Source organism: Mytilus californianus, unplaced genomic scaffold, assembly GCF_021869535.1.
Source record: "Mytilus californianus isolate M0D057914Y unplaced genomic scaffold, xbMytCali1.0.p SCAF_15, whole genome shotgun sequence".
NCBI lineage: Eukaryota > Metazoa > Mollusca > Bivalvia > Mytilida > Mytilidae > Mytilus > Mytilus californianus.
The window spans coordinates 16,204,387-16,332,812 of record NW_026262637.1 but is presented as its reverse complement, the minus strand read 5'-3'; the positions used below and the strand labels follow the sequence as shown (position 1 = coordinate 16,332,812).

The following is a 128,426-nucleotide window of genomic DNA, read 5'->3' as shown; positions in this document are numbered from 1 at the left end:
ATTTTAATTAATGATAGGTATTGATGTTGAAACCGTCAGGATTTGTCTAAATTTGTAAATAAAATTTATCCATCCAAATGAAACTCACTCTTTACTTACTAATATAAGTCAAACATTGATATACACGAAGCTGTCGTTATCCTGGATTTTCAAATTACTTACGGTATTTTCATCGCAAAATAAATTGTATAACGGGATGAAGTTACTTTACATTGTTACTTTTCCTTTCCACGATGAAGATGTTCCGTTGAATCATACTCGTAGAGTGTACATATTACTCTAAGGTATTACTCAGGTGGTTTGGTATGCTAAAACTGCCCAGATTTCAATGAGCGTAATTATTGTCCACACACTACAAAGATTCAGTATAGATATTATAAATTTGTCAAAACCATAACTATATATAAATCGTGTAAATAAATCAAAGTACTGAAGTACTGAACATCGGATGACCGCAGGTTCTTGTGGATGGTCAAAAGCACATGTCACAGAAACAGATCACATCTCTATACCTGAAACTGAGGTTAATTTACAGAGATTTTTTTTTTCTTATACAAGTTCGTGCTTGGATGATGAATAAATGACAGGAAATTCAACCTCACCGTAATAACTATTATAATGTAGTGATACAAATCAGTATACCTTAGACTATTATACTAATATAATAATAGTTCCAAAGAATACACTGGTTTGTTGTTATATATTATGTTAATATTACGGTTGCATGTATATATAATTTTCATCTATTTGTATATCATACTATTCTACTATTGTTATAGTGTAATGCAAGTGCATGGTGGACACTCTTCTGTAAAAAAAATCAAAGTCTTAAAGGCTGTAAAAGCAATTGCTGCCATGTTAATGTTTTGTGGACTTTTATTTTTCATCCATATATATAAGAATTAAACCTGACAGGACAGGAGTGTTGACTAGTGAGAAGCAAGACGGTTTTAACTTTATATCAATATAAGACTTTAGCAGGAAATCATTTTAAATATGTTTTATATTTCACAAGGAGACAACATGTTATGGATTATCCCCTGGTAGTGTTTGTAACTGGGCAATAATTTCCTTTATTGATTTAATTTTAACCATTTTCATAATTAATTTAAATTAACCATTCAGTTAAAACATTTCAACTTTCCAGACGCAAATGTTGAAAAACGGGACAGAAATAAAATATCTTACAAGACATAAACATGTAAAAAATAAATATATATTTCAGCTTTCTAAAAATATTTTCATAATGTTACTTTGACGTCATTTCTTAAAACTAAGTCCCAAACATAATTGCTCAGTTGACATGTGTCATCCTCAAGCGATACGAGATAACTATAATTCTGATGCAATCCCGAAAAGGGGGGTCATCACAAACAAACATGACATTAAATTGTCATTATACGAACTAGAACAAACAGCTCTATGTTGCTTTGATATTTATCAATTTTCAGGAAACATGTGAAATAAATTTCAGGTCCATTTCATTATAGTGCCTAACAAGATTGTGTGAGGTAGACGAAATTGACCTTAAAACGATCGTATTGTCTTTTGATGTCCAAAAATAGGCAGATCGGACATATAAGGACTTTATCTAATGACTACATAAATTTGGGATTTATTATTATTATAATATTCTAATGAAACTGAAAATTGTATTTTTTTTTTAGGATAAACAACAATTTTACCTGGCGTAGCCGTGCATAAATGTTATTCTGCATTTATCTTCGAAAAATGGCGTATTTAATGGAATAGAACGTTAATATAGTAAACTTTCTCTTTTTTCTCCGCAATAGGCTATCAAAAATAATTTATCTAATGTGTATGTGGAAAATTATGTGAAAAGATAAAAAGTGGCAATTGTTACCTTTCATACCTTAAGTTTCATTCATCTGATTCTGACCAATGCTTATATACTAAATATCTATTTGTATGCCGCTATTATTGTTGTTGTTACCAATAATGTAAATCAATTGTATCTGATTTTATGCCCTTTATGGGCCCTGTAATTTGGGAAATAAAAAAAAAATCTATTCATTGATAAAACATAATATGGACTGGTCCAGTGTCCAGTTTGCAGGTCATTTAATTTTCTGTACACATTCATGCACGCTCTGATTTAATCAATATACTCGTACGAAAAAGCATGAACAGTTTGAAGGTAATCTAATAATAACTTAATCCAATCAAATTGCATAAGATTCAATAACAATGTCAAGTCCACATCATAATGAGTAATAGAGGTAAACTGGGTAGGGAGAAAATGACAGATATTTCAAGTTAATATTTATGCAATTATAACGAATTAAAATTTGTCAACCAAAAGTTTTGCTACAATTTCAAAAATATGTCGTTCTGTATGGGTATAGTTTTCGGATCTTTCATTAGCGTATTTAAGGCTATAAAAAGTTTGGGCTTCAAAAGTTCACACAATTATTGACTTTATACAGAAAATTCGTCCTTGTAAAACATTTAATAGTTCACAAATGATACGCGATTTTAAAGTAAAATTATTTCTTAAAACACTGCAAAAAATTTCATTCATATTGATAAAGTGGTATCGTCATAAAGTGCGTTGAAATGAACAGTGGTATAGCAAACATCGAATTCCCTCACAAAATGTTATCACACACTACAGTAAGGGGAGTCAGTTAAGTTTGTCTATTTTTAGATACTATACAGGTAATCATTTGACTACGTATACAACCTGTGTGACCCTGTGTAGTGATTTTGATTTTACGATAAATTCATGAATGAACGATAATTTTATGAATGAACATGAGCACCTGACCTCTTTCTTAAACACCTATTAAACATATAAAACAGTATTTAATAAGGAGATAATTCAGTCAAATTTTCAGTACTAAATCAACAAATGAAATGATTCCATTTTTTGATGAAACATCGTACGAACGGAGAACGGAATCGCAGGTATAAAAATGCACTTTTTTCCCTTGTAATGACCGCGGATCTATAACTTTTATAGATCGGTTGAAATCCCAAAACTAATTTGCATAATGGAAATTTAGGCGATAGCAAAACATCGGAGTGACCTCAAGGTCATCCTCTGTAAAAATAAAGAGATTAGCCAATTTAGTTTGAAACAAGACTAAAATGCTTCTTTAAATCGTCTTCTCTATCAAAATTCGGCACAACATTTATTCTAATTGTCATATTTGTACGCGATCATGGTGTTTTTAATAGTTTCTGACGTTGCTGTAGCATGCGTAAGAAATCTCCTCCGAAGTCCATGCAGTCACCAATATATAATTGCTAGAAAACAAGATTTTAACATCGCGATGACCGTGAGGTCATATCGATGTATTGCTATCGCCTAAATATCCATTATGCAAATTAGTTTTGGGTTTTCAACCGATCTATAAAAATTATAGATCCGCGGTCACTTATCTAGTGCAAAATAACATTACTTATCGCTTGTTTCAAATTCATTTTTTCAATGTATACTCCTATAAATATTTTTATTAAAACACAAATTAATAATATGAAAATGTGTTGTCGTTAGTTATATATATATAAAAGTAAAAAATCATTGATGATATAAATGCACACGTACCGAAAAATTGTGTTAAAGCTTACGGAAGAATATCTCAAGAACGTTTTGCGACACTCCCGGCAAGGACCGATAACTCTGTTATTGTTTTGCGGGAAAATATGAATGGCTTCTCATATCCAATCTTTTAGAAAAATCGATTTTTTTACAGAAGAGTGTCCACCATGCACTTGCACTGCACTATAATTAGAATAGTAGAATAGAATGATATATAAATAGATGAAAATTATATATACATGCAACCGTAATATTAATATAATATATAACAACAAACCAGACGTGTATACTCTGACACTATTATCATATTAGTATAATAGTCCCAGGTATACTGATTTGTATCACTACAATATAATATTTATTACGGTGCGGTTGAATTTCCTGTCATTTATTCATCATCCATGCACGAACTTGTATCAGAAAAAAATATATCTTTGTAAATTAACCTCAGTTTCAGGTATAGAGATATGATCTATTTCTGTGACATGTGCTTTTGACCATCCACAAGAACCTGCGGTCATCCGATGTTCAGTACTTCAGTACTTTGATTAAAATTGTCTCGACTGCGACAGTATGCGAAACATAGGTATTACTATCCGGCGGTGGCGTAATTAAACTACTTGTATAAAGCTTTAAATTTCAGAAGGTAGAAGACCTGGATGCTTCATATCTTGTATGCATATACCCGTCTGTCATATTTCCGAAGCCCTTGATCTCATTTTCATGGTTCAGTGATTACTTGGAAAAATTTAAAGTTTTTTTTTGTAATGTGAATTTCTCACCTATTAATAGTAATAGGATAACTATATTTGGTATATGGATTCCTTGCAACGTCTACATGTCTGTCAGACAGGACTCACCTGATCTCATTTCATGGATCAGTGATCAAGGTTAAGTTACATTATTAGGACGTTTCTCAAATACTATAGGCAGTAGGATAACTATATGTGGTGTGTGGAATGACTATAATGGGTACATGTTAGTCTGGTAGGTATCATCTGGCATTGACCTCATTTTCATGGTTCATTGGTCAATGTTAAGTTTTTGTGTTTTGGTCTGTTTTTCAAGTATACTATAAGGATTCTATAAGCAATAGGTCAACTATATTCGGTGTATGGAATGATGTACTTAAGGTGTACCTAGGTATCGTCTGACCATGGCCTCATTATCATAGAACATTAATAAAGTAAAGTTTATGTGATACTTGTGGTAAAATCTGAATGTTACAGACTTTCAACATACATTCATTGATAAGTAAAACAGGCTAGACATTTCAGCGTGTGCACTCTTGCTATATCAACAGTACTTTGAAGTTGCTTTCAATATATACGCTAGTGTATCATTTTGACTGTAAAAGTATTTGTTAATTGGTTTTTTTTTAGTATTTTTCGGTCTAATAGCTTTGGAGTCAATGACACTTCCTGTAATGATTTTTACAGAAACCGTTTTGTCTTTTGTTATTCAGCCGATAGAGTTTTACCTGTCTGTAAGAAATCTCGTTATTATAGAGGTGTGTGTGCATGTGTGTGTGTGTGATATTTTGATATTGCTGCAGAGCTTTGACAGTCTCAGAACTACTGCGAATACGTTGCGGTAGTTCGTCGTGCTGACCACGCGAAGTGTGAGGGGTTCAAATGTGGACTCAACACTTGACCGGGTAACACCAAAGATTAATATGTGTTGCTTCTTTGCTAAGTACCACACGGCATTTAATAGTGAAAATACTAAGACAGAATAATATATCCGGGTAAGGTGATATGTCTAATTCCTATGGAACATTCTGAACAAGCACCATACATTTGTCTGGCTCAGCGTGTTTGTCTAGAACAATACAGGACTGAGGTTTCATCATCACAATCAGCATCACCAGAATCAGTATCACAATCATCATGCATTGATCACTCAAAATTTTAGACACATGTAGATGACATGGTCGTAAATTACATAGAGGCATGTAGGCAGTTGCCTCCTATTGCGGACTGACAAAAAAAAAAAGGAAAAATGAAGAAAAAAATACTGAAAAGAAAAAATTGTTAAAATCAAGCATTATTTTAATAGCACTGGTTGTTACTTTTACGTCTATTAGTGAGATTGGGTCAAAATGTACAACAGAGCAAGCAATCAAACACGCGCACTTCTACCAAAATATAAATCAAATACTATTGCTTCTGTTAGCCTTGCCAGTTGGGTCCTGCAGTTGTGAGAGATCGTTTTCTGCGCTACGGCGCCTTAAAACATGGAACAGGTTAACAATGACGGAAAGCAGATTACGTGGTCTGGCTATGCTACACATAGAAATGACAATGTTGGCAATATTGAATGCATAGAAGTGCTACAGAGATGGGATTCGTCCGGGCACAGAAAAATCTCCTTAGCAATTGACAAAGCCTAACCGAATAAAATTGTCAGTGTAAACAAAAAGTGTTACGTTATAATAATTTGAATTTGATAATTAAAAGTTATGAGTTATTAAGTATGCATTTTCATTTTAAGGTTTGAAAATTTTGTCTCTGAAACGAAGTCAAAATAGCTCGATTGGGACAGCCAAAAAAGCACGATAAACCACAAAAAAGGCTCAACTTTAGGGGACCTTTCATTTTAAGTTTGCAAATTGTTTCCCTAAACATAAGTAAAAATAGCTTGTGAAGAGTCATAAAGCAGGATGAAGCGTTAAAAATCTTACTTTACCGACACACGTAATCTAACTCTGGTTTATAACTATTTTCAATATATTCCAGGAGCTTATTTATTGAAATATAACAAAAATTTAACAAGTGGTGAATTCTGAGGAGGTACATTGCATACAGGGAAAAGGCCCGAACAAATATCATTTTCTGCTTAAAATGGGTCAAAAAAAATGTTTCGCCTCCCTCAGCTCGGCGAAACTCAGCTGCCTCCCCTTACAAGACAGGCAATTTACGGCCCTGGATGAAGAGCTTGGTAACTCACTTGTGACGGTCTGTTGCAGACCGCATTTGACCTCTGTACGTATTATGGATATTGTGTAGTTGCCTCGTTGGGTTGATTCTAGTTGATGCTCCACATTTGCATTTATTCATAACGAGAGATATGTAATAAATAAAAATTAAAAGAAGAGATATAAGTTGTTTTAATCAAGGATTTGTATAGTCACTGTGGTACTATACAAACCCTTGTTTTAATTCATGACACACAAGAAACTGGGCTTTATATGTGTTCTTCATCTCAAGTCAAGCAAACTGAGCTTCCCAAAATGTATCAAATTTCAGTTATTGTAAGTTCATGACGGTATAGGACCAGTTTGAGCGGAAATTTTTTACGTGGTTTATATGATTTAGACCTGCATGTTAAAGTTATTATATATGTAATATTCTTTAATAGCATTTATTACTTTTAGGCTTTATCATAGTTGTCTTGTTTAAAAAAAAAGATATGTTAGAAAAGTTAACATAGATAGCTGGAACAGTGTTCTGTGTTGACACCTTCTGATCTAACATATTTCCCTATACATTTTTTAATAAAACATATTCAAATAAACCAGCGTTGTTCATATCCAAGAGACCAATCAAAAACTGCAAATTGATTAAGATATGATCATAATTTTTATGAAGTAGTCTTGTTTACACTTATCATTTCCATTAGTCTTGGGTTGAAATTGGTTAATAGAATGATAAAGGCGATACTTAGCTAAAGGTCCCATTGACATTAATTCCTCACACCTGATGAATGATAATATTATCCAGTTGGTCCATGGATGCCTTTTTTGCTATAAAGAATGGAAGCAATACTTTAAAAATGCATTCGTTCATAGCGCTTTTCTGGATTTACCTTCACCAGAAAAGCCCAAAGCCGAATAGTTGAAGCCAAGGATGTTTGAAAAAAGAGACAATTGAAGAGCTAGATGACTAAAAAGGACATAATGATAATAGCCCAATCCATATAAGGCCAACTTTGCCTGAGGGTGTTGAAACTTTAATTTCTTGATAATTCATAAATTTACGGACGATTTAAGGAAGGTTTGTTGTATACCATGTGAGTACCGAAGGTTTTACTACAGAGCTAATGATACCCTCGCGATCGGGGACTGAGAGTCCACCAACATAAGTATGTAAAAGTTGTGAATAAAGAAGTAAATGGTCAACCTATTTGTCCGTGATCTATAATAAACAATTGTACTGTTTCTGAAAGTGGAGATGTAATATGATTGCCAATATGACAACTATATATCCACCAAAGTTCAAATGAAGTGGATGTAGGCAATAAAAGGCAAAGTGGACCCACTGATTCTCAGCAAATCGGGACCATTTGCCAAAATTATACTTGGAAAATAAATTTCTGTAAACCAACGTTTAATAATGCTCAAATGATTCGTATATATATGATTTGAAAGTTTCCAAAGTGGTTGATCTTAGCTCTTACTGTGAAAATAATATCGTGGTCAGGACTATGGGTCACTGTTTTCCACATAACAGATACGTTTCCGTCATGTTTTATTTCCTTAGCAAACAAATTTTCATACAAAGTGTCATTGCTTAGATTTTTTCCTCCAAAACTATTCTAGAGGTACCTGAGATGCTATTAATAGTCATAAATCTTAAGTAATAGACTCTGAAAAGTTAATGAATTGTTCTTGAATCCATATCTTGATAAAATATAACTTTGAAGACAAAACACATAACAATTAGTTGTTTTTGATAAATATGTATCAAGATATTACTCAAAATATGTTTAAATATCATTTATCAACAACTGCTCATAATAATTTCATATATTTTTTCAAATGTTTATATATATTATCTTTTTTTCAAGTTGGAAATGAACATATCACGTATCTGTTGAGAAGACAATTTTTATATTAAAATCTCTATTATATCGGTTCTGGAACTATTAATTATAAATTAACTTTAAATATATAATATTTGAAATCAAAGAAGTGAGCGTAACGCTTCTAACTCGAATGAAACAATAGGATATACGATCTAACGTATCTGTTCAAGGCATGCAACAAATACGTTACTATAGGAAACAAATATGTTACTTAATGTTTGCACCCTGAATTACAATACTTTAAATCTATTGTTATCCTGTAGGTACAAAATTAAGATGTCTAATTCGTATCTATGTGATAAAATATCTAAATTAATATATTAGCGAAAAATATATCAAAATTTCAAGTTAAAATCAGTACAATTGCTAAAATTGACGTTGTTCTTTCATTTGTCTTCGCAAGTTGCAGCTGATAACTTGTTGTACTGATGATATTATTGATTGATCATTAAACAAAACAAAAATGTATTAAGGCAGATATCTCATATGTCTGAATTCCGAAATAATATCGATATTTCATCGTTAACCGAAACATAGTAACGTATCTGTTGGTACCGTATCTGTTTAACAAATTGTTCGTGGTCCATTATTTCAAATATGTTTCTGATTCAAGGACATTTTTCACTGTTGAAAAGTAAGATCAAATATGTAAAAACATATTTATTCAGTTAAATAGATCCCATGCAAGTGGTTAATGTGTATTCAAATGATTCCATAGTAACGTATCTGTTAAAAATTAACGTACAAACGCCATTTCCTAGTTTTGGAGCTTATCAATTTTCTAAACCATTATAGATACACATCAAATAATTTTGTTTTGGTTACAACTATGGACTAACACTTCAAAAGCAACATAATCATGCTTTCAATATAATTGACCTTTAGATAAATATAGAGTCTAATTAAAATTTAGTAACGTATCTGGTCAAAGAAATAGTGACATATATTCTCAAAACTGTGTTGGTTTTATTTTATGACAAACTACTTAAAATGACATAAATTTGTATTGGCTAAATGGTAATAGATCTGAAAAGGCAACACAGGTACATGTTTTACAAGCTTCTTAAGTTAGATACTCAACAGAAAAAATATCTATACCATCAGGGACATTCGTTTTACTCAAAATAATACGTTTTAGTGTAAGGCTGGAGTAATTTTAATATTCTTCTACGTAGCAATTGTGTTAGTTTTAGCTAGATATCTTCCTTGACTTTCAAAAACATATTTGTTTAGACATTTTAAAGCAGATGAGGCTTCAAATATCTACAGGGACAACAAATCACGTATTGGACCTGATTTCCTGAGAATGAGTGAATTCCGTACGGCCTTCAACATTGAGAAAAAAACCATAAATATACTAGTAGTCGGTTAAAAAGGCTCCTACATGAAAAATTTTGAAACATTTCACTGGAGAAAACTAACGACCCAATTTACAACAAAACAAATAACGAAAAACATATATGACAGACATGAACTACTGTACAGGCTTTTGCCTTGGGACAGGTACATAATTATATAGAATGTGAAGGGATTAGCTCATCAAATCGAAACAAAGCAGAAACGCAACTAACAAAAACGTATTTTTTTATGGCAAGCCGTTTTACTAATTATCCTAACAATACAATATATAAGATATCTCATCATGAAAATAGATATGATAACTTATATAATAGAAAAACAAAGGCTATGGGATATCCATTCATGGCACAAAATTAATTAATACATGCACAGTTAAAAAAAACCACATAAAAATCAAAGGAACAGCGCTTTTATTGCTGTTCTTCATCTCAAAGTCATAGTTGGGCCTTCAACACGGAGCAAAAATACTCTCATCTCACTGCAAGTTAAAGATTCAAAATCATCAATTAACATAAAGACTCAGCACCCAAATCTTTTAACATGTAATTTCATTCCCTTACTTCATATTTCATGCATAAAATATAAAGAAATACATTGGGAAAGTATGAACAAAATTTACAAATTATACACTGTCCACACTAGGAACTATATTTGTAGAAATGGAAAATCAAAGGACGATAACTGTGTTCTCGGATCATATACTTTATAAGATACCTTCTAAAGTTTAGCTTTTTTTATATTCTGTAAATTCAGAAATTATTGCGATGTTTTTATTAATGCGAATAATGCGACTGGGTGACTATCGCAAAAATAAGAACTCGCATTCTGATGTCTGCAACATATATCTGTATGCAGATTTTTATGATATCGCAATAATTAATCTCGCATTTTTGTCCATTCTTGAAAAATCGCAATAATAAATGCACGCAATAATATCTGAATTTACAATAAACAAGTCCTTCATGAACATCCATCCTCCACAAACACATCTCATAAACATGCCATACTACATGGATGGATCAGAAGTCCTGAAAAAGACATGATTTTTTTTTTCATATTTTCAGTATATACACCCATTAAAACTTTTACAAAGCGTGGTAAAATCATTCGGTACCTAGCATTGGTAACAATCGCTGTATGCACAAATTGATATAGGCTAAGTGCCCCTCTGTTTGAAATAAGAACATACCACCACCTCATCATAGTAAACATGGTAAACTGGTGAACAAACATTCAAAACTATAAAATGTTATTAGACGTATCAGTGTCTATTTACCATCACAGCTGAATCAATAATATATGTATACATATCTTCTTATATCTATATAAGACTCAGATTGACGTCCGGTCTCTAATCGACCTCCATTCCTCAAGTCGATGTCCAAATCTGACTTCATAATAAAATAAGATTCCAAATCTAGACTACGACCAATTAAACACCCCTCTAATGCGGCGTTCCGACACATTGCCGATTATGGCTCCCGTTTGAGACCAGACAGCGATAAGACACAAAAAGTGAAAAAGTCGGATAACTATCCTCAATTATCTGTAATGTCCTATCATTGTCTGAACGCAGTCGTATAAGTTCGTAAAAGATTTCTACGGATCGGGAATGGTCCGGAGAGGTCGGCCAAGCACCCCCGACAGTTAGGTGCGTCCCGTAACATTCGGGGAAACTCAGCCGATTTTGTCTAGTCGGATTACAATCGTGACTATGTCGTGACAGATTCTGCTGTATCGGATAAAAATCCTAACAGTTTTCTGTGTTTTCTGGACGGTGTTCTGTGGAACGGGAATGATCTGAAGAAATTTGTGATTGCTGTTTATCTACTGATTGAGTCCAGATTGTATCCAGATCTTGTCGAATGCGAACCGTCTTTGCCGAAACCGTTCCGGTACAGTCCCGTTATTAATACGAGATTCGGCAATGATACCCACGTCAGAGTCCCGACAATTACAGAACACAATTACGACTGAGTTCAGGCAAAGCCGTTTGCAATGCGGTACAGCGGACCGTGATAGGATTACGTTCCGACAATACCTAATCATCCTGAATATGCCGACAGTTTTCTAACGGATATCTTCCGTCAGCGTCGGTTCACTGTCTGATCTCTGTCGGATTACATTCGGTAGAATCGGGACGCTGTCGGGACAGATTCGGTCGTTTTTTACCACGAGAAAGATACAAATCGGATTAGAATCGGATTGAGAACGGGATTATCGGGACAAATTCGTTTGGAAACGGTTGAATATCGACGCTTCCTGAACAATATCTGATTGTTGTCGTGATTAAATAATTTTTTTTACAAATTTTAGTTAAGTTTGAATTTCCATCCACGATTCATGTGATCTTGATCAGACTTAAATCGTGAATGTGTGACCCCAGCTAATAGACGGCTATTTGTTGTTTCAAATCAATGTCCCAAAAGTATTGGCTTCTCTAATTGACATCCTTTCAAGTTACAGACTTATTTATATAAAATATGTTAAATACCTTATAAGATATGTCATATATTTAATAAGATTGGCATGTAGTATGCTGATTACATAACATTACACTGTCGGCTAGTTATAGTATCCACTATATCGAAAATAAATTAAGCATGGAAGTAATATTACTTCCATGATCTAAGTAAAGATCCCTGTTTAGTAAATATTTGGTGTAATAAGAACCACATGTTAATAAATCCAGCAAAATCCACAAGTATGCTAAAAGGTACTCCCCATGCAGAGATAAGAAAAATATGTTGGATAAGCAAATGAACGTTAGTATAGATGATAAAGTTAATCAAACGGTGAAGTACACAAAAGGTATTATTTAGGAATTAAAATAGACCACCACCTTACTCGGAAAGAGAAAATAAATAAATTATCTAAAACCATTAGACCAAGGTTGTTTATTTTTGCTAAAATAAAAAATAATTAGACCACAAATGTAAAATTCTATTTTATAATTCATATATTTTACCAATATATGACTACTATTGCACAGTATGGGGGTAATTGGTAATGAAGAAATTGAATGCCTCCAGAGATTAATAAAACTCCAGTTGTCAATCTCCGCCATAGACCAAAATGACATAGAACAGTAGAAGTTAACCGTTGTAGGTTACCGTACAGTCTTCGACAATCAGAGAAAACCCACACCGCATATTAGTAAAGTAAAGTAAAGTAGTCTTTATTTAAAGTCGGGTTGAATATATACATAATAACAAGGAACATGAGCTCTTTATAGCTCTTTAACCGACTGATATTAATAAACAAAACATACATGTAATAACATCAGATACATATACAACACAAACATACAGACAGACAGCACATACATGTATTAATACATAGATAGCACATGCAAAATAAAAGCTAAGCAAGATATTATATATTAAAACAAATGTCAAATATCAGCACATAGTAGCACACAGTATTTATATCCAAGTAGCACATGCAAAATTAAACACTATCATATATATTGAAAGCACAAGCAAAAGACTGCAAGCAGCTACAGCACAGGTAATGCATAAGCAAAACAAAGAAATAATAAATAAAAATAATTGCAAAAAATAAAAACATAAAACAAACAGCAGGCTTCAAGGTCAAGTCATGGGGCAGCAAGGAGTTACATTATTTACAAGAACTGCAGGTACAATTTTCAGAAAAAACACCAGGTGGAGATAAAAATTTTGAACTGGCCAAAAGTTGATAAGCTCCTTGCCTCATTTGGCAAGGAGTTCCATAGTCTTGCAGCCTCATAACTAAAGCTTTTCTTACCATACCTTCTTGTTTTTGGCCGTGGTATATGCGCTATACCTTTGTACCTGAAGTTATATGAATTTTCTTTAATGTTTATTATAAATTATGTAGGAATTCTGGACTTGATTTATTAATTATTTTATAAGTCTCTAATGCCATGGTTCTCATTCTTCTGATTTTTAGTGCTGGTAGCTTAGACTGTTCAAGGAGTGTATCATAAGAATTCTTGTTGTCGTCATAAATGAATCTGAGTGCTCTTTCTTGTATTTTTTCTATTTTCTTTGTGTTTTGTTCACTGCAGAAGTGCCATGTAAGAGGACAATGGCTGAGGTTTGACAAGATAAATGAGTGGTATATTGTAAGTTTAGAAAGTCTGGTGAGATGAGTGCCGATTCTTTTTAGTACGTTTAGTTGTCGTGCAGCTTTTTTTACATATATTTGAAATGTGAGTGTTGAAATCCAGTTTAAAGTCTATTGTTACACCAAGAAGTTTCACCTCGTCGTCACATTTTATGTTGAATCCATTTAGGTTGAAGACCATATTTTGAGTGTGTGTTTTTTTACCTATTGCCTGGAATTTTTCTGGGTTTACCTGCATTTTGTTGAAAGAGAACCATGATATTAGGGAGTTACTATCTTCCTCTAAGGGTTTAATTACTGATTCCAAAGTAGTACCTGATTTAGAGAGGGTGTTATCATCAACATAGTTATATAAATCACAGTGTTTAACAAAAAGAAAGATGTCATTTATGAATATATTTGACTGATTCTCTGACCTATTTTTACACAATGTTTTCTTGTCGTCAGACAACTTTTGAGCAATTCAAGAGCAGATAGACTAAGGCCATAATTTTCCAATTTACAAATTAGTCAGTTATAAAAGGCCCCAAAATGACAAATAGCTTTTGTAAAACAAATGAAACAAGAAAACTAACGGCCTTTGTGTACAACATAATAACGAAAAACAAATATGATATACAGCAACAAACGATTACAGGCCTCTGATTTGGGACAGGCACATACATAATGTGGAGGGGTTCAACTAGTTTGATGGTTCCAAACTCTCTCTTTAAACCTGTCCTGCATGGGACCGTGCTCAAGTTGTTTGTTTTTATTTATGTTTTATTTGTATGTACTATTTCATATAATTTTGTGCTTACTTTATGAGAGTCCCAAGTAAGATTATGGAACACTTATTAGGTTACCCTCTTTAGATATAAAAGAATATTATTTTTAAAATGCTTAAATCAGACAAGCTTTTTGTAAAGCTTATAGTTGTAATATACAAATCGAATGAAAACGAAAGTAAAAGTAAAATACGCAATCGTTATTAGTCAAGTATGGATTTTGACAAGTAAAGAAGTTGAAGTTGAAGTTGAAAGGGAGTGACAGAGTAAAGGGGAATCTATATAGAGAGTTAATATGAGCAATGCTGATTTACGAAAGAAAATCTGTGAAAAGTGTATTTTGTTAAAAGGTTTTAATACAGAGACAAATTTCAATGCCATAAGACAAAATTTCCCAGAGTCTTGGCGGGGAACGTTAGCTACAAGGACAGCCGGCTTTGAAGCCAGTGATCAAGAATGGATTATTCAGTTCGATTCAATAGACGGTTAACATTTTAATTTACCTGTTTATAATGAATTATTTTGAATTGCATATTTATTAATTTTTAAACTGAAACCTATATCATGTATATGATCTACTTTCGGTTTAGCTTTGCAATACATGTGGAAATGAAAGTAATTTTTTTAAACAATGAATGTATAAATGATATTTCTAAGCATTCAATCTTATCTTGTAAAAACCGATCAATTAAGATACAGCCTGCCAGGATTTAAAAAAAAGAGCTATAGGAGGGTAGGTCAATCCCCTTACCATCAGGCGTCATTTTAAAGTGATTCATCAAAATCAAAGGCGGATTAAGAGGGGGGGGGGGGGGGTTCCAGGGGGCCTGGGGCACCCCTTTTCTGGGAAAAATTTGGTTGATTATATCAGAGACACATATACACATGTGTATATATATGTCTCTGATTATATAGGGAATCACTGAAGCATGACCAGAGCCGGCCCCCTCTTAGGCAGTCAGTGGGCCCCCACTTATGAAAATTTCTGGATCCGCCACTGAAAATATCTTTATCTTGATTTGTCAGAGGTTTCAAATACTTCTCCATTAAGGTAATTTTTGAAAAGAATTTAACATGATTCATCAAAATCTGTCAACCCTGCCCTCCCTTTTCCCCCTAAATGTGCATGTCTGCTTACATCATTTTTGTACATTGGCAAAAAAAAAAAAAAATGTTGAACAATGCAGAAGTATATGATACATTATAAAAAGCAATAACAGGAATTCCAATAAATCTGCAAAGTGCATCAATCTGAAATCAAACACCAACCTCTGTGAATTCTAGAAAAGAAAAAAAAAACTAAAAAAAACCAGACAAACAGACATGCGAACCAATGACAAAAGACATGGTAACCTGACTTGGAACAAGCACAAAATGTGTTGGGACTGAACCAGTTTTATGTGCGCACAATAATGCAAATGGTTACAGTACTTATTTTGAAAGGGAAACTTACCTGACAACTGGACATTTAATTGTTCAATTAATAATGCTATTGTTTTTTTCTTCCTTTCTTTACAGTTGCACAAGGATATATCACAGTAATAGGCTCACTAGAAACATCAGAAGGAAATCTAAACATAAGTGAATGTGAATTACCATGTGATATACCAGATGAATGGTTACAGGTTGGATATTCTAAAAATTTGTTATTTGTAGTTACTGTAATAAAAATACAGAGTCTGCTCACCTGATGCTCACTGACACTGTGTGAAACTACCAAAAATATCTCACCTATAATTTGTGATTTAGCTATGACAGTGTGACCTTGATATTAATGTGGTTTCATAGAGATTTATTTACTTTTAAGTCATCTGATTCAAAATTGATGGTTTACCAAAAGTATTCATTTTGAAGAGTTGTAAGAGTTGCAGTATATTAAGAAAATATTATACACATTTCCTAATCATATTACCCTTTTTATGAGATTAACTTAGATATTTAAAACAAAGTATTGTACATCATTTGGTGTTCATAGTTATTCCTCCAGAACTGCTTGAATAATAAAAACTCAAACTTATGCAAATAAGTAGAAGGTTATGTGACCCATAGTTCATAACTTCATAGGTCAGTGATCTTGCACAAAATTTATGTAAAGATAAACTTTGGTTAAGTTTTACCTTTAAATTCTTGAATGAACTGATAGTGAGTTTAAGATTGGGAAGTAAAGAAAAGATACCCATATACTGTAAATTCAGAAATTATTGCGACGTTTATATTATTGCGAAAAATGGGTTATAATCGCAATAATTTAAACTCGCATTTTGAATTTTTTTATATGAATTAAACAGGATTTTTCTCAATATCGCAAAAATTAAAATCGCATTCTAGTCTAAAATCACAAAATCGCAATATTAAATGCACGCAATAATTTCTGAATTTACATTAGTTAAACCAGAGTAACTTAACCCAAATATGGATAGACTGCTAATCATATTTTATATTTGAATTGTAAATACAAAACATTTATTGCCAGCATAAAGTCAGTAATGTAAAGTGATGATTTTGTTACCCTTCAGACTCCAGATGTCTATGATCCTTCAGCATCAGCTTACAAGGGGAATAACCCTTCCACAGACCACGCACAGCCCCCACCATATTCTGAATATCCAAGTCAAGGACCAGGGACCAATCAATCAGCATCTCCTCTACAACAACCTGGTGGTCCCCATGGATTTCCACCATTTGGTCCACCTTTTGATCCTCGATTCATGACACAACATGGACCAAATCCTCAAAATCCTTATCAACAACAGTTTTACCCTCCAGGAATGGGATGGCCACCATATCAGCCTGGACATTCTGAAAAAGGAGATCCATCTCAAGACCAAGAGAAAGGTCCACATGGTCCTGGATATCCAGGGCAGTGGGGATGGCCGCCATATGGAGGATATTATCCGTATGGTCAGTATGGTGCTTATCCAGGCTATGGCTATCCTCATGGTTTTATTCCCCAACAAGAACAGCAGCCTGGTGCCAAGCAGAATCCTAACGATAAACCAGAAATTTCTATAATAGAAGGAGAAAGAAGCGATAATCCATCTGCATCTGCTGAAAAGTCAAGTACAGAAACTCCTATTCAATCAGATGAAGAAGAAGAAGAGAAAGAAGATGAGGAAGAAGAAGTGAAAGAAGAAAAGGAAGAGGACATACTTGAAGAAAAAAATGATGGTAAAAATACTATGTTGTATTTAAGGAAATATTTCAGGACCTCCATAATTTGAATTGAGGATATATATAAATTATTGAGGACTCCTGAAAAATTTCAAGACCTCCACATTTTGATTTTAGGACCTCCACAATTCTATTTCAAGATATCAATGAATTGATCTCAGGATATCCTGAAATCACTTGTAGAAGTCCTGAAATCAAATTGTGTAGGCCCTAAAAAGAATGTGGACCTCCATAAAAATTATGGATATCCTGAAATCAAACTATGGAGGTCCTGAAATATTTCAGAATGTCCTCAAATTTAGAATTATGGAGGTCCTGAAATTGAATAATGAAGGTCCTAAATATATTTCAGGAGGTCCTCAATGATCAATAAATTGGTATCCATGAAAATGAATAAATCCACAGTAAATCTTAAGAAATAATAGGAAATTACAAATATAGAGGGTAAACATCTTGTTCACACACGACTAAGGACAAGTGAATCATTACTATATGCATAAACCTTGGAAAACAGGCAATCAATTAATTATATCTTTGAATGGATGGAAACAAGTACATATGCATAGATTTGCACATTGAAGTGGTTACTTATTTTGAAGAAAACAAAAATTAACAAGATGAAGATGTTAACAAAGTTTGGTACATTTATTATTAAGCCTATTAAACCAAGAATTCCAAGTGGTGAAGTTGAAATCATCCCTTCTTAAATTTAACGGATGCCATCATGACGTGTTTGACCATTATGAAATATCTGTTTTACACTGTGATGACGGATATGTTCCAATTGTCGTATCAAGAATCCCATTCTCTTTTCCTAAAATGTGATCTAAATTAGACTTACCACTATGTCTGTACTTACATGAGCAGTATAAAGTGTGCCACATGTGGAGGAGGATCTGCTCACCCTTCATTAGCACCTGAATTCACCCCTATCATTGTGGGGAGGGGGGGGGGGGGGGTTGTTGCTCAGTCTTTAATGTTTTGTGTACTGTTGTTTGTCTTTTGGTCAATTTATCTTTTTTTGCCATGACAGTGTCAATTTATTTTTGACCGATGAGTTTGAATGTCCCTTTGGTATATTTTCCCTCTCTTTTAAATGTATTGTACATTTTCAATATTTTATACATTTTTCACAATTTATGTTTGCTATTTTATAAGAACCAAAGAAAACTACCACCAACATGTTGAAAGTGACGAAGTTGCCTCCAACAACTACACAGGATAGCTTAACATACTTTTTTGAGAACACGAGGAAGTTTGGTGGTGGAGACGTAGAGGATGTGGAATATGATGAAGACACTGCATCTGCTATTATTACATTCGAAGAAGCTGAAGGTACTTAACTTAATTAACTTAAGGCTCAATTATTGTATGTTTTTAAGGAAAGGAATGTTGGATTTTCAAAGAATTGGGCAATTTTTTTGTATACAGCCATTTAGACTTTGTCATCTGTCCATATTAGATTAAATGTGGTAATGATGCCAGATCTATAATGATGAGTCTCTGTTGAATTAATATGCAACATTTTTAGTCTAGGGCTGATTTAGAGCTTTACATTGTATAGATACAATTGTTTTTAATTGATGAATTCTGCATGTTGACCACTAGATTATTAGTGAAGTTGGGTTTCTGTCTCATTGACAGTATGCCTCACAGTTTCTTTGATCAGTACTAATACCAGATTGTTTTTGATATAAGATAAGATTTCAACAAGTGTCAATCAGAGATATTGCCATAAGAAGGAGGACAATCGCCTCAATTTTATAGAATGTAATGTCACATTTATGTGTACTGCTTTGTGTTACCAGTCATTAAAGATTTCACACAATTAGTTTATCGCACGCAAATATACCTCCCTATTGGTAACTTTAACATCTGGAAAATAAGGAACATTCTGCAAAAGAAATGGTGGAATTATCATTCAATTTGAAATTAAACTGTGTTATTTTATCAGAAAAGTATTGAAAAATGAAAATTGACATTTTTACCTCAGACATTCATAAACATCAAACTGATATATCAAAAAGTAAGTCATGATTAGATACATTTTCTTTGCATATTTCTATAGCAGGGGTTAAAAAATCCACTAGCCCGACGCCTGGGACTTAAGCATTACGCCTTGGGCAATCAAAATTTTTAATGCAATATGCCTGACGGACTAGTAACAAAAAATTCTTGGCATTTCCAAAATAGAAAGTGGAAAATCCCTTTATCACTATTCTATCTTAGCCAATCAGATTCAATTACGTCATCCGGGATTCCAAGAAATTGAACTGGTTTGTACAGGTCCTGTTGTACATATTTTAAAAATAGAACAAATAACTCTGGGTGGCCCGGTATCGCAATTCTTGTACTTACTTTAAATATTGATTTCTCAGTACAACAGTACAAAGGGGGGGGGGGGGGGGGGGGTGTATTGTACATTTCTTATGCCGAGATTTGCAATTAACGGTACTGTATTGATCGGTATTGACCTGTCTTGTCGGACAGCTGTTGAGCACGAAACCAATCCATTCAACCAAATATTTCTAAATATTTTATTACGGGCACCCCAGGAACTTCGTCAGTTTTAAAACGAAAAACTGTAGATGAAAATGAAAAATGCCAAATATGGCCTGGAAAATCGGAATAGTGTCCAGGAAAGAAAGATTCCCCTGGGCAAGGTCGGCCGTGTTGCTGATGAAAAAAAAAACACAGAATATTGCTGTTATTTTCCCGAGCACGCCAATAAAAAGTCTGGTTTGTATGTGGGAACAACTAAGTTAGGATAAGCACCACTGTTTGTTTACCAACAGAATAAAAAGCAGATCAACTAAAAATATTAAATACAGTGTATAATGCCGCCTTCAAAACAAGGGACACCCACTTTGTTATTATGCAGCAAACTCTGATTTGTAAGGCATTCTCGGGCTAGCAGGTCAGTTTTGATGGGCTAGCAGTTCTTCCAACAGGGCTAGTAAAATCCTGCTGCAAATAAGTCCTGGGCTTGTTACCTGTAACAAAATTTTTTAACCCCTGTATAGGCAAATCAACATTAATTTGTGTCAAAATTTTTAGTGGAAATTCAAATTAGGATCTGTTTTGTATGCCCTTAAAATGGAATCGCATTGACAAATATTAATAAGTCCTTGTTTTAGATCAGGATAAAAAAAATCATGTTATTTAAATCTTACAAACACAGAAAACTTTTATACATTCTTTTTTCAGCTGTTGACATCGTTTTACAGAAAATGCCTATAATGTTTAATAATAAAGTTATAGAAGTGGAGGCCCATAATGTTAATGTAGAAGAGCCTATGGATACAACTGAAGAATATGAGAGTAACCTAAGTACCAGTGAACCAGCCCCTACCTGTACAATAGAAGTCAGAGGTATGACAGATCGTACAACACAAGATACCATCATGTATTACTTTGAATCAAAGAAAGGTGCTAATGCAGATGTAGAAAACATTGAGTATATAGAGGATAAAGACATGTATTTAGTTACATTTGAGGACGAAGAAGGTAATTTATTGTTTTGTTTTCTGTCCTAAGAACATGACATGTTATGTGGGCTATTATTGTTTGTCTTTTTTTATGTTTTGATTTTAGCAATGCTGAAATTAATTTCATAATTAGTTATTAGCTATTGCAATCACTTTGCATCTGTTATTCTGACCACATGTCTGCTGTTGTCGGTTCTTTAAAAATTTTTACCTGTGAAACTGATCAAAGGATTGAAATAAAAGTTTGTCTGCTTCATCTATAGGAAGTCTGAAGTTGAATAACCAACATGGCCATTGTGGCTAAAGTAGAACATAGGGGTCAACCTGCAGTTGTTCTCTAATATTTTTAAAATTGTAGCAACCAGAGAAAAATTAAAAGGGTAAGTAAAAATTGGTCTGCACAATAAACTCTATTTACCCTGAATATTAAAGAAAAATTTATGAATCTGTTTTGGAGTTGTTATCCCTGAAATGTTAGTTTTTACAAAGCTTTAAAACTATAGGAGCTATCTAACAAATGCAATTTCCATTTTTTCCAATTTTTTCAGTCTTTTATTGTTATCTTGAAAACTATATTAGCTAAGTTAAAAATGCAAAAAATTATCAACTTGACGAGATCTAACTACTGGGAAAATCCTAATCATGTTTTATAATGCTTAATTAAGTATATTAATAATGATCATCAATACAAGGAATAACTATTCCTTTTTGTGGAGCCTGCTAAGAAATTTGGTGAAGCGACCCATATCATTCCTACATTTTTTGGTCTGTTTTGTCATTCTTTTTTTTTTTAACAGACTCTACCCCATAATTACCAAACATAATAAAGGTTTACCTGTTTGTATTATTGTCAGAATCATTCAGTCAACTGATTATGTCATGGTTTATGTGTCACATGTGCAAGCTGGTCAGTAGAAAACAATCTTTGATTTTTAAGGAGAAAGACAAAAAAAAAACAAAAAAAACCTAACAAAAGTACAATTATACAAAAGCAACACAGGATATTGAGTATTATTTAATCATTTGAAGTTAAAATATTCACTTGAATTAGTTTGAATTTAAAACTAAATCTTACATAATAACATAGCATGAGTCTCCTTTCTGAGGACCGCTTCATAAACTGCAAGCTATACAAGGGTTTACAGTTCTTTTCCTTCCTGTCCATCTATCAGTAGTTTTGGGTTGCTAAATCAAATACTTTATAGCCTTTTCAGACATAATGAGATCAAGATCCCCTTGGTTTTCAGGTCAATATGTCAAAGCTCAAGGTCATAGTTACAAAACAAATCACAATTTTTGCAGAGAATAATATATAAATGCTTAATTAATAAAATACTTCATATTGGATTTCAACCTTTCTTTGATAAGGATCCCTGTCTTTAGGTCTAAGATCAGGGTCATAGTTACAAGTAATAGAATTTTTGCTAGACAATATTACTGTCTAAACTCATAGCAGAAATGATGGAAGATGGATGGATGCATATTTAGGGTGAAAACATAATTATGTAACATGAAATTAACCCAGATTAGTACTAGAATTGATTTTTAACAAGAAGACATTTCAACCTACCCAGACACATTAATTTTACTTCGAACAGACTAGTCGTTGTCTTACTCCTAAATGCTGTATTAATATGCTTAGCAGAAAAGCAGCAAATGCCAATTTTTTATGTCTTTGGTTTAAACCAGCTAGGTTCGAACGCACAACCTCCCACAATTGAGTTGAATATTTTACCATGAGATCACTGAATCAGTTTCATAACAGAAAAGAAACATATCTGGTACCTTAATTTAAACAGAAAAGTGCATGCTGTAATAATTTTCTTTCATGATTTTTTGAAAATTTGTTCTTAATTTTTAAAGCTGTGGATAGGACATTACAGAAAAACCATACAGTAGATGGTTCAAAGTTGCAAGTAAAGAAACACATTCCACCCAAAAGATATCAAAATAAGGCATTAGTAAAAGGCTTTAATACAAAGACAACTGAAGATGGCATTATTAACTTCCTGGAAGCAAGGACAAAGTTTGATGTAGAGGGAGTAGACTTTGGTGACGAGGATTCTGGGAAGGCTATTGTTACATTTTGTGAACCTATAAGTGTGTATATCTAATACCTTATAAGCATAAAATCAGACATTTAGTATCCAATCAACCTGTAAGATCTGTTTAACTTAACATAATACATTTAATTGAGCATTAGAAAACAGTATAGATTAAGCATAAGAAAACATTATAAGCACAGAGTAAATTCAGCGATGTTAAACCATTGCCATTTTTATAAGTTTTAAAAGCACATTGCTGAAATATAAACACAAACTAAAAATCATTTTTTTTGCGGTCATATATTGGTATTACGTTGGCGTCGTCGTTGTCTGAAGACACATTGGTTTTCGCACTCTAACTTTAGTTTAAGTGAATGGATCTTTATGAAATTTTACCATAAGGTTCAATACCACAAAAGGAAGGTTGGGATTGGATTTGGGGGTTATGGTACCAACAGTTAAGGAATTAGGGGCCAAAAATAAGCATTTTTGTAACTTCCAGACACAACTTGTGTGTTAGTATATGGATCTCTCTGACATTGTACCACAAGGTTCCATATCACACAGGGAATGCTGGGATTGATTTTGGGGGTAATTGTCTCAAAATATTAGGAATTAGGGGGCAAAAAAGGGGCAAAAAACAAGCATTTTTCTAGTTTCATGACAATAACTTGTGTTTAAGTGTATGGATCTTTCTGAAATTGTACTACAAGGTTCCATATCACAAAGGAAAAGCTGGAATTGAGTTTGGGGGTAATTGCTCAAAATGTTTAGGAATAAGGGGCCAAAAACAAGCATTTTTCTAGTTTCCAGACAATAACTTGTGTTCAAGTGTATGGATCTCTCTGAAATTGTACTGCAAGGTACCATACCACAAAGGGAAGGCTGGGATTGAATTTGGGGGTAATTGCTTCTAAATTTTAGGAATTAGGGGCCAAAAAAGGGGCAAAAAACAAGCATTTTTCTAGTTTCAGGACAATAACTTGTGTGTAAGTGTATAGATCTATATGAAATTGTACTACAAGGTTCCATATCACAAAGGGAAAGCTGGGTTTGAGTTTGGGGGTAATTGCTCTAAACGTTTGGGAATTTGGGGCCAAAAAGGGGTAAAAAAACAAGCATTTTTCTAGTTTCCAGACAATAACTTGTGTCTCTCTGAAATTGTACTGCAGGTACCATACCACAAAGGGAAGGCTGGGATTGAGTTTGGGGGTGATGAATCATAAGGGGGTTCAAAAAATTTGGGGGAGGATTTTTTTTTTCTTTAAAATTTTCCATTTTAAATTGGTTATTTCTGATTTATATATATAAAAGCAAATAGTAATGATATGGTTTGAATAGGTAAATTAAAAAATTTTATGTTCTTAGACAACATTCATTCTGTGTCAGAAACCTTTGCTGTGTCAAATATTTAATCACAATCCAAATTCAGTGCTGTATCAAGCTTGAATGTTGTGTCCATACTTGCCCCAACTGTCCAGGGTTCGACCTCTGCGGTCGTATCAAGCTGCGCCCAGCAGAGCATTTTATTGAATTTAAAATAATTTTGAATCATTCAAAGACAATGAAAGATATTCTGCAGATCAAGACTGACTTTGAAAATGTATATGACTTATGTTTAATTATTCTCATTATCAGGCAATGCATATTTTTAATTAATGATATTTTTGATTTTTCTCCAGATATTGGAGATATTCAGACAGCATGTAAGAAGAAGGCATTAAATGGAAGCTACCTGACAGTTCACCCTGTGGTTGTGACAAATTGTATTGTAGTCCGAGGATTCAGTGAGAAGACAACAGAAAGTGGACTGGAATATTACTTTGATAATAAAAGGAAATCTGGTGTAGAGGGTGTTGCTGATGTCAAAATGAATAGAGATGAGGATTACTGTGTTATATACTTTGAAAATGGTGAAGGTAGATTTTTTTTTATATATATTGATGCAAACCTATAGATGCTGAGTCAAGTTTTTCTTATCAATAGACCCATTTATGCTAAATATGTAGGTAGATATAGAAACAGGGATTTTTTTCTATTGCTACAGGTTTTTAAGTAAACCTTTAATACAATTTGTCTTCATTAAGGGACACCAACATGACCAAATCCAACCTGTGACCTGAAATCTTTTTAAAATTACCTGTGGTATGTAAAATTGTTCAAAACTTTACTTGTGGTATTTAAAAATGTTCAAAACCTTACTTAAAGATGTTAAAAGACTCCTTCAATTTGCTTAAAAGTGACCTGGTGACCTGAGGCATTTTAAAAAGTGACCTTGCAACCTAAGGGGGATACCATAATGGACCCTCATTATGAATGTTCAATTGAAGGTCATATTTCTTAAGTTACAGAATAGGCACATAATATCGGCAAACAACCTTTGTTCTTAAAATCATATCATTATTTTAGATCATTAAAACGGAAATTTATGTATTAACAACATATAGTTTTATGAGAAAAACCTATGTATTAGAAATTAGAAGTTTGATGATTATAACACCAATTTAAGAGGGTTTTTGCCGATTTTATGTGCTTTCTATACACAGGTTTACCTATTTTGAAAGAATTCAATCAGTAATATTTCGGATGATCAAAGAGATAAATGCGATATTTTTCAATTTTCAGTTATAGTTCAAGCCAAAATGGTACGGTATGCAAAATTTAAGCAAAATCAGTGACATAACCAATTTACTGTAACCTGTATAGGTATGACATCATAGTCATAGTGATGTTATAGCAGTACAAAAACCTCTGAGTTATGTTCTGTAAAGATAAAATATTATGGTTAATATTTGGCTTACAACAATTCTGCTAAAATGCTTTTCCTTTTTTTTTTTTGCTTACAAGCTTGTTTTTGTTGAGCCTGCGACTTTGGTTGCAGAAAGCTTGACATAGGGATAGTGATCCGACGGTGGCAACTGGGTTAACTAACTTCTTAAAAGCTTTATATTTTAGAAGGTAGAAGACCTGGATGCTTCATACTTTGTATATAGATGCCTTATGTTACGAAGTTTCCGTCTGTCCCATGTCCATTGTCCTTGACCTCATTTTCATGGTTCAGTGACTACTTGAAAAAAAAGATTTTTTGTAATGTTAATTTCTCTCTTATTATGAGTAATAGGATAACTATATTTGGTATGTGCGTACCTTGCAAGGTCCTCATGCCCGTCAGACAGTTTTCACTTGACCTCGACCTCGTTTCATGGATCAGTGAACAAGGTTAAGTTTTGGTGGTCAAGTCCATATCTCAGATACTATAAGCAATATATCTAGTATATTTGGTGTATGGAAGGATTGTAAAGTGTACATGTCCAACTGGCCGGTGTCATCTGACCTTGACCTCATTTTCATGGTTCAGTGGTTATAGTTAAGTTTTTATGTTTTGGGTTTTTTTTCTTATACTGTATGCAATAGGTCTACTATATTTGGTGTATGGAATGATTGTAAGGTGTACATGTCCAACTGGCAGGTGTCATCTGACCTTGACCTTATTTTCATGGTTCAGTGGTCAAAGTTAAGTTTTTGAGTTTTGGTCTTTTTTTCTAATACTATATGCAATAGGTCAACTATATTTGGTGTATAGAAATATTTTATGATGCTCATGTCAGTTTCACAGGTTTTATTTGACCTTGACCTCATTTTCACAGTTCATTGCTCATTGTTAAGTTTTTGTGTTTTGGTCTGTTTTTCTTAAACTATAAGCAATAATTCAACTATATTTGTTGTGTGGAAGGATTGTAAGCTGAACATGTCTGCCTGGCATGGTTCATCTGACCTTGACCTCATTTTCATGGTTCATTGGTCAATGTTTAGTTTTCTTGGTTAAGCCTGTTTCTTAGAAACTATTAGCAATAGGTCAACTATATTTGCTGTATTGAACGATTGTAAGGTGTACATGTATTTCTCGTTTGATTTATATGACTTTGACCTCATTTTCTTGGATCATGTTAAGTTTATGTGATAGTTATAGTAAAGCTTTATATTTAGGACTATCAACATAATATCAATGGTTAGTAAAGAAGGCAAGACATTTCAGCGTGTGCACTCTTGTCTTAGCATGTGATAGTAGTAGACACTTATTGATTTTAAAATATTTTTAATTACTATTGGTGTACTTGTTGTCGATTTTGGAATTTAGAAACATAAGTCTATGACTTGATGCATCATTTTCTATCTCTGAATTCAAAATTGTTGTGAGATATCTTTCTTATTATTTCTTTAATCTTGCATTGTAGATGCATTATTGGCTTGTAAAAGATCCCATACCATTGACAACTGTAAACTCAAGGTGCAGGTCTTCTATGATTGTCTTGGTGTCCCAGCAGATAATGAAGGACCAAAGTTCAAACCATTGCCATCTTTAGTTATTACTGACATTGACAAATATAAGATTAACTTCTTGAAGCATTCAACTACAAAGAGAGATGCTATGGAAAAAGAGCTTCAGGAAATCTATGCACAAATTACATGGCCATCTTCAACTCAAGAAAGTGAAATAACTATTGATTGTGCTTTGACCAAGGAAACAAAAGATTGCCGGAAACTGGCAAAGTCTTGGGGTGAAGAAATCAGGAAAAATATAAGTGGTTTTGTTGATGCACTGGTTACAGAGAAGCATTCAACATTACAAGATGCTTGGGGTCCTGTGATGGAAAAACTTCGGGAAATTAATATTTCAGATCCTGATGGTGTTACTCTTAGTGTTGAGAAACCACCTGTTTGTGAAATCATTATTGCTGGTTATACTCTTCCAGTGAAAGAAGTTTCAGATAAAATGAAACAAATAATAGATGAAGTTTCTGCAGACCTTGACAGAAAGAAACAATCAATTCAAGAAGATACTAAACTAAAGCATCACCAGTTGTTGATTCTGGTTTATACACACTTCAAAGACAAGGTCAAACAAAAGTTTGAGAAAATGGATGTAAAAATAGACACAAAAAAGCTGGTTATATCATTTAATGGGCTATCTGGAAATATCAGTGGAGCCAAAATAATGATGTTTGAAACACTGAATGACATAACATCAGCATCTATTGGGACAAAATCACAAGCTTATATACAGTTTTTGCAGAGACAGGAAGTAAAGAAATATGTTGGGAAAAAGATAAAGGATAAAGGCCTGATTGGAGTTTGGGATATCCAAGGTAACACAATAACAATGTATTCCATGTCTGATGCAGATGCTGTAGCAGCTTCTATGATCTTAAAAGATTGTGTAGTGGAGACCCAGGTCCACGTTGACAATCTACAAAAGTCTGTAATGCGGTCTCCTAAATGGGCTCAATATATTCAGGCAATACGCGATGAGTATGAGAGAAAATCAATTATTACAGAAATTATAGAGGACAAGCAAGGGCAGATAATCCTGTATTGTACTTCAAAAGGAGAAGCAGGAATGATAAGAGAGAAAATACAAGATTATTTCCTGGATAATTCTGAAAAGGAAATAACAATCAACTTGCCACCAGCTCAGTTGAAGTTCCTTCAGGAACAAATGAAGGATGAAGTGGATGATCTTGAGAAAGGTTTACGTAAACAAAAAATTATTGTGGCTGTGAAGGGTGATGGCATTCTGATTAAAGGCAATCCCCAGGGAATTAATGATGCTGAACATGAAATAGAGGCATTAGTACAGAAAATATATAAAACCAAGCATTCTATGGACAAACCAGGTTTACAGGAATTAATGAATAGTAACCAAGGAAAGACAAAACTGAAACAAGTTAGCAAACAGGCGGGTGTTGTTATCAGTAGTGATAGTGATGAAGGTGAAAGTTCATCAGGTCAAATTAGACCTAGACAAGGTGCTAGTTCTGATGAGAGAGCAGTATACTCTGCAGCTGGAGGTCAAGAGGTCATTGTTGTCAAGGGGGACATTACTGGACTGCATGTTGATGTTATTGTCAATGCAGCTAATAAAGATTTGGCTCACAGTGGCGGTCTGGCTAAAGTTCTGGTACAAAGGGGTATGTATTTAAATTTTGTAATATCCTTTTAATATGTTATGAGTGGAATGTGGATTAACAATGAGTTTGCATCAGTATTGTTAGATTTATGTTAAAGGGGCACTAGCTACGAGATATATTAAAAATATAAAATATGATTTTTTTTGTTCAATCATTAATAAAAGTGAAATAGTGAAACAAACATGCGCTTTTAGCAGCCAGTATGGTTCAATTTTGTCAAAATAAGCTAAGAAACATTGATGATGAATTATTCACTTGCAAGTGAATAATTTGACCTCATTGAATCTGTATTCCTGTGAACTCCAATTTAACCCCTTAGCTAGAGATGGAAAACGCATGAATCGTGCGTGCTGAGTTATTTAAAGGAAAAGAATGTCAACATTGAAAGTGAAACAAAGGTAAATCATTTGATTGACTGATTCAATCCACAAAACATCATTCTTATACAGGTAAAAACGATGATTAACATATATTTTTAATCTATAATATGAAATTAAACAGACCTAGAAAAATCCAATTGCACAAGTCCGGTTTCTATTTATATCTATATTTATGTTTATATTGCTTATATGGCCATCGGAGGTATTGGGACTCGATAGTTAATTAGATGGCGTCTAGACCAGGGCTTCCAAAATTATTTTTAGCCAGCCGGACATTTTATATATTATCCCGATTTTAATCCCTTAAGACAAAATTAACAAAAGGCAATAATGGTAATCAGTTGCCGAGTTGGCCATCACAATGATTGACCAAAAAAAACGATATTAAACTTTCTTTGATTCAAATTTGAAGTCCTGACGTAAACTGTTAAATTGGCAGTGCATCATTTGAAGTGTGCAACATCAGCGTACTTATATCTGCCTTAGACTCTTTATTTGTGCAAAATAACGTTGTCAAAAACTTTCGTTTTTAAATCTAAAGCGGATGTTATCTTGACAATGGTAAAACATGGACCAGAGACGGATACGTAAATTCCGTGTACGTTTGCAAAGCATGAATGTGTGTAAGTAGCTCTATCTACGTTATTTCTTCAAGAAAATATTCGAAATAAACGTGAGATAAAGGTATCAATGACAATTTAAGCATTTTTTGAAGAAATAAGGATGCATAATTAAATTTCACACCTGCGCACATGTCTCTGGTTCAAACAACGTGGTTATGAGGATTTTTCATTTTCACCTTTTAAATTTTTTCATCAAATTATTTTTGTTAACCTATTTCTGATAATTTAAATCTTTTTGGCTAAATTAATTAGAAGCAAAACGCTGAAATATAAGAAAATAACTTTGAATAGACCGATCAATGTCCGGTTCAAAATAGTTTACTCGTCACCTGAACAGGTAAATTTCAGCTGTTCAACAACTAATTAGCCTTGATTAAAATGAGAAGGTATTAAAGTAGGGGTTGTTTTGATAGTACTTAATGATCATGTCACTTTTATGACCGGAAATGTGTGGCTGTTAAAGGCAAAATGTTGGGTCAAAAAGATTGCGAATTATGTTAAAATGACCGTCTCTTAAGCAAGAAAGCCTTGAAAACTAAAAAGTAGATGACCGTTTCATGCTTTGCCCAGCTGGACATTTACCGGACATTATACAAATGTCCGGCATATATGACCGTTTTGGAAGCCTTGGTCTAGACTAAAATACACACGAAACGAAGCTACATATTATCGATCCCATGCTCTTTAAATTGATTATTTTAGGTTTTTTATAATTTGGGTAAATATTTAATTACATTGTTATAAATCAGATATGAGAATTTGAGTCAAATTGGTGAACATGAATTTGACAGCTAGTGCCCCTTGAAATTGTTAAAATAAAAAAAATTAAGATTTAGTGGGTTGCCTGTCTGCCCCCTCCCCCCCCCCCCCCCCCCCCCCCACACATTTTCAAAATCCTGGATCCTCATTTAATAAAGGGAAATTAAATGTTATTATCCTAGAAGAGAGAGCTGATTGCATTAAAATAATTCTACTTATATAATACTTTGTAAATTTGTCTGTAGTGCTTTTCTGGATTTACCTTTTTCAGGATTACCTTCAGATAATACAAATATGAAATCTTTTCATGCTTTTAGCAGCAAATATTTACATAAAAGTCCTTCTCGGTTAGATTGTTAGAGAAATTTCTTAAACATTTTTAAAAGCTTAGATACTAAGCAGAATATTCAAAGTTCCTATTACCTTATTTCATTCATGTTTGAATGAATTAAAATGTATGATAAATTATTCTATGATATCTTATAGATTTTTCTGTATATTCTGTCAAACTTCATGAAATCTAAAGTGTTCTCATAAATTATATAATGCAGTTTTTATTAAAAGTGGCCATTTTATAGGTGGCAAGAGCATTCAAGATGAATGTGACCAGTTCACAAGTTATAATGGCCAGTTAACAGAGGGTGAATGTTACTGTTCAAAACCAGGCATGTTGAGCTGTAAGATGATTGTCCATGCTGTTGGACCAGTGTGGCAAAGCGGTTCTAACAATGAGGAAGACTCACTACAACAGTGTGTTGAAACTGCCTTAGTTGACACACAGAAAAATAAACATACCAGCATTGCCATACCAGCATTGTGTACAGGAATATTTGGTTACCCTCCACACCTGGCAACTAGAGCTATTGCCCAGGCAGTTAGGGACTATTTCAAGAGGAATAAGTCGAGCCTTGTTCAGACTGTTTACCTATGTGATGTCAATGAGAATTCTGTAGATCTGTTTGTGAAGGCTGGGGACAAGATGTTTGATCAGGCAAAAGATGGGAAACGAAAGTTTGGTGGAAGACAATCAGGTAACTTTTATATGGTTTAGATATGAAGTTATTTTTGTTTGAGTTATTTCCCTTGGAAGGCATTTCGGAGGTGGAAATAGTTGATTTGTTTTGTTTGACTATTTAACCAAAGTCAAACATGTTGTGCAAACAAGTCTGATAAGAGATCTTTGCTATATTATAGTGATCAATTCAGCAAAGCTTAAAGAAACTAAAACATTTCTAAAAAAACCCTTTGCATAAGTTGGACATGGCTGATTTTGAAGAAATTGGTGCACATAGACCTCAAAAATAGCAATAAAAGGGAAACAACTCTTGATTTTGTCTTCCATTTCTCCTTCTGTTCATTTGTCAAATAAATAATATTGTCCCACTTTCCTCTGGTACTAATGAACAGAATTGTTTAGTTAGCAGCTTAACAGTAACCTTAAGGATTTTTAGGACGTGAAATTTTATGTAAACCTTTTAATTCACTAATCATTTTTCATTTCACCTCTTTTATAGCATTTTAAAAAAATTGCGATTTTGATGGCTTATATTGCTTTAAGAAAGGGCAGTGGATGCTGCCTCCATTTTGCCTTTACTTTATTTTTTTTTTATATCAGATGTTAAATGAACCAAAAAAATGTTTGACTTTTTCAATAGTATACATGGTGCTAAATAATGTTATTTCTTTTAACAGGTGGAATGTCACCAGGACATTCTGGTCCTATCTCAGCAGGAAGTATAGAGATCAAGGTTGTTAAAGGAGAGTTAGCAAAAATGAGGGTGAGCAAATTTTAGTAGTGGTATGTCTGTACAAATCTTCATTACAGTTTTGTGTTGCTGGGAACCTGATTTCGACAAGCACATCAATTGCATGAGAATATAAATGACACAATTTCCGAATTAGGGAAAACTGCATATGCATAAAACATAAACATTTGTAATAAGACAATTAACAGCTTTACATATTGTATGGACAGCAGTTTATACTTTAAAATTAGATGTTGGCATCTTTATTTTTTTAGTTGTTTTTTACTTGATGTTTTATTGATATTAAGTTAATTCATATTTACATCAATGAAAATAGTCAATGAACAAAAAACTATTTTGAAGTATTTGATAGAAAGACATCTAAAGGTATTTTTGTCATTCTTTAGGTTGATGCTATTGTGAATACCACATCTAAGGGACTGCAGTTGAATCAAGGTGCAGTTTCAGCTTCCCTACTAAGAGAAGGAGGTCGAAGGTTACAAGATGAATGTTCCAAGAAATATCCTCAAGGTGTTGACTACGGAGAAGTAGCTGTAACAACAGGTGGAAACTTAAATTGTAATATTGTTTGTCATGGATGTTTAGACCAATGGAATACAGGTGGTATTAAGGTAAAATTTATATCCTTATTTAAATTTTTATGCCCACACTGAGGCAAAGGTTGCATTAAGTTTTATACATCCATACATCCCTACGTTTGTTTCCCTTCTCTATCTTAAGTTTGCCTAAACCAAAAGTTATGAAACTTATACACAAAGCTTATTACAAAAAAAAACACATCGGTCACATCACTTTAACTGTTCTACAGTTATGCCCCTTTACAAATGGAAAACTTGCTGAATTTTTTGTTTCTTTTCTCTAACTTAAGTTTGCCTCAACCAAATGTTATGAAACTTATTCACAATACATGCTTATTACCACAAAATACAGATGAAGGTTGAAATTTGGTGGGGCCACTTTAACCGTTCTAGAGTTATGCTTGTTAACAAATTTAATAATTTGTTTCCATTCTCTTTCTTAAATTTGCTTCAACCAAATGTTATGAAACTTATTCACATTGTTTATTACCATTATTGGTAGCATCTGTTTTACTGTTCTAGAGTTATGCCCAAGGATATGGAAATTTTTTCACCTAACTTCGGTCATTTTGAGATAACTTAAAAGTTGGTGCCTTTTTTCAAAAAAAGATTGTCAAAATAACATTACTGTCAATACTGAGTATGCTGTTACTCGTAGCATCAATGAACTTGTTTAACTGTTGCATCGCATTTACTTCATGAATTTTCCTACCATTTTCCTAAAATCGTTCATGAGCAATTAAGGGAAGGTAACTGACTCAAAACGATAATTTTCTCAGACATCGCTAACGTTTCTTTCGATTTTCAAGACAAAATTAAAACCGAATGTTTTGCGACAATACTAAAACGAACAATTCTGGACTCATTTCCGGGATTAGTTTTGTTTATCAAATTCACAGGAAATCATCGGCTTTTTGCTTTTTTTTACCTTTGATAGTGTTTGAATATTAATGATAATAGTTGCATTTGCTTTATTTAGCATGAAATCATTTTAAATTTACGATTAAGTGTCTACTCTGCAGAAGAGAATTTCAAGCATGCGTATTACATAGTAAACAAAGCATGTGTGTGATAGTGAAAAATACTTCTTTCTATGTAAATAAAATCAAGTTTTAATTTAATTTTAAATCAGAATTGACAATTTTCTTAGCTGAAAAGTAATTAAATAATTAAGACAGTTGTCATGGAATTTTAATTTCTTTATAATGTTAGTTCTGATCAATAGCCAGGTGTGAATGAAAAACACAGGTAAAGAGATTAGCGATCATTAGCCAATATTTCTCCGAGGCATTAATATAGTTATTAGGAGGGCCCTCAGGATTATAACAATATACTGCAGTGGCAGTTTTATTACAGGAAAGGGATAACAAAACAAAAACAAGTTCAAAATGACGAATTAGAAACTCGATCTCAACCAAATGACCGAAATTATTTCTGTTAAAAAATAAAATTTGTCCTAAATCCCAATTACTCGTTTAGGACAAATTCTTTCAGTTTAAGGACATGACTGGCAAATATGACAGTTTAAGGACTCTTGGTTATGCCCCTTTACAATGGAAAAATTGCCGAGTTTTTCGTTTCCGTTCTTGAACTTTAAGTTTGCCTCAACCAAATGTTTTAAAAGGTATACACAATACTGAAAAAATGGAGAATTATAACTCATTCTTTGCTTATTTAAAGGTTCACATCTTGGCTCACAGCTGATATTTAACAATATCATTGTGTAGCAAATCAGATAATCAATACAATACACAATTTAGTATGTTGATACTTATAGGTTCTGGAAAAGTTCATTAATGGTTGCCTCTCTAAAGCTGAAGGCAAAGGATGTAAATCTGTAGCCATGCCTGCCATGGGTACAGGAAAACTTGGATATCCACGAGGTCTTGTAGCCAAACATATGTATGACGCGGTACATCAGTATTCCAGTCAGAACCCAAGCTCCTGTATTACCAAAGTCTTGTTTGTTCTGTATGATAAAGATGATCAAACAGTCAAGGTATAGTTTACTTAAAATAGATCAAATAAAAAAAGTCTAAAGAATAGAAAGCAATATTTTTGTAAAATAGAAATGTTCATTTCATAGGTAGATGTTCAAACAGAATAGTTGTTGATTTAAAATAACATGATTAAAAAAAAACCAGTTCCATGTCAAGTTAGAATATTTGATACTTGTACAATATGTTTTAAAAAAAGACTTTTTATTCATAATAGTTGGTTTGCAAATTCCCAAAATTAACCCAGTTATTAGTGATCCCTTTTTGTTGAGTCTAAGACTTTTGTCGCAAAAGCAATACATAGCGATCCTACATTCCGTTGTCAGTGTTGTCCACAAATATTCACTCTGTGGTTAAAGTTTTTGAAATTTTAATAACTTTCTTGAAATATCCTTGGATTCTACCAAACTTGGACAGAAGCTCAATGTTTATGATAGTATCCAGAAGTAAATTTAAAAAATATTTTATACTTATAAATGGACTTAGTTTTTCTGCCAGTTAACATTACATTCACTCTGTGGTTAAAGTTTTAAAAAATTTAATAACTTTCTTAAACTATCCTGGATTTGTACCAAACTTGGACAGAAGCTTGTTTATGATCAAAAGCTAGTATCTAGAAGGAAATTTTGTAAGAATCTATTTCGTGTTTATACGTATATTACTTGTATATGAACTTAGTTTTTCTTCCAATTAACATTACATACAGTCTGCAGTTAAAGTTTTTAAAACATTTACTAGATTCATTAACCATCCTGTATTTTTACCGAACTTGGACAGAAGCTTCTAACAATCAAAAGATAGTATCTAGAGGAAAATTTTTAATAATTTTTTTCCCCAAAGACAACAGCAAAAGTAGGCGAGACACTGAGTTCCGCTGAACCCTTACAAATAGAGGGACATTCATTTATATTGACAATGGAGAGCTAGCGGAAAGAGTAAATTCATCTGTGCGTAATGTGTGTAACCTTTAAATTTTTCAAATCTTTTAAATACATTTAGTTTGTTGTTAAGATATATACTTTAGATACCACAAGTTACTTTTCACTATATATTGGTTCAAATACCGATATATCACTTTAAATTTATCATGCTTTGTGTGGGTAAAAGCCAATTTTGTCCAGTATAGAACCAGTCTACGGTTGACAAAGGGAAGTAATTTGTTTAAAAAATGTGTAATAACAGAATCAAATCATTAATTGGCACATGGACTATTAGTTTGCAAAAAAAAAAAATAATACAATACATGTTTTTATACATGCATTGCCAATGGCTAAACTCTGTCTATTCTTTGGGTAGAAAACTTTTGTCAGACTTTTCTAATTAGCTTCTATTGAAGGAAATGATAATATATTTGGTCTGAAGCTTGATAGGGTTGAGTTGTAGTATGTAAGAAACTTTTACATCAGACATAGATTTATAGTCACATGCAATGAGTGGAAAATGCATGTTGATTTTTAGGTCAACATGTCTAAGGTCAAAGTCAAAGTACCCAAAAAGAGATCAACATTGTTGGGAAAAAAATGGTTTCAGGATGCTAAATTGAATACTATGTTGGATTGCAACATCACTTTGATATTAAGAAAAATGTCCTATTGATTTTAGGGTCATTAAATCTAAGGTCAAAGTCAAAGTTATTCACAATTCTGTATAGTCTATAGATATAGGAAGATGTGGTTTGAGTGCCAATGAGACAATTCTCCATCCAAGTCACAATTTATAAAAGTAAACCATTATAGGTCAAAATACGGTCTTCAACACGGAGCCTTGGCTCACACCGAACAGCAAGCTATAAAGGGCCCCAAAAAATTACTAGTGTAAAACCATTCAGTCGGGAAAACCAACGGTCTAATCTATATAAAAAAAAACAAGAAACGAGAAACACTTATGAACCACTAGTTTATTTGAATTGTTGGAAGTATTGACTCTTCCTTAAATGATGTTGGCTAATTAATATTGTAGGCATTTGAAGATGAGGATAAAAGTAGACAAGGCAGTCATCATGGTAGACATGACAGGGACTTTACAGATAAACCTACAGGATATCAAGGCAGAGGTCAGAAACATTGATAGTTTGATACATCTAACTTAGAACACTGAATTTATTTTGTAGCATTACTAAACTAGTTTGTAGCATCAGTAAACTGTGTTAAACAATTGAAACAATTGAACATAGTATAATATATTATAACTTGTATGTAACAATGCTATAATACCAAAAAGTGTACATAAAATTCAACTAACTTCATTGTGTTGTTTTAAAAAGGTTCAATTAAATCTAGAAGGTTGACGGCTTCCTCCACCAATAAAAACTGACCGCGATGAAATACCACAATAGTGTTGAAAGTGGCATTAACCACCAATCAGTCAATTAAGAGATATGGCATAGATTAAGATCAATTGATTAATGAACAAGTGCAATTTTCTGTTGAAATATAGCTCTATAATCTTGGGAGAACCTTAACAGGAATACATTCAATTTATTATACTCAGTTGAAATATGAGTGTAGATTAATGGATTGAAAAATAATTATCCTTTACTGCAATACCATGACATACATTTTGCATACAGAGTTATCTGCTTCTGTATGAGTTTAATAGTGCATTCTACCGGATAATTATTTCACATGGTAAAGGTTAAAATGGAAAATAATGCATGAATTCATTTCTTTAATAAGATATCAGAAAAAAATTAATATTAGGCTTTGACCCACAAATCCCCCTTATTGCATGATTCTTAAATGGGCATGTACTTAAAAACTTAAGCTTTAGCAAGTTCCTTCTGTTATTTAAAGCATGATTTTCTGTTACTTCCAGCAGTGATGAGTATGTCCCAGTAAATCTATGGCATCCATGAGTTTACTGATATTTTGAGGAAATAATGCCTCATGTCTTACTTCAATGGTTCAAATTTGATATACTTATTTCACAACTAAATAATATTCAAAATCACTGCACCTTTATGTCTTGCTTTGTGCAGAAATATAAAAACAAATGCTCATTCTTTTTCTGTTTTGACAATATTCAAAATCACTTTGCAAATTTGAATAGAAATTTGAGAAATAGATTTATGAAAGGGTATTTTTTAATTGAGCATTTGTTTTTATATTGTTTTAGGTTCCTCTATGGATATGTGGGAAGATTTTCAACCCAATCCTCAACAAAGGTATAATTTAGATGATGAGGATTATAGTCCATATTTAGCAGATTCAGAAGTAAATAATGCTACAGCACCAATGTTTAGAAGGCCTGTGTTTGATTTGGAAGAAGAAGAAAGGACCCCCCGTACCACATCGAGGATTAAGACTTTGCTTGTGGATGTCGAAAGAGACAGGATGGATAGGCATATTCCAAAAGAAAATGAATATGACAGATGGCAAAGAAAGACAAATGTGTTGAACAGAGTTAAATCAGATGAACTTTCACAAATGAAATGTGCATTTGCTTCAGGACAAAAAAGACCTCAGATGAAGCGTATGCAGTCTGCTCCAGTTATTTCAATGCCAGCATATACATCTATATCTAAATCTAAATCTCAGTATAGCATTAAAACATGGGAGAAAATAAATAAACCCGACTATTGGATAGAAGACATTGAGGTAGAATTGGCCATGCAATTGATTAAAAATAACCATCCAAATATTGATGGACTTCAGCCAGTCACTGTAGCTTTAGCCGAAGGATTTAAAAAACCAAAAGGCCAATTTATACAAATTATTAATGTCAGTGGTCGACATTGGGTAACACTATCTAATATACGTTGTCCCCCTAATACTGTCAGAGTATTTGATAGCTGGAAAAGACATCTGCAAATTGATACTAAAAGAGCCATCTTTGCTATCGTGGATAGAGATAGTAATGGTCAAGTTTCGGTGGATATGTGTCCATTTCAGCGACAGCGAAATAATGTTGACTGTGGATTATTTGCCGTAGCTTCTATGGTAGCAATTGCCTATGGAACAGATCCTTCAAAACTTATCTGGGATACAAGAACATTAAGATCTCACTTTGTACAATGCTTATACCAATCACAGATGAAACCTTTTCCGCTTTATCAAGATTCACCTTCAATCATGTTGCCACAGAAAACTTTCGTCTTGACTGTTTGTCCGTATTGCAAGCAGATGCTTTGTGAGAAAGATGAAATTGCATGTAGACAATGTTCAGATAAATCATAAGTGATATGGACCATTTTGTTTTAAATATTTGAAAATGAAATTAGCATGATGTGAGTATGCAACCTACATTTTTTCTGGTTGTTCGGCATTAATCAATACTTGAATTAGTAAAAATCTGAAGAATTATGATGAAACATGATTATATAACCTCTTTTATTTTGCTGTGCGATTTTGTTTGATAAAAGGGTATACAATTTTAGAACTATGAAAATCATAGGAGGTTAGCTAGTATATGTGAACATTGTGATGCACGATTTTTAAGATTAAATCGCATTCTATTTATTAAAAGCATTAAAGTTGGCAAATTAGGAAATAAGTGATCTTAAAATGATTTTAGCAAGTTTTTACATTGAATTTATAGATTAGTGTAAACAAACTTAGGTTACTTAAATCATTTTGAATCTAAAATAAAGTGTTAAATTCATAATTATATAATGATTACAAGTATATATTATCATTCATAAGGTCTTGTTTCCAGTGAGTGTATCCTTAAGGGAAATTTAGCAAAATAAAAATAATAATTATGAAATTGAAAGCACATAAAACATATTGTATCATATTCAGTAACATATTTTTGAGTTCTATATATGTTTATTACTTCGGAAAAACATAATTTTGTCTGTTATAAATATTATTTTGATTAACTTACAAAGTCCTTTAACATTTGAAATTTAATTGAAAAACATCTATTCTAAAACAAACTTGGCAAAAATGGTATTTCAAGCTATGAAACATGTTTCTGCATACATAGGGATCAATCTTAAGACAAAGAAAAACAAATAATCTGTGATATTTATGTTTATTTGTAGTAAGATTGGTTTATAAATGATGACTTTAATATACATGTATTGAACCTTTAAGTAAAACATATTATGTATTGATTTTAAAAATAATGTGGAATTTTTGTTAATGTAGCTTTGATTTGTATTTAGATGAATTTATATGAACATGTTCAGTATATGACTATTGTGTATGAACATTTTTGGTCTGTATGTTCTTTTAAAGTGGCATTAATTTTTACACATTTTTTAAAGTAGTGGGGCTCTTTTTATTTAAACATATTATGATAACCGCAGTTTAAGAAAATTGCATTTACAATTCCTGATTTACATTTTATGACCCTGGAAACAGTTACTTTACTGACCAACACTGAAGAGACTGACTGATTGATTGATTTTTGGTGTTCAACACCACTTTCAGCACTATTGTCTATATCATGTTGGTCATTTTTTATTGGTGGAGGAAGCTATATTGCTTATTTGCATTGATAGCTGCAACCTTTGGTCGGAAAATGGAAATAGTGGTCAATTAAGATTGGAGCTGAACACAATGCCATGTGGGATTGAACTCATAATCCTAGTTTTAGTGATAAAGTAGATGAACTATTTGAACCACTCAGCCACCGAGGTCCCCTTTTGAAATTCAAGAAATAAAATTAGGAAATAAATTTAAATTATCACTCTAACATCTGGAATCAAACAATCGGCATAATTGATCCTACTGGTTCAAAAAGACAGTCGAAGGAATTATGTTTCAGTAATTAATTTCAGTAAAATAACCTTAAAAACTTAATTGCAATCCAAAAACATTTGGTTTGCATATTGAAAAAAAGGACTAGATTATTCTATTACAGGGCTTTCTATTATTAAATTATCATATTGTTGATTTTTTTCTTATTAAATGAATTAGAAAGTTGTTTTCTTATTTTGCTATGTTTTCAAATGAATGAAAAGGGATAGTGGTATAATATGTAAATGCTTAAAGACAGCTATTTTTGATGAGCACAAATTGAGGTGTTAAATTTTATTAGGAGATTAAATTTTCTTGAACAATATATTCAAGCTTCATCTGTGGCTTCATTAGCTAGCTTCCTATAGTGATTTACACTTGTCCTTGCTTTCAAAATTACAGATGTGCCCTGCTATTTATATTTAGTTCCCTGATCAATTTAAGTTAGTGGTCATTATGTTGGTAGCATGACTGCATGTATGTTTTTTATTTTGTGTTTTTTTTACAGCATATGATCTTCATGGTTTAACCCCATCATATTCTATATGTTCCTGTCTCAAGCATTTGATTCAGTTGTAGTCATTAGTTTCTGTATGTTGTTTTTTGTGTATTGTCATATCATGATTTAGGCTGTTCCTTTTTTTTAGTTTGAATTATTTTAAATTTTGTGATGTCAGGGTCTTTTATAGCTTTAATACTATATGGTGTGTGTTTTGCTCACCAATGAAGATTGTTGGGTGACCTTTAGTTGCTTATTTCCACTTGATTTGGTCTCTAGTCTATAATTGCTTTTCTTGACAATCATACCACATCTTGGTTTTAGTTAACTTGACTGACCTAGCTGACATGTCAAGTAGGGAGTCTGGTGTCTGGTGTACTTACTTTTTCTGTGTAAATTCACAAATTTTGCAGAAAGTATTTTCACCAATACAAATTCAGATTACTTGCATACAAAAACCATTTAATAATAATCACCTTGTAAAAAAACACTTAAATAACACCAGCGCAGTAATCCAAACATAAATTCAATCATGATTTAAAAAAATAACTAATGTAGCATGTAATTGGTGATGAGCAATGATTTCGAAAAAACATGACTTTGTATCATGTTAACATGAAATCTGATTTCAGAACAGAAATAATTGCCAAAAAAAATTCATTTGACAGGGATGTTATACAGTTCACATCAAACACCAGATCATTTGAAAAAGATTTAAAGTTACCAACACTTAAATTCTCCTGATAAACTGACTTGTTACAGGAACAAAATGTGTTTGTAATTAATAAATTTACAAGAAAACCCACCTTATACCTTTAATATATCAATAATAAGCATTTGCTTTATTTCAGCTAACAGTGCAAAGAAAGGACCTGACAAAAAGCATCAGAAACTGACTCCACCAGGGAACCAGTACAGTTCAGCTGCAGACAAAGAGTACAGTGTCAATATGGGAAACGTAGTGCTCAAAGTCTACCAAGGGGACATAACTGCTGTCAAAGTGGATGCCATTGTAAATGGAACAAACACAGAGTTAGATTTAACCATTGGTAAAAAATTTCACACTTAATACAGAAAACTGGAAAACTGAATTAGATATCAATAACAATTTAATTTGATTTAAGGTATATAACCGTAATAAATAAAACTTGTTTTACCATCAAACATATTTGGCATCTTAAGTATATATATGAAGTGTTAAATATTACACAGTTACTTAATAAGTGTTCTATAAATCTGTTAACATTATAAACTTCATATATATGAGACAACTATTCACCAGAGTCCTATTGACATGGACATAAGCAACTTAGTTCACCATGAGACCTTCATTTGTGAGTAAAAGTAGACAGTTCAGCAGAAGGCTGGTCATGACTTTATGTGACTTTATGTCAAAAGGACAATAATAGCTACTCCATAAACCAATTAATGAGCGTGTAAATGCACTATAAATCTCATTTCCACTGAAGTTATTTTTTTGAACAGCTTATGATTTGAAATAGCTGTTGATCATCAAATTAGATTCAAACTTGTATGCAGAAAAATTTGTAAATGTTAAGTTGTAACTGTTAACCAAGATGACTTCCTGGTAGATATGTTATTTTATTGTTTATATTAATTTAAGGTGCTGTGGCCCGAGCTATAAAGAATAAAGGAGGACAAGAACTAGAAAAACAACTAAAGGATCAAAGTAATATTATCTATATATATAGTAGTTTAATTATGCAGTGTTAAAAAAAAGACTACTTAATAATAATTTCAATTGTTAAAAATTATGATTTCTCAAAAATAGCATAAATATACAAATATATATATATAATTTAATTTTGGATGTAACACGTCTTCTGATTGGCTGACAGTGTTTTGTCTATCAGCTCATAGACATAATTTTGTCATGTGACTGTGACGTCATCAATGTTTTTTCACGATTTACTCCGGCTGAAAATGGAATTTAGCATTTAATTATTAGGAATGACTTTAATATTTTTCTGTCTATTTGTAATAACATAAAAAATGTGGTACACACTTTAAAATAACTCGCTACATGGATTATTCAGTGTGCACCACATTTTTGATGTTAATTCTTCATAGACAGAAAAAATATTACAGTTATTTCTTAAATTAAAAAAGTAAGTAAAAACTACAAATGTCTGGGTAAATATTATTTTATTGGCAGTACATAAGAGTTGGCCTAAAACATCACCACCAGAACCTGCATAATAGCTTGACTCTCATTGACCTCTAATTTGATTACCATACTTTTAATCATAAACTGTATTCTATATTTAGAATAGTAAAAATGTCTTCTATATAACTCAAAGGCATATATAGTGTCATTTGGTGTTATATTATGGGAAAATATATACTTCTTTTCAGTTCAGTACTCTGTACATATGTAGCTACAATAAAAATATTGCTTTCACCATTAGATCCAGTTAATAAAACTAAAACTAAATTCATTTCAGAAAAACAAATGTCAAAGAATGGAATAGCTGTAACAAAACACACACATGGAATGTTGTGTGAAGCTGTGATACATCTTGACATGACAGGAGTGAACCCATCAGGTTATGTATCTGCAGCATTCTCTAGTGGTCCTAAACTAAAAGACAGAATCAAACTAGCCCTTGATAAAGCTGAAGAAATAAAGATGACCACTGTTGCATTCCCTGCTTTAGGTAAGGAATCAGAAACTAATTACAATTCATAACTAGTATGTAAATCACATTCTCAAATATTTTGTTTTTATACATAGTAATCTCTAGTTATTTGATGAATTATAAATATATGTATAAATTAAAAAAAAAACAAATGTGCAATAGACTACATTTAGTAATACATTCAAAATCACAATAAAAATCACATAATGACTGCTAACGTTTTTGTGCCATTTGGCACTCCTAAGGCAAATGAAAATGTTGTCTAAAGCGACTTTGTCAACAACAACAGTGTACGACTATATGATAAAGGAAAGGGGAGTAATTAGCATAGCACTTAACTTTCCCTAAGAAGAAAAAATTTTAGTGAAAATTTTGTGATTTTAATTGTGATTTTGGATCCAAAAAATAAAGAGTAGAGAATAAAAGGGTGCTTTGATATAAAGAATAGAGAAAAAATTATTAAAAAAATTATCAAAAAAAAAAAAAAATGGAGGACCCCCTATCCAGACCCTCGTTTATTGCTATTAGCAGACATTTGATTTAAAAAAGTGGTATTCTTAATATCACATGGGCAAAACATTTGAGAATAATTTGAAATAATTGATGTGTTTCTAGGTACATCTGTGACTGCCAATGTACCTGTTAGTGATATAGCAGAAGACATGTTCAAAGTGGTAGAAAAATTCCAGAGCAAAAGCAAACATGTACAACAGGTACATGTAGTTATTTTCCAAGGAGATATGATGAAAGATTTCATGGCTGCCATCCAGAAGTGTGTCAGTAATACTAAAGAAAAAGGCTACATAGAAAAATGGTTTGGTTGGACAGGACTTACTGGGGGTAATTGTTATTTCTACAGAATAGAGCTGAATGAATGATAATTTCTATGAATATTGCAATAACATGGCTTAATGCCTTGCAACTATTCTAAATCTCATGATACTCACCTGATTTGCCACTAATCTATCAAAGCCATTGATAATACTAATAAAAGTAAGGTAAAAGTAGAGAAATATGCAGCTTACATGATATGTGGAAGTCTATTGTGTTAATTACACTATCATAAGTAAGAAGATATGGTATGAGTGCCAATGAGACAACTCTCCATCAAAGTCACAATGTGTAAAAAGTAAAAAATTATAGGTCAAAGTACGGCCTTCAACATGGCTAGCTATAAAGGGCCTCAAAATGACTAGTGTAAAACAGAGTTTGAATAAACTAGTAAATTGAATGTTAAAAGTAGCATTGGGGTAAACAAGATAATTGACAGAATTTTTTCATACTTTACCTTATTTAGTTAAAATGAAAAATTTTGTAGGAATTATACAGGGCATACTCATAAAATGCCTTTTCAGAACTAAGAAAAATAAATCTTTCTTTTTTGTATTTTCCTTTATAAAATAAAATTATTTGAGTAATCTCCCCTTACGAGACTAAGTGATAAAAAGAGTGTTTTCTGGTATGTGCCTCTATCTTTCCATCACTTACTCCATCCATTAAAAAATTGTACATTTATTTGGTTTAAATGTTAAAAAATAGTTTTTGATTTTCTAATATTACTTTTATTATTCAAACAGGAGACAAGAAGTTTAATATATCTAGACATGACCGTAAACTTATTGGTGCACAGACACCAGTTGATAGAGTGATAATGAATTCTGTGACATTTGTGATCTATGCAAGAGACAAACATGCAGCTCAGAATGCCGTCAAGTTACTGGAGAAATCTATTGAAAGTGAATGTGATGAAAAATCAATATTTTCAAAGATAATAAAAGAATTTAATGCTGATCAGGTAACAGAAGCATAAGTTATTATAAATCATGTGTCCATCCTCCATCGTAACTTATCTTAGAAGTATCCCATATGAAGGAATTAGTAAATTGATAATTTAAGTTGATCACTTCATATTTAGCATATATAGTTTGAGCATTTTTTATGATTTTTTCTGTGGGTTAACAGACAGTAAGACACATTGATATGAAATAAGGAGATGTGGTATAATTGCCAATGAAACAACTATCCACCAGAGACCAAATTACACAGATGCAGCCGATTATAGATCACTGGACATCCTTTAGGAATATGCAAAACCCATACTGCATAGAAAGCTATAAATGGCCCTGACATGAAAATAATGTGTAAATTAGTTAAAACCAGAAAAACAACAATGGAAAAACAAATATTATATTGACAGCAACAAATGGCAACCACTGAATTACAGGCACCTGACTTGGGACAGATACATACAGAATGTGACAGGGTTAAACATGTTTGTGGACTTCTAAACCCCCGACCTAATCTAGGTCAGTTGTATAATAGCACAATATGAGAACAAAGTATAAAAGTCAGTTGAAAACGACTTCATACATCAGATCACTACAAAGCACAAAAACAGAAGAAAAACACAAAGCTCTATAACCCAAATTAATTTTGGGTATGCTGAATATAAAGCTTAAGGATGTACTTAGGTGTAATTAATTAAATCTAGAATTTAAAATTGATATTTCAAGTCAGATGAGCATTAGTTCAGGAACAAAATAAGCTAAAAATATTGATAGGTTATGGAACTCAAGTAGTCCGAACATTTGACAAAAATTCATAAACCTGCATGGAGTATACATGCATTCATAATGTGTTTTTATTTGCAGAAATCTGAAGTAAAGAATTTAGAAGCTTCTGGAAAGATAAAGGTTACATTAGATACATCCAAAGGTGAAATAAAGATCAGAGGGTTGAAACATCATATATCTGATGCATTTAATGAAGTACATCATATTATCAGAGATGCAGAAACGGCCAAGCAAACCATGCAGAAGGCCAAGTTGGTCACAGACATGGTACAGTGGTACTACATGGAAGAAGACAAGGGGAAGAAAAAGCTTGTGGAATATCCTTCAGATGTAAATCTGATACTGGAATCAGCACTGAAAGATCAGAAAACACAGGCATCTTTTTCTGATACAAATGGAAATAAATACATTGTAGATCTGAATGCCTATGAGGAATATCCAGCTGATAATGTTAATGATAAAGTTCAAGTATTGAGAAAATCTAAACTTGTAGGTAAGAAGTATGCTTCATAATAATGCAGATCTAAGCTAAAATATAAAATTACCTGTTATCAATATTATGTCAAATTATACCCCTCTCAATGAGTAGTGGATATAAATTGCATTCACCTTGTCTGAACATTTTATCTTCCTCACAATTTTCTGAAAAAGAACTGACGAACAGAACCATTCATCTTTGGCCAGTGATGAACTGTAAGCTGTAATCACTTTTTTGATCTGTTGGAAACCTAATTTCTGTTTGTATATTGGTTTTTATGCCCCCACCGCAGCAAAGTGGGCTTTTAAAGTTAACCATGTCTGTCCGTATGTCTGTACATCCGTATGTACTTATGTCCCAAAATTGGTTTCTGTTCTCTAACTTTAGTTTACATCAACCAAATGTGATAAAACTTATACACAATGTTTATAACAATAAAACATAGATCTGGTTCGAATTTGTGTGGCGTCACTTTTACAGATCTGTAGTTATGTCCCTTTACAACTATATGTAAGCCCTGGATCATCTGTGTCCTTATGGACACATTCTCCATTTATTTTTATCTGTCAGAATCCGATAATACCTGTTAACAGATACTTTTAAATACCAGTTTGAGTATGCTTAGCAAGACACTGGATGCATTCTTGTTTGGATAACTTTTCGTTTTATGTGTCAAAATATGTGCTTAAAGTTTAAATGTGTCTCATTTATTTGTGAAATAAATGTGTAAATCCTTTAGAATTTCCCAAAAAAATTTCTACATCTTATTAATTTACACATGAGAAAGTAGAATACAGTTTTATTAACCCGATTTTCGAAGGAAAAATCGGTTATTGATTTGGGGATGTACGGCGGGCGGCTGCCAAACAGTGTCTGTTCATTAACATGAAAACGCTTTGACGAAAAAAAATTTATGAAGTGAATTCCTTTAATTAGATAATAATCTATTTTTATTAAAGGATATATTTCAGTACATTACATTGTGTAGATAAAGTTGACATTGATAGATAAGTTGCAGATCTATATTAGTTTGGACAAATGAAAGAAAAATATTTGGAACTATTAATTATATATTTATTATATTTGATTATAATTTGTAAATAGATATACATTGTGTTACATCATATCTAATTTTAGAGAACTATGTTTAGTGATTAAATCATATCTATTAGTTAAACCATATTTTTGTTCAAAGCTTAAGGGAAATAACTCAAACTTATACCATGAACCAGTAATGATAACATAAAAATTTCTTTATAACTATTTTTTTAAGTCATATGTGTTATGAAGGTAGATGTCAGTTGTTTTGTGGTATTTTATTTTTGTTGTGTGTGTTAATGTTTTATTTTTACATGATCCTGTTTGGGGTTCAGATTTGCAAATATTATTTTCATTATTAATTAGATAATAATCTATTTTAAATATTCAATCACAATCCAAATTCAGAGCTGTTTTAAGCTTAAATGTTGTGTCCATACTTATTCAACTGTTCAGGGTTCGACCACTGCAGGAAAATCTGGTTTGCTGTCACTCGACTTGTTTATGATTGCAATTGAATTGCATTTTACTCAACAATAATTGCAAATGTACTTTGTGCTTGAGATTTTTACAACAGTATTTTCTATGTACCCTTTGGGGAAAATAGTATCAAAATTAAAGCTAAAGGTAAAGGTAAACAAAAATTATGTCAGATCATGGTCATTTTTAAGTTCACAATTTCAGAAAATCTAATGTGTTACATTTCTCATTTTTGGCTCAAACAAACAGACCAATTTAACCTAGTTTCTATTTCATTCATAAAGAAACAAACTTTGAAGAAGTGGAAATTTGAAAAATGTATTTCATTTTCAATGTATGGAATATATTTATCGAAAACTACAATTATTTTGTTTGTAGATTAGTGTTTGTAATTTTCTCATTAATTTTAAAAACTACTGTTACCTTGACATTACCAAAGATCTAAATATATAATATCTCTGATTTTTTAAACATGCAATATATACTAGCATGTTGAGTTATTTCTTTCTTTAGATCAAGCATTTGAACCACCAATGACATGGGTTCCCATGGATGAAAAAGAGAATTTGAAAATAGTGCAATTACAACCTAAAGACAAAGAATACCAAGATGTTACTAGTAAATTTCAGAGTACAGCTGGTGGGACAAAAGTAGAATTTGTAAAGGTGAGTTTAAGAGCATTTACACATGTTTGAAATGTGTTGAAGTGTCTTTCATTGTAAAACATTTACTGACATTAGAGATGTTACATGGTAGAATAGAAAGAGTTTGCAAAAATTAAAAACATTTTTTTATGCCTCACTTAGGGGCATTATGTTTTTCGGTCTGTGTGTCTGTCTGTTGCACCGTTCCTTCGTTCGTCTGTCTGTTCGTTCGTTCATCCCAAATTCACAGTCCACTGAACATAGAAAATGATAGTGGGAGTGGGGCATCCTTGTACTATGGACACATTCTTGTTTTTGAATACTTTAAAAAATTATTTTGTTTTATGTCTGATTTAAATAAGTTTCTGCATTAAATTTTTTGTAATTAAGCTTCTTTGGCAATATCTTTTAGGGTTTTTTTGCTGTAGTTTTGGCATTATCTGAGATGTAAAGGGTGTAAAAACAGAAAAACCTGAATGTTTTAAAAAAAAATTGATTAGAATTTCCCATTATTGTTCCTGAAAAAAAATAAAGTAGCAAAGAGTCATGCAATTTTAATGCCCTCTTAATGGTAAAATAGTTTCCAAATGATACTTTATGTATGATATTTTATGTTCACTTTGGAATATCACCTTTACAACACTGCAACATTATTATCTATCCTGAAATGGAGGTAAAATTTGATTTTTAGCTCACCTTTCCAAAGGAAATGTGAGCTTTTGCCATCACTTGTCGTCCGTAGTCATCCGTTGCAGTCTGTTGTCGCTATTGTAGTCTTCGTCCGTCCAGTGTTAACTTTTTCAAACATCTTCTCCTCTGAAACTACTGAACCAATTCCAAACAAATTTAAGCGGAATGATCCTTAGGGTATCTATAATAAAGTTTGGGCATTATGTTTTTCTGTCTGTATGTCTGTTCATTCGTCGGTTCGTTAGTTCGTTTGTGCCTCCAACTCTGTCCTGCATCAGGTTAAAGTTATTGGTCAAGGTAGTTTTTGATGAAGTTGAAGTCCAATCATATTGAAACTTAGTACACATGTTTCCTATGATATGATCTTTCTAATTTTAATGCCAAATTAGAGTTTTGACCCCAATTTCACGGTTCACTGAACATAGATAGTGCCCGCTTGAGGTTAAAGATTTTGGTCAAGGTAGTTTTTGATGAAGTTGAAGTCTAGTCAACTTGAATCTTTAGTACAAATGTTCCCTATGATATGATCTTTCTAATTTTAATGCCAAATTAGAGTTCTTACCCTAATTTCAAGGTCCACTGACCATAGAAAATAATATTGCTATAGTGGGGCATCCATGTACTATGGACACATTCTTGTTCAAAGGAAGTTACAATAAATATGTATAGAAATTATAGGCAGCACTATAATAGTAAACATGCAGTGGAAATCTTTCTAAAAGGATTGTAAATATGCTTTCTGCCTTCACTGTGCACTGCTAACATTTATGATTTGACACATTCCCCTATAACAGTCTGGCATTGATAAACCTAGCAGAATTCAGGTAATATCAGCTGCTTTTTTTATGCTGATTGATCATTGAACATATTGATTTATTTTAAGCAGACAAAACTTACATGTAATTGTATGTTGATGGAACATAAATAAACATTCAAATATGCAATAACTGTAAGCAGTAAATTGTCCCCCTACCATGCAAAAAATAATAGTTTAAGGAAACTGCTTTTTTTTCTCTCTCTCTGTTTATAGAATCAGTCTGTATTTTGCTAATATTTTAGGTTGAGAGAATCCAAAACAAAGTACTGTACCAACAATTTATTGCCAAGAAGAAGTCTATGGATGATACTAATCCTAAGACAGTCCAGAATGAAAAAGCTCTTTGGCATGGTTTTTCAGTAGATGCTCTTGATAGTATATGCAAATATGGATTTAACAGGAGTTACTGTGGAAAAAATGGTATGCAATTTATAGATTTAAGGCATCTATTAAAATTTTTCAAAAATTCAGATAATATTAGTTTCAGGTATGCATTGTCTTTAACATTCTGTCTTATATTGATAGTGCAATGAATTGGGGCCAAAAAAGGAGATATGGATTGCAAAATAACTGTAATCTGTGTACTGAATACTTTATTTTGGACAAGATACATAATTTTCTCTTACAATATATTTCCTGGAGAATAAAATGAAATTAAATAAAGTAGTTAAAAAACTGTGTTGTTTGTTTGTTGGAATGGCGTCGTTGGCAATTCATTTGAGGTGGGGGTGGGTATTTTTTAAATTAAAAATTTGTCTCCATTTTTTCATATTGGAAAGTACCAGATTCCCATTTTATAAGCACCTTTATCATTTAAAGCTCTGCACTTTCATATGCAGACCACTTATTTTTTAATTTGCCAAAATAAGAGACCTTCTAAAAGGTAAACATTTACAAGAAGTTTAAAAAAAAACCAAACACTAAATGAATATAAAATTGTTAGACTGTGAAAGTACTTTTATTTTTGGGGTACCAATTTTTGCAGATGTTTTTATCCACGAATTTAAGTGTCCAATGAAATATAACATCTGTTGTCCAAATCAAGACGGGGAAAGCTCCCCATGTAGGTTAATTTGACTACATTGATCTAGAGAATACATCAAATAATAGCAAAAGCACTATCACCTATATGTACAAGTTCTGATAGAATTTACCCATTTAATCTTTGAAAATCTAAACTGTATGACTTTAAACCTTTTAATTTTCATGAAAAATTAGACTTCCATCAAAGACATTGGTGTTGTAGTGTTCATTTTATCTCCTCATAATAGTCTAATTCATAATTTAAAGTACATTTGTAGCATTCTTTTTTTATGTTACCATTATCTTTAAATGACATGTTTATGGCTCAATTAACACCTTTGATGATCTTTAATGGTTAAATGATGTCAACACTTCTTCTGATTACATGTGTGCAACACCTAAAATGTTTTACTTTGCAATTTCCTTCAATCAAGACATTTTGTAAGCATAGATGAATCAGTTTATTTCTGAAAACATAATACAATTAATATTGTTGGTAATAAAAGATGAACACAGTAAGTGGAGATAAACATAAAAAGAGGAAATTAAATGAACACCTTATTTTGCAATGTCCCACAAATCATTAACAAAGCAGCATATGATAATTTTCAAATGGCTTCAAATTATATTCACTCTATTTTTCCAGAAAACTAAAATCCATGAATTTAAAAACCCATGAACATTTAAATTTTGCTCAAATCATGAAAATTTATACTGTCACAGTAAATTAATTGCAGCATAAAGACAACAATAGTGTATTCACTTATAATAATAAAAAATAAGGATTCAGCACAGAAACAGAGAAAATGCTGAGTATAGATTACATTCACGCTGTCCCCATTTTTAACCCATATCTTGTTATCTTAAATTTTTCAACTCAATACATGAAGAATAACGGCATTGTTGTTTTTGAAAAAAAGTAAAATAAAAAAAAAAAATCAAAACGGAAGGTCCCTTATCAAATGACAAAATTAAAAGCTCAAACACATCAAACCAATAGAAAACAACTCATATTCCTGACTTGGTACAGGCATTTTCTTTTATAGAAAATGCTGGACTAAACCTGGTTTTATAGCTGGTATAACCTCTCACTTGTATGACAGTTCCATATAATTCCATTATAGTGACAAGATTGTGGGAACAAAACAAACAGACATAATAGGCAAAAATGTCAAAAATAGGGGTTCGGCAGTCAACATTGTGTTATAATCTTAATCACTACAAAACCAGGTATTTCAGCAAAGAAAAACAAAATGGCATATAGAAATAAGCAAAACTGAGAGACAAGAATACAAAAGTTTACCATAGTACAATAACACAATGACGCGATGTATACTGTACGCACGCCAAAGGGATATTTCCAAAAATGAACTAAACCGTAATGGTAAATAATTTTAAAAGACAAATAAAAGAACACTGTAACACATGATTTAGATGTGTATGATAAACAACGTCAGTACCTAGAATGATACTGACTTTATCTGTCAGAGAATATCATATGAACATATTTGAATTGATGAAGTCAGTATAAAAAAATGTGTATATGTACAAAACGTTGTGATACTGTAAATTCGGAAATTATTGCGTGCATTTATTATTGCGATTTTGTCATTTTAGACTAAAATGCGATTTTAATTTTTGCAATATTGAGAAAAATCCTGTTTAATTCATATAAAAAATTTCAAAATGCGAGTTTAAATTATTGCGATTATAACCCTGTCGCATTTTTCGCAATAATAAAAACATCGCAATAATTTCTGAATTTACAGTAGTTGTTTGGTTGTATAAATGAAGTTGCATGCATTTTATCTATAAATCAATTCGGAGGGACATGAACACATCAAGTTGCTGCATTGTGACATGACATCATTGCCTAATATTATGGAGTATCAGGTCCTGTCTATGATACAGAAAAATAAAAAGCAGTAAGATCAAAGGGAAAATTTACAAATTTCTGATAAGCTATTATATATAATGTTTGTATATCTATTTTCTTTTCTTTTGAGATTTGCTATTAATGTCAGATTCTGAGTAAGAAGGTGTATAGCTGAACATATGAATCTTGTTTGTCGTTGAAAACTGTTTGTTGACTTGTATATTTGTTTGTGTGTGAGTATGTGTGTAGTTTCAGTCCTCTCTTGTCTTGTAATGAATACCTATATCTTTTTTGACATTTTGTTTTTTCAGCTACTGCTTTAGGTGCTGGTGTATATTTTGCAGTAAATGTCAATTATTCAATTCAAGACACATATTCAAGGCCTGATACACATGGACATAAAAGAATGTTTTTGTGTAGAGTTCTGACAGGAGAGTATTGCAATGGAGCCAGTACCATGAAAGTACCACCTGCCAAACCAAATGCTGCTGGAAGCCATATTTTATATGACACAGTTACTAATAATGTGAGCAGTCCAATTATGTTTGTGATTTTTCATGATTCACAAGCTTTTCCAGAATATCTGGTTACATTCAAGAGGAAATAATGATACTGAAACTTGACATACTGTGGATTCATTATTATTCGTTGGATACCAATTTTCGTGGGTTTCGTGGATACAGGTGAACCGCGAATTCAAATGTTCAACGATTAAATATTTTCTTTAGGCTTTGTATGCAGTGATTGGTGAAACCACGAAATCAGATATCCATGAAAATGGAAGTGTTCCTCAATCAACGAAAATTGATACCCACGAAAATTGATATCCACGAAAATAAATGAATCTACAGTATATCATTTAAAGAGAAAGATCAAGATATTGGATTACTTCATTACGTACCTCGTTTTTTTAACTTTTACATATAAACTAGTATATAGAAATACTTATTTATGTTTCTTCAATTCAAGTGTTAGATTTCTTGAATTATTAAACTCATCTGTTAGACAAGGAATTTGTTGCAAATTATAATCATCAAAGGTGGGAGAGAGTTAGTCATTTATTTTACCTCATGCTTTAAACTAATTTTCATTTCTGATCTAGTTTCCATGGCATTGATGAATAAGAATTCAGATAACAAACAGAACATATATATCTATATTAGAATTTTTGAATGTGTTCTAGTCATTCGGTTGTCCTTTCTAATAATAATATAAAGAATGAAAGTTTGTCCAATAAGCTTTTTTTGTATTAAGATATGTCTATCCAAAATATATTGGATATGATCAAATGCTGGTGAGTAATAAAAACCAGTCTTGAACTTTTCTATATTGATTTTGTAAAACTATGTGAAATTAAGTCAGAATTTATTAACAGCCATTTATTAATTGTTTCACACTAGTCATTTTGGGGCCCTTTATAGCTTCCTGTTCGGTGTGAGCCAAGGCTCTGTGTCGAAGATCGTATTTCGACCTATAATATGTTTACTTTTTACACATTGTGACTTTGATGGAGAGTTGTCTCATTGGCACTCATACCACATCTTATTTCTATATAAATGGAACAAAATTATTCTTAAAATCTAATATGGATTCATTTTTCCCATTTATTTTCATTTCAACAAGAATTCCATTGTAAGTTCATTTTAAATTCATGTCTCCTGATTCTGCTTTTAGATCGACAGGTCTCGTGAGCATCTGCCAAACAATTTATTCAGAATACAAATTTAAGTTTAATGAGATTGTTTTCTTCAGAACAGTCCACTTAGTATGCTCACATACCAGTTTAATCAGAATTATTTAAGTGGCATTTATTTGAGGTATCCTTGTGAATATATGAAACAAATTGAAATCCGTAAAACAAAATTTATCAAAATTATAAATTTCTAAATTTTAGATCTCAGTTACTATAACTGAAAGATATAACTATTCATCTGACAAATAAACAAAACAAATGCCAAACTGTATTTCATATGAAACCTTTTTATTTGATCAGCAGAGTTTGATTTGTCAATATAGTTTATCTTATATTATTGTTGAAGACCATATTTTTACTTCTAGATGTTGTTTTATTTATGTGTCCTTGGGTTGCTGTATCATTGACATGTTCCCTATATCTATATTTTTATACCATACATAATCTGTACACATTTATCAATATTTAAATGTTGTCTAGAAAAAAAGTTGTTTTATTTAAGTATTGATGTTACAATATTTATCATCTGCTTTTATATTTAGGAGGTCCTTGCGTAAAACTTTAATTTACGCTGCGTTCCAGAGAGGGACATAAAAAGCTTCTCTTCCAGTGAATAATTTGTTGTTACTGCTGTAAAAATAATTTCATTTACTTATAACTATATATTTATTAAAGTATTTCTTAGGAAAAATTTTCTATTATAGCAGAATATAAGAAATCAGGAGAAAAAGCTCCCCAAAACAATAAGTATGGCTTGTTCTTTCAACTAATATTCATGGTAGAGTCCTATTTCAAGAAAATTTTCTCATAAAATGTGTTTTGGAGACTCAATCCACTCAGAATATTTCATTTTTATACGCCCGTTTACGGGACGTATTATGGTATACCATTGTCCGTCTGTCTGTCCGTCGTCAACATGTCGAATATTAACTCAAAAAAGCTTTAACCAATTTGCATAAAACTTTGGTGAATTGTTTATATCTATTGACATGAGCTCCCTTTCATTTTTTTTAGCTCATCGGGGTCAGGAGGGCCCCATGTGAGCTTATGCCATAACTTGGCATCCGTCGTCTGTCGTCGTTGTCTGTCGTCGTAAACTATTTAAAAAATCTTCTCCTCTGAAACTACTGGGCCAAATACCTTCAAACTTTAACTAAATGTTTCTAAGGGTATCTAGTTTATAAATTGTATCCAAAGTTTTGATCCATCGACAAACATGGCAGCCATGGCTAAAAATAGAACATAGGGGTCAAATGCAGTTTTTGGCTTATATCTCAAAAACTAAAGCTTTTAGAGCAAATGTGACAGGGGTAAAATTGTTCAATTGGTCAAGATCTATCAGCTCTGAAATTTTCAGACAAATCGAACAACCCATTGTTGGGTTGCTGCCACCTAATTGGTAGTTTTAACAAAATTTTGCAGTTTTTTGTTATTATTTTGAATATTATTATAGATATATATAAACTGTAAGCAGCAATAATGTTCAGCAAAGTAAGATCTATAAAAAAAATAGTATGACCATAATTGTCAATTGACCCCTTAAGGAGTTATTGCCCTTTAAAGACAATTTTACACAATTTGTTCATCAAGTTTGCTAACATTTAAAAATCTTCTCCTCTGAAACTACTTTGCCAATAACCTTCAAACTTTAACAAATATTCCTTAGGGTATCTTGTTTATAAATTGTATCCCAAGTTTTGATCCATTGACAAACATGGCCGACATGGCTAAAAATAGAACATAAGGGTCAAAAGGAGTTTTTGGCTTATATCTCAAAAACTAAATTTTTTAGAGCAAATGTGACATGGGGTAAAATTGTTTAATTGGTCAAGATCTATTGGCCCTGAAATTATCAGACGAATCGAACAACCCATTGTTGGGTTGCTGCCACCGAATTGGTAGTTTTAACAAAATTTTGCAGTTTTTTGTTATTATTTTGAATATTATTATAGATATATATAAACTGTAAGCAGCAATAATGTTCAGCAAAATAAGATCTACAAAAAAATTAATCTGACCATAATTGTCAATTGACCCCTTAAGGAGTTATTGCCCTTTAAAGACAATTTTACACAATTTGTTCATCAAGTTTGCTAACATTTAAAAATCTTCTCCTCTGAAACTACTGGGCCAATTACCTTCAAACTTTGATTAAATGTTTCTTAGGGTATCTTGTTTATAAATTGTATCCGAAGTTTGTATCCATCGACAAACATGGCCGACATGGCTAAAAATAGAACATAAGGGTCAAATGCAGTTTTTGGCTTATATCTCAAAAACTAAATCTTTTAGAGCAAATGTGACATGGGGTAAAATTGTTTAATTGGTCAAGATCTATTGGCCCTGAAATTATCAGACGAATCGAACAACCCATTGTTGGGTTGCTGCCACCCAATTGGTAGTTTTAACAAAATTTTGCAGTTTTTTGTTATTATTTTGAATATTATTATAGATATATATAAACTGTAAGCAGCAATAATGTTCAGCAAAGTAAGATCTACAAAAAAGTTAATATGACCAAAATTGTTAATTGACCCCTTAAGGAGTTATTGCCCTTTAAAGACAATTTTACACAATTTGTTCATCAAGTTTGCTAACATTTAAAAATCTTCTCCTCTGAAATACAGGTGAGCGATTCAGGCTCTTGAGAGCCTCGTGTATTAATTTTAGATTTTACGTTTTAGAATTTTGGGGTTTTATTCATTAAAAAAAGGGGGATTTTCCAGTTTTCTGACAATAACTCGAGAATGCTTTCACCAACTTGCAAGAAATTGTGGTGAATTGTTTATATCTATTGACATGAGCTCCCTTTGGATTTTCATATATTTTAGATTATACGTTTCCAAGTTACAGGGTTTTATTCATAAAAAAATGGGGATTTTCCAGTTTTCAGACAATAACTCAAAAATGCTTTTAGCAGTTCTTATGAAACTTTGGTGAATTGTTTATATCTATTGATGTAAGCTCTGTTTAGAATTTTATAAATTTTTCATTTCTGAGTTATGGGGTTTTATTCATTAAAAAAGGGGGGATTTTCCAGTTTTCGGACAATAACTCAAAAATGCTGGCAGCAATTCTCATGAAACTTTGGTGAATTGTTTATATCTATTGATGTAAGCTCCCTTTACATTTTCATAAATTTCTAATATGACATTGAGAACTAATTGAACTTTATTTGTTTATAGTCTGACAACAGATTTACTAAGTATATCGCAACAGCACAGTGTATTGCACAACAGTAAGAAATCTTTGATTTAATATAAATTCAATTCATATAACCAATTTCAAGTTCTTTGACTACATTTATTCAGAAACCTATAATATGTCAAATATTTAATTATAATCCAAATTCAGACCTGTATCAAGCTTGAATATTGTGTCCATTTTTGCCCCAACTGTTCAGGGTTGGACCTCTACAGGCGTATCCAGCTGCGCTCAGCGAAGCAGTTTATTTATAATATTTCACTTAAATAGCAAGAAATTTTAACACATGAGAGTACGCACAAGGTCAAAGGTGCATGTACAGCTTCCCAGAAGACTTTTGTGTTGAATAAACTGAATGTGACTTTTTTCCTTTGTAATACTGGTTATTTCAAGCATTCCTGTCAAGTTTTGTCATATTCAGTTCAATAGTTTGAGAAAAATCTAGTATAATGTAAGATGACATCTACAGAGATTCGAGCAAAATTTCTTCTAAAGATCCAAACCAAGCCTCATCATGATAGATGCATGGGTTTGACTCCAATCTGAATTGAATAGGATTGTCAGTTTTCATGCAGATCATCATTGATATCTAGGCAACCAGGCTTCCTCTACGAATAATGTCTGACCAGCATGATATAGCCAATAGCGCTGAAAGTGTGACGTTTAATTCTAATAATCAATCAATCAATCAATTAATATTGTGTTGTTTAAATGGATTTATCATTACTTGTTTTGCTCTTTAGGGATGTTTTGAAGAAAATTATTCACAATTTTTTTCTTTTCATTTACATTCAAGTGACCTTGACTTCATCCTGTTCCTTCCATATAAATCTAAATAATAAATGTTTTTACCATAGATGTCATATTTTCTTTCTAGAAAATGACAGCAATGACAAGTTTATTTATTCTTTTCAAAGAGTTTTTGGAATTAGAATTACTAAATGCAGAGTCCTCTTTTATGTGAATATTGACAAAATAACCAGACCTTTAAACATCAATAAACAATTTCCGACCTTAATAAACATGATAAATAGATTTTTGGTCAAAAATGATAGATTTTATAATAAGGCCATTACTTCTAACGATGAAGAGGCTTTGTATTCCTCCTTTTATCTGTTTGCTGGTCTGATTGTCTTAAATCTGTAACATGTTCTCTATTGGTTTTGTATTTGGTATAAGGAGTAACAATACCACCATTGATTTTCCCCTGTTAGCCTTTGTTAAATTGGCACTTTTCAAAAAATTGTGCAGAATTTGTCAAATAAAGAAATACTTAGCATGAGTAAAGTTTGATCCTGTCCAGTACTACAGACAAAATTTCACATAACATTTCATTGCATATAAGAAAATAACCATCACTGGAAGTTAACCAATCAAATTTTCACCCCTTTTTTCCCTGTCTACACGCTTTAGTAACCATGTAACCTCAAGTTTCCAAAATATTTTATTGAAACACCAAATAAAAAAAGAATAGTACTTTGAAGCACCCAAGCTATATGTTTATGAATTTTTTTCTGCAATGAAATGCAGGGTTAACTTCCAACAATTGTCAAATTCAAGGGAATATTTTTTTTTCGACCCTTTTTTGTATGAAACCGGATGTGACTTACTATGATTTGGTGGTATTACATGTCATAAAAAGTAGAAGATTGTTCCTGCTGAACAATATTTGATGAAGTAGTGGCTATTGGGAATTGAAAGTTGTTTGAAAATATCATTTTGTTTTCATTTTGTCCTGTAATGTGTGATGTGTGAAGCATTTTATAAGCTGAAATGAATTGTTTGACCTTTTTATAATTTTCAGTACATGGATTCTTGTTATATATATATTTCATTGTTTTGTCAATGGAAGACTTTAATATGACATTATATATGTCTAATATATGCAATATGTTCTTAACAATTAGTTGGTACAAAAAGAGAAATGCATCTGTTTGCTTTTCTGTCCACAACCTATAATTTCAAAATAATACTGAGTTTGCCATATCATTTTATGAAGCCTGTACTGCATATATTTAACCGACAATTATGGCATGACATCAAAAAGGTAAACACTTTTCAGAAAAATAAACTTAAAGTGAAATATCAAGAAGAAATTCAGTCCAAAATATTGCCTAAAAGTGCTTTTTTTCTTAAAACGATGCAATGTGTATTTTAAAGTTCACAATGCAAAAATGAATGATCTCTAGAACTTTGATGCTTGAGATGCAAGAAGTTTGAAGACCCAAAGAATATATGTAAGGTACTTTTTTAAAATGTAAATACCGAAATCCGACAGACTAATATCTTATGAACATTTGAAGTATATACTTTGGTAGATTTATACAACTTTCTGAATTTTAAATTCAAGGGGCCCAAAAATGCCATAATCAATCCTTTTCGTTTAGCCTGAAACAACATTGTAATCCTAACATCATCTAAACTATCCTATCGTGGCAATAAATTGGGCAATGTAATGGCTATTTTCATGCAGGCTAATCCTTAACTGTTTAGTCATATTTTTAAACAATTCTGCATGTGTTATTCAAAGGTAAATAACAGCTACTGAATATTAAAAGAAGAGATCTCTATATTGGCAACAATCGAAACGTCTGACCACTTTTAAATGTATTGCAAGGGATATGTCTAAACATAAATTAAAATACTAGACCAGATTTGAAAAAAATGTTTAATTAGCTTTTTGGATTGTAAAATAAGTGGGCCTCAAGCATCATCGAAAAAGCTGCAAGTGTCGAAACGCCCGTTTGGTGCAGTAAAATTGGTACCGGTAATGTTATTAAATACTCTTATATATCGTTTAAATCCAGAATTCATTGACTAGTAAATATGAACCAGAAGGTTATTTCAAAAAATATTTCTCTCGAACATATTTGTAGGGTATACTTCACAAACAATGAAAAATCGTATTGTCATGCATTTTGGACAGGATTCGTTTATGTAACAAATTTTTGAATTTTAGTATCCATGCTTTTCGACTTTGTATTTGATTTGACATGTGTGAACGCCATACGGCAGACAGAGGGAAAGTTACTGCAGAGAAACGGGCGAGTTGAAATCATCTCATTTGTCATAGATTCTAGTATGAAGTCGTCCTTATTTATCAATATCGAGGATAAGATCAAGAAATGAATTAAGGTAACAGTAGTATACCGATGTTCAAATCTCACAAATGGATTAAGAAGACAAAGTATAAAAACTAAAACTGTGGGAATCGCATGACCTCCAAAAGGAGCGAGACAAGTTAAGCGTCTTCTGCTATGTATGAGTCAACCTCCATGTGAATTCCTACCAAGTGAAAATGTCACAATCGGTACAATTACAGCTTAGACGACTATTCTGGTATCTAAAGATCTAAGACTGCTGAGAAATGTGAAGTTGACATTTGGAAATTTGAAATCGTAACGTTTGTCATAGATTCTAGTTTGTAGTCGTCAATATTGAGTAAATGATCAACATAATTTTTATATAAGAAACATACCTCATAGTTTCTGTGGTTTCCTTTAACTCAAGATAACTTGGATAAAAGAATGCAAACACTCACTGAAATGTCGGTTATTGCGTAGCAGGTCATCATCAATGTTAATGAAAATGAAATTGAATAGTTTGCAAGAGGCTTTTTACGTTGTGTCTTTGAGAAGGTTCTGAATGAAGTCTGCTTCGTATCAGTACACAAACCAGTCGGCTGGTACAATTAGAACTCATTGGAATACCGACAGTCTCTTAACGTTTCAACCCACCTAACCCAACACGTACAGCATTTGATGATATCTTTTTCGGTCTATTTGTAGTTGGAATAATTGATAGAATAGAGAATGCAAACGAGGAATGTGTCAAAGAGACAACAACCCGACCAAAAAGCAGAAAACAACCAACGACCACCAATGGGTCTTCGACGTAGCTATATAATCTTGCACCCGAAGGCGGCTTCAGCTGGCCCCAAAATAATAATGTAAACTAGTTCAGCAAAATAGCCGCAACACTAAACTCCGAAACATACAAATGAACAAAAATAAAAAAAAAAAACACAAAGACTAACAAAGGCTCGAGGTTCCTAACTCGGGACAGGCGCAAAAATGCGGAGGAGTTGATCTTGTTTTGTGAGATTTCAACCCTCCACCTATACCTCTAGCCAATGTGGAATAAACAAACACACATAAATACGCACAGTAAAACTCAGTTAAAAGGAAGTTTGAGTCCGATGTTAAAATAGGTAACAGAAGAAACTAGAAAATGACAATGATAAACATAAATCAACAAAGGACTACTAGCGGTTACTGACATGCCAGCTCCAGACCTCAATTAGATTGGTCGAAAGATAATGTCTTCTTCATATGAAAATCAAACACTTTCCAGTTATTGTTCATGAGTTTATTCACTAAGTCATGTCCTAAAAAAGGGAATTTGTAGCTACGATTCACAATTTTATTCTGTCTTTTGTAAGCTGTGCACTGTTTGTGAAGTGTTTATTTCTGTGCTTCCTCGACAGGGACATGTGTTTAGGTATTGGTATGGTAGAAATTATGTATTTATTCTATCAATTTGAAGCTTCTGTAAGTTCTAAGTGGTACTTAATCTAATGTTGAGGAAAAGTAGTTTACCGATGTTCAAATCTAGTAAATCGAAGATACAAATCAAGGTAACAAACAAAAAACTGAGGGAATCGCATAAACTCCAAAAATAGCAAAACCGGTTGCGTCGAGCGTGTAAGAGTCCACTGCTTGCAAAAGCATGCAATCGACCCGGAAAAATCACCTTGAACGGTTTGAGCTGTTTTGCTTAATCATGTTAATACCATTTTCGTATTTATGGTCTCCAAAGCACCTCGCTTTGGCTTTCAAACATTTTGGTTACCAGCTTTTCTGATCAGTTAATGATGTGATGAGGTTATTCTAGATTTACCTGATATGCGCATAGTAGTTATATCATTTATTGTGTGTACGTCTATTGTATATAGGTATCAGAAGTATTATATTCTTTCTAATTTACTCGATGACATTCATAAAACACGAACATCAGTTCACATATATTTAGTAAACATTAAATGCTTTTATGGTCTGACGATCTTTATTCAACCTCATTTTCTCCAAATATTTAAATCATTTTGTTAAACTTTTGTAGATGAAAACAAAGCTTTATAATTTTCGTGCGCCCGAGCCACAATTCCGGATCTACTTTCATCACAAACTCTCAAACCTAAACGTTAGAAAGCCAGAAATGTATAAAGACGTAGAAACTTTGGACGCGATTTGACCGAATGGGACCTTAATCGAGTTCAGGATAGAATTTCCAGACAAACATTGTTTTAGAATGCAGAATACTATAGTTCATAAGCATTATCAGGAGTTACAATTACTATGACATATATATAGAAGTCTATAAAAAGGACCAACCAGCAAATTCACTATGTACCGGGTCGTCTAGGATAGGCGATACTGCGCAGATAAGGAAAAAATTGTATATATATTAAATATTTAGCGTTTTTCATCTATCCGTTTATTTCAATTTGAATTCTTGCATAAAATAAATAATGGCGAGACATACATATAAACTTGTTTTTCATCTACATGATATTAATGCTTTCCAATCGGTATATTTCATAAATAGAAATTTAGCAAATATATGCTTTGTTGACTTATATTTATCACGGCTAAATCATCAAGTATACCTGTATATTCAGATAATCGACTTTCGATTTCAATTCATATTCATTTTCTGAAAATGAAAAGCATGCGCACAACATATTAAGAAGTAGGAAGAAAAATGAATGCGAATGAAAAACGGCGATATGTTTGTTCGAAATGTATCATTGTATCAGAAATGCATTCAAAAACACAATTCGACCACATTCAACCAATTTTTCCAGAGAGTAGATGCGGACAGCCGCTTATCTCTGCAGGACTTAGTATGTCCGATAAGGTGTCTTGGATATTGAAATTTCCTGCAAATAAAGGTAATGGATATTGATTTAAGTGACTTATAGCCTAGAGGTTTGACTGCATACACTTTATCTAATAAATGTGACATAAATAGGATTTTCCTTTAAATGTTGGTATGTATTCACTTTTATTCATTTATAAAAATATATATACACATATGTGCCTATAAATAGCATCACATTACATACAAACCTATATTTGAGTGCGTATTAATCAGTACAAACAAATAAAATGAAAGATTAGCTAATAATGTAAAATCATTTAGTATGTAAATATTTAAATGTATATATATACTAAACATCAATTCTGCATCCACACAAGTATAAATGCAAAATATACACTAAAAATCTAATCTGCATCCACACAGGAAGAATATGGATTTTTATTACATTTCCGAGACTTTAAGTAATGAAACTTGATATGCGCTATGTTTATCCTTTTATTACATGTACTAAATTTTACTTCATGGGTGAAAAAAATGAAAAAGGTTCAGAAATGAAATGAATAAGCTTATTGCAAAGCATTCTGGTCTGAATAAATATTTCTTATGTGTTAATATGGTAAATGCCATAATTATTGCATGCAATGTTATTATTTACATCTTAGTTTGATACAGTCACACTTTGACCCATTTAATGACATTGTCAATGCAGTACAATTTTTAACTTAAATGTTATTAACACTTAAAATACTATAAGGATCATTGTTCGAAATACTAAGGATTTTCTACCCCCAGGAATAGATTACCTTAGCTGTATTTGGCAAACCTTTCGGGGATCCGGGAATTCTTAATGCTCTTCAACTTCGTACTTTATTTGGACTTGATTTATTGGAGAGCTTTGATGAGTCGTTTGTAGACGAAACGCGCGTCTGGTGTACACACTTTTAAGCGTAGTATCTATGTTGAGTTTATTGATAAACTATTTTCTCTCTTACTTTGATAAAAATATAAAGGTATATAATAACGATCGTATGTTATTGACTCAAATGAAAGATAACTATATATGTGTTGGCGTCTCCAATAATTATTAACAATTTACGCCGCAAAATTGAATGTGAGTACAGGCAAATATGTGCACCTGATAAGTTCTTAAGGCCTGGCGTGACAGTGTACTTTAAGTTTTACATGTTTTAGAAATTCAAATATTTCCTTGATTTTGGTATACATTTTTTTCGTTACCAAAAAAAGATGCCAAAGTTAAATAAATTGGAACAGACTTTTAAGAAATCCCCTTAATGTAACACTTTAGGTTAACTGTATTTGTTGACATTAACATTAGAGGGACACTAGATATCTGTTCATGTAACAAAAGTTGATTCAAACTGTAGAACTGAGCGGACCGTATCAAGAGAAATTCATGTATTTGTTTATGTTACCATCTTTACGAAAAACCTTTATATCATCCTTTACTACTATTGAACATCCTGAAGCAACTGATAAATGTCAACGCCGTATGCACAAAGTCGATAATTCATGTTTAATTATTCATCAATGATGTTGGAAATTAATAAACAGATATTCAGTATCTTATTTTCTCGTTTTCAACAATTGGTTCTCAGTTCAAGAGACAGGAACGCTATTCTTCTTGCATGATGGCAACGAAGGGCTAATTAATTTCAAGCGGCAAATTAAATGCATATTTAGGAATTCCAAGATCTCCTGCATGAGCTTGTGGATAAAAGACGTATATGGCAAAGTGTAGCAAAACAATTCATACCTTAAATGCATACTTTCAGCTCTGTATTTACTGCCTTGTATGTTGTTTATGGTCATTGCATATATAGATATTCATATCATACGGTTTTGTTTTACGATAATAATATTAACAGTAGCAATTTTATGGTGAATTTTGACATTAAATATCTCTTCAGTGTTGGTCGAGGATGAAGTTTTTAGATGTTCACAATCTAATACAAACGTTAAAAAGAGGATATAACCAAAACGGACCAAAAATGTAAACTTGGCTTTGCTTTATAACGGAATCTATAATGACATTAGCGGTAACAATGTATTCTTCCCCGCCTGCGCATTTCGACAATAAATATATCTTCAGTGCACATGATGATCAAGACCAACATATTTTAAAATCCGAAACAAAGTTTAAAAAAACTTGGAATTTGAATAGCCAAAAAAAATCCAAACAAAAGCAAATCTTGGGAAAAGTAAGAGCTTTACACGACTGTACTATTTTATTACTTTATCTAAAAGTTTACAAGATCGCTTTCGAGTTCCAACATGATATATTTCCTATGGCACAAATATAATTATGATAAAGTCCACAAGACGCGCACAAAATCTGCAATCGAATTTCATTATTGGCGCCTAAATCAAAACGTTTGAAGATCCAAATTCATTGCATAGCGGAAAACCAATAATTTAAAAACGTTGTGTCAAACATTGCTACGGTAGTCTATGCATTCAGACAGAACCCGCTTGGTATTTCCAATAGTTCCAACATTCAATGAACAAAACAGCCAACAGTATTGTGTATGTATGACACTAGGCAATTCCAAAAAAGAACTGAAACACATTTAAAAACATTTTAATACTTCATTTGCTACACAAATATAATTTCACTGTAATTGTTCTACACAAAAATGTATGTAATGAAATTGTTAACTTACAGATCAGACGAGTAGTCTGATATCTTAAGATCTTATACAACGAAAATATGTTGCACGTGAGTAGCGACCGATCCTATTGGTGATACGTAAACCTCTGATCATACCAGCAAAAAATACTTACACTCCTGTATCCACAAACGCACATCAACACATCTAGATTCACATTATATATATGATTCTCTATACCATATTTAATCCCATCAATTGGTCAAAGTTTAGGCTGGCGTTTAATAGATTTGACAAAAAACATGGAACAGAAGTTCCTATATAATTTTTGTTCCTTACAGATATAAAGGTCATATCTGTTTAGCCTGAAACTTGAATTATAGCATTGCACATAAAACATTTTCGTATAAACAACTGTTAGGAGGAGGAATCATATGTTGACAGAAAAGACTCTTCCACCAACACAAAATTTTCAAAAGGACAAACAGCATTAATGTCTAAATTAACAGTGCTTGTTTATACTGAAACCATACTTAGTCTAAATGGTACCATCATGAGATAGTGCAACATATCTTAATTTTTGTCTCTATTAAAAACCATACACAGCAAATATAATAACGGAAACTTCAACATTCCTCTGTCAATCTTAGAAATCTTTTGAATATTTCAAAAACAGCGAAAGGCACAATTTAATTCGTTAACTCAGTTCCATTCACTGTGCACGGTTAACTGTTATCTTACATAACATTAATAGTATATCCTTTTTCAAATTCCTCTGCGAACGAAATATATTGAAATACTTTTTTGTTATTGTAAGTTTTTTTCTCATATAGACAGGATATAATTAACGTCAATTTTAAAACTTGATTAAATAAAATGAAACTGTTTTCCTTCAGTATAGATAATACTGAAATACCTATTACAAGTACATATATATTCTACAAAAAAAAATATATAAACAGAAACATATTTAAAGTATACCTCTATATAGCTCTACAAATGTTTACGGTTCTTATACATTCGTGGCTTTCAAATATTCGGCTTTGGCGTTCCTGATGAAGGTAAATCCAGACAAGCGCTTCGGACTCATGAAATTTATAACGTGCTGTTTTCATTTTTTTGTTACAGCACGGTCAATTCCTCTGCTGGTGGACTATCAGTCCCCGAGGGTATCATCAGCTCAGATTTATAACAAATCTTTCTAAAATATCTGGACTTAAATCTATAAATTGACGGAGGGTCGGTTAAAATTTACGCTTTACAACAAAAAATATGATTCAAATTTTCAAATGGTAAACTCTCCATTTCTATGTAAAAAAGAAATAGGGGTAAAATGCAGTTTTATGTATCATCTTGAAAACCACTATAGGTAGAGAAATCGGACATGGACTGATGTTTTCAGAATCTTGAAATCTACCTATTATTAAATTGACACCAAACAGCCAGTCGACTCCCTAAAGGTGTAATTGTTCTTACCTATCAATTTTTACCCTTTTCAATTTTTAATTGCCAATTGTTTTAAAAACTGTAACAGATATAAAGAAACTTTAAATTGCAAAATGACAGCAAGACAAGATTTGTGTAATTATTGAAATTGTTGGCCGACTTCTTATAGTTGTTTTTGTCCACAAACATGCTAAATGACGAGTTTTAACAATCGTCTTGTATGTTCGATAACAACAATTGTTCAAAATTGTTTAAGTGAACGACACAGGCTATTTAGAGATTCTTGTTTGTATCAAATCAGGAACTTACTATTGGGTAGTATGCTTAACTATCCTTTATAAAAAATTCTTGATGAATAATAAATTTAATTTTAGCATGCGCTTCACAAGAAACATAATGTTCAAATGCTTCTGAACGGGATACACAATTCAATTAGTAAGTAAATAAATATGCTTTGTTTTAGATGCTAGGTGCTACATCGAGAAGAAATCTGTGAACTGTTCGGAAGGACACCTGATGATCAGCCCATGTGACTGTCCTTGTGATATACCTGAACAATGGATTCTTGTAAGTTGATGTCACCTACAAATATCCAAATAAGCTTATTGTTTAACATACTTATGTATAGCGCAATAAATATTGTAAACGGACCTTATAGTCCTATAAATTTTAGATTTGTTGGATTCATATCTTTGATGTACACTTTCAAGAGAGTGCGTTAATTTACGACGCACAATCTTGATCAAAACCGAATGAAACAAACATCTTCTTCAGTGCTGTTCTTCGTCTGAAAGTGAGACATTCACCATAGAGCAAAAAACTCATACCCGATATCGATGACGATACATCGCAGATTTATTACGTAATTGAAATTCAAAAATGCAGGATGATATAAACAAACTAAAGACTATTACAAAAATACTAATACAAAATACTAATGACATTAGAAGCGTCGTTCATTTAGGAAAAACGTTTACCATGATATATAGAATTCGTAATTTCTGTTTTAATCTCAGTGGAATATCTGTTTTTATGTAATTTTAATACAGGATGAAAATGATTCAGTGCCTCCCAATGAAGATGTGAATTCTCAAGGACGACCAGCACCAAGTGGAGGTTTTATACCTGCTGAACATTTGTTACAACAATTAGGAGATATGGGTTTTTCTAAAAATGAATCAATAAGGGTTTGTAATATTTATTTACCTTTTGTACAATGTACTATAGTAGATAAACTCATCCTAAATAACAGGATTAAAACTTTGTACTAGTATGCGAAACGCGCATTTCGTCTACAAAAAACTCACCAGTGACGCTCAAATCAAAAAAGTTAGAAAGGCCAAATATAGGACAAAATCGAAGGGCATTGAGGACCCTCGGGTAGCATCGAGTTATATTGACAATAAAATTAATTATTATACATTTTATGAATCTAGTTATGAACGCAATAATGAGGATGGATGTTTTCATTGTTTCGGCAACTTTCATTTTCATGAGTAAACAACGGTTTAAGACCAGAAAAGACGATCATAATTCAATCTTCTGAAAAAGGTCCTTCTGTATAAGACATGTGCAGTAATGAGTTTTCGACAATATTTGTAATACATGTCCTTAATCTATGATATTGAAATAGAATATAGCTTGTAACAATATCTGAGCGACATTTAAAATGTTCATATTATTTTCGTATTTTCAGGGACTGTTTTACACAGGAAACAGGGATGTACACGTGGCAACCGATTGGATAATTAACAATAAAGATAAAGATTCTGGACTACCATTTCCCATGATTCAGGTTTAAATTTATATCAAATTATATAAATTATTATATTTATATTTGGAACAAAAATTATGGTATGGAACAATAATCAATGCAAACTATTTGTACACAGGAAAACAACTATTAAATCTCAATTGAAAAGGAAAAATTATAAAATAATGGGTTGTTTTCATGCATAAAACAAATTTGTTTTCAAATTGACACAAACACAAGATAAATTTTTATCGAAAATAAAAGGAATTATATCTTCATGTTAATGAAACTGTATATAGCCATATTCCTTTGAATTTGATATTCAATTAATAAAGATATGTTCGAGGATTAATTGTCTTTCTTTTTAACTGGTCAATATAAAGTTAATATCTAACTAAATCATTATTTGTTAATTCAAAGTTTCTCATTCATAAATAACTTATTTCGTATCTTATCCTGATCACTATTATCATTACTATTCACCAGGGAAAGTGCTTCGAAAATCGAACTTTCTGTTCACTTTCCGTCAGTGTAGATATCGCGACAAAAAGAAATATAAGTACATGTGACTGCGTTCAATGAAATCCGAATCTCTTTAATTAATATCAAACATAACCCTCTTTAATGTTGTGATAAATTGGTATCACGATTATGGTCAAACCAATTGTTAATTGGAGGAAATTATTCTACCGGCTATGCATAAAGCAGACAGTATAAGTTCATAGATATTAATCGTCTTTTGTAGAATCCTGTTTTACCTTACCCGTATGCACATGATTTTCCTCCGGTTCCGATGTTAGATCCTAGATACAGACCACAGGGGGGCGTTTTTCCTCCAAGAGCTCAGTTTCCAGGTTATCCAATTGGATATCATCAGAACGTACGGATGCAGCCACCAGCATATCAAATACCTACAGTAATGAGACAACATTCAGTTGAAAACCCTACGGCAAGAAATGATTCGGCTGTTGAGGTTACGGCGCATTCACAGCAAGACTCTCCTGAAATTATATACAGTCGGCAGAAGTCACAACAACCAAATATGGTACAGAATATAGGTAAGGTTGAAACAAAATATTGAAAATAAAATAATGAAAAAATAATAATAATAATAATAATAATGATAATAATAATTATAAAATAAATTTGACTCAAAATGTATTACCTTACTGAGTGATAAACAGCAAAATATTATCGATTAAGATTTTAATTCTAGGCTAATATTATTAAAAACACAAATCAACTTATGGTAAAATATCACTTTATTATATCTGCATGGCGAGTCGCAATTTTTTAAATAAAAAAAGATGTCAATAAAATAAAAAAGCTTTTTGATATTTCTTCTCTGTACCAATCATACATGCAATATATGTTTCGTCGTTTTCCGTTTTGTTGCCATAGCATTGTCAGTTTGGTTTCAACTTATGAGTTTTAATATAACTTTGGTATCTTTCTCATCTCTTTTAAAGTCGTCTTTTGAACACCTACTAGCCGGACACATTAGTCTGACTCCGAACCGACATGTTATTCCTCTACCCCTGAATTACGTGTACAACGCAGAGAAATAGCTAATGCCAGTTATAAGGTGCTTATGACGAAAAGGTAAAAAAATAATATATGTTTTTGCAACAGCAACAAATCAATACAATAAAACTGTAACATACATTAAGACGTAAACATACAGCTTTAAACGATGAACGTGCGATTTTACCTTGTTTCAAAACCTGAATCATCAAGTTAAGCTGTTAAAATTTGCAAAAACATCATCACAAAAGCAAAAACGATATGCATTATCCAGGTTACTTACTTACATTCGCATTAACGTGTGGCAGAGTTAAACAAAACTTCGGAAACTACTCCTGGGCATTAATTGTCAATTTGTCAAAAGTAGTTTCATGGTATACTTGTATTCAATCTGCCTACCCAATCATCATGTATCATATATGTTTAACCATCTCCCTTTTATTGCAGTACAAAAGAAAATACGCGCGAAAACAAAACAAATAAAAGTGACAAATCTTCCAGTGGAAACAACTGAAGAAAATTTAAGGTTTTTCTTCGAGAATAAACGGCGATCTGGTGGAGGGGACGTAGATAATGTAACCTACGATTCCCATAATGCATCAGCTGTTGTTACCTTTGTAGAAGACAATGGTGTGTTTATTTGGTGCAATATATATATCTTTTACACAACAAAATATTTTAATATCTAGTTTAGTTTGGTTTGTCACCTAAAAAGGAAAATGAGCAGAAAAAGACTGGTTTATATGTTTATTCCCATACAGATTTACCATACATGTTTAAGGTTTGACTCATGCAATAGATTTTTATGCCCCCGCCGTAGCGGTAGGGGCATTACGTTTTACCATTGTCCGTCTGTACGTACGTACGAACGAACGTACGTACGTCCCAAAATTGGTTTTCGTTCTCTAACTTGAGTTTGCCTCAACCAAATGTTATGAAACTTATACACAATGCTTATTACTACAAAACACAGATCAAGTTTGAATTTTGGTGGCGTCACTTGAACCGTTCTAGAGTTAAGCTCCTTTATAAATGGAAAAATTGCAAAATTTTTATTTTCTTCTAGATATCAAGTAATTTATAAAATTGGAGTTATCTTCCTTTGTCCATGATTATAGTTGAATCAACTCCAATCAATGCTCTATACAATGCAATGTTAAATTTTGACATCCACTGATAAAACACAGATCAAGTTGAATTTGGGTAGTGTCACTTTAACCATTATTGAGTTATGCCTCTTTATAAATCGAAAGATTGCAAAATTTTTAGTTTCCATTCTGTAACTTAAGTTTGCCCCAACCAAACATTATGAAACCTATACACAATATTCATTACCACAAAACTAAGAACAAGTACAAATTTTTTGTTTCCGTTTTCTAACTTTAGTTTGCCTCAACCAAATGTTATGAAACTTATACACAATGCTTATTACTACATAATACAGATTAAGTACGAAATTTGGTGGCGACACATTTACCATTCTTGAGTTATGTCCCTTTATAAATATAAAAATTGCTGAATTTTTCGTTTCCGTTCTTAAACTTTAGTTTGTCTCAACCAAATGTTATAAAACTTATACACAACCGTTCTAGAGTTATGCGTGTTTACAAATAGAAAAATTGCTGAATTTTTAGTTTCTGTTCTCTACTTAATCTTAAAATATAAGACTATAAAAGAAAAATACTTAAACATTAAATGATATTCATCATGTGCGAGCAGAAAGAATGCATTAAAACTTGAAACGTTCTAGATGTCAGGATTGTGTTAATATGTATGTGTACCAATCGTTTAGTCTTCAATATATTTTTTTTCAGTCGTCGATACCATTCTGGAAAGATCCCCTCTCCAGTTTATGAAAGCAGATATCGGGGTTGAAATCTACAAACCCATAGAATTGCACATAGAACACGTAGATTCCAAAAGAAACTTACATCAGGAACACTCTTTACCTAAAGATATTTCCAGTTGTGTGGTAGAAGTCTGTGGAGTAAAAAAATCAACGCAACAGATTACTTTAGAATATTATTTTGAGGGCAAATATGGCGCTGATGAAGATATCAAACATATTGATTTTGATGAAGAAAAGAACATTTATCTGTTAACTTTCGAATCAGAGTCCGGTAAGAATTTTTTTAATTTAACTGTTAAAAAGAATCAGCTTAAATTATAACAAGAATTTCTTAGTATAGATCTGATTCATTTTGAAAATGTTCCATCAGATTATAAGACTTTCTTTGTAGTGTAATAAGTGAGCTGCAATCATATAATAGATAACGATCGATATACCTAGAGGAGTGTAAACAATCACTTATATAAGTATCGTACTCTTGCCAAATTCTATGCCTCATTATCTTTATTAAGATAATGTCTGAGTCAATATGCTAGGTAGCCTGCAATCACGTGACGATGGTAAGAAACAGCATATTGCGATGTAACGCATTTATTTTACTCTATAGTGACTTCATTTGAGTTTTACCTTCGAGTTTAGATCTCAGAAAATGTATGACATGTTATCTTAAGTATGTTTTTAGGACAGTTTCATGCAAAGATATATAAGTCTGACTTACTGTTTATGTTTTGTTGACTTGTGCTTATTTAACCTTTGAGTTCAGCTTTATATAGAAAGTGGCACAGTTATAAATATTGGTAACTTTATTGATTCGTTTAAAGTTTAAAATCTGATTTATTCATCGAATACTTACGACACTTATATGTTGGTAATATACACTACGGTATACACTGAGGTCAAAATGAAGTGGGACCCGGTTCGACGATAAGGATTAATTTAAGTATATCTTGTTATTCATGCATTATATTAGTTATATTCAGTATTAAGTCAAGCAATCGATGGAAAACTGCAAATAAGTCATTTCAAATTATGTTAAGCCGTATGCCACCTATTGATCTCTCCTGTCGACCCTTAGGTATGTATAAAACAATTAACTTTGTTGCGACAATATATTTCCTCTTCAAAATTCAAATTTTTGATATCGACAAAACGGTTTCGGTATCACCATATCTAATAACTGGTCTTTTTTTTTTGCAATGCCAATAAACATTTTTTTTTAAATGTTTTCAATGTACATTGTCTCATTTGCAATCATTTAACATCTCCTTATTTTCATTATGTCGAGTTTATGTAATTTTTCAGCTGTAGACAAAATAGTTGGAAAAACACATACAATAGATGGAGCCTTATTAGACGTAAGAAAATTTATCCCTCCTGACAGATATCCGAACAAAGTTTTAGTTAAAGATATAAAGTCTACAGTTACTAAGGAAGGATTGATAAATTACATGGAAGGAAGAACAAAGTTTGATGTAGACGATGTCAATTTTAGTGAAAGTGACCCTTCTATTGCTGTTGTAACATTCTGCGGAGATGTTCGTAAGTATTGATATCTATGAATATTCATATGATAATATCCGGGCGCAGTTCCTTTTATTGTTTTCTTTGGTTTTATGCCCCGTCTATATAAGAAGGGCGTAGTGGGTATGTTTCCGGGGTTTGTACTACGTTGTCCGTTTGTTCGTTCCGCATCAGGATAAAGTTTTGGTTTGAGCCCAACAACGATTAAATTGTGGTTTCATCAACTGAGTGCAGAACGATGTTAAGTTCAAAATCTTACAATAGGGAATAGGACACAGTCAGTAAATGAACAGAGAAACCAACTGTTCTGTAATCAAAAGATATAAAACAGCGAAAATGTGTCGAGTAAGTAAGAATATAAACACATTGTATCGGCCAACCATTCCTGATGAAGACTGCAAAATTTACGTCTTGACGATTTTAATCGTTCTTTCCCAATCATTGTGTGATCAGATTGTGTTTAAGGAGCACATTCATTTCAACAAATTTTAAATCAAGTCCATATATAGTGGGCATGTACGAGCGTAACGTATTAATTGAAATATCTAAATGTCATACGATGTAGAAAAGGGTTTGTTATTGATAATAAATGAAAAGCTGGTGTTTGGAAAGCTGTTGTTTCCACGTTTGTCATAGATGTTAATTTGAAATTATCCGTCAGGGTCAATACCATGAACAAGATCAAAATATATAGCAGACTCAATTTTAGCATTTAAAAAGTTTAAACTCCAAAGTGACTGCTAAAAAGAGATGACTTAAAATGGAACTAATTATAAATGACCATTGCTTTCCTGACCAATAGATACAAGAAGATGTGGTATGAGTGCCAATGAGACAACTCTCCATCCAAGTCAAAATTTATAAAAGTAAACCATCATAGGTCACAGTACGGTCTTCAACACGGAGCCTTGGCTCACACCGAACAGTAAGCTATAAAGGGCCACAAAAAATTACTAGTGTAAAACCATTCAAACGGGAAAACCAACGGTCTAATCTATATAAAAAACGAGAAACGAGAAACACTTATGAACCACATCAACAAACGACAACTACTGAACATCAGATTCCTGACTTAGGACAGGTGCAAACAAATGCAGTGGGTTTAAACGTTTTAATGGTACCAAACCTTCACCCTTTTTCTGAAACAATAGTGTAACATCACAACATAGAAAGACACACTATAACATATCAACTGAAATAGCTTAACTCAATCAAAGGACATATTAACACCATTGAACATACAATGAACAAATAAATTTGACCTATGACACAATACATTCACTATCCCAGGATTAGGGGAGGGTTGGGCGCCCGCTAACATGTTTAACCCCGCCACATTCTGTATGTGCCTGTCCCAAGTCAGGAGCCTGTAATTCAGCGGTTGTTGTGTGTTGCTGTGTTACATATTTGTTTTTCGTTTATTGTTTTGTACATAAATTAGGCCATTAGTTCGTTTGAATTGTTTTGCATTTGTCATTTCGGGGCCTTTTATAGCTGACCATGCAGTATGGGCTTTGCTCATTGTTGAAGGTCGTATAGTTTTTAATCTCTGTGTCATTTGGTCTCTTGTGAAAGAGTTGTCTCAATGGCAATCATACCACATCTTCTTTTTTTACTTATTATTGGCCTTCCAACTGTTTTGATGAGAGAGTCAAAGATGATTTTTGAGTAGAAATACATTTTGCTCATTGTTGAAGGCCGTACGGTGACCTATAATTGTTAATGTCTGTGTCATTTGGTCTCTTGTGGAGAATTGTCTCATTGGCAATCATACCACATCTTCATTTTTATAATAACTCGCGTCTAGCGTACCGAATTTTAAGTCTGGTATCTTTGATGAGTTTATTGAGGGCTAATTATATTTCATTGGAAGTCAACATCCAGACAAATTTATTTTAATGTTATGTAGGTAATAAACGTTATGTTTGATGCATTTAGTTCACATACATTATATACGTTTACAACAACATTTTTTCTTAAAATGTCCTGTACCAAGTCAGGAATATGGCAGTTGTTATCAAATAGTTCGTTTCTATGTATGTTGGCGTTTGTTTTTGTTGCACTTTAGTGTTCCTGTTGTTCCTTTGTTTTCCTTTTATAGTTGATGTGTTTCCCTCGGTTTTAATTTGTAACCCGGATTTGTTTTCTCTCAATCGATTTATGACTTTTGAACAGCGGTATACTACTGTTGCCTTTATTTGTATTTATAGAGATCGCCGAAATTCAGCAAGCATGTGAGAAAAAATCTTTGGAGAAAGTTAATTTACAAATCAAACCAGTTATTGTCAGTGACTGTATAATAGTCAGTGGGTTTAGTGAGAAGACAACAGAAAATGCGTTGGAATACTATTTTGACAATAAAAGGAAGTCTGGTGTTGAACGGGTGTCAAAAGTACAAATGGAAAACGGTTATTGTTTGGTTTACTTCGAGGATCCAAATGGTAATAACGCTAACTTCAGTCGTATCAAGAATAAAAAAAAAACCTCTGTAATAAAGTTTATATTATATCCTACATGAAAACATAATTCGTCACTTCTTATCTTTAGACTCAGGTGTCATTTTATAGAAAGAATCAAATCTGAAGATTTCTTTTCATATCAGTGGATAAACTGTTGAACTTGCATTAGAACGTTTTTTTGTATAACCAAAGTTCCATAACTTCGTACCAATAAAAATAATTAAAAACGTTTAATGAAAGTATAATAATAGTTTGGTAATTTCTAGTGTAGTCAAATTGGTACCGTTTGTGTTCATTTAATCAAAGCTTCCATGTTGTCCAATTGTCATTAGAAACGGTCGATATATCATGTACATGTGGTACTTATTGAAGGATATACTGTGGTACATAACTCATCGAGGTAAATAATACCGTACAAAAATGACTGGATGTGTAATATGTTCTTTTCATTTTTATCAATATGTGAAAAAGTTCTAAATTACAGAAAGTAGAGAAGAAGTAGCAACGGTATGAAAACGAGTTATAGTATATATAATACTTTTAATTAACATCTTTAGATCACTGTGCATCTCGGCCGTCCTTTGTGAATATTTTCAAAGATTTCCTTTTTCAATTTTTTTTAAAAAATAAATCATCTTCATGAAACGGTAGTTCAACGGAAAAGATCCATACTTGCGAAAACTAGTTAATAATATGTATATTTGCAAGGGGCAGGTAACATACTACTTTGGGCTGATAGCTTTATTTTAAATTTAAATTCAAGGATGTATGGAATAGATCTTATATACTTGAGATTGTTATATGGACGAATTATTTATGTTTTTCTTTAAACTGTTCTTGCAATTTTAGATGCAGAAACTGCATGTCGAAGATCACACACAATCGACAACTGTCTACTAAAAGTTGAAATGTTTTATGAGTGCTTAGGACCTCCATTGTCTGAAGCTAAGGAGGAGGATACTGAACCAGCGGTAGAGTATGTTGACACTGATACTCCGCCTGTAATTCTCAGTAATATTAATCCGACTGTACTTCAATTTTTATTGCATTCTGGAACTTCGCAAGAATCTGTCAGTCAAAAAATGAATAAAATTAATGCAAACATTACGTGGCCTTCATCGACGTCTGAACCTATAAAACTAGAATGCTCGCTTTCAACAGATAATCCAGATACAAAACAGATTGCAGAGACATGGGAACAGGACGTGCGATTTTGTTTTGAACAGCTTATTCGGGATGTTACAGTACAAAGACATTATACAGTGAGAGAAATATGGAATGATGTTTTAGATGAAATTAACGCACAACAAATTAAGGATACAGACAGTGCTATCGTATCATTTAATAACGAAGCATGTGAAATTCATGTTGTTGGTCAGAAATCTTTTGCATTACAAATATCAAGTAAGATTGAAAGAATCCTTACAGAAAAGACCGATGATTTTAATAAAACACGACAGCTCATTTGTGACGACGTGACAATAGAACAATTCCAGCAGTCCATTCTGCAAAAAAAAAATTTTTGGTCTGATATGGAAAATAAATATCCAGAACTAGAAATAGACGTTCTAATAACCAAACCGGTAGTAAAACTGAAGGGAATGATAAGCGATATAAACATGGTGAAAATGGAAATGTACGCAAAACTATCCTGTGTTAAACAGCATTGTATTGGACAAGTGTCTTTAGATTATATGAAATTTCTAAGCCAACCAGAAGTAGAGACTTTGATTAAAAATGAAATTATAGCTAGCGGTATATGTGGTATTTGGGAGCTTGATGACAATAAAATTACTATATACGCATTTACAGCAGATGATGCAACAGATATTGAAAAGATTTTCAAAAAAAAAGTCATAGATATGAAAATTCCTGTTGAGGATCAAAATAAAACATTGTGTTATTCCAGAGACTGGAAACAATTTGTAGAAAATATTAAGAAAGAATATCAAGATCAAAATGTTTTTATTCAGATAACTGCACATCATGGTGAGGAAATTATGCTTCTTTGTACAGCGCAGATAGAAGCGAAAAGCATACGGGAAAGAATACAAGATTTTATATTTGAAAATGGAAGAAGTGAGCAAACTATTCATTTTTCAGCCCACCAGATGAAATTCATTAAACATCGTCATCAGGATAAAATAGATATAGCTAAAATGCATCTCCAGGCAAATAATGTTGATGTAGACTTTGAGCCTGACTGCATTGTGGTAAAAGGAAACAAAAAAGGTAAAAAGGCTGCCATGGATGAACTTGGTCCGATAATAAAATTGATGCAATCACAAATGAAGAAAGAAGATGTTAGGCCAATGGTCCCAGGCGGATTAGGTTTTGGTAGTGCTGTTGCGTCATTCATAGCAGAAGATGGCCAAAGTGTTATGGTACTGTGCTGTGATATATCTGGATTAGATGTCGATGTTATTGTAAGCCCTGCAGACCAGCAATTGTCTAATAGTGGTGGACTGTCTAAAATCATAGCTGAAGAAGGTATTTTTCGACGGATAGAGATGCAAATTGAAATCATATTTGGTTTTATAAGTTATTGTTATATATCAGTTCTACTAAATTACATGCCAATATGTTTTGAAAAAAAACCTGTTATATATATATATTTATATATATAATAAGTACGTCTGAACCAAGGACGACTTTCAATAGATTTTATCCATCGAATCACCAGCAGTGATGGTGATACAAGGCTGAAAATACATTCTGTATATATAATTTAATTAATGAAGATACGCTAATTAAAGCAATTACTATATGAAGTTATAAAGTACATTACATAGACTAACTATTTATTATTATAAAATACTTCAGACGATCGTGGGCTCGGAGACAAACCGGCTAAAAAATTTTGGTCTACAAATTTAATACTATAGATATTAAGAGCACCAACCGGTTAATGACAGAACATCATGGCAATAAGGACATCCATACATTTGAAAAATGTTTAAAACTTAATAGAAATTAATTTATTTCTAACTTTGCATGACTAAGAGTAATACAGAAATCAGAAATGTTTTTAAACCTATACCTGTTCGCTATGTTATTTTTAAGGGGGTACACATATACAGAGAGAGTGTAAGGATTACCGACGTAGTCATGGACTTTTGAATGAAGGCGATGTTTTTTGTACAAGCCCTGGCACTCTAAAATGTAAAATGGTAGTTCATGCTATTGGGCCTGTGTGGCAAAATCTACAGTCCAATGAAGATGTCGTCATGACAAACTGTGTGTATGCTATTTTAAGTGAGGCAGACAGAAAACATTTTCAGACGGTAGCTATCCCAGCACTTTCAACGGGGACATCTAACTATCCAGTTGATGAAGCTGCTAACACAATAGCACTGGCTGTTCGGGGATATTTCAGAAAAAATCCAAATAGTTCTTTGAAAACTATTTATTTGTGCGACATTGCAGCTAAAGTAGCGGATATTTTTGTCAACGCTGCTAGCAGAATATTTAAGAGTTCTGATAAAAGACCAATTACCTCAAGAGGTGTTAAAGACGGTTTGACAGGTATCAATATATATTTATTGACTTTTATCAACCCAGAGATAGGTTTTTCATCGAAGAAAACTGCCGAGGGTGAATGTAATATCTCTGGGGTTGATAAATCACTATATCAACTAATAGCTAGAGTCAACAATCGGATTATTATATTCCTTTTTTGTTATCCATCTCCAATTTTCTAGTATTATATCAAAATATTTAACTGTTCCTTGTTTTATACTGAATATGTTATCTGATATATTAGCAGTTGCTAATTTTTAAGTTGAAATATGCAATAAAATTTACTAAAAAGGAATAACATCGAAAAAAAGAAGATGAAGACAAACGAGAATGTTAATGACGTTATAAACCTTCGTTGTTGACGTTGCTTTTGTAAAATAATAGTTATAGGTACACTTTAGCTGTTCCAAATTTTATATTAACCTCTTTTGATATTTCCCACGGTGAATATAATGTTTTTAGCCAATGAGAAACAATAATTTTTATATTCATTTAATAAGTAATTCTAAAATTGGTGAACTTGTATAAAAGAATTTATTTAGTCTACAATATGTATGAATTTACCAGCCTTTCATCTTTAAAAAGAGCCAGCATGTATTTATGAAACTGATTACTCTCACTGGTGAAATAAATAACACTGTCTTCTGGTTTAGTATACCATCACACTTTAAATTAATGTAAGAATTTTGCATTACAAAATTGTTTAATTATTGCAAAGCCAGAATTTGTAAAAAATGCAAAAATGGAGAATATGAGATATTCGATAAATTTTATTATCAGAGCATGTGTCTTAAAGACAACAGTAAACGGTACAGCACGGTTTTTTGGAATAGCTTTAGAAAATTTGTTTTTTTATACTGCAGTTGCACAGCATATACCACAGATTCAAGTTGTCATCAGAGATTTAGCGCAGATGCAGGTAAGTTGCCTGAGTGGTTGTAAACATTTTCGTGTTAGTGATCAACAAGATTTTGTCATGGTTTCATAAAGGTTAAAAGACCTAATAAAGTGACTCTTTATTGGGGATGTTGTTATACTATATACAAATTTAATAGACGATTCATATGAACTGTACATTAAATTGCATATTAAATTGACAAAGAGTTCAAACTGGTATCGTTGAAATCCAATCTGATTAAAGTCAGATGTTGTCACACGCTAAACTCCCTCTAAGGGACTAACGAACAGTTGATTTTTATGAGATATAATCATCAATTTGGAAATTTCACGACAGCATGATCATGATTTGGTTTACACTTATGGTAAATCTGTGATGATACACAATGACATATGACTATAAATATGATCCATGGTCATTCTTGAATATGCTGAATCTAACCGTATATTTAGATTTTGGATATTGGACCATAATAGGTAAAATCCAATTTCATTTTTTTTAGTTATTTGACCACATTTGTAAGCGTACTTTCATTCCGCCGTGTATTTATTCCGGTTAACTGTTTTTCACTAGAGAATATTGGATGTAAATAGTGTGAAAGCGTCGATCTTGATATCGTTGTTTTGTTTATATTAAACCGGTTTATTGTTTACATAAATAAATGGGTTAAAATTAAAATGATTTTCAAGGAACCAGTTTTATTAATCTGAGTCAATCTAGTAAATAATATTAATGATGAGGAGGAGAATATTTTTATAACTCAAAATACTTTATCAATGATCAGGATACAAACCAAATTTAAAGAGCAGATTTGTTCTTACATAAAGTTTCAATTACAGAAGCATCCTTTGATATTGACATAGAAGATGTGATTTAATATTCAAGTCGACCGAAAAGCAAATACATAGAAAAACTTCTGCAATCCAATAAATATAGATATTACACTTAGTGACAATTTAAAAGCATATGATTTTATATAGATTTGCATAGAAAAATTATTTAAATCTCATTCAGTAATAAGCATTATTGTGTTGTCGTGTGTTCAAAATGAGTACTAATCACTTCACCAATGAATGGATCTAAAGCACTAGTGTAATTAATCCTGCCGGGTATAAAATAACTAGTGCAATCATTCCGGTACAAAATCACTAGTGTAATCATTCCTGGTTCAAAAATACTAGTGTGAACATTCCTTGGATGAAAACTCTGCACTTTTTACATAAATCAACTATGGAATTTTCAAATACACTAAAAACTATTAAGCCACATTTTTATCGAGCCTTCGACTTTAGTCGAAAAAGCGAGACATAGCGATCCTACATTCCGTCGGCGTCGTCGTTGGCGGCGTCCACAAATATTCACTCTGTGGTAAAAGTTTTTAAAATTTTAATAACTTTCTTAAACTATCCTGGGTTTCTACCAAACTTGGACAGAAGCTTGTTTATGATCATAAGATAGTATCCAGAAGTAAATTTTGTAAAAAAAAAAATCCATTTTTTCCTTATTTTACTTTTAAATGGACTTAGATTTTCTGCCAGGAAACAACACATTCACTCTGTGGTTAAAGTTTTTAAAATTTTAATAACTTTCTTATACTATTTTGGATTTGTACCAAACTTGGACAGAAGCTTGTTTATGATCAAATGCTAGTATCTAGAAGGAAATTTTGTTTTCTTCCAGTTAACATTACATTCAGTCTGCAGTTAAAGTTTTTAAACATTTATTAGATTCATAAACTATCCTGGATTTTTACCAAACTTGGACAGAAGCTTCTTACAATCAAAAGATAGTATCAAGAGGAATATTTTTATTGATTTACTTCCTCATTTTTGTTGAGCCTGCGATTAACAGAAAAAGTAGGCGAGACACTGGGTTCCGCGGAACCCTTACCAATTTTATATATATTTCCCCTTCAAAAAAACCTTTTTAGAACCTTATAATGACTGGTGAATGTTTTACACTGGACCCGGATAGAAAACCCTAGTGATTTTTTGTTGGTGGATAAAAATCACTGGGGATTTTCTTCCTCCGGATAAAGTACACTGGCGGAATCAAACCACTGTTACACATTCGTTCTGTGACAGAAACCTATATATGCTGTGTCAAATATTAAATCACAATCCAAATTCAGAACTGTATCAAGCTTGTATGTAGAGTCCATACTTGCCCCAACTGTTCAGGGTTCGACCTACAGTGCGGTCATATCTAGCTGCGTCCGGCGGATTATTTTTATTAAGTCATGGCGTTTATTTTCGATCTATAAGTTTGAATGTGTATTTTGTATCTTTCGCCTCTCTTTTGCATTTAACAGTTAAATGTAAATCATTTGAAGCCTAAATGAAATTAGAAAATATAAATACTGAAATTTGTAAATGAAATTAAATACATGTTCGACAGGCTTGAAGAAATTTCAAAGGTATCAAAATAAATCGGCTGAAAACTACCTGCACGGTATGAAATATGTGTTGCGTGTCTCACTTTTTATTAGAATGATGAACTTTTTTGTTACAAAATGTATCTTATTGAATATTTTTAGGTCGATGTCATTGTGAATACCACCAGCCAAGATTTACAACTTGATCGGAGCGGTGCAGTGTCTGCTTCATTGTTAAAACATGGTGGCAAATCAATTCTTCAGGGGTGTCAGAGGTATAAAGGTACAATCCTGGACTTTGGAGCTATTGCTGTAACAACTGGTGGTTTACTTAAATGCAAGTCTATATTCCATGGAGCTCTGCCAGAGTGGAAAAGGGATGGTTCGTCTTTACAGGTAAGACTCCCAAAATTAGGTTAAAAATATATTCTACACAAATAGATAAATTGATAACAACACGTACAGAATATGAAAAAACTGGTCAGAATAAATTTGGTGCGTTCGAAGTGGTTAATTGGATTTAACTTCACCAGGAACGTATCGAACTACATGAGGAGTAATTTGACCAAGAGGACACTTAAGCAATAGACAATTCATTATTTTCTTTATTTATCAACGGGGAATTTTAGAAAAAATGTAATATAAAAAAACAAATCCAAGGTAAATTCAAAAAAGGGGAGGGCCATTAAGACAACATGTTCAAATTTGGTAAATCGATTCGTAAGATACAAATCAAGGTAAGAAACTGACACTTACGGAATCACATGAACTCCAAACGGAGCGAGACAGGGTGCATCGGCAGTGTAAGCGTCTCCTGCAAGGCATGCAACATCCGCCATACGAATTCAAACTCAGTTAAAATGTCAAAATCGGCAATAGGACACAATCGGTAAAATTACAGATCAGAAGACTATATCAACCAATGGAACGACTAGAAAACAACTGACATACTCTTGACTGTGTGGACATATTATAAAGATCATGCTGGTTTCAACCTTGTTTTAGAGCTAGCTCTATCTCCTACTTGTATGACATTTATATTGACAAAATTAGGTGAACAACCAGCAACACAGACATGATTTGTTAACTTGATAATAATTGTGATCCAGCAGGCAAAATTTTGTAAACTTATATCATAGATATACAACACGACTAAACTTAATGCAAACTAACATACAACAAAATCAAAGACAGACACCATCAAAAAATTATTTCGTAGTTGATAGTTAATGTAATCTAGTACAGTATGAGAAAATTTAATGACATAGTCACATGTACTCTCCTGATAAAGTGCAAATAATATAGAATATACCTACGATGGGACACAAAATCAAAAATAACACTTTAAAACTTCGTGTGTCCGAAGCACGCCTTTGAAAACTATGTTATTTAAAGTCTTTCATGTCCTTCACTTAAGAAATTGGATTTCTTTTAATGAATACCAATAAAAAAGTTATTCTAACACTCATCTATTTGTATCTATATCTCAAAGTGCAAAACATCAGAACTGCGTCGAAAGATCATATTAGATCAGTTCTGTGGATATATTTTCTAGTATTACTAGGGAGTGTTTTTTCGATATAAATAAGAAATTAATAAAAAAAAAATAACAAGTATGTAACCACTACTCTTAAACAGTAACATTCTTTCCTAATTCAATTTGATATAAATTTTGATTTTACAGATACTTAATGCATTTATTAATAACTGCATGGTGACAGCATCTCAAAGCAGATGTACATCAATAGCGTTTCCTTCTGTTGGCACTGGTAGGTTAAATTATCCACCAGGTGAGGTCGCTAACGAGATGTTTAAGGCTGTTGGACAGTATTTCCAGAATCCTTCACAGGCATTCCAAAACTATACCACTAACCAACAAAGAATGAGACAATTGACCAATATGAATGCTTTCCAAGCAATGAGTCGACACCAGCAACAGCATACACAGACAGTTAAAGAAGTATATTTTGTATTGTACCACAGAGATGTTACTACTATCAAGGTATGCTTATTTGACTAATATTTGTTACTTAATATTTATCATACATGTAATTGAATTATTACATTACATTACATAAAATCACACAATTAAACATAAACATAAACGCTAAATATGTACAGTTATTAATTATTCTAATCTAAAAATGTATGTTTTTAATCATTTAAGGCCTTTGAGGATGAAGAGGCAAGGCGAACACCAAAGTCCTCTGGGGATGGAGACGTAAGGCCAAAACCAAAGCAGAGCTCAAGACGGAAAGATAGACTTTCATAGCTCAGATTTTAAATGCATTCATATCTAAATATATAACTGTAGTTTCCATTCCTATTAATCCACAAAACTTGTCCCACCCAGATCCTCCCTTATGTGATATTGATGAATAAGGCCAGTGGTACCAATAACCAGGTTGCTATCCCTTTGGTGCCCAAAATGCTGAAGAGTTACAGTGCAGATAAAGGCACTTGATTTACAATAATCAGAGTTAAGTAAAGAGACCAAGACATATATGCCAACTGGTTATTGTATTAAAGTACAAACTGAACAAACACAGGTTTGGGAGAAGAATCACAGTTTAATATTTTCTTTGCATATCAATAAGCAATAAACATATTTACAAAGAAAGCAAAATCAAGTTGAAAAACTGTGGTACTCCATACAAAAAGTCCATAAAAACTGTGAGTTCTTTGAAACATTACTACTCTACTAATTAAACAATATAGATATATGCAAAGCTGATTCTACTAATGCAATAATATCCGTAATATATGTATATAGCAAATAAAAATAAATGTCCACTAGGGAGTGGAGGTTGTGAAGAAAATATTTTCCCGAAAAATTTAAAATGACTGCTACAAGCAAGCGCTGCTTTAAGAATAATTAAGCGTGCGTGTTTAAAACAAAAGCCCTGCTAAATAAGTGCTGATTGGTTAATTCAAAATTAATGAGCAATCTCATTGGTTAATTAGTATGATCTCCCAAAACAATTAGTAAACGAGAAGCACATGCAGAAGTGACTGGGAAACCCCTTTGCTGATTGGATAATAATCTGAACACTTGAGGGCCCCTGCATAGCTTAAGTACAGCAGTCCAAAACGTATTGTGTCTTAATTATCTATTTATATAAAATAGTTCCTTCAAATAATTACTGTTACATGTATTAAGATAACTGTACCAACAAACAGTACCAAAAATATAGGAATATAACTCTTTTTGTCATTTCGGTCACACAACCTTAATATGAAATATTCTTTGTAAAACAGTTAGAGAAAATTGCTTGATTTCAAGTTCCAGTTGTGAAAATTTTTCATATTGTATGAAGGGAAAACACATTTATGTGAACGAACAATAATTTCAGAGAAAAAAATAAAATTGAAATTGTTTCTTGTTATTCGCAATCGAATTTAAACGTTTAGAATAAAAGTTGTTTCCTGGGATAAGACAAAGACAAGACCCCTGTATATAAATGCAACACACAATTTAAAAATTTAAAAAATCACTAAATACCAAACAGAAAACTCATGGAACCTTTAAAAAACTGGAGGGACTAAATTACCTCTAAAGGATAATGAATTTCCGGCACCATTTGTGACACCTCTCAGGACAAGCAAAAATCCGATAATAAGTGGCATTCGGTGGCGTCATAAACATGTATAGATATAACATGTTACTTTTATTATTCTTCCCTTAGTTTATTAATTTTGTATTTGCATTGTATCATAGGTCAAATTTATTTGTTCAGTGTATGTTCACTCGTGTTAATATGTCCTTTGATTGAGTTAAGCTATTTCAGTTGATATTTTATAGTGTGTCTTTCTATGTTGTGATGTTACACTATTGTTTCAGAAAAAGGGTGAAGGTTTGGTACCATTAAAACGTTTAAACCCGCTGCATTTGTTTGCACCTGTCCTAAGTCAGGAATCTGATGTTCAGTAGTTGTCGTTTGTTGATGTGGTTCATAAGTGTTTCTCGTTTTTTATATAGATTAGACCGTTGGTTTTTTCCGTTTGAATGGTTTTACACTAGTAATTTTTGGGGCCCTTTATAGCTTACTGTTCGGTGTGAGCCAAGGCTCCGTGTTGAAGACCGTACTTTGACCTATAATGGTTTAATTTTATAAATTTTGACTTGGATGGAGAGTTGTCTCATTGGCACTCATACCACATCTCCTTATATCTATATGGGGGAACGGAGAAAGACTTGACAAACTGAATATATACGTGATCACTTTTTTACAGTCATAAAGGTTAACGTAATAATGTTTTAAAAAGTTCGAAGAGATTATTTCCAATAATTCATTGGGGAAACTTTGTTTCAAAGGCTTTCGGTTGATAAGCAATTTTCTATTTAGGAAAAAATTATAAGCCTTGAAAAGTTAACCCTGGAATAGTATATCAACTGGGAGATATAGAATGCATTTGAAGTTGCAACTTGAACGATCGTACATCATGAAACGTTTTGGTGAGCCTAAACAGAAAATTAATTAAACCGGAGATCACCCATGAGTTGCAATTGCAGGTATAGTATGTTTTTTTGACTCAAAAACAAAATCATTTACACATAAAAATGTACGAAAAAATAAAACCCAAACAAATATTTTGGATAAATGAAAAAAATAAACATTGCAAATATAGCATCCTATAAAAAGACAGAAAAATACTAAATCTACATGTCGTCAGAATGTTTTGATTTGCTCGTGACAATGGAACGCATCTATTAATCTCTGGAGGATATATTGAACAGTTATAATGTGTTTGTCTCTATACTAAGAAGGTACAATTAAGAATTGTCTGTTCATGGATAAACGACATTGTTCAACATTTAAAAAGCACGCTAATACCTTGTATTATTATATGATTTCTAATATTTCAACGATATAATGTCGTATACTGTAAACCAACTAATTTTTGCGATAATAAGTCTAAGGGAGCAATGCACTATTTCCGTATTATATACACACAATGTGGATACATTCCTGCCTCATCTGAATAAGGATAAGAAATCCAGCAATGTAGATTTGTTTTATTTAACTAAAGCTATTTATTTACAGATGAATGTTGTTTGTCCATAACAATTTTCACATATAAACGCACTATGTTATTGCAAAGAAAATTCCTTTATTTTTTCAGGCAGAAACACGTTAGTTTTATTAATATTTCTGAAATATTCTGTTGATGACATATTTAGATATCCAAGACGTTGATACACAGACTGACAGAAACTGTCAACAATGGCTTTGGTTTCTTGTGATAAAACTGTCCGCCATTTCATGGACGATGCAAACCCGTTATTTTTATACGGGTTGAAATTTCCCTCTCTCATATATTTACGCTTGTTGTCCCAGTTTGATAAACTATTTATTTGTTTTTCATCCGATTTTGTGAATTTAAGATCCAAAAATTCAAACATTTGACGTGAAATATTAACCGTATATTTTGCAATACTTTCTGCCGATACTAAAATAACATTTTGTGGATGTTTGCTCGCCATTTGAATAACAATACTGCTATCTATGTCCATCTTCTTACAAACTGCGGTCACTAATTCTCTAATTGGTCTGATATGAGTTTTTAATCTTGACGTTACAATTGCTCTCGGATCACGATACAAATATACTATTTTTAATTGAGGATTTATTTGAAGAAGGTTTTCAATGAATTCCGCACTTATTCTAAGCATTTTCGTAACTCTATACTTAGCTTGTGTGCAGATATTATGCAATTTATGTACATCCCTATTCTTGAACGTTATCCTCTTCCTTGTACAAGAATGTTCTGATTGGACGCTTGATACAAGTTTTCCTATTGTATCGGAATCACAGTCATACAATGAACTTACAAGTTTTGAAATGTTGATTGTGCTGTTGTCGTAGTTTCTGAAATGTCAACAAAATGATACGGTGAATTTGAATGTTTCGTGCTTTTGATACATTGGTTAACTGATTGATTGGTTTGGTCGATTTATTTGTGTCTTAACTACTGTAAAAGATGAGTCCAATGAAAAGTGTACATCAGAAAGTTATCGATTTTATTAACATTAAACGTACCCAATTTTACTGCACTAGATGCACATTTTGTCAAACAAAGTCTCTTGCAGTAATGCTAGAGGCCAAACTGTTTGGAAATTTGAAACCTTATACAATAATGAGAAGCTAACACTTTCAAGTGTTTCAGTATTTACCATATCATAGTTTCGTGGCGTAATCTTACTGCTTTTGTTGGCATTATTTGTACGAAAGAAAACAAATTACATACTGACAATGAAAATAGGGAGTCACATTTGATGCCCTAAAATTAATAAACAATCCCGACTCTTTTTTATCACTTTTCAAGAAATGTAAGCACAAACAGATATCGAACAACTGATTGTTTATTTGTTTTTATATTTCAGCAAATAGCGTGACATTCAAAAGCCTATAATCTAGTATAAAATATGTATAAATTAGATCTGACTGGGATGGTGTATCAAAAACAAGACCCGCAACACCTCTTGTACCATGCTCATTAATTTTCAAGTGCAACGAAAACTGTTTTGAACTTGATATCTAAAAACGGACGATCACTTCGGAGCTATTTAGAACCAAAAATATTTGGAAAGAATTTTCTTGAGATATAGTTCCGTAACATAATGCACTGTATATGAAGGTGACATGTGTGCTATTGTATACATAACAAATAATATAATTTTTAAATTAACTGATTTTAACACAGGCCCGTTGGACATAATGTTACTTCAATTTTATATGCGCAAACAAGTTAAGTACATGCAGTACAGTCATGAATTCATGTTAAAAGACATACACGTAATGTAAAACAACTGAGCATATAGATTTCAATATGAAATTGGTCGCTGAAAGCCCTGGTGGAATCATAGTCCCAATGTTGCAAATAAACGCATCATAGATACCAGGATTAAAATTTTGTACGCCAGACGCGCGTTTCGTCTACAAAAGACTCACCAATGACGCTCGAATAAAAAAATGTAAAAAAGGCCAAATAAAGTACGAAGTTGAAGAGCATTGAGGACCCAAAATTCCGAAAGGTTTTGCCAAATAAAGCTAAATTGTCTAGAAACAGTAATATTTGTCAGCATTACTGTAAACAACCTTGACTTTAGTATCACAAGTATAAAAATAAGAAGATGTGTTATGATTGCCAATGAGACAACTTTACAACAGAGACCAAATGACATAGAAGTTTACAACTTTGATTCTACTTGGATTTAAAATCTGTTTGGTTTCCAGTTGCACTCTCTGTGTTCAAATGCTCCATATAAAAAAGTTAAGTTTTCTTATAAATAAAATGAGATATTTACTTCTTTTATCATGTTCTTTTTTATGCTAGAATTTTTATTTACGATTAAGACGAATTCATTGGTAAATTTCTTCATATTGTTTACTCCAAACATGCTAAAGATAACAATATTATAAAAGAAACAGTAAAAGACATGGGGTAAACACCAATGAGACAGCAACCCACGACCCGAAAAAACAGAAAGACCAGAGGTCGAGTTTTCGATAAAATAAAAAAAAACACTTAAGTTTTGTTCTGTTCGTTTGTTTTATTTGCACTGAGTGCAATTTGGTTGTATTTTATGTTGCTTGGCTTTGTTGTCATTTGTTTACCATGTTTATTGATATGATATTTTTATCAGGTAATGTTTAATACTACCTACCTGCATACATCTTTGTGTGTGTCACACTTCTGAGATTTCGTAAAATATTGTTGTCTTGATACTGACCAGAAAGGCTCGTAAAAATAAAACGTATCCTTTCTACATCCAAGAATATGTCCCACAAATGTTGTTTCTCCTCTTTGGTAACCAAATAATAAAATGTCTCTATGATTATGTGTTGATATCCCTTTTTTATTTTGGTTAATATGTCTCCCAGTATTACTGTTTATAGACTTATTTAGAACTGTATTCCTCACATGAGTACTGCTGTGTAAGTTTCTCATAGTGCTGCGGGAAAATATATTGTATCCTGAAATAAAAGTCAAGAATGTCAAATTATTTATTAATTCTATGTAAATGTTCTGCATATAAATTAAGAAAAATGACGATAGTAGGAAGGACGAAATTTTGTTTAGGATAATTTTTATGAAATTGATACCGCTATATTCCGCATTGGTGAAAAATCAAATGATCGCTGTTTTATTAAATAAATATGAAAGAAACGTTCGAACATTTCCGTTTACTTAGAATTGAACAATTTGTATGGATTTAAATATTTTCATCTATGGTAGTTATTGAAAACACATCTTTCACTGAAATAGCATTGGACTTCCAAAGAAATTGACTAATGTATGAAATCGGTAGAGGTAGTCAGTCCATTAATTAAAAGCAAATATTAAAAGTGAGTTGTTTACGTACCGTGGTTATGTATGGTATAAGTGAGAGCTGATATAAAGATGAGGGTAAATACAAATTTTCGTCTGTTGGTACTAGTGCATACTTTTAAAACGTCCATGACTAATTTGTTTTCATAGTACTAATATCATATATTTCCATCAGTGTTAGTAAACCTCTGTATAAATGGATAGTTCCCAACAGTTGATATTCTTGCATATGATTGTCGTGCTAGTCGATTTGTTACTGCTTCCAACAGTATTGCAACGATCATAAGCAGCTGAAAGAGAAATACATGAAGTACTTTAATGACTTAGCAGAGACAACTTTGCTCCCAATAATTTAATATACTCCAATGGTGTTCATGTTATGTTTTAAAATGCTTAGAGTAACATTTGTAAACAATTACAATTACTACTTTAAAAATGGTAATTCTGAAACTAAGGTTTCAACTCCCTCAGGCTAGTTGACCTTAGATAGATTTGGCTATGTTTTTTAGGTATTTTTTTTTGTCATATAGTTCTTCAATTGTTTCGGTTCTTATCATTCTCGGCTTTCAAATATTCGGCTTTGAGCGTCCTGATGAAGGTAAATCTAGAAAAGCGCTTCGGACGCATGAAATTATTTAACGTGTTGTTTTCATTTTTATATTCTTAGTTTTATAACATTGAGTTGTTAGTAAAAATATATAATGTACCTATCCATTAAGAATGGCTCCAATAAATGTATGGTGCTATTCCTAAACCTTTGCTCCATATCCACATATTCCTTCTTAACTATAGATGCTCCTATTTCAGGACGGAAAGGAAGTAATTGTTCAGGTGGCCCGAGGGTAAATGGACATCTTCCTTATATAATCAGAAATATGTAGTGCAATGTACTGCTACTGGACACAATTATCATGTCATTATTTTATCGAGTTGTATCTTACTTATTTAAAAAAAAAACAGAAGCTTTGTTGTGGTTCAAATTTTCAACAAATATATATATTATATAAACGTATATTATTTGTGTTTATATTTATGTATTATACAGATTTATGTTTTTTCTTAACTTTCTATTCTTTTTTAAAAAGAAATAAAATGTGGATATAATATTACCAAATGCAGTCTCAATTTCAGATTCAATTTTGTGATGTTAAATGTTTCATGTATCGATTAAGAGATTTTGTTCAATATGGTTAATCCTTGGAAATGTTAAAAAAAAAAGATACATGCGTCCAACACGATTTACTCTATTTACATGCATAAGCCGATAACGCTTAAACCCAAACATTTGAAAATCAATGTTGTATATATACTTGTACTTTAGTACGTGAGGAGTTGTATGTCCAAAAGCAGTAACAATTTTATTAAAAATCATTAATTGTTTAATGGCTATATGAAGCCTGTGTCACTGTGGTCGAAATGTTAGATTTCATACAAATATGAAATCTATTCAATTGTAGTTAAAGTTGGATATACGACGATTAAAATAGTGACTGCAGCATGTACATTAGTCGATGACTAGACATTATATATATATATATATATACTTCTCAATGAAGACTTTATTCGCTTCCAGATAGTGACAGTGCGACGATGACTGGAATAAATAAATGAATAGATAAATAAATAAATAATTCTGTTTAAAAAAAAAACAGAATTTACACGACTTATTTTACGTGTTGGTGAAGATTATACAAAGGTTTCTGGTCTTTCAAATGTAGCATTTAATTCTATGTTTTGACAGTAAAACCCCAACGTTGATAACAGATGGACTTGAATCTATCTTGACCATGTGTTGCTTGCTTTTTGTTGTCTTTGCTTCATTTTGTATATTTACGTCTTTTTTCTCGTACTGTCAAAGATTTGTTGGTAATTCCTGTTATTCTTTTAATTTATTATTGAGATTGGTCTCACAGTGATTTTGAGATGAAGAGCAGCAATACTAGTGTTGTTCCTTTAGTTGTTACCTGTAAAATGAATAAGCGCAAATGTAATATATACAATCTTGTGTGCGATTGTATTATAAATATGTATAGTACTTTCTACATATTTCCCTAAATGATAAGACTTGAACAGTATCGAAAACAATGATCGATTTTGTTTGTTTTTCAGAGTTGAAGTTGATTTTTTTCTTCATTTTTATCAAGAATTGTGTTACCTATACAACGAATACGAGCAAAGGCACAGATGTAATGCGAACCCATTATACCCATATTTATTTTGATTAACTGCCTATGTTTACCAATAACGTTACATGTATATGTTACAGTGAATTTGTAAAATCAGGGATTTTGTAAAATAATTAGTGATTTTATAAAATCAGTTATAGTTTCAGTGATTTTGTAAAATCCCTGAAAATATTGCTAGGGATTTTACAAAATCCCTTACTACAAGTTTAAACTAGATATTAGAAATGTTTTTTTCTTAATACAAATAAACCAATGACTTTGCAATACATCTTTTTAATAAATAATACTAGTTAAAACTATTGTACAGTGATTATGAATAATAGGCATATGAACTGATATTAAGACTACAATTTGCTTGCTTTTGCATGATAAGTTTAGGTGACATCAACTGTTACACAATTGCCCTGGTGAATACTGTTTTTTTTAACGATTTGTTTTACATCTCCACATTGAAGAACTTCATCCCTACATTAAACAATTATTTACTTTTAATTTGATTTGGATTTAAAGAGAGGAGAAAGTATAGAAACTTATTTAAAGTTGTATCAATTTGTGATAGAATACAGTATCTGAGATATGACCATGCAAAGTAAGAAAAGCAAGTACCAATCAAAGTATTTTTACTTATACCTATCCCATATTCTGTTGTCTTTTTTTTACTTTTATTATTTTGTGGATATAAATGTCTTTTATAGGCTGCGAATTAATAATACAACACTTATTTGCTTTTTTATATCAATTTTCATGTCACAATAAGATACTCTCGTCCTGATAATCATGTAATATTTGCCACTGGAACACACAGCCTAAACCAATCAATTTCTTATTCTTTCCATATGTGTTTTTCCTCTCAAAACGGCAATCACTCCATGTACTGTCTTTATATATATTTGATGATAAAATTTGATATAAGTGGTTTATAATTTTCAGTAATTACAGAAGCACTACATAAAAATCATTAACTTAAAATTGAGAATGGAAATGGGGAATGTGTCAAAGAGACAACAGCCCGACCATAGAGCAGATAACAGCCGAATGCCACCAATGGGTCTTCAATGCAGCGAGAAACTCCCGCACCCGAAGGCGTCCCTCAACTGGCCCCTAATCAAATATGTATACTAGTTCAGTGATAATGGGCGTCATACTCAACTCCAAATTATACACAGGAAACTAAAATTAAAAATGATACAAGACTAACAAAGGCCAGAGGCTCCTGACTTGGGACAGGCGCAAAAATGCGGCGGGGTTAAACATGTTTTTTGAGATCTCAACCCCCCCCCCCCCTATACCTCTAGCCAATGTAGAAAAAACAAACGCACAACAGTACGTACAGTAAAACTCAGTATAAGAGAAGTCCGAGTCCGATGTTAGAATAGGAAACAAAAGAAAATAAATTAACAAAATGACAATAATACATAAATAACAACAGACTACTAGCAGTTACTGACATGCCTGCTCCAGACCTCAATTAAACTGGTTAAAAGATTATGTCTTCCTCATATGAATATCAGGCACAATCCCTCCTGTTAGGGGTTTAGTATTATACCGTCATAAAATATATGAGAAGAACATAACCAGTGTCATGCCAACAACTGGTTTTAGAATAAATGTGTTTAATTCCGATGCAAAGACCCTATAAGTGAATTAATATTAAAGCCAAAATATGCAATCTTTAATGACCTGACAACAGTATCGTAACTATATCCCTTCTTAATAAGTCTGTTTAAAGGTTTTGTTAGCTTTTGAGGTGAATACTGACATTTTCGAACATGGTAATAATAAGAGCTTGTGTTGTCTTCTTTCTATGGCTTTTTAGCAATAAGTTTTAGAATTTCTTCATATTTTTCTCTGTTCCATATGTTATACATTTTAATTTTCCCTAAATTATTTGAAGTAACGTTTGTGTGTAAGTTTGCTCTTGATTTAAACACATCTGTGCCTAAGCCATTTTCTGCAGTATGTCAGTTGTTTGTTGATACTGCTCACTAATATAAAAGGCTAAATTAACCTCAAACTAGTTGAGTGTAACTGCTGTCGACTGTTTTAAAAAAGATTTTTTGCTCAAAAAGATTGAGTTATCTTTTTTTTACAAATTCACTGAATTTAATCAGGGAATCTGTAAAAAAGATATTAATTTGTTCAGTGATTTTGTAAAATCCCTAGTCAAAATCAGAGATTTTATAAAATCACTGATCATTTCAGTGATTATACAAAATCCCTGAAATTTCAGGTATTTTAAAAAATCCTTCGTTTTACAAATTCACTGTAACATAAATATCTTTATTGCCGTAAACCAAAGTACAATGGTATATAGATATATACAAATGAATTAATATACATATAACATTAGCGGTACCAATTTTTTCTGCACCAGATGTGCATTTCGACAATAAATGTCCCCTCAGTGATGCTCAAGGCCTTAATATTTGAAAATTACAAACTTATTAAAAAAAATGAAGAACTTATCAAACAAAAAACAAAAAAATAGTATAACCAAAGCCGGGCAAGGTATCAGAGCTTTGCATGCCATGAGGAAGATGTAATACTTATTTTGAAATAGTTTCCAAAATTATATTATTTCTGTATCATAAAATATAAATACAAATGTAAAGTAGAGACATACAAGTAAAGTGGTTGCCCAAGAGATTCTGTGCATCCCATAATTATTCGTATAAATTTCACAACTTGTTTAGTTAAGACGGGTAGGTTTTTTACGCCAAAATATAATGTTAATGAGCACAAAAAGAATGGTTTAGTCCTGAATCATATCTATAATTACAACGAAAAAAGATCTTTTGGCCAGCTAATATATTTCTATCTTACCTTAAACGAAACTAATACAGATGTTGATATTTTATAATATGATGTACTTCTTACGCACCAAAAGTGCTTGCAGTGCCAACATCTACGAGCAAATACTAAATACTTTTGAATTACACCCAAAACATGGTCGACCGAGGTATCCAGCAAAATTAAAAATTTCGGCTTTGGCTTATCTGTAGAATAAACTCGAGTGCCATATTCCACTGATAACATACCTGATCTTTGTTAGTTCGTTCTGTTGTTTATATCCTTATCATGTTATCTTACTAAAGAGACATTTGTAATCAAAGATCATTACCTTTGCCGACTATACACGAAATAAAGTAACAACAAATGTCTCGTTTGACCGAACTATGTGCGTGAGGAGATGAGTTCGACCTCAAAATAGCTAGCCCCTCAACCAATGACTTATGTATATTCCTAATGCATTTTTTTTCACGGTACGCCACGTGCACACTTAATCGGAAGGAATTTATGATTTAGAGAAACACACACACACACAACTTGCCGGCAGGAAATCTCAGTGTCCCAATTTTTGAAAACCTTTCATCCACCACTGAAAATATGACCACTGATGATCGTGATTTTTTTTCTCAATCAGAAGTAGAGTAGGATTCAGTTTTTCATGCAAACAGCATTAATCAGTTATATATTTATTTAATCCAAATAATTTGGTTAATGCCAAATAAAAAAGTAATTCAAGGCTTGCACAAATAAACAAAAAACATATTTGTGAACCTGTTATCTTTATGATAGAAGTCTAATTACATAATAAATTAAAATATTTGATTTGATCTGGGAACAGTATATCAATATATATGTTCCTGATTTGATATTAAAAAAAAATAAATAAACACGTTTGTTTTTGTTTATTTTTGTTTGTCTTTTCTTCAATTTTTATTTTGACCATTGTGTTGTCTGTTTTTATTGATTTTTATTGTCACAGCCTTGGTATCTTATTTTTTTTTCCTTTTTTTTGAAATACATTGAAAGTTAAATCTGGAACATAATAGTATGATAGTCCAAGGTTAAATATAATATTCATAAACAAAAAAAATATTTGATTATTATTCATGATAGGATAACAAGCTAATGATAATTTTAACTACTAGGTATAATATGAATGAATAAATTTTCATATAAAAAGTCACACACTGAATGATAAGCTATAATGAATTCTTTTGTAAAAAAAAATAAGAAACAAAATCTATCGGAAAATGTGCATATCCAAACCGGATAGATTCTACTTTTTAAATACCACAAATCAACTTCCGGTTAAGTTTGTACTTTCGTTGGATTGGATTATGACAGTTTAGATCTAGATTACCAATTATCTCCTCATATATGTTATATATTTAATGGAAGCAAAGCCAATCGTAACATGTCAGTTTTCATTTGCAAATCTAAGAAAAATTGCCAATGCAAGGCACATAATCGTTGAGATAAAACTAATTTTTTATGATGTCATCTTTACTTATATGAGTAAAAGGAGATGAGGGGTAAATGCCAGTCAGTGATACAGCAACCAAACAGCTTAAATGACAACTGTGTTCAATATGCCTTTATACGCTTATAAAAATAAGGGGATAGTATTGTTGCCAATGAGACAAATATCCCATATTACTCAGGTTGGGGACAATTCAGGAAAAGTGGGGTATTCCCTGTTTTCAGGGAACACCCCAGTTTTCTGGTGTTAAAAACACCCAGTTTACAGGGACTTCCTTTTTCTATTTCAATTTAAAGCATGAAATCTTCAAAAGCGCATGTTTTAACTGCATCAGGAGTATTTGTAAATACTTAAAGAATTTCAGGAACAACAAAAAATGAATAAGTGAAGCCTTGTTTTTTCTAAAACTCAAATACATACAAATCTTTTGTTGAGGAGTCAATTGACCAAGCTGCATGCTCCAGGTGTAACTGACCATAACTGAATTATATTCACTACTATTGAAAATTTCTATTCATTGAATTTAAATGCCCAAGTGATTAAGTTATCTTTTTGTCATCCCATAATTGATGATCAAGGTATGATTTGGTGAACAAAGGAATTGTTTTGTTGTGAGTTGAGCATCAAATTAGACTTGAAATTAGCTGGATTTTTGAACTAATAAAAACACTTGCTATCATAAAGCATTGTTAAAACATGTAGAAGGTACGTGCGCTTTAGTAGAATTCATACCATAAATTGAATAGGAAAAAGAAGTCCCTGTTTACTGGGGTTTTTTAACACCAGAAAACTGGGGTGTACCCTGAAAACAGGGAATACCCCACTTTTCCTGACGAGCCCAACCTGTTACTCAGGTTGGGGTGGATCCTCATAATCTTCAATTTGTTGAAGGCGGTCACTATATGGTAGAATAGAATGGTAAAAAATCCAGGCACCATTAGGCATTACTAGTAGTAGTCTACTATGCTCATTTATGGGAATTATACCAAATAACTGGTATCAATTTTTAGTGATAAAAATATAAACTTTGGATTTACAGATATTTTCTGTCATGGCACAAACATTCGGGTAAAGGACAACATTTTGTCTGAAGACACTATGACTGAAATATCATCAGGATAAAGGTTAACAGCCTTCAAAAAGTAAGATTTTTGGAGTCCGTTATCTTTGTATTCAGTTCTCATTTGAATTAGGGTCTTAAAGGGAAAATGTTGCCATTTATATGAATATTTGCGCCATGACAGCTATCCTGATGAAATAAAAAATTTGATTTCTTATCACTGTAAATTGATACCCGAATTTGTATAATTCCCATAAATGCCAATAGTACACTTTTATGAGTATCTTTCCCAACCTGTTACATGTACTGGGATGTAAAGATTAATCCCTTTTCGGATTCTGATGGCAACCAAATCAGGAAATTCATGAAATTGCTCCAGACTCAGAACCCCAAAAAAAAAGAATAATGTAGACAAAGATGTGAACACCTACATGTATAGACAATATGTCACCACGAGGCCTTAAACAATGAGAAAACTCATTCCTATATTAAGTTATAAAATTTCAGGATGTTAGACATGTTAGAATTTGAAACAATTCACTCACCAATACCAACAGCCTGATTAATCTTATACATGCTAAAACAAAGGAAAAACAATTATCAGAGATGTCAATCAACATACACTACACATGCTACATGAACTGGTTTACAGGTTGCAGGCAAATAAACAATAGTGGGATGTAACATGTTTGGGAGCATGCACAATCACCTCCGTGGCCACCCCCTAAAACCATGATAACAATTAGAAGATAAAATAAATTACAAAATATTCTATTTTTAACTCTATTCAAATAGCACCATGGTAATGCTATAAAGTCCTCAGGAAAACTGGACACAACGGATAAAGTTACAATCTAAGAGTTCTGACACATGACTGACAATTATTGAAAGCTACATGTAGTTAAAACCTCAGTTTCATTTGATAAACATGATGAATAATCCATGTTTTCTCAGACTGAAATATCAACTTTCAAAAATTAGCAGTGCATCTCCAATGATTTAACTGATAAAGGGAATATTCAACTTTATCTTACTTTTACTTTTTGCTTAATTAAATTGATGACCTTTAAAATATTTTTATGCCCCCGCCGTAGCGGAGGGGGCATTAAGTTTTACCCTTGTCCGTCTGTACGAACGTATGTACTTCCCAAAGTGGGTTTCCGTTCTCTACTTTAGTTTGCCTTAACCAAATGTTATGAAACTTATACACAATGCTTATTACCACAAAACACAGATCAAGTTTGAATTTTGGTGGCATCACTTTAACCGTTCTAGAGTTATGCCCCTTTACAAATGGAAAAATTGCTGAATTTTTCGTTTCCGTTCTCTAACCAGTCAGGGGACTTACTTAAATGAGTGATTTTCTAAATCACTGATTTAAGTAACATTAAGTCCATAAAGGTTGGACGTAAGAGTTGTCTTTCTTTAATAATCACCTTTTTAAGTAGTACAAATTAATCACTAGACTAAGTGATTTAATTTTATTGTAGCTTTAACTATAGAATACTAATGATCCAGGGACTAATTATGTTGCTAAAATTATCAGAACCAACATCTGTGTTGATAAGATGACCGGGTCATGTCAGGTGATGACCTTGTACTAAATCTAGGATAATGACATAAAAATCACTTGTTTAAGTATCATACCTCAATTTCCTTCCAAAAAATCACTTCTTTAAGTATCATTATTTTAATAACCCCCACTAATTCCAACACCCCCAAACAGTGAAATTTTGATCGCGAACAGTAGAATTTTATTAAATAATCTATAAGATGAAACCATGAACTTTACAGGAAAAATACTCCCACTGCTGGGAAAAATCTGTTAAGAAAGTTTCAGTTCATTATGTAAAGCCATTTTTATAGCATTTTTTCAACTAAAATAGAATTTGCAGCTAAATGATTGCATCAAAGGCATAAACCTTGCTGCTTAAAAGAAGCAAAAAATTCATTTTTTTCAATTTTACTAATGAAAAGATATTATCTAAACCTATGTGTATAAAATTTTGGTAAAACTAAAAAATCACAATTTGTGACAAAACTTCGAATCACTTATTTCAATAAGTCCCCTGACTGCTAACTTTAGTTTGCCTCAACCAAATGTTATGAAACTTATACACAATGCTTATTACCACAAAATACAGATCAAGTTTTAATTTTGGTGGTGTCACTTTAACCGTTCTAGAGTTGTGCCCCTTTACAAATGGAAAAATTGCTGAATTTATAGTTTCCGTTCTCTAACTTAAGTTTGCCTCAACCAAATTTTATGAAACTTATACACAATACTTATTACCACAAAACTCAGATCAAGTACAAATTTGGGTAGGGTCACTTTTACCGTTCTTCAGTTATGTCCCTTTATAACTTTATATGATATGCAAGCGGAGGCATCATCTGTGTCCCATGGACACATTCCCCATTTATTTTTCAACTGATCAATAAGATTACATGCATGGTTCTTACAAACTCTATAAACAACATCACTTTCAAAAATAACAATGTGATATTTAGTTTGTACTGTATTAAGATTTTATATGTCAGTCAGGGTTACTACTTGTACAAGTTATTTTTATTTACCTGAATAATAATATACTTGTATAAGTAAATTTGTTATATTCATATTTTCTTATAAGGTTTGAATAATCTCCCCTTAATTTTCTCAAAAAATTTACTAATTTTTTTTTTACAGTCCCTAAAATTCTCAAGTTTTGGATGTGAAAACATGCCTTAAACAATTTTTCTCTGGTTAGCTCATAATTTTTCATTAGAGTTCAATGTTTCATTTCATTAATTCAACAATTGAAACTAATTGCACAAAGATCTCAAGTAATTGCATAAGGCCTTCAAAAATTGCCCCCTGGAGGCTTGTAAATGAGCAGTGTTTGGAAGATAACAGACAAATGAGATTTTCATTGTCCATGAAATTACACTTAAGTGATAAGTAAAGACATCTGCAAAGGCCAGACAATTGAAAATTCTATTAGAGCAAAGAAGTCTTGAGAAATTCAAGAAAAGAAGATAGTATGACTTTTTAAAATCTGAATGTCTAAGGGACATAACTATTCCATTAAAATAATTAAACTATACAAGTAAATAAAATACACTTGTATAGTTAAATTCAGGTCATTAAAGATTGCATATTTTGGCTTTAATATTGATTCACTTATAGGGTCTTTGCATCGGAATTAAACATATTTATTCTAAAACCAGTTGTTGGCATGACACGGGTTATGTTCTTCTCATATATTTTATGATGGTATAATACTAAACACCTAACAGGAGGGATTGTGCCTGATATTCATATGATGAAGACATAATCTTTCAATCAGTTTAATTGAGGTCTGGAGCAGGCATGTCAGTAACTGCTAGTAGTCTGTTGTTATTTATGTATTATTGTCATTTTGTTTATTTTCTTTTGTTTCCTATTCTGACATCGGACTCGGACTTCTCTTGAACTGAGTTTTACTGTGCGTACTGTTGTACGTTTGTTTTTTCTACATTGGCTAGAGGTATAGGAGGAGGGTTGAGATCTCAAAAAACATGTTTAACACTGCCGCATTTTTGCGCCTGTCCCAAGTCAGGAGCCTCTGGCCTTTGTTAGTCTTGTATCATTTTTAATTTTAGTATTGTGTATAATTTGGAGTTTAGTATGACGTCCATTATCACTGAACTAGTATACATATTTGTTTAGGGGCCAGCTGAAGGACGCCTCCGGGTGCGGGAGTTTCTCACTGCATTGAAGACCCATTGGTGGCCTTCGGCTGTTGTCTACTCTTTGGTCGGGTTGTTGTCTCTTTGACACATTCCCCATTTCCATTCTCAATTTTAATTTTACTTGTATAAGTATCTTCTTGATCTTACAAATTAACTTATATAAGTATATTAATATTTACTTCTTCAAGTAAATAAAAATAACTTGTACAAGTAGTACTCCTGACTGTAGGTACTACAGCTAAACTTCAAACTGTAGTATGGAGTTTTCTGTGTTGCCTTAACATACTACACAAATATATGGTCAATCTCAGGTCATTATTCTTAAATAAATTCTTTAATTGCAAAAATTTTATTTTGTAACAAGAAAATTAAACTTTTTCAGTCGTGGTGACCAGATAATTTATTTTGAGTTCATGGTGACCAACATGACCAGACATTTGTCTTGTAATTGAAATACTAGTGTACAGAGAATTTTTATTTTTAGGTTACATGTATGTTGAATGGGGATTTTTTTTAAGGTGATTTGGCATTTGGCTAGAGATTTTATGAACATGGAGACCTGAGACTTTTTTAAGTTCTGATTACCAGATTTCTTTCTTCCAGGTCATGGTGACCAGACCATATTCTCATCATTACATCCGACTCTAGTGCAAACATTGCCAAAGGAGACTACAGAATGGAGAAGGTAATATTGTAAAGAAAGGACATTTTCAACTCGTGTAAAAAACACCAAAGACTATGATAATTATGGTAACATTATTAAATATTTGGTACAAATTTCGCCCATCATTTTGATGCACACAGCACATGTTTCTGGAATATCCTCCTTCAGATACAATAAAAGCCCAAAGTTTGGGCAGTCAAAAAAACCTAACATAAATTTGTGAGTAATGAAACAACTCTATTGTCAACTTTGCCTGAGTTGCAACCTTTCTTAGATATGACACATTTACATAGTTAATAAATTAAAAATATACAGTCACAATGTACAAGTATTTAAATCATGTCAGTGACCAGAAACAGGCTATAGCTTTCGGGTAGATGATACATGTACCCTCCATGTTACTTAAGTGTACCAGCATGCAGCAGCAGTATTAACCAAGAAACTAGAGACTAATACTGTAAATTCAGAAATTATTGCGAGGTTTTTATTATTGCGAATAATGCGACTGGGTGAGTATCACAATAATAAGAACTCGCATTCTGATATCTGATACATATATCTGTATACCAATTTTCTTGAAATTGCAATAATTAATCTCTCATTTTGTCTATTCTTCAATAATTCCAATAATAAATGCACGCAACAATTTCTGAGTTTACATTTTTTTCTCACGATTTTGAAGGGATGAAAAGGGGTGCGTATTATATATAACTGCGTGTTTTACACAGCTAAATACTGAATCGTTATTCCCAATAAAGATTACAGCAATGAATAGGATTAATAGTCATTACAGTGATCATGAGTGATATGATATTATGAATGCCAGAAATCAAGAATTAAAATGTCCTACATAAATGAAAACTATGAGAAATACAAATATATATAAAGTTGTCAACATAGAGAATTATAAAGTAATAGTCTCATCAGAATAACAATTTAATGTGCTTGGAATCATGTATTACACTCATAGGAGATTTCACATCGATTGTCCATACATGTATATTACCTTGTTAAGATAATATTGATAATGAAATATGTTTTATAAAACATTCTGATTTTTTGTAGGTCATATGGAAGACCACCAAAGTCAGTACACATAGAAGCCAGTTTTGTACCCTATGATGAAGATATACTTCCCAAAGAAACAGACAAAACATTAGTCAGCAGGCCTTATTTTCATGTCTTCTGGGCAGATGCTGTACGTAGTAATATTTGTCATATTTTACCTTCAAGTACCATTTACTGTCATTTTTATACTATCTGTTTTAGTGTATCTCTGTACAGTTTAATAGCATGTGTGTATAAAACAAAAGTACACTGAATTTTTACATTCCTTCTCTGCTAATATTATCAGAATGAAATGGCTCTTTTCACAAAAAATCTTTCAACTGGAATTGATTATTATGAATTTTCTATGACTTCAATACTTCTATAGATACATAAAAATAATTGTTTGCTTAAGTAATGTCCCTGATTGCTAAATGGGTTGAAATGGACAATAATGTGCCCTTGTCATGTAGAAATAATTTACAGATGTTTTAACGATGTTGTTTAGTTCTCTAAGATGTTTTTTTTAATTTTTATTTAGGATTTAGAAACATACAAACAGACAGCCAAAGAAGAACTAACAGAATGGCATACTGCACTGAAAAACAATAACATTCCTGATTGGCTAATAGTAGTTGTCAGTAACGATGATTCTAAAGCTAAAACTAAACTGCTTCCAAGGTCATCTGTGATAGACAAGGTCAAAAATGACTTCTGTGGAAAACAACCAGATAGGTAGTGTATATCTGAATTTAGCTTTTATGATAACAATTAACGCTTTGTTCCTTTATGCTGTGTCCTTGTTTTTAGATGAGTAGCATTTAAAGTGCTGTTCCTTTGTTTTTGGTCTTAGGGATAATTTATACATCTTGAATAGTTGCACCATATCTGTTCTTTTCCTTTTGTCAAATAGAGATCAAAGGTGTAACAAAGAAATATTAAAAACATGCTTACAACCTTAGGGCAAAAATCAACTAAATATAAATATCTATTTAGAATTTAAAAGTACAAATCTGTACAAGAAATAAACACTTTCATTAGGCCTCAGTTTCTAAGTTTACATAACACCAAAACTGTTTACACCAATGTTTTATATTCTGTATGATATATGTATTTACACTATATAGACATGTATCAGCTGATATTTGGTATTTATTCTATAAGATTTAAGTTTTTATTTGGTAAGCCAATATGAAATCTAAGATTGGTCTTGAGAAAGCTTGAGACGTAATTTAACATTCATTTCACCAGTGTAGTTTTACAAGCAAAATGCTTGTGCAAAAATTTAGGTCTCATTAAAAAGTCAAATTAACTCTAGATTTTAATTGTTTTGATATTTTTCAATCGAGATTGCTACTTAAATTGTCTTTAATGTTATCATTTTACATTATTTACAGATGTATCTCTATCACAGACCCATTGAAACAAGAACAAAAAGGTCAGGAGAGCTGGACAGCTTTGTTGCAAAGGCTGAGAAACCTATTACTTCAGGCTTACAACAGGCATTTATCTAAATATGAAGAAAACATGAGACTGATGAGAGAGAGAAGGAACGAACCTGGATGGGGATTCATACAATTCTTTTTAATACAGGTATCAGATTCCAGGTCAAGTTTATAGTGATAGTGGTTCGAAAGTTGTTCTATTTCAAAATTTATTATGTACAGTAATTTTCTGATCAGTTGTTCCAAAGTTGCTGGACTTTTAATTGTCATATTTGATGCAATATCTATATACCAAAGGATATCCTCATGCAAGTTTAACTACAGAGCCATTTGGACTTTTGATTATATGCATACTTAATGTTTCATTTTGGCAACAAAATATTCCATTTTATTCTGACATCAATTTCAGTATGGACATAACCGGCGTATCATGCACTCTTTTTGTAGGTGGTTATTCTACTTTTTGGAGGAGTATTTCTTCATTTTTCAGACAATTATTAGATCTAGAATATAATTTAGTTGATTTCAAAGAGGAGTTGGATGTCAAATTTGTTATCTATATTTTGATGTTTTGGGGAGCTATTTTTTTTTTTTTTTTAAATATTTTACATTCTTTCTCCATGTTTATGAATATTGATCTATATTATAATGTTTTGACAGGAGGAGCTTGCCTTCATGTTTGAGATGTTAGGTCTGTATGATGATGCCATGATACAATATGATGAGTTAGATGCCTTATTTAGTCAGTTTGTCATTACTAAAGTATCGGGAAGTAAGTTTACATTCAAATATAATATACTGTAAAAAGATAAGAAAACTGTCTTCTGTCAACTTTGTATGCACACAATTGTGAAGTTTTTTCTATCCATTTCAACAGACACCCTACAAATAAGATAAATTAAGATCTGCTTTGTCAGTCCTTGAAACTACTGATAGGAACAAAAGTGTGCCTTGGGTAATATCATGAATACCAATGACTATGGAATTCAAGTTGAGCTATACTTTTCAGTACGATTTCTACTTAATTTTTTGAGTGATGTTCCTTTCAGAATTGATAGTTTCAAGATGTTAGGACTACTTTGCCTTGAACAAAAGTATTAAATTCAACCAACAAATATAGGTCTTAACTACACTATAATTTTGGCCAACTAAATTAGACTCAATTCAAATATGCATTTTGCCGTGCAGACAGACTGGAGCCAGCATTTAATAAAATTTTATGTAATCTAACACAACAATACAGTAATCTCATAATATGCAAACATCATATATCACAATGATAGTATCTATTCAAAGTAAATTACACACAACTTGGTGAACAAAAAAAATATATATACTACCGGCAACTATAGTAGTAAATATCTATATACTTTCAAAAATATTCCAAATGTTAAATATCATATTATGAATACCCGTCATAAAAGGAAACTCGCCGCCCAGGAAAAACCACATATTTTGGAAACCTGCGTCACAGAGCAATGCAAGAACTGTTTCTGGATAATGATGCCGCACCTCATCATGATTATGACAATATAAAAATTTTTACGAAATGGAAATTTTGACTTTATGATGTCTACGGCTAGAATGACCACCTGGACAATTTTTTCATGTACCCGCGTAAAAATTATTACCATAACAAAATATTAGGTCACCTGACCTAACAAAGCATACCTCATTGGCCCATACAAAATATGATAGAGACTTTAAGACAGTATTTTTCCGCAATACTGTGAAACACTGAAAAATATGTATCTACACCACCCATGACGAAATGATTGCATAAACATATTGTTATTTTAGTTGTTTTATTTTTACAGCTGCTGTACCTTGGCTGACAAACAACTTTTTGGAGTGTAAATCATGGGCTGGTATCTCCCTACAGAAAGCAATCAACCGTGACAGACGAGACCAAATAAAAGACAATAAGGCTAGTCTGATAGAGTTTAGGAATTATTTATTCTCTAGACAGTGTGCACTGTTGTTCTTACTAGGAAAGCCATCAGAGGTGTCCAGGAGAGCCATGGAGTTCCTGTATAACACTGTTCTAGAAGTCATAAAACTCAAGGTATGAATTTCTAACCTTCTTTGTTTGTAACTTGACTTTCACAGTTTTCGTTTCCAATTTGTATTCAGTGGGAAACTGTTGAAGGGCTCATTTAACCTCATCCTTCCCCAATTTCTAAGCCTCATCCAAAATAGTCAACATTTTCTGACATTATTCTGATATTGTATTTATATGTGTGTGTTTAGAAAGATTCTATGAGGCCCTGTAGAATCAAGATATGATGTATCAAATCTAGCTTGAATTGTTAAATTGTTTTATATTTTTATAATGAGAGGAACACATATGTAATTTGTATAATGTAGATAAATAATGCACAAAGTTATTTCATATTAAAATAAACCATTTCCAATTGTTCTGTATTTTTCAGATAAGTGTCATTCCTGGAGCATTAGATTGTTGGTCATTTGTGAGTGCTTTAGAAGTTCTACAGACCTGTGAGAAATATGAGGACTTGTACAATCCAGAGCTGTTCTATTTGTACAGAGCTACACTTTGGGATCATGCTAGAAAAAAGGTAAGAGTTCTTTTTTACAGAGCTCCACTGTTGGTTATTGCTAGGAAAAATTCATTGTTCAATTTATAAAGGGGGAGGGGGGGGGGGGTGTATAGGAGGGCGTGTTAATCTGAATTCTCAGAAAAAATAAAAGCTGAATCCTGAATTCCTGAAAAATGAAAGCATTCTTTCTTGGATCATGAAAAAATTAATCATTAATTCCAAAGTCCTGATAAGTGTAAATAATTCTCGCAAAAAAAAAAAGGCACAATCCTGAATCCTGTAAAAGGTCCTTCTGCCCCTCTATACAGAGTTCTACTGTGGGATCATGATAAGAAAAAGTAAAAGAGTTCTATTTAAACACAGTTTTACTGGGAGATATTGCTAGAAAAAAGATAAGAGATCTATTTGCATAGAGCTACACTTTGAATATTGAATTTAAAGTCAGATTTAAAACAAACATTCTGTTCTCACTGCATGAGATTAGACAGAAAAAACAGACAAACATTTTAGTTCATTAAAACAAATGTAATATTGTTTTATTTGATAGCTGTACAGTTTGGGAGAATTATGTGGTTTGATGCCTGAAGATGACGTACAGCCTAGGTCTGAACAGTTGACGATGGTGTTAGACTTAACCTCGGGTATGGGAATAGCTGAAGAAAATGATGCAGGTATATTTTATCGGGATTTATTTTATAGATTGAAATTTGAATGTCAGAAAAACAATAAGGAAAGATTTTGGAAAAACGGATCCTAAAATTAAGTGAATTCTTTAATTTGGTGAATTAAATGCTCAATCTATGAACTAGTACTGTTATAAACATCCATTTTAAAAGAACACATCTTTTATATGACATGAAAATGACAGTCAGTAAAGTAAAAGAGTGAAACTAAACAAATTTTTAATATTTCACATGCTTAAAGTTCATAGTTCAACAATACTATCTTAAACTACATTAACTATCACGAAAAATTATTTATACTTTGGTGACCTCAATGTCAACAAATCATAAACAATGCATTTCTTGTATATTGAATGAAGACAATTTATTTATATTAAAATGTTTCATTCAAATATAGTGTACATGTATATCCATTTTGGAATCCCAAGTGTTTTTATTTATTTAGTTATTGAAGGCAACCAGCCAAGACCTAGAGATAAACTGAGGGAGGCTCTTTCATCAAAGGACTCATTCCAGAAAATTTATTTGGTAATATTTGCAATAGGTTTACAACATGTGTGTAGAATTTTCAGAAACTTAGAGCATATGAATATTTAATGTAGTCTTGAAGTGATCGTCTGATAAAGTTTTCTCAGTTACGAACAGACAATATATTTATGTGTGGTTCGCGTATGATTTTTGAAGTATGTATTTAATTCTGTTGTGTTTTCACAATAATTGTAAACCGGTTCTGGCGGTCAGTATATAAAGAAAGTTTGCACGAGATTTAGTTATCAAGGTTTGGGCAGTGACCATTGTCGTATGTTTGCTTAGTATTGAAGTCTAATTTTCATTAAGACTTCTGTGTTATAATGCATTGAAGTTGTATGTAAAGAATTAACATGTTATGTATATATTTTGTAGATGTTTAATTGCAGTCTTTTATTGTTGATCAGATTGAGATTTTGTGATGTTTATATTGAGAGACGTTTTTTCATAGATGTGCATGGTTACCATTATTCAAAATATGAACTGTTTTGAAAATTAGTTTTGATAAGATATTGTGATCTCTGTATCTTGTTATCAAAATCGAGATGGTCATTGCGCCTAACAGTACCTAACTATTTATTTGGTTTTCTATTATGCCTTTATCATATAAAGGTATACATATCTGAATGTGCTAAGATAATTATGTATGCTATACAAAAATCTAGAGAGAATTAGCATATAAATGCTTTATGTTCGATTGAACATAGTGAATTTAGAACATAAGGAAATATAACTATATGTTTCATAATATATTTTTAACGAAAAAAAATCCAAGTATAATATATTTGTACATTGTTGTCTAGTTAAAAGATAAAATGGTCTTAATAGAAAAGTATGTATTTGTTTTATCCAATTTTCAATCAAAGTCTTTCTGATATTACGTCTTATCTTCTCAAAGTTCGGGAAATGGTTAAAAAGCTAATATCAAGTAGTTCCCTTCTGTTGTAAAGAAAATTTAACAGAACCATTACTTTGACATTAACAAAGGGCTTTCTTTAAAATAACAAATAAGGTGTCTTTTGGATATTTTGAAAAAAGAATAATAAGATATTTGTTGTACTTATTACAGGAGCTGTTAGAGCAAGCTATGGGAACATTTAAACATATTGGAAGATACAGATGTGCTCGTCTTATAACAAAAGATTTAGCTTTGTTTTATATGTAAGTTCTCACAGTAAGATACAGATGTGCTCGTCTTATAACAAAAGATCTAGCTTTGTTTTATATGTAAGTTCTCACAGTAAGATACAGATGTGCTCGTCTTATAACAAAAGATGTAGCTTTGTTTTATATGTAAGTTCTCACAGGAAGATACAGATGTGCTCATCTTATAACAAAAGATTTAGCTTTGTTTTATATGTAAGTTCTCTCAGTAAGATAAAGATGTGCTCGTCTAATAACAAAAGATTTAGCTTTGTTTTATATGTAAGTTCTCTCAGTAAGATACAGATGTGCTCGTCTTATAACAAAAAAAAAAAAAAATGTAGCTTTGTTTTATATGTAAGTTCTCACAGTAAGATACAGATGTGCTCGTCTTATAACAAAAGATTTAGCTTTGTTTTATATGTAAGTTCTCACAGGAAGTTACAGATGTGCTCGTCTTATAACAAAAGATTTAGCTTTGTTTTATATGTAAGTTCTCACAGTAAGATACAGATGTGCTCGTCTTATAACAAAAGATGTAGCTTTGTTTTATATGTAAGTTCTCACAGTAAGATACAGATGTGCTCGTCTTATAACAAAAGATTTAGCTTTGTTTTATATGTAAGTTCTCACAGGAAGTTACAGATGTGCTCGTCTTATAACAAAAGATTTAGCTTTGTTTTATATGTAAGTTCTCACAGTAAGATACAGATGTGCTCGTCTTATAACAAAAGATCTAGCTTTGTTTTATATGTAAGTTCTCACAGTAAGATACAGATGTGCCCGTCTTACAACAAAAGATTTAGCTTTGTTTTATATGTAAGTTCTCACAGTAAGATACAGATGTGCTCGTCTTATAACAAAAGATTTAGCTTTGTTTTATATGTAAGTTCTCACAGTAAGATACAGATGTGCTCGTCTTATAACAAAAGATTTAGCTTTGTTTTATATGTAAGTTCTCACAGTAAGATACAGATGTGCTCGTTTTATAACAAAAGATCTAGCTTTGTTTTATATGTAAGTTCTCACAGTAAGATACAGATGTGCTCGTCTTACAACAAAAGATTTAGCTTTGTTTTATATGTAAGTTCTCACAGGAAGTTACAGATGTGCTCGTCTTATAACAAAAGATGTAGCTTTGTTTTATATGTAAGTTGTCACAGTAAGATACAGATGTGCTCGTCTTATAACAAAAGATGTAGCTTTGTTTTATATGTAAGTTCTCACAGTAAGATACAGGTGTGCTTGTCTTATAACAAAAGATTTAGCTTTGTTTTATATGTAAGTTCTCACAGGAAGATACAGATGTGCTCGTCTTATAACAAAAGATTTAGCTTTGTTTTATATGTTAGTTCTCACAGGAAGTTACAGATGTGCTCATCTTATCACAAAAGATTTAGCTTTGTTTTATATGTAAGTTCTCACAGTAAGATACAGATGTGCTCGTCTTATAACAAAAGATTTAGCTTTGTTTTATATGTAAGTTCTCTCAGTAAGATACAGATGTGCTCGTCTTATAACAAAAGATTTAGCTTTGTTTTATATGTAAGTTCTCTCAGTAAGATACAGATGTGCTCGTCTTATAACAAAAGATTTAGCTTTGTTTTATATGTAAGTTCTTACAGGAAGTTAATACGCATTTCTGATGAAATTAACAATTTTTATTAAATTGATATTTCAGTTTCTGTGAATGCTATGTAATTTCACTCATAAATTTGTTGTAAAAAAATACCCAGTCAGGGAATAAATTTCTGTAATACATAAACATTCAATCAGAGATCAGTCTAATAAAGTGGTTGGATCAAGGATGGAAAGACCCAAATATTAGTTTACAGATATGCTGATAAGGAAAGTCACCACTAGAGCTTTTGTATTTAGAAAGTGTTACATCTCTCTTCTCAGCTTCAAGACAGACCCTTTCAAAAATATTGTATATCTTAAAGAAGTTCATTAACATAAGAGCTACATAATTTGATAAATTTGGTTCAACCATCCAACAAAAAAAATCCATAATATTCACATAGCCACCATAAAACACTGCAAAATTTCTGTATACATAAATTACAACAGTATTGACAAGGAAGTTGTCCAGAATATGCAATTTTTGTAAGGGAAGTCATTGATAAAACTTTTCAAGAAATTGTAAGGAAATTTTTATTTTTAAAAAGTATAGAATACAATATGTAGTGTAACATTATTTTCTTTTAAATTACACAGTTAATTTCAGACAAACTTTCCAATTCTGAAATGAAATCTGTCAGCATGTTAATTATTGATAATTACTTATATCAGAATAAACATAAATGACATCTGGTTTTAATTCATAGGAGAATGGGTCATCCAGAGAAAGCTGAGAATTATTTATCGGAGGCTGTGAAGAGCTACCACCAAGAGGGATGGTCACAATTGAGTGAGGGTACCAGACTTGACCTAGCTAGATGTCAAGATAAGCTAAAAAACAAGAATAAATATCCTTTTGTCTACAATGACAGTTGAAATGAATTATGTTATGCTCTAAGTGCATTTCAGAGCTGAAATAACTTATAATGAAATAATGTCATTTTAATGACTGCATGTTCAAATTAGTATGTTGAAGTAAATCATTTCTTTTTGTAATAAAATAAAGTTTAAATTTTTGTAAATTAACAATACAAAATATTTTCTTATATAGAAATTTGTACAGATTAACTTTAGCATGCAACAATTACAACAGTAAAAATTTCACTCTTTCTTCATTCATTAACAAGGTACCTTTAGTCCACAATGCAAGTATGTTGAAGATATTTTCAGGAATTTAATTGTTAAGTCTAAATCCTTCTTGGATCCACAGTAATACTGTTTGTTTAGAATTTGATTAATATGATATGTCATTAAACCCAGCTGCAGCTATGTACATACAGTTTATGTTGATTGCCTGATTAAAAAAAAACTGCTGTTTTTGTCTCGCCTTGACGGAGTCAAAAAGCGAGACATAGGTATGCTGTTTCCGGCGGCGTCGGCAATGGCAGTTTAAACAATGTATTAGTTTGTGATTAGGTCTAGTTTATGCTGTACCACTAGTGGTAGGTCAATGATATTTGGTATGCAGTTGTATTAGCATTGGCACATCTCATTACCATGGAGATTATTTGGCCCCGCCCCCTCAGTCAAGGTCTATTGACTCTGAAACTTTGCTTAGTTTACATGTATTAGTTTGTGATTAGGTCAGTTTATAGGGAACCACTAGTGGTAGGTCAATGATATTTGGTATGTAGTTGAATAAGCATTGGCATATCTCATTTCCATGGAGATTATTTGGCCCCGCCCCCTCATTCATGGTCTATTGACTTTGAAACTTTTGCTTAGTTTTCATGTATTAGTTTGTGATAGGTCAGTTTAAGGGGAACCGTTAGTGGTCGGTCAATGATAATTGGTATGCAGTTGTATAAGCATTAGCACATCTTATTTCCATGGAGAATATTTGGCGCCAACCCCTCAGTCATGGTCTATTGACTTTGAAACTTTTGCTTAGTTTACATGTATTAGTTGTGATTAGGTCAGTTTAAGATGAACCACTTATGTTAAGTCAAATATATTCGGTATGCAAATGTATTGGCATTTGCAAGTTTCATTTCCATGGAGATTATATAACCCCACCCCCTAATTATGGTTCATTGACTTTGAAACTTTTACATAGTTTACAAGTTAATGTTTGTGTTTAGGTTTGTTTAAAGAGAACGACTTATGAAAAGTCAATGGTATTTGGTTTGCAGTTGTATTAGCATTGGCACATCTCATTTCCATGGAGATTGTTTAGCCCTGTACCTTCAGTCATGGTTCACTGACTTTGAATATTTGCATAACTTACATGTAAAAGTATTGCTATATTAATTTCAACATTTGCATTATCAAAATAACAAATAGGCGAGACATATCTTTGTGTTAACAGTTTAGTTTTATGAAATTAGATATAGCTATATTTGAAGTAGAGATTAACCTTGACAAGAAACATTTTTACAGACAGCAGTATACATAGCAAGCAGTTTAACATTACCGGAGGCAGATAGACAACAATATTTGGAAAGGTTATATGAAGAAGCCAAAAACAATACTGGTATAAAATTACTACTTGAATAAGTGTGGTTTAATTTTGTACATGCAATACTTGTGAATGGAACAGGAAAGATCAAGCATTATAGGACTGTTATTTTGGATGTTACTTGATAGTCCAAATGTTATTTATAAGGATGTTGCGACTGTATTGTGGGATTTTCAAGGGGAGCATGCAATTCTAAATAGGTACGATTGTTCATTGTTAAAACAATTAGCAATGGTCTAATCTTATTGGGATGTATTCTATTAATTATTTAAAAGGGTTAAGAATCAAATCTTACTAGAATATATTCTAGTCCTTTTTATATAAATTACAGTTCAATTAATAAGGAAATGAAAATAATTAAGGTTGATTGCATAGAACAAAATAGATACTGAATACATTCAGATGAAATACAAAAGTACTATAAATTGAGAAAATATTAGGTGTTTTTTTCAAGGAAATAAATGCTACATGGTGAGAATAGAATCTTTCATTGCCATCATCTCTGTTCATGTTTTAAATACATTATATACTGCCAATATGCTTATCAAGCAAGACTTTGTTCTAATTTTACACATTCATGCATTTCTGACCTCACTATACCATGGAAACTTACATGCAGAACAGAATCACGTCAGTTCATCTTAGTATGTATTGCAAATTTAAAATAGAATTAAAACATGCCAGTTGTATGAAGTACAGAAATGATAAAGTTTAGAAGTTGAAACATAAAGGGCTACCCACTGTTCATGTGTTCACAAGTCGCTCATAGATAGTCAAAGTCATCTAACATCCCCTAGTAGTATAAAGGGCCATAAATCTTAAAACTAGCTTAGCAAAAACCATAATTATAAGAATTTGTTTTTTAAAGTGATCAATTCTGCTTCAATTACAATGGGAAGACATTTCTTATGTATGCAATATCTTAAATTAAATTCTTGTATATGTTATAGTGATATGATGCATATCCTTTTATTTATTATAGAAGCTAGTCCCCTGAAGGCAAGTCCATTGATAACAGTGGAGGAAATGGCATTTTCAAAACCTGAAGTATATATAAATCATGTGGTAGAAGTGGAGTTGAAAATCAAAAACAAAGCACCATGTGATGTATCATGTGATCAGATATGTCTTTCATTCACTCAAGTAAAATCTAGTCAGAATGGGAACAATAAACCAGTAGTCAGTAGACAAGCAAGTGACACAAGTCTGACAGAAAATGTAGCAAACTGTAGACCTATATCTAAACCTACTGCTAATATGATACCATTACAAGAGAACATTGAAGGAAGTCTGAAAAGTCCTGTACTGTGTGGGGTGTCTTGTTTTCAGTCTAAAGAGTTACTTAGGAGGGTAGATAGTGCTGGTAGTAAGACAGTAACCAAACAGCCTGTTGTAAAGAAGGAGGATTATGCACTGTGTATATCTGGACAAGATATAATTCTGAAACCTGGAGAGAATGTCATTGTTTTGTCTAAGAAGGTAAACTTTCTCATTTTAAATCTTGCCTTTTCAGTACTTCTCTGCTTTAGATTCTACAAACTTTTTCCTCTCAATCAACTTTTTTGAAAACTCTTCTACAAAACCAATGGTACATATTTGCTACCAAACAATTTTCATAGATCATGGTCTGGGCTACTCAAAGATTTAAAATTATTGTAAATTTTATCAATCAAAAACATTTTTATGTTCTGTATTGAAAAAAAAGAAATTGTTGCTGTTTTCTTTGCAGATTGATAAAGTGGGAGTGTTTAGAACAAATCAGTTTTGGGTACAGATTGGAAACCTAGAATTGATTAAGACAATAGATGTACATACCAGTTTTACCTCATCCTACCACCAGCCTCATTGTCAGATTAGCCCTACTTGTAGAGGTACAGTGAAATAAAATAACTTTTAACTTAGGCTAAAAACAAAGTAGTTGCTTAACCTCCTAAGAAACCTGATTTATGAATTATTTCTATGTTTTATAAATATATATTTGATATACGGAGAATTACATTGTTTATAATTTATGCTGTAGGAATGAGGAAGACACAGTTTTTTTGTCTTCATAACATACTTTATTATTTTTATTTTTCAGATAAATTGATAATGGGTATAGAAAATGAGGTGGAACTAAGCATAGAAAATAGTAATCTTAATCTGGAAATTGGACAGCAATTAGAAATTGTTACCTCCTCTGACTTACAAGTCAAAACATCGGATGAAAGCAGATTTCTGACCATTGATGAAATAACAAAAGACAAATCTTTAAAATTTAATTTCACACTTTATCATGATATTATTGAAAGTGAAAGTATTGATTTTATGGTATGTTTTTGTCATATTCTTTACTTTGCATAATAATTTTTTCAAAATTTGTCAACAGCGCTTTTTTTAAATGTGAATAATATAATTGGAGGAATATTTCAACTTGTAAGATAATTAAATTTTTTGTTGTAATACTGTTCTAAATTATTAATAGAAGCCACATTTATAAATCTGGCATTATGTTTGTTGAAGATTCACAGTTATAGATGCACACAATCAAATTTTGAATTGACAGTTGGTATATATTATGGCTTAGCAAGGTCATTCCATCAGATCAGGCCTGATGGTTGTGATTGGTTATTCTAGATGAATCATTATACCTCGATTCTTAAATCAATCGTTTTATACAATTCAATAGACTAAATCTAAGAAATATGTTGATTGTTTTAGTCAAGTTTCATGACTTTTATAAATAAAAACTGGTACCCTATGAATGAAAATACTTTCTCATTGGCTCTTGTTATTTTTTTCCTTTGTAGATAAAAATAGCCTGTGACAGATTTCCTCAGCCATTGCTTACAGGTGTAACATTTGTCTCACCTCTTCTTGCTTCACATAAAGTACATACAGCCAACAAAAGGTAATATATTCTGGTTGTTAAAGGGCTTATATAAACATCACACTTTATGGTTGTATTTTTGTGATGTGAGAATATAAAAACATGAGGAGTTACAAAAATGTTTGGATGGCTACTTCATTTCTTGTTCCATGAACGGTGAAAACACGGACTGCACCATTTTAAATAACTTTCAAACAATGCCATTAATCACAAAGCAAAGGTTTTGCCAGCTGCAGAACCATAGCTTTTTTCTATGGTTCTTAGATGGTATGCAAAATGAAAAAAAGTATCCAAGGACCATAAGAGCTACAATTTTGCAGCTAAGGTTTAGCTTAGTTAAATAGAATCAGAACAGTTTAAATCTGCAATCTTATGTTGTTAGGTTGCTTTGTAATTGGATTGTAGTCCCACATCTCCTTTTATTCATACCAAAATCAATTCCAGGTCAATTTTTTAAATTTTCTGAATTAAATGATGACCCCTAGATTTTTTTTCCTTGATTTGTAAGTTGTTGTTGGATTGCTGTCTCATTAGCATTTTGCCCATATCTCCTTTTATTCACATTCTTACTGTAGTTTGAATCTAAACAATTTTATAAAACCTTGCCTTCAATAGTGTGGGGCATTATGTTTTTTCAGTCTGTCCATCAGTCCAGAACTATCTGTTTGTCTGTCCCATTTCAGTTTAAAAACATTTGATTCAAGGTAGATAACCATGAGGGTGTGGTTACATCAGATTGATACCAAGTAGATAACCATGAGGGTGTGGTTACATCAGATTGATACCAAATTCTCATGCTCATAATGATGTTAACTTAAAAACATGTATATATGTGCCAAATTAGTGTTTTGATCCATATTTCATGGTTCACTGTTCAGGTTAACATGGTTGTTAAAAGTAGGTTAATGTTGTTGTTAAAAGTAGGTTAAAGTTTTAGTTTAAGGTAGTTTACTATGAAGTTAACATGTCACATGTTTATTATGATGTGAACTTTTAAAAATTAGTCAATAGTATGGTTTTGACCCAGAATTATTGGTTTACTAAATGTGGAAATGTGATTATGGGAGGGTGGCATGGTTTTCTATATTTTTTAAAATATTCTTAATTTTGTTAATTTTTTCTTTGAAAATGTCATGAAATCCTCTCAGTGGCTTTAGAAGCATTACTGAAAATGTTTTATGCTAACATATAAATGTTTTTCTTAAGGAAATACCTACAAATAGCTCTGGAAGGACATTCTGAAAGTAATTTTACTCTACAGGATCCAACAGCTTCTACAACTAACAAAGATGTAGAATTTATATGTCTCAGCAAGCCGGATCAGAAATGGGTGAATATTGATAGCATTTATAGGTCTTAGAAAACCTGGCCAGAAATTGGTGAACATTGATAAAATGTACATGTATTATCAAGTCTGATCAAAAATGGATGAATATTGATAGCATGTATAGGTCTTCGCAAACCTGGCTAAAAATAGATAAACATTGATAGAATGTACATGTATTATCAAGTCTGATAAAAAATGGATGAATATTGATAGCATTTATAGGTCTTTTAATGAAACAAAGTTGAACTATACCTTGAACCTGCAGTATTTAAGTTTAAAACTTCTTTATACTGGAAAGTAAATTTTTGTTAATACTTTTATTGTCGAGCCTGCGACTTCTGTCGCAGAAAGCTCGACATAGGGATAGTGATCCGCAGGGGTGGCGGTGTTAATTAACTGCTTTAAAGCTTTATATTTTAGAAGGTAGAAGACCTGGATGCTTCATACTTTGTATATAGATGCCTTATGTTACGAAGTTTCCGTCTGTCATATGTCCTTGACCTCATTTTCATGGTTCAGTGACTACTGAAAAAGTTAAGATTTTTTGTATTGTTAATTTCTCTCTTATTATGAGTAATAGGATAACTATATTTAGTATGAGGGTACCTTGCAAGTTCCTTGTGCCTGTCAGACAGTTTTCATCTGACCTCAACCTCATTTCATGGATCAGTGAATAAGGTTAAGTTTTCGTGGTCAAGTCCATAGCTCAGATACTATAAGCAATAGGTCTACTATATTTATTTGGTATATGGAATGATTGTAAGGTGTATATGTCTGTCTGGCAGGTATCGTCTGACCTTGACCTCATTGTCATCATTCATTGGTCAATGTTAAGTTTTTATGGTTAAGTTTGTTTCTTAGATACTATAAGCAATATGTCAACTATATTTAATGCATAGATTGATTGTAAGGTGTACATGTCTGTCTGGCATGGTTCATCTGACCTTGACCTCATTGTCATCGTTCATTGGTCAATGTTAAGTTTTTATGGTTAAGTTTGTTTCTTAGATACTATAAGCAATAGGTCAATTATATTTTGTGTATGGAATGATTGTAAGGTGTACATGTATTTCCGGTTTGGTTTATCTGACCTTGACCTCATTTTCTTAGATCATGTTAAGTTTATGTGATACTTGTAGTAAAGCTTTATATTTTGGACTATCAACATAAAACCAATGGTCAGTATGCAGGTGAGACATTTTAGCGTGTGCACTCTTGTGGTATGACATTGATGTAATATTGATCATTTAATAGGATTTCATATACAGATTGTTGTCCGCTGGAACATTTCGATAAATTTTGTAAACCAATCTACCACTTATACTTTGAAAACATTTAAAAAGTCTTAAGTATAAAAACTATCAAATATACAATATTTATCCCATTTGTTATAATACCACATCTCCTCATGTTTATTTTATAGAGATTTAACATGCTTTAGAAATTTAGAAATCATATTGTAGTCATGGAGACTTGTATTAAACTGCATTAAATAATATGTGCTTTGGATCAATCTTATGTTTGACTCTGCTAACTATGATTTGAAAATAATATGATCATCTAAGCATGCGTAGAAATTGAAGGGAACAGTAGAAATTTAAAAGCTGCACTGTAAATTTAATCTAAGACACTTTATGATATTATATCTTTTGTAGAATGTGTATAAAAGTCAACGTGTGTCATACCTATGGGAACTGAAGTGTAATACAGAAAGTGTCATGTCGCTTCCTGTGTTTTTCCACGTAAACTATATCTGCTCTCTAGAACAGAAACAAAGGACATTCAGTTATACATGTCAAATTGATAACTTTAGGGTAAGATATTAAATGATTTGCCTCATATGGTGTTAATTGTTAAGAACTTTGTAGTATACATTGATCATCATAAATTTTGAACGGTACAGTCACGGACATATATTCCTCTGACTTTTGTTTCAACTGATATTTGAATGGTTAACAGGAAAATATGCTGGGTTTTTTTATTATTTATTTTGATCCCAGAAGGATAGTTTATCATGATACTCTTTTTATCAGTTTTGTCAAATGATCCTTTAGTTGAAAATTTTAAATGTTCAATATTTTTCCTTATTAAAGTTAATATTTGTGCTGATAGAATTTTGGCAAACAGTTTCATAGCCTACTGTAATTTCAGTAATTATTGCGTGCATTTATTATTGCGATTTTGTCATTTTAGACTAAAATGCGATTTTAATTTTTGAGATATTGAGAAAAATCCTGTTTAATTCATATAAAAATGCAAGTTTAAATTATTGCGATTATAACTCTGTCGCATTTTTTCCCATAATAAAAACATCGCAATAATTTCTGAATTTACAGTACTCATTTCAACTATAGCATTTACAAAAAGTACGCAGATTTTTTGTGTATTTATCTTACATATTTCATGCATTACACAGAGGTTTCAATAGTTTATATATAAAAGATATATTTAATGATTTCTTTGTATTTCAGACTCAGTACCATGTGAGAGTTACAGTAACACCGCAAGGAGAAAATAAACAATGTCAAATGAGTGTCCTATCCTGTATGAAAATTGAAGTAACATCAATGTACTCCAGTTATACTGAGGACAGAGTACTATATCAAGTGGATGATGACTCATTCTGGGCTGTCTCTGGTAAAAGTGCAGGTATACTCAAAAACACTTTATTTTTCACATTCATTGAAAGTTATATTTGTAGATGCATGGTCACGAGTAAAAGGACAATGGACATTTTTATTGTAGAGTTCATCCAACCTTAGAGGGAGTAAAAGCAGTTCTTTCACAAACTTCTGATTATTTAGATTCATAATTCCCCATTTGCTGTATGAAATTTATGGAGAGGACAATGAACTATAAATTTCATTCCTTTGTTTCCTGTTACATGTAATATAGGTTGATTTAGTTTTATTGATGTACATACAGTAGAAAATGAAAGGATATGGAGTAAATGTACATGGGACAAAATCGCACACAATACATAGAAAACATAGAAAATTATCAATGAACAGGGCTTTTATTCCTGTATTTCATCTTGACAGTTGATGTAGGGTCTTCAACAATGAACGAATCATTCATACCCTACAACAAGGTCAAGACGGCCCCTAGCGTCGACTTAAGCGGTACTATTGATACAAATAAACCACAGTTTACCTTCTTGCTCCCCACCCGCCTCGGAGTGCCAACTTGTGCAATGCTTGTGTACGACGGTTATCCAGTCGAAAGCACCAGGGATACAAGAAAAGTGCAGTAATTTTGAAAGACATGGATCGCCGCTAAAATATGCCTTGAAGTTACGCATGTCGGGAGCGGTCAATGAATTACATAATTTATAATTACGGGCGAGGTTTCTCAACATATATTTGTCATACATTGCCCAACAAAAGACCAATAATTTCGAAACAACAAATGATAGACAAAACATATAAAACTAAAAAACAAATGATAGACAGGACGGGGCACATCGAAATATATGTAAGAAAACCTAGCAGTTTAAAATAGTATGAAAGGGCAATATACAAAACAGATGACCAGACCAGTATTTTGATGAAATTTAACCAAACATGAAATTTTGACGGTGTATTAATATGAGAAATTCTCACATGAACAAGCACACCATAACTGTAAATATTATAAGAGCATACACCTCAAGCACGGGGAAACGTTCTACTGCCTCCACACAGCACTAGAGACAAACTCTAGAATCAATAGAAAATGAAAGGATATGGAGTAAATGTACATGAGACAAAATCGCACACAATACATAGAAAACATAGAAAATTATCAATGAACAGGGCTTTTATTCCTGTTCTTCATCTTGACAGTTGATGTAGGGTCTTCAACAATGAACGAATCATTCATACCCTACAACAAGGTCAAGACGGCCCCTAGCGTCGACTTAAGCGGTACTATTGATAAAAATAAACCACAGTTTACCTTCTTGCTCCCCACCCGCCTCGGAGTGCCAACTTGTGCGATGCTTGTGTACGACGGTTATCCAGTCGAAAGCACCAGGGATACAAGAAAAGTGCAGTAATTTTGAAAGACATCGATCGCCGCTAAAATATGCCTTGAAGTTACACATGTCGGGAGCGGTCAATGAATTACATAATTTATAATTACGTTTGAGGTTTCTCAACATATATTTGTCATACATTTCCCAACAAAAGACCAATAATTTCGAAACAACAAATGATAGACAAAACATATAAAACTAAAAAACAAATGATAGACAGGACGGGGCACATCGAAATATATGTAAGAAAACCTAGCAGTTTAAAATAGTATGAAAGGGCAATATACAAAACAGATGACCAGACCAGTATTTTGATGAAATTTTGACGGTGTATTAATATGAGAAATTCTCACATGAACAAGCACACCATAACTGTAAATATTATAAGAGCATACACCTCAAGCACGGGGAAACGTTCTACTGCCTCCACACAGCACTAGAGACAAACTCTAGAATCAATAGAAAATGAAAGGATATGGAGTAAATGTACATGGGACAAAATCGCACACAATACATAGAAAACATAGAAAATTATCAATGAACAGGGCTTTTATTCCTGTTCTTCATCTTGACAGTTGATGTAGGGTCTTCAACAATGAACGAATCATTCATACCCTACAACAAGGTCAAGACGGCCCCTAGCGTTGACTTAAGCGGTACTATTGATAAAAATAAACCACAGTTTACCTTCTTGCTCCCCACCCGCTTCGGAGTGCCAACTTGTGCGATGCTTGTGTACGACGGTTATCCAGTCGAAAGCACCAGATTGTATAAACAAGTATATGCTGCCTCAGTGACTTGTGGTAGCTTGCAAGCCGTGAGAGCACAAGGTCATGGATTCGATCCCAGTTGGTCAAACCAAAGACTTTTAAATAAGGTGTTGGCTGCTCCTTCACAAAGCACATGGCATTAAGGAGGAAGAGCAAAAACTGGTCGGCTAGTCAGAAGAATGTGTATAAGAAGGTTGACATGTCTTCTTGCAGACTATTTACTTGTGTACTTGCACATTAAAAATCTGGTTCAGTATGTTAGTCTAGTACATAGCAGGGTTCATATTCATATCTCATTAACATGCTCTCATCCTGAAAATGTCTTTTATTTGTGACTGGACTTTAAAGAGCCATTGATCATCATCATCATCATAAACAAGTGCTGTGGATTCATCATAATTCTGGGATATCAATTTTTGTGGATTTCGTGGGTCAAGGTGAATTAGGAATTCAAATGTTCTATTGGCTTGTATGCAGACTTTGGCATAACCAAGAAATCAAATATCCTCAAAAATACAATCTTTCTTCAATCCACAACAACAAATGAATCTACAGGGTATTGTTATTGCATTGCTGTATAATTTATTGTTAAGAAGTCTTTTTCTTTTTGAGTTATTCATCTGATTATGAATAAATGGAAAACTTTTGTTTTGAAAAATTATGAATATAAATAGGAGTTATTTATTTTGTAGGTTTACTTAACATTGCCAGTGGTCATGGCTCTATAGAGATAGATGTGATGGCAATCACTGCAGGTCACCTGCCTTTACCCAGAGTTACTTTATATCAATATAAAGAGAACATAGGTTGGTATTTATTAATAGTGCTCTATTGAGACACTTTATTTTTACCCAGAGTAACAGAACTGATAAATATATATGAGTAAATCAGTAATTTAGTGGTTTTTCAATTGAATTATTATAGAAAAAATTTCATATATGAAAGTATTTACTTTAAAGACTGTTATTTCACCTGGCCTCATGGAGCAGTGTGAGCTATTTCCCATCACTTGTCATACATTGTAAATTTTCTTTCAACTATTCATATTTTTGTCAACTCCTTTACATTGTAAATTTGCACTTATAGTGCCAAATTGAAATAAGCTTTGTTCTTTTAACAATCCTCATTTCTATATATCAGACCTTTATCTTATAATACATTCTCTGTATCCAAGCTTTGCTTACAAGGATCTAACAATGCTCTGTCTTACATTTTGTTGTGAAGTCCCTTTCGAGATCCATGGATTGTAATTTAAAAACATACCTTTAATTGGAGGCAGAAAATTTCCTTGGTTGACATAATAATCCTTGAATTTCTGGCTGGGTCAAACCAAAAACTCTCAAACTATCACACTGTTGGTGTCCTATAGATATCTGTGTTTATTCTGTAGATATTCTATTGATTTTATTTTCAATACTTCCTGATGCTGACAATCCTTGCAACAGTAAGTTTACTTGCCAAAAAAAACCTGAAAGGGTACTCATCCACAAAAATAAATGTGTCTTGTGTATATCCAGACAGAAATGAATAAGGCTCATAGCCCATAAACCTCTCCTAAAACAAGCATTATATTTATTTAAACCACTAGTACTCCAATGGCTGAAATAACATTCCGATGTAAAATAAATTTCTCACTACTATACTCTTCAACTTAGTACGTTCTTTATTTGGCCTTTATAACTTTGTAGACGAAACAAGCTTTGGCTTACACAATTTTAACCCTGGTATCTATGATGAGTTTATTATTTATAAGTTCACGATGAGAAAAATGTGATAACCCTTAAGCCTGCTTAAACAAATCAAACCATAAAATAGGAATAAATATTACTAGCTGTGAATTTAAAAATGAAAAAGATTTTATTCTGATGGAAATTACGTAATATTAGACATGAGAAAATCATGAGATGGATATAGATGAAGATTGCAATTGTAAAATGATATTATTTTATTATTAACCTTTTGCATCAGAGGTTAAAAAGGAGAATGATTTTCTATTGTTGTCATAAATATATTTATATTTATGCCGATTTTTTCCCCATATGTAGATGCATAGAAGATTACTGTTCTATTACTATATGTTATATTTATGATCAATATTTTTTTACAGAAATAGTCAAACAGGAGAGTGTTGATTCTGAAACTCCACCATCACCATCACCATCACCACAAAAAACTTTTCAAGACAATTTACTTCCATTCCAGCAGGGCCAGGTGTACTATGCCAGTATTGCTAAACAAGTGCATGTATACCCAAATTCTATGAATAGTCACATGGAAGCTGTAATAGACAATAAGTTAACAGATGTAAAAATATAGAATTTATTATTTTGAAACGTAATACATATTTAATTCTTTCCATTTTATCTGTGATAATGAAAAATAAAGATGTTCACATTTGTTGTATTTTATTTCACATGTGGCCCTCAGTATTAGCTTAATGCAGATGCAGTATATTATTCAAGTGGATTTTTCTTATAAGCCAGATCTAATTTGATTTATCTCTGCAACATAAATATTCTTTAAATGAGGCTCCCGCAGGGTCAAAAACGACCTGCGACCTCTGGGCTTTTTAGAGGCGACTTCCGACCTAAGGGCTTTCTAAAAACGACCTGCGACCTGTAAAATTTGAAAAAAACGACCTCCGATTTCATCCACGCTAAAAACGACCTTGCCATTTTGGGCGCCATGTTTTCCTTTGTGGTCCTTTGTTGCCATTTCGGTTAATGGTAGATCTGATAAAATAAAATGCCCAAATCACATGTCTGTTATTAAACATAAACTGCTGACTGTTGGTCCCACCAACCATGGTCAGCCATACTGTTTTTCCGGCCATCTGTCACACTTTTGTCTACTTTATTATACTCCACTACACGCAGTAGAGAAGAATTACATGGTTGGGTATCCGTCCGTACTTCCATCTGTCTGACCGTCCCATGGTGGTATCCAGATGAAAACTTGAGAACGGATCAAAGATTTATTTCATTTGTTCCCAATTGTTTAGCACTATAAAGTACAAGTTAAGTTTTCATCTTAAATCAACATGCAGTTTTCATATAATCAATTTTGAACTATTTGTGACCCTTTTTGTATCTATATTTGGTTAGAAGTCTTCGTTTCTTTGTTTCTAAATTGTCAAGTTA

General features: G+C 32.2%; 4 protein-coding genes across 6 annotated transcripts; 3 read left to right on the top strand and 1 right to left on the bottom strand.

The window, feature by feature from the left end:
* The first annotated feature begins 14,791 nt into the window (after positions 1–14,791).
* Positions 14,792–56,039, top strand: LOC127725528 (protein mono-ADP-ribosyltransferase PARP14-like). Of its 3 annotated transcripts, none has more exons than XM_052232564.1 (22): positions 14,792–15,092; positions 16,126–16,232; positions 17,193–17,775; positions 18,937–19,113; positions 20,986–21,285; positions 23,130–23,366; positions 24,994–25,230; positions 27,547–29,280; positions 31,621–32,073; positions 32,735–32,820; positions 33,195–33,419; positions 35,164–35,385; positions 37,343–37,436; positions 42,418–42,615; positions 43,191–43,256; positions 44,032–44,244; positions 44,842–45,066; positions 45,804–46,021; positions 46,878–47,292; positions 49,309–49,460; positions 51,189–51,366; positions 54,157–56,039. In XM_052232564.1, exons 1-22 carry the CDS (start codon positions 14,903–14,905, stop codon positions 54,450–54,452), a joined length of 6,606 nt encoding a protein of 2,201 aa, XP_052088524.1. In that variant the 5' UTR covers positions 14,792–14,902; the 3' UTR covers positions 54,453–56,039. The 3 variants fall into 3 exon arrangements, with proteins under 3 accessions (XP_052088524.1, XP_052088523.1, XP_052088525.1); XM_052232563.1 differs by having other exon boundaries at positions 17,124–17,775; XM_052232565.1 differs by lacking the exons at positions 42,418–42,615; positions 43,191–43,256; positions 44,032–44,244; ... (4 more) ...; positions 51,189–51,366; positions 54,157–56,039 and adding an exon at positions 38,498–41,254 and having other exon boundaries at positions 17,124–17,775.
* Positions 56,040–64,473: 8,434 nt separating this feature from the next.
* LOC127725526 (protein mono-ADP-ribosyltransferase PARP14-like) lies at positions 64,474–91,492 on the top strand. Its single transcript, XM_052232561.1, has 16 exons — positions 64,474–64,692; positions 69,159–69,262; positions 69,745–69,882; positions 70,392–70,490; positions 71,194–71,506; positions 72,420–72,602; positions 73,787–74,092; positions 75,124–75,360; positions 77,553–77,783; positions 78,651–80,291; positions 80,865–81,326; positions 82,184–82,239; positions 84,755–84,988; positions 86,277–86,594; positions 86,760–89,105; positions 90,978–91,492. The coding sequence occupies exons 1-15, from the start codon at positions 64,503–64,505 to the stop codon at positions 86,862–86,864; spliced, it is 4,617 nt and encodes a 1,538-aa protein (XP_052088521.1). The 5' UTR covers positions 64,474–64,502; the 3' UTR covers positions 86,865–89,105; positions 90,978–91,492.
* On the bottom strand, positions 89,100–94,516 carry LOC127725527 (carbohydrate sulfotransferase 3-like). Its single transcript, XM_052232562.1, has 2 exons — positions 92,262–94,516; positions 89,100–90,462 (listed from the first exon to the last, which is right to left on the bottom strand). Exons 1-2 carry the CDS (start codon positions 92,627–92,629, stop codon positions 89,685–89,687), a joined length of 1,146 nt encoding a protein of 381 aa, XP_052088522.1. The 5' UTR covers positions 92,630–94,516; the 3' UTR covers positions 89,100–89,684.
* Positions 94,517–99,193: 4,677 nt separating this feature from the next.
* Positions 99,194–127,682, top strand: LOC127725525 (trafficking protein particle complex subunit 10-like). The gene is made up of 22 exons (XM_052232559.1): positions 99,194–99,318; positions 104,760–104,841; positions 105,886–106,018; positions 106,409–106,602; positions 107,265–107,460; positions 107,973–108,084; positions 109,130–109,377; positions 109,745–109,891; positions 110,421–110,544; positions 111,002–111,084; positions 112,154–112,245; positions 114,555–114,697; positions 116,219–116,320; positions 117,288–117,784; positions 118,035–118,176; positions 118,386–118,615; positions 119,095–119,195; positions 120,381–120,504; positions 122,157–122,315; positions 122,973–123,150; positions 125,979–126,092; positions 127,394–127,682. Exons 1-22 carry the CDS (start codon positions 99,294–99,296, stop codon positions 127,600–127,602), a joined length of 3,435 nt encoding a protein of 1,144 aa, XP_052088519.1. The 5' UTR covers positions 99,194–99,293; the 3' UTR covers positions 127,603–127,682.
* The last annotated feature ends 744 nt before the right edge of the window (positions 127,683–128,426 follow it).

What these genes read in the sequence shown, in the direction of transcription:
- LOC127725528 (XM_052232563.1), top strand. Translation starts at nt 14,903, where the DNA reads ATGAGCAATGCTGATTTACGAAAGAAAATCTGTGAAAAGTGTATTTTG. An exon ending in ACTTGAAGAAAAAAATGATG is followed by an intron (nt 17,776 to 18,936) that starts GTAAAAATACTA and finishes CTATTTTATAAG; the next exon opens with AACCAAAGAAAACTACCACC. An exon ending in ATACTTTGAAAATGGTGAAG is followed by an intron (nt 25,231 to 27,546) that starts GTAGATTTTTTT and finishes CTTGCATTGTAG; the next exon opens with ATGCATTATTGGCTTGTAAA.
- LOC127725526 (XM_052232561.1), top strand. Translation starts at nt 64,503, where the DNA reads ATGAATGCGAATGAAAAACGGCGATATGTTTGTTCGAAATGTATCATT. An exon ending in TTACTTCGAGGATCCAAATG is followed by an intron (nt 77,784 to 78,650) that starts GTAATAACGCTA and finishes TTGCAATTTTAG; the next exon opens with ATGCAGAAACTGCATGTCGA. An exon ending in TGTTAAAGACGGTTTGACAG is followed by an intron (nt 81,327 to 82,183) that starts GTATCAATATAT and finishes TTTATACTGCAG; the next exon opens with TTGCACAGCATATACCACAG.
- LOC127725527 (XM_052232562.1), bottom strand. Translation starts at nt 92,629, where the DNA reads ATGCAGAACATTTACATAGAATTAATAAATAATTTGACATTCTTGACT. An exon ending in ACACACAAAGATGTATGCAG is followed by an intron (nt 90,463 to 92,261) that starts GTAGGTAGTATT and finishes TTGACATTTCAG; the next exon opens with AAACTACGACAACAGCACAA.
- LOC127725525 (XM_052232559.1), top strand. Translation starts at nt 99,294, where the DNA reads ATGGAAGCAAAGCCAATCGTAACAT. An exon ending in GGGATCATGCTAGAAAAAAG is followed by an intron (nt 109,892 to 110,420) that starts GTAAGAGTTCTT and finishes TTTATTTGATAG; the next exon opens with CTGTACAGTTTGGGAGAATT. An exon ending in GTGAAAGTATTGATTTTATG is followed by an intron (nt 118,616 to 119,094) that starts GTATGTTTTTGT and finishes TTTCCTTTGTAG; the next exon opens with ATAAAAATAGCCTGTGACAG.